General features: G+C 34.4%; 11 protein-coding genes, 1 long non-coding RNA gene and 10 pseudogenes across 15 annotated transcripts; 12 read left to right on the top strand and 10 right to left on the bottom strand.

The window, feature by feature from the left end:
• LOC120200183 overlaps positions 1-677 on the top strand; it is a 2,497-nt pseudogene extending 1,820 nt beyond the window's left edge.
• Positions 678-1,320: 643 nt separating this feature from the next.
• Positions 1,321-4,189, bottom strand: LOC120200186 (serine/threonine-protein phosphatase PP2A catalytic subunit-like). Its single transcript, XM_039201087.1, has 6 exons — positions 3,770-4,189; positions 2,835-2,949; positions 2,551-2,659; positions 2,393-2,470; positions 1,769-1,960; positions 1,321-1,694 (listed from the first exon to the last, which is right to left on the bottom strand). Exons 1-6 carry the CDS (start codon positions 4,020-4,022, stop codon positions 1,560-1,562), a joined length of 882 nt encoding a protein of 293 aa, XP_039057018.1. The 5' UTR covers positions 4,023-4,189; the 3' UTR covers positions 1,321-1,559.
• Positions 4,190-4,753: 564 nt separating this feature from the next.
• Positions 4,754-6,227, bottom strand: LOC120200189. The gene is made up of 2 exons (XR_005523518.1): positions 6,167-6,227; positions 4,754-5,227 (listed from the first exon to the last, which is right to left on the bottom strand). It is a non-coding gene; the product is annotated as an uncharacterized LOC120200189 (long non-coding RNA).
• Positions 6,228-6,348: 121 nt separating this feature from the next.
• LOC120200187 lies at positions 6,349-7,932 on the bottom strand (annotated as a pseudogene).
• An 18,759-nt stretch (positions 7,933-26,691) lies between these two features.
• On the top strand, positions 26,692-28,439 carry LOC120200190 (AAA-ATPase ASD, mitochondrial-like). Its single transcript, XM_039201088.1, has one exon. The coding sequence runs from the start codon at positions 26,800-26,802 to the stop codon at positions 28,330-28,332; it is 1,533 nt and encodes a 510-aa protein (XP_039057019.1). The 5' UTR covers positions 26,692-26,799; the 3' UTR covers positions 28,333-28,439.
• Positions 28,440-28,595: 156 nt separating this feature from the next.
• LOC120200191 lies at positions 28,596-32,460 on the bottom strand (annotated as a pseudogene).
• Positions 32,461-35,399: 2,939 nt separating this feature from the next.
• On the bottom strand, positions 35,400-38,044 carry LOC120200066 (annotated as a pseudogene).
• A 4,418-nt stretch (positions 38,045-42,462) lies between these two features.
• LOC120200043 lies at positions 42,463-43,312 on the bottom strand (annotated as a pseudogene).
• Positions 43,313-44,060: 748 nt separating this feature from the next.
• LOC120200192 lies at positions 44,061-50,061 on the bottom strand (annotated as a pseudogene).
• A 125-nt stretch (positions 50,062-50,186) lies between these two features.
• LOC120200193 lies at positions 50,187-50,640 on the bottom strand. Its single transcript, XM_039201090.1, has one exon. It carries the CDS (start codon positions 50,560-50,562, stop codon positions 50,221-50,223), a length of 342 nt encoding a protein of 113 aa, XP_039057021.1. The 5' UTR covers positions 50,563-50,640; the 3' UTR covers positions 50,187-50,220.
• A 15,570-nt stretch (positions 50,641-66,210) lies between these two features.
• On the top strand, positions 66,211-68,886 carry LOC120200195 (annotated as a pseudogene).
• Positions 68,887-72,842: 3,956 nt separating this feature from the next.
• Positions 72,843-76,825, top strand: LOC120200194 (calcium-dependent protein kinase 10-like). Its single transcript, XM_039201091.1, has 8 exons — positions 72,843-73,509; positions 73,918-74,061; positions 74,182-74,334; positions 74,888-75,003; positions 75,109-75,276; positions 75,441-75,671; positions 76,081-76,255; positions 76,359-76,825. The coding sequence occupies exons 1-7, from the start codon at positions 72,843-72,845 to the stop codon at positions 76,252-76,254; spliced, it is 1,653 nt and encodes a 550-aa protein (XP_039057022.1). The 3' UTR covers position 76,255; positions 76,359-76,825.
• Positions 76,826-79,924: 3,099 nt separating this feature from the next.
• On the top strand, positions 79,925-83,181 carry LOC120200196 (LRR receptor-like serine/threonine-protein kinase FEI 2). The gene is made up of 13 exons (XM_039201092.1): positions 79,925-80,076; positions 80,221-80,356; positions 80,430-80,501; positions 80,639-80,710; positions 80,800-80,871; positions 80,966-81,037; positions 81,138-81,209; positions 81,327-81,433; positions 81,532-81,705; positions 81,792-82,124; positions 82,217-82,468; positions 82,556-82,689; positions 82,780-83,181. Exons 1-13 carry the CDS (start codon positions 79,995-79,997, stop codon positions 83,002-83,004), a joined length of 1,803 nt encoding a protein of 600 aa, XP_039057023.1. The 5' UTR covers positions 79,925-79,994; the 3' UTR covers positions 83,005-83,181.
• Positions 83,182-83,316: 135 nt separating this feature from the next.
• Positions 83,317-84,231, top strand: LOC120200067 (annotated as a pseudogene).
• A 1,502-nt stretch (positions 84,232-85,733) lies between these two features.
• On the top strand, positions 85,734-86,791 carry LOC120200197 ((+)-cis,trans-nepetalactol synthase NEPS2-like). Its single transcript, XM_039201093.1, has one exon. The coding sequence runs from the start codon at positions 85,821-85,823 to the stop codon at positions 86,598-86,600; it is 780 nt and encodes a 259-aa protein (XP_039057024.1). The 5' UTR covers positions 85,734-85,820; the 3' UTR covers positions 86,601-86,791.
• Positions 85,966-89,327, top strand: LOC120200198 (annotated as a pseudogene).
• Positions 87,246-88,005, top strand: LOC120200068 (annotated as a pseudogene).
• Positions 89,328-90,155: 828 nt separating the features above from the next.
• Positions 90,156-91,007, top strand: LOC120200069 ((+)-cis,trans-nepetalactol synthase NEPS2-like; the record flags this gene model as incomplete). Its single annotated transcript, XM_039200996.1, has 1 exon — positions 90,156-91,007. A coding segment is annotated over one exon (804 nt), but the record flags the coding sequence as incomplete, so codon positions are not given.
• Positions 91,008-92,729: 1,722 nt separating this feature from the next.
• LOC120200199 (DNA ligase 1-like) lies at positions 92,730-95,312 on the top strand. Of its 3 annotated transcripts, XM_039201095.1 has the most exons (5): positions 92,730-93,294; positions 93,518-93,544; positions 93,767-93,852; positions 94,255-94,375; positions 94,598-94,694. In XM_039201095.1, the coding sequence occupies exons 1-4, from the start codon at positions 92,779-92,781 to the stop codon at positions 94,346-94,348; spliced, it is 723 nt and encodes a 240-aa protein (XP_039057026.1). In that variant the 5' UTR covers positions 92,730-92,778; the 3' UTR covers positions 94,349-94,375; positions 94,598-94,694. The 3 variants fall into 3 exon arrangements, with proteins under 3 accessions (XP_039057026.1, XP_039057025.1, XP_039057027.1); XM_039201096.1 differs by lacking the exons at positions 92,730-93,294; positions 94,255-94,375; positions 94,598-94,694 and adding exons at positions 94,433-94,538; positions 95,142-95,312 and having other exon boundaries at positions 93,505-93,544; positions 93,767-94,210; XM_039201094.1 differs by lacking the exons at positions 94,255-94,375; positions 94,598-94,694 and having other exon boundaries at positions 93,767-94,243.
• Positions 95,313-95,329: 17 nt separating this feature from the next.
• LOC120200070 (FRIGIDA-like protein 5) lies at positions 95,330-96,232 on the top strand. The gene has a single exon (XM_039200997.1). It carries the CDS (start codon positions 95,330-95,332, stop codon positions 96,230-96,232), a length of 903 nt encoding a protein of 300 aa, XP_039056928.1.
• Positions 96,233-96,838: 606 nt separating this feature from the next.
• Positions 96,839-97,614, bottom strand: LOC120200071 (inactive protein RESTRICTED TEV MOVEMENT 2-like). Its single transcript, XM_039200998.1, has 2 exons — positions 97,433-97,614; positions 96,839-97,308 (listed from the first exon to the last, which is right to left on the bottom strand). The coding sequence occupies exons 1-2, from the start codon at positions 97,554-97,556 to the stop codon at positions 96,839-96,841; spliced, it is 594 nt and encodes a 197-aa protein (XP_039056929.1). The 5' UTR covers positions 97,557-97,614.
• A 4,510-nt stretch (positions 97,615-102,124) lies between these two features.
• LOC120200201 lies at positions 102,125-103,968 on the bottom strand. Of its 2 annotated transcripts, none has more exons than XM_039201097.1 (2): positions 102,542-103,815; positions 102,125-102,294 (listed from the first exon to the last, which is right to left on the bottom strand). In XM_039201097.1, exon 1 carries the CDS (start codon positions 103,723-103,725, stop codon positions 102,550-102,552), a length of 1,176 nt encoding a protein of 391 aa, XP_039057028.1. In that variant the 5' UTR covers positions 103,726-103,815; the 3' UTR covers positions 102,125-102,294; positions 102,542-102,549. The 2 variants fall into 2 exon arrangements, with proteins under 2 accessions (XP_039057028.1, XP_039057029.1); XM_039201098.1 differs by lacking the exon at positions 102,125-102,294 and adding an exon at positions 103,832-103,968 and having other exon boundaries at positions 102,419-103,760.
• Positions 103,969-109,631: the final 5,663 nt, after the last annotated feature.

Genomic DNA, 109,631 nt, shown 5'->3' on the forward strand with positions numbered 1-109,631 from the left:
GCCAAAAGAGAGGAGGAACTCAACGACATAGAGATCGAGCTCGAGGTTTACCGGGCCAAATACGGCCGCCTACGGGAAAGCGATTTCGAAAAGCATGCACAAAGAGAAGAGAACGACGAAGTAAATACCACCACCACCATCATCAACGACGACGACATCAAAACGACGTTGCTTTCGTCCTCCAATGGCGTAAAACCCGAAACTGTACTCACTGTTACCAGCAGGGAAAACTCGACGACTCAGCAAGATCATCAGACTGAGCCAAAGGTGGAAACGGCAGAAGCAGCAGCCGCCATGACGGACAAAACCAAGAAAGTGGGAACTGATTCAGATCCGACGGTGGAGAAGACGGGAGGGGAAGCCACGGCCAAATCAAAGAAAGCAATGCGTCAAATGGATCGGATGAAAATACTAGAGAAGAAAATGCACATTTCAACGATGGGGAGGGTTCAGAGGCAAAATAGTGAGATTGGCGAAGACTTTGAAGATTAGATACTTCGTGTTCAAAGCAGGGACGGAATTGAGATTAGATGATAGTGGGAGTAGTTAAATTGTTAAATTTTTAAAAATTAATAGGGCCCAAAAGAATATTTAATCATAAAAAAATTAGAGGATTAGGGCTTAATTGAACACAATTAAACTAACATGGACCAAAATTACTATTAGACAAAAAAATTCATGGGGCCAAAGTTACTCCCAATCCTTTAGCAATTCCTTCACCGGTTTAAAAGCACTCTATATTTGTACAAATTTTGATTCGTTGGTGACCCGTATGATATAGATTTAAAATATACTTGTAATCATACAATGTTTACTATCGAAATTAAATGTCAACCTGAATTAAAATAATTCTCTTTAATATTACATTAAGAACTTAATCGATAATAATAAAAACTGAATGTGTAACTATATCAATTAAAATTAGAAGACGACCACGTCAGCTCATCCATCTAAATTGAAGTTAAAGAGTGACATTAGTGACTAAATTTGTAAAGTGGTTTAGTTCAACGACCAAAGCATAACATCCCTAATAATTTGGTGACTAAAGGGGTGGTTTAAACAAATCCTCCACCACTAAAAGGGTTGAAGAGAGGAAATGGCATTCACCAAGAGATCACTGACATTTGCAGTTCAAAATTGTGCTTAATATAATTCAGTTAGGAAGTCCAAAAATAACAAGTTAGGGAAATCAAGGAACATCTCTCACATATAATCAACATTTTACATGAAAAAGTAAATGGAACATGCAACTTTAATCGCCCCATACGACTCGAACTCGGACTCGAAACACGGAGGGGAAAAAAACCAATTGAAGGAAAGAAGAAGAGAAGAAAAGTTTGTTATTCTAAAAATGAAACCTATAGACTCATATGAATGCAACGGCAGAACAACCAAAAGAATGATAGAGAAAACAAAGGTTTCTTTTGTCCTTCCCTCAACTAGATGCCAGAATTCTCTGATTTTTGTAAGACGCATCTACAAAAACACAACAGGGAATATGAAGATTTGGCTACGAGAATTATAAAAAATAATCGGGCGTTCTACGCGCGGTGTCTGGTTCAATCTGACGAGGAGCCGGGTCGAACTGAAGAAAGCTTTGCTCCATATTCTCCCCCGATCTCTAGTATTGCAGCCATATTTCCACAACGGTAGCAGTAATTTGGTGCACTGAACACTGTCACCACATTCTTGTCCTGCAAGAATGATCATACAGAGATCAATATGCATGGTCTGTGTGAATAAATCATTCAAAATATGATCCACAAACCTGGGACCAGTTATAGCCTTCCATTACAAGCTGGTGAGCCCTAGAAATCAGAGTGAGCCCATTTGTGTGGTTGAACTGCCCAGAAATATCCTGTCCGAAGGTATACCCTGCTCCCCGAGGAGATATTCCCCATCCACATCGGTCATCAGGATCAGACCATAAGAGATCACACATTGGACCTTCATGAGGAACCTACACAGCCAATAAATGTGAAAATAGTACAACAAAGAAACCAGAGTGAAAAAGAGTGACCACACGTTTAATAGATGTTGCTGTTGTGATTTCACCATATGAGCATCAACACTCATTAGTCTCTTTAGGAACGGCAATAACAAAGACACGCAGCAATCCAGCATTCATGGTGTGTGAGTGATCGTATCATCAGTTAAAGTGAGTCATGCAAATCATAAGAGCCATAATAGCTTACTCTTAACAGTCTAAACCACTTCCTATTCACAAATGATAATATCCATAATGAATTCTACTATGGGGTATTTAGTATGAATCCATTACAAGATTTCCAAAAGATTCTATGGGGCACACTATTTTTTTAACAAGGTAGACAATATACTCTAAAACTAAAAACACTTAACTCCCAAGTATATGATATGACTAGAAGTTTACCTCCTGTATGCGGTCCAGAGCACGGATGTTATCTAATGTATCCAAAGATGGTGACAGTCCACCATGCAAGCAGAAAATCTGGCAAGGAATATGAAGAGTTATCAGCTCACAGCTGAGATTTGGAAATAATCGACATGAGAGTGCAAGAGAACTCAAACCTGACTTTCAATCAGGGCAGTCAGAGGTAAATAATCGAAGAGGTCAGTGAAATGCTTCCAGACATTAGCATTTCCATATTTTCTTAAGCATTCATCATAAAAGCCATACCTGAAAGAGCAGAATTTGGTTATTGATATGAACATAGAATGATTTAGCAAAATCACTAAATAACTTCACACATTAATACTATTATATGAATGATGTCAAATTAGTTTAAATAGTAAGTGTTGCAGGTTTAACAAGACAGAAAGAAAAGGGAAAAACACTAATGTGTATATCGCACACTTGAGTTATCTGGCGGCTCTCATGATTTCCCCTTAAAATAGTTATTCTATCTCTATAACGAACTTTCAGTGCAACTAGAAGAGTGACAGTCTCCACGGAGTAATATCCTCGATCTGCATATAGCAAGAAAAACACGTAAATCAGGACTGATTGGCAAATCAACTACAACGATGCATCACTATGTATAATTTTTTGTAATGCTAAGCAAAAAAAGGGGCCAGAATAGACCATATGAGAGAAGAAGAAAAAACAGTAAACCATCATTACTAGATTGTTCATAAAACTCAATTCAATGACCATCCACTATCTTTCTACAAGCCCCTGTTTACAGGTAACATTACCATTTTGCGTAATCACTTCCTAGCGCTTCAAATCTACATTCCGGAAACCTGGATAATTCTAGCTTAGGTGTAAATTTGTTCCATTTGTGGCTCAAATTTAATGTATGGAAATAACTTGAGAAGATCACATATGAAGCCAGCATTAGGATCAACCATGCATTGAACACACAGAAATGGACTCGGATAATTAGAAATTTAACCATGATGTTCAGGCTAAATAAGGAAATAATCCTCAAAAGTTTACATATTTCTACTTCAACTGCTCTAACTTAACCTAGAGAAACATTTCTATTTCAGTTCGTTAGATGATGAATACAGTTTACTATCCCAAAAATCCCATCTTAAAAAGTTGAGCTTCGCCTTGTACAAACGAGCAAAACCAATTTCCAGCCACGAAAAAAATTAGAAGGGCAGCATTTCCTTTCCCAAACCTTCCTTTCAACTTTTTCGTTTTCAATCAACAATATTTATAGTCTAACCAAAAATCCCGAAATATTAAAAAACATATCAATAAATCTTACAGAAAATTAAATAATTAAACTTAAATAAAAATTAAGAAATGACAATTAAATGCAAGGAAAACCGAGCCTACCTACGTAGTCGCCCATAAAGAGATAATTAGTGTCGGGAGCGTTGCCGCCGATGCGGAACAGTTCGACGAGATCGTGGAATTGGCCATGGATATCGCCGCAGACGGTGACGGGACACTTCACCGGCTGAACATTCCACTCCTCCACGAGGATCGCACGCGCCTGCTCGCACAGATTCTTCACCTCCGCCTCCGATAGCGGCTTGCACTGCATCAAGTGGTCGATCTGACGATCCAGATCCCCGTGGGACGGCATTGTCTAGCGGTTGAGAGCTTCGGTGCTGATTTTGCTTTTGCTTTTTCTTCTGTGACGGGGATTCGATCAGACAGGGGAGATGAAGATGAGAGATTTTGGGGATTCTGGATCAGGTCATGGTTAGGGTTTGGGGGAGATTAAATTTGGACCTCAAAGCTCTCCTTTTCCTCTATTGCTGTGAAGCTGACATCAGTTTTGTTTACCAGATAATTATTAGAATTTGCGTTTGTACGCCCCTGAATTTTCCTCCATTTATGAATTGCCCCTTTACATTGCAACATTTGTAAATTGGTGCTTTAAATGCCATTTTTCAACTTTTGTCAAAATTCACTCTTAATATTCTCTTATATAATAAAAAAGTAATACATACCTAAAGTATGTTTTGATCAAAATAAGTACCTAAAGTTATCTTTTTGGTTAAAATAGATACCTAAAGTATTCAAATTTTCATATAAATACCTAAAGTATTATTTGATTAATGTCACACGTCAATTTTTTTAGAACTTAGATGAAAAAATTTAAAAACTTTAGATACCTATTTTGACGTAAAATACTTAGGTACATATTTTGACCAAAAAATACTTTAAATGAAAAAAGAGAGTACGCTTTAGGTACTTATTTATGATATAAGCCCTTAATATTTGATAAAATATTTAGGTACATAGATATAAGATCGTTGTATGAATGAAAATAGATTGAGATTAACAATAAAAATAAAATATTCACCGGAAGAAGAAAAAAACAAGGAATCAATTCTTGTCCATAAAACAAACTACAATCCCCAAACGTATAAGACGGGTAAGCCATAAGAACACGGATGCAATTCTTGTCCAGTAACCGATACAATGGAGTTTATGAAACACTCGTCTGAATCTACTCAAATGGAAAATATAGCAGCAGATTAGATGCGTTTTCTACAACAGATTTTGATATTAAAAATTTAGCAACACCAGTCCATTTATGAAACACATTTTCTGCAACTCATGTAAACCGTTCGCAATCTTTTTCCCCGTTCGATCTAAAAGACGACAAACGGATTGTTCTTATGCATTGTAAGCAAACGACGATTCTCCGAGTTACGTCGCTCGTTCGAAATTCCCACCGACATGCATCTGCAACCACTCCGTTTGCGATCCTTGAGCATATTCCCTTGCTGCTTGTGAGCCAAATATCATCCCAGCACCATCTATTGGCTGCAAACCAATCTTAAACACCATACTGCATGTTAAGATATTGGAGCTAGCTCCAATTATTCTACGATTTATATGCAAAAAAGATTGTATATTTGCTAAATTTAACTTGTACATAAATTCCCTAGAACTAGACAGTGCTGACAATTCCAAACATGCATTTTCTTTGCAGGACGATAACTTCAAGAGCATTAAACGGCTCATATCGGAGTACGTCTGCCAAGTTCTGCAGTGCCAAAGGTATTATTTTAAAGGCGAATAGTCAGCATGTGACTAGTGCAGATTTAAGTTTGGGTGATGGCATCAATGAATAAAGCCAATAGGTGAGTTACATGGTAAAACAATTGCATTAAAAAAAACGAAACAAAAGATGCAGAAAAGCCCGGGAAAGGTGCATTCGATCAAGTGAAGGCTTAGTGCACCTAGGTGCACTTTTTCGCAAGGTGGTAGACGAAAAAGAAAATGCCCACCTCATTAAGTTCTCTATAATTTCTTTACCAATATTTCAGAATTCAACAACAGAGATGGAGCATAAGGAAATCATGCATATCGACCAACAAAATTGCATGTTTTGTAGATAAAATAGACCATTATTAGAGTTTATTATATATCTTAAGCTTTATATACACACACACATGCATGTTGCACTTTACTTCACTCATGCAACACTAAAACTTAGAAAATCAATGGTTGTTGTTTGAAAGCCTAGGTTCATTCGAGAGGACCATCGGATAAAGGAAGCAAGTATTTTAGAATATTCTTGCCTGGCGTCTGTGTTAGAGGAAACATATACATAAGAATTTAAGCTCAGGCTTGGTTATAAATTGCTTCATATTCTAAATTCCGGATCTTCTATTACTAGATTATCTCACAGGACCTCAATTCAGTGCATTCATGCAATAGCTTACTTGCTGACACAAATACTATGTGATCAATCAACATAAGCATACTTACATCTTTGAACGAAAGCCTTCCAGGCTAGGATTCATGTTATCCTGAATTAACTGCTTCGAGTTTCATTTGACAAGAACTGTAAAATTACATTCATATAACATGTTAAGGCTTTAAAGGATAGCACAATACCTCGAGAATTGGGACACTGTTCCAACAAGATGTGTAAGATTCATACTCAACCTGCTGCTGCAGCGACTGGATGTTTAATAATCTCATCAAGCACAAGTGCCTTGCCTATGACCTGATTGAAATGTTCGTATCAAGTTTCATATAATAATAATAAGAAAGAGAGACCGAAACTGACCAAAACATAGAATAAATGAGTAATAGAACACAACTACGCAATAGTAAAAACCTTGTTGCATCGGGGACCAAATCCTGAAGAATCTTCATCCTCTCGCTAATTCGCTCTCTCCTGGCCTGTAGAGGAAAAACTTATTCTAAGAACATGTTCCAAAAGGGCCTAAACCTCCTTGCTATACCATTCACACTAAGACATGAACTAGCAAGACCCATGAATCCGGATCCGAAATTTGTTTACCGGCACAGGAAAGTTACATTTCTAAGTCTCAATATCAAAATTTGCAAATTCAAGGATTAAAGGTGACTACTCTCTCAGCCAGACTATGGCTATCGGTTGCTTGACCCTTCTGGCTGACATGAATAGTCTTGTTTAGGCGGCTCGGCAGGCTTACTTTTTGGTCTGGCTTGCCACCCTCTCCGGAACTCGTCCACGTCCGCTTTCTGGCCCGCATTTTCATTCTTCACCCCGGCTTTTTCATCCGTTTTCCATTCGAATCATTCTGTTAGAATACTAAACCATAAGACATCATAAAAGCCAAAATATAAACCAAAGTAACTCATGTGAATGTAACTCAGCTCCAAATTATACGAATCTTTAAAATACTTCTTTTCATCCTCACTAATTCGAAGCCAAGCAAACCACAACTTGACTTAAGTTCCAAACTGAATTAGAGTAAAGTAAGTGGACAATGAAACAAATCCCACACGAATTCAATCCAAAAACCTTAAATTAACGCAGAAAAAACAACTAAATGTCAGCATTAATTGACCTAAGATTCCAAAATTTACAAAAAGGAAATGAAAACAAGAAGCCACCAATTCATTTGCACTACTAGTAGTAGAAACAAGCTTGGAAGACTCATCTTCAGAGCTCAATTCCTTCCTTTTCTCTCACCTCCACACCCAACACTCTGCCCTGTCAAAGTAGATTCTCCATGGACCCATCTCGAAGACACGAAGTCTCTCCAAACCCGCCCAGGTACCCATTCGGAGCCCCAACCCACGTCCGGTTACAACAGTCGGGTCGGAGCCTGGGTTGATCGAGAAAGGCCAAATCTCAGCAAGGCTATAAGCTGAAGGATTGCAGCTGAAAATGACGAGTCATTGATCAATGGAGGATCCATATTGAAGGACCCTTTTTCTAAGCATGGAATGGGACTTGGGTCCAAAACGGGTTCTTTAGAAAAGGTGGGGAAAAAGTGGGTCTTCTTTTTTCACTGGTTAAAGTTTGGGTTTTGAGGGGATTGGAGAGTGAAGCGAAAGGGTTTTAATTCTTCTAAGTGAGTGGAACTATTTAACGAGCTGACAAAGGGAAAAGGAGCGAAAAGAGATTACTTTCAAACAGCTAATTAAGAGAGATAGAGAGAGATCTGATTTGTTTGGGTTGAATGGAAAGGAGAGCGGCGATGCGCAGTGTGCATACTGTGCTTTTTCACCTTCATCTCTCTCTCGGTTTTTCTCCCTTTTTTTCAATTTATTTAAATGCTAAATAAATAATTTTAGGGTTAAGTACATAAATTATCTCCCAACTATATGATAATGCTCTGTTGAGGTCCTAACTACTAAACATTACAAAACAATCCCCCAATTATAGGATATTGCTTTCTTGAGTCCATCGACTATTAAAATTACAAAATGATCATTCAACTATTCATAATGTTTCAAATTCATCATTTTATATTTAAAAAATAATAAGTCTGAGTTGGATGTTAATCTACTGTCCGAGATAATGATAGTCGTTTGAGATTTTGATATCATATTTATCATATCCCAACAACATATTAACACCCAACACAAATTGTTGTCAATTTTTAACAGAAAATGATGAATTTAAAACATAATTAATAGTCATAGACTCAAGAAAGTAACATCCTATATTTAAATGACTATTTTGTAACTTTCAATATTCGAAAAAACTCAAAAATAATACCGTATAGTCGAGGATCATTTGTATACTTATCCATAATTTTAATAGTAAAAGTTATTGCATTAAACATCCTCGATTATGATTTAAATTTTAAAATTATTTAAAAATAAGTTAAAATTAATAGTATTATGATACTGAATAATTTAATATAAAGTGTTAAAAATAAATGAATTTATATTTTTATTAAATATTTATTAAAGTGAACGATATAATGTTCTTTTATTTAAATTGTTCATATAGTAGCCCATATTCATTTTAAAACTTGATCCCTATACATCAAATATGATATATGTTGAAATAAACTGAAAGTTAATGCTCATGAATATGGTTATATTAATAAAAAGATCTAATTGAAATGATATTAACAAAACGAAAAAGCTATATGGTCTTTCTCAACTTAGTATTTGAATTTTTTATTAACACCTGAACATGAAAATGTTTCTCAAAATAATATTTATTCTAATGTGATGATTTAACGATCAAATTAAATTATGATATAACATTTATCGATGATAAAAAAAATATTATGATATCGTATGTTACATGTTATTATTTGATTGATTATTGAAATAACACATTATATAATGTATTAATTTGATAAGTATTTTAAAATTTAGATACCAAATTTATTGACTAAAGTAGCCAGAAAACTAGTTTAGGTGTCACTCCGAGAACAATCGACTGATTCAAGTATCAAAGCGGTCCAAGAAAATAAACGGCATCATGAAGCACGAATCAAACGACCTCAATGGTAAAGGAATTATTGTTATTTCTTGAGATCTCGGATTCAAGTCTCAGAGTGTCAGACGTATGAGCATTTAACATCAAATGATTGAGAGTTATCTTTGAACAGATATTCTTGTACCTACTCCAAATTAATGAAAAAAGTACCACTATGAAGAAAAATTCTAAATTTAGAGGTATTTGGTATATTGAGCCAAAACATTAATACACTGTGAACAAAAATGAATAGGAGGAAAAGAGTCTTTACTCGTTTGTTAGGTTTTTACCATTTTGTCCTAGTTGGGTGAGACTGTTCGTCAGTGTGGGTTAGGTTTTTTTGTCAGGTACGGTCAACATAGGATCAAGTGCCCTCCAATACATTTGGATATAGAGTTGATTATTTTTCTAGTTTTTTTAGTAGTTTTATTATAAATATAAGGCCCGTCTCGTTCTAGGAATGTTGTATTACCGGGGGAATAGAATTCTTATTCCCCGTTTAGTTGGTCTGTAATGTCATTCTCGGTAATCTTTTATTACCAACAGTAGATTTTTTAGGTATATTACCGAGAATGTGATTATCCATTCCCTTAGGTATTGTTGGATTACCGGCATTTTGGACTAAAATGCCCTTAATTTTTTTTTTCTAAAATATTTTTCTTCTGTCGTTGAATAATAAAAATTCTACGAATGTAAATTACAATTTATCCTTAAACTATTTTAAATTTACAAAAAAAATCTATAATTAAAATTTTATATGAAGTTCAGGGGTTAAAATAAAATTTTACCCTTTCATTAAACCTATTTATCTTTTCAATTTTGTAAAAAAAATTATAAATTTTATAAATTTAAATTTTTTAAAGAAAATATATAAATTAATTATAGTAATATTAGAGTATAATTCAACTTGTTCAAAAAACAAAATATATAATAAGGACAATTTGATCAAATATACATTCCAATAATCTTTTATTCCTTTAACCAAACACGGTAATCTTACATTTCTGCTAAATCAACCAAACACAAAATACAACATTCTCAGTAATCCTATTACCTGGTAATCTTTTATTCCCACTGATAATCTTACATTATGTGAACCAAACACACTCTAAGGGTATTATTCATTAAGATTTTTTTTAGTCATGCATAATGTATACACATGTAGGCATAGCTATTTAAATCCAAAATCTTTATAACTAACGACTTGGGGAGAAGGAAAATGTCAACTAAGAGCTTTTAATTTTGCTCGTAATGAGTATTGAACTCACAACCTAATGTAAGATAATGTGTCAACTGAAAGTTTTTAACCATCTGCTATAAAGATTGTTTACTTGTGTAATTTCTTTGAAGTATTTGTGTAGTTGTATTTGTGTAGTATTATATAATATAGTATTAATATTTATATACTAATATTATTTTTTATGTTTTTTTTTAATTTATGAATGAATTTTCTATATAAAAAATATCATGAATAAATTTACTAAGTGGTATCGATATTAAAAGAGAATATTTTTTAAAAGTTTTGAGTACAAATAGATATGTTTGTAGGGTATGTATATTATCAATGATTAAAAAAAATTGAACAAATATTATATTATAATCATCTCGTACTATTAAAAAAATAAAAATCACCTATGTAATTTGCAGAAATAATAAAATAAATTCAAAGCTATTTAATCAAGGGAGATGGACCTAACTAATGAAATTATTGGATACAAAGGGTTTGGTCCCTAATGATGAATACAAAGACGTGCTCAGCCTCACAACGTAAACCTTTGAGACACATAGCCATCAATGCCTAACCATTCCCTCTCATATCTTCTAATCTCTCCTTTAATTTCCCACAATGATTTGTATTTAAAATTTACTTAATATATAAATTTATGTTCGAAATAGTAACACTTGACATCGGTGAAAACACCTTCTAAAAATTACAATTAATTAAATTCATGAACATAAAATACCATATAATTCATGACCATCGTATTAAACATAAAATAAATTACACAAATTAACTTATTTCAGTTGTTAAAAGAATCGTTGTTGTTTTTTAGATGTTACAGATTCGAGTACCAACGATTGTAGCATGGTGATTAAACTTTTATTACCAAATGATTAAAAATATTTATAACATATATTACTTCGTATTCACCTTAATTTAATAAAAATATATAAATAATTCCTAGTATTAAGTTAACTATTTTATATGGATCTCCCCACCCTCAATCCTCACTTACCTAACTTGCTTAGACATAACAAGATGATACATGGCTAAGCAAGTGAAGGAAATCCCTAGAAGGACCTCTTTGTTTGACGTTGATGGGTTGAACCACCATGTGCTAAATGGTCTTATCACTTGTCAATGTGTGTAAATTTTGACATGATTTTAAATTTTAAAGGATGATTGGTCAAGTTTTAGATGGGGGATGGATCGAAGGATGAATAGGCGGTTATCTTTTTTTTAAATATTAAATCGGCATATATTATAGATATTTTATTTATGTTTTTTATATAAAATTCTTTTATTTTCTATTTTTTTTAAAAATAGAAAGGCTTTATTAGAAAACAAACACTGAAACTATATCGTGTTTTTTTCTAAATAGATGTTCAATTTTTTTTTTAATTCATTAATGTGTCTAATATTATAAATATTACTACTTTATGGACTTAAACAATAATGATCGTTAAATTCTATTACTAAAAGACACATGTCACCTTTATAAAATTTTAAATTTTTTGTTTAATTTATACAAACTTAAAATACTATTATGTTCTTATAATTTATAAAAAAAAATCAAATCCCTAAAAGCACTACGAATCTCTACCTCTAACCCTTATTTCTCCTTACTATCACCGATAACCACCATTGCAGTCGTCCCTGATCAATCACCCATCCATCGTCGTCGCCCTTGTTGTTACTGTCGTTCGTTAAACACCAAAACCCTTCAAATCGCCAAACACTCGCTATCAGAGGTCGTTCGTCGCGCGGGTGGTCGTCTGGTGGAGGTGTATCGGGAGTAGATTTAGTCGACGACCACGACGACGATAAAGGGTGGCGGCGATGATGTGAGTATAAGGATTAGATTTAGGGTTTTTTAAGTATGATTTTTTTAAAAAATATTTTTGAATATTTTTGTGGTTTTATTAAAAAAAATGTAATTTTAAGATTTTTTTAAAATTTAAATAAAATTTTCAGAATTATCTTAATGTGACAAGTGTCATTTAACGGAAAAATTTAACAATCGTTATGATTTGGACATCTAAAATGATAACGTTTATAACGTTAGACACATAAATAAAAGGATGACAATAGATTAGATCTGATTAAGATTTCGGTCATATCTCAAGTCATCGAATTTATAAAGCTGGCATAAGAAGGTTCAGTGTCAGCGTCGCCTCTTGCTCTCACTCCCTAAAGCACGAGAGAAAGGCCTAAAACGGTGGGATTTGGCCCATTTTCATTGTTACATCAGTCAACACAAAACCCCTTATGGCAGATCATAAAAATTTAAATATGAATAAAAATAAATATTACATAAATATAATAATTTTTAACGGTGGGTACTAAAATGAAATAAAAATTAAATATTATATATGATATTAAAAAAATTAAAAATTTAAATACTAAAACAGACTAAAACTTATAATTTAAGTACTAAATGCATAATTTATCCTTCTTTTAATTATCGATTAGAGTTTGTTGATGATCATATTTCAACGATAATTTTGATGAGCATTTACTTGTTACTTTGGTGTGACTTTCATTTATTTTAATTAAAATTCTAATTTTTAATTCAAAACCATGTTGTTTAATGATAAAATAATGGTATAAATTAAATTTTTCCGAGGGTTGAACGATTTTTAAATATTATATACTATTTTTCGGAAAGGGCGGCGATTGCGGGCTAGGATTAAGGTAATTTAAGAGAAATTAGAGTTTTATAAATATAATATTATTTTTAATTTGTTTAAAAATAGTTTTTAAAATTATTAGAATGTGACACGTGTCACTTAACGAAGGAAATTAATATTGTTTACGGATCGAGTATCTAAAATGATAACGTTTGTAACATTAGGTACCTAAATCGTTTAAAAATTAATTTAACCACTTATTAATGTAAAGTGCTATAAAGAGAAATTAGAGTTTATAAATATAATATTATTTTTGTTTAAAAATAGTTTTAAAATTATTAGAATGTGACACGTGTCACTTAACGAAGGAAATTAATATTGTTTACGGATCGAGTATCTAAAATGATAACGTTTGTAACATTAGGTACCTAAATCGTTTAAAAATTAATTTAACCACTTATTAATGTAAAGTGCTATAATTTGGGCACTTATTTTGTAATTAAGCCTAAGAGAAATATTTGATAAAACTCTTAACTAGGGATGGCAAACGGGTACAATTTCGTAGATTCTGCACCACACCCGCTCCAATTAGGGCGGGGATGGGTATAATTTTAGTGGGCGGGTGTGGATTTAGAAAGTGGTACCCGTCGCAGGTAGTGGGCGGGTAATGAGTTTGACACCTTACCCGCCCCACATCCGCCCGCCCAGTTAAATATCTATTACATTTTGGACATTATGAATTTATGTGTAATTTTATAGACTAATTTATAAATCCTAATATTGTATAAGATATAACTTGTTATTTAATCAAATATTATGGATAAGTTAAGTTTATGCATATTTTTTTCCCTTTTAAACCTCTCATTTTCATTACTGCGCCGATCTTCAAAGGCAGTATGGGTTCTACGTATTTCTCAATTCCATATGTAACTATCAAGTTTCTGTCGATCTTCAAATGATGTTGGATTTTGTGGTGTTTTTGGTATAAAGGATTCATTGTCTTAGGATATTGGAAGGGATTGCATAAAAAATATTTTTTAGTTAAAATGTCGAAATCTTATATCAATCTGCATGCATTGATACTGATTGGAACAGTTCAAAACTTATCGAAACTGTGAAAACGTACTGAAATTCTGATTGGAATGGAGCTTAGACTATTTGATATCAGTTTAGGGCAAAATGAGTAAATAGTAGTTTTATTTATGTGTTTGTTGTTTATGCATAACTTAAGTTTGTTGCCAAGCGAGTCTAGCCGGGTACATCTCTAGTTGGATAGTGGGTGTGGGGATATATTTGAGAATGTACCCGCGTGGACGGGTGTGAATTTGAAAATTTTTACCCATCATGAGTGGTAAGCGGGTGGTGGATTGAAAAATATTATATGAATATGAGGATGGGATATCCGCACCCGACCCGCCCATTTGTCATCCGTACTCTTAACTAACCTGTAAAGCAACGTATGGCTCACGCACCAGAATGGCCAAGTAAATATTGAATTTTTTAAAAAGCGACAAATGTCATCCAATCAGGACTATATTCAATGGACTATTGATTTCAGCTTTTGTGTATAAATATTTAAAAGGAAAGCATGCTATATCAAGACGAAATAAATTATAATAAATTGTCGGTATGCTCGTGTATAGTGCAAACATGAATCCTCAATCCAAAAGAATTCAAAAGTCCGATTGCCCTCCCCCTAAATCGTTTATTAAGCACAAATCGAATCCATGATTTAGGGTTCTCAAACTAGGTAATATAAATCTTTACGTCTAATAAATTATGTGTTATTATTTTGGATATGTGATATATTTCATGTCATTATTAATGTACAAACGTTATGTGTCACGTTATCACTGTAGATATGTTACATGCATCACATAATTATTTATGTACATGTGACATATAATATATTAACAAAAAATATTGGTCGTTAATTAACTAATAAATTGTTTATGTTATAAAACTAAGGATCTTAAAAACTAGGTTAATTTGATTAGTTGAGTCCACGTCATTCATTTTCCTTTCATCAAAGAGATCATCTTATTTTGATCCTCATCATTAGCATTGAAAACTCATGCTTTATGGATAAGCCTTCTTCTATCTATTTATAGAGATGGCAATTCAACCCGAACCCGACGGATTCTAATCTGACCCGGTCGGGTCGAATTTTTAAAAAAATCGGGTTCGGATCGGGTTTAAGGTGGAAGAAATTCGACCTGACCCGAAAATATATATATATAATTTTACCATATATATTAAGGGATAATTACAATAATACCCCTCTATATATAATTTTTTTCAATTAAGTCACTGTTTTTATTGAATAAAAATATTTTTTTTATTATTTCGGGTCTGATTTCTAAATCATATATTTAGGTCGGATCGGGTCGGGTGAAACCTTAATTTTGTCGGATCGGATCACGGGTGGAGGACCCTTTCTTCTAGGGTCAGATCGGGTGGCCCAAAAACCCGACCCGACCCATTGCCATCCCTAATCTATTATTATGGCTCTCTATTAGATCAGAGGGTAAATTACACCATTAGTCACCAACATATTACTTACTTTCTATTTTAGTCGTCAAACTGTTTTCTTTACAAATACGCTATTAACATTTTTTTTCTTATTTTGATCCCCAATCGTTAAAAAGGTTAACGATGGTGTTGACCTATTTTGATTTTTCTATTTCCGACTTCTTTATCGACAAGTCTTCTATATGTTATCATGGTTGTCAATTAGATTAAAGAATAAATTACATCATTAATCACCAATATATTACTTCTTTCTTATTTTGGTCATCAAACTTATTTTTAGCAGAAGTTACACTAATGTTAATATTTTTTTTCTTATTTTAATCACCAATTGTTAAGAAATTAACAAGGATGCTAGTATGAATATTGATGCATCAAAATCCGAAAAAGTTTAGGCATAATATCAAAATTAGCCCTCAATTTTACAAAAATTATCCTTTTGCCTCCTATACTATTTTTGGAGCATTTTGACACCAACGTTTTGTTTTAGGTTAAAAAGGCCCATAAAATTTGACAGGATAATCACTTTGTCCCTTATTTTTTTTTTTTGTATTTTAGCCATAAACATTTCATTTTAGGTTAAAAAGACTCTTATTTTATAGCATTAATCGTGTTAATTGATGACTTTATCTACAGAGTGAGCTTTTGCCTCAAAGTAAAACATAAGAGGCCAAAATGCTTCAAAAAATAGAATGAGGGCAAAATGACCATTTTGGTACACGATTGGAGTTATTTTTGGTATTATGCCAAAAGTTTTTCGACTGCTCCCTATGTGTAATGACGTCAAATTTCATCAGCAATCAAAAACGAGGAAAAGAGCATGAAGAAAACGAGGGTTTCGTCTACTTGGGGCCCAATGAGCTGATACACTTCAAATGAAATGATGGACAAGCATTGTCGTGTAATAATATGGAAAGATGATCAAAACGGGTTTCCAATACACGAAAGGGCTCGTATTTACCCTTTTATTTGTTTGTCCCTTGGTGGATACCGAGACAGTCGAGGGAGTGGTCACGCCACTGTTTTGGCTTTTTAATAAAAAGAGTAAACTATGCCGACCGACTCTAGTCATCGAATAAGATAAAATGGTTATTAACACCGTCGGTCCGTCTGATTTAAGTTCCTAACGTTATTGATCAGTTCGATTTTAATCTCTAACATTATCGTTCAGTTCTATTTTAATCCCTTATGCTTCAACAAAAGTGATTTAAAATAAAGAGGGTTAAAAAATTAATACCATAAGGACTTAAATAGAATGAACCAATATGTAAGGTATTTCCTCTTAATTTTTTCGGTGATCAAAGTCGGTCAAATCGATAACAAAAAGGACTATCGGCATAGTTTACCCTAATAAAAATGAAGCACATTTTTAGGAATTTTAACCGAAAAATCATCCTAATAAAAATATTACATCCATGCACCATTTTTTAAAATTTTACTGATCTAGCACAATTTCTAACAAGTGATAATAAGGCGTGTTGCATGAAACGCACCTTCGTGGGAAATTCTTACACGGTGGAAGGCGCGTTGCAGAGGGCGTGCATTCCATTATTATCCCACTTACCAGGCTTAAATCCCAGCCAACCACCGTTCCCATATAAATACCCCCAAATCCAAATATCAAACCACACCAAAATTACTTTTACATTTTTATTCTATCAGTTAAGTATATTTTGTTATAGTTTTAGAAGGTAAAACTATTTATTTATTATATTATATTCATTAATATTTAATTATTTTACCAAATTTTATTGTACTAATTATTTTTATTACTTTTTGCAGCTGTAAAATAAGGGGTATTTAAGCTATTGTTTATTATGATTGAGAAATTCAGGAAGATGAAACTGGCGTTGTTTTCGTATCAAATCATTATATCACCTTATCCTTCAAGAGAAACATCACTCTTGAGGAGCTAATCACAAAAATTTCAAGGAAGGTTCATGTTGGAAGTACTAGAAGATTGTCCTCACTTTAATACAGATTTCCGACTGAACTATTTCCATAAACTTATATACGTTCTATCTCTCCAACGATTACGATATTGCTATGATGGTTGGTGCTCAAAATCAAATTCAGATGTTGCTACACATATGTATGCCACATTTGTTCAAGTGTGCAGTTCTGGTATGTCATTATGCTCACACTAAGGGCTGGCTCAACAAGCTGATCAGGTTGGCAGCCCAACCCAAGTAATGTGTAATGATTTTACCCCGTTAATGCAAATCTACATCATAGTACCATTTCATCAAGTTAAATGGGGAAACATTCATAATCAACTAATTACGATCTCTACCGAGGTCGCTCCACGAACATCTGTATGGTAACATCTCTTACAAGTTTAAGGGAAGGAATTCATCTGCCAATTTTTTTGACCTGAATATGGAGATGCCTTTGACAAAACAATCTGTTTAATACCCATTTGACATGATGCCTTCAAGTTCCAAGGGGATGCATTCAAATGTGAGCTTCTTCGACCTCAATATGGAGAAGCCTTCAACACAACACTCAGTTCATGACCCGTATGACACGATGCCTTCAAGTTCAAGGGGAATACATTCAACTACTAGCTTGTTCGACCTAAATATCGGTATCATAGAGAACCCTCATCTCCACCAGAAGAACCTCTTCGTGAGCCAGATGCGAACGATGCTGGGACTGGACTATTCATTGAGCATGAATCACCGTAATTCAACATTAACTTCGATGATGATGTAGATGAATTTCCCACAAATATGGTACAACCGAACCTCCAGCACACATGTATGAAGATGATTATGATGCAATGTATATGCCATAATTTTTTATGTGCCTAATGTTAGTGACTACAGACTTAACTCATCAGTAAATGATGGTGAGTTATATATCGAAATAGAGTTTTACATCCAAAGATAAAGCAATGATTGTAATTAAGAATTACAAGATTCATAATTTTGTTCACTCTAGAGTCGACCGATCTACCACCAAAAAAGTATATGTTACTGTATCCAATGTGATAACGAATGCAACTAGATGATTCTGTATAAAAAAAGAATAGGAAAAATAACATATGAGAACTAACAGTATACAACAATCATCATACATAATGTACTAGGGATCAACTATCATCATTTCAACTTGGACTCCGATATTATTTGCCAATCCATCATGCCATAGTTAGCTATTGCAATATTGATTTCAGCTATACAATTTCAATATGAGTACATCGTCTCTTACAGGAAAGCATGGAAGACAAAGCAGAATGTCATTAAAAAACTACACACGAAAGTGATTCATCTTACAATGAACTACCAAGTCGGTTTAACGTAGTACGCAGACTGAATCCTGGGACAATAGTTGACTTTGAAACTTGCAATGTATACCACAATAATTGAGTGTTTTGCGATCAATGTCAATTCTACAGGCATTTATGGACTTACCCACATTGTATTAATGTTGTGAAATACTGCAAGCCCGTAGTCCAAATTGATAGGGCAGTCTTGTATGAAATATACAAACAAGGTTTACTATTGGCAGATATCCAAGATGGTAATCGCAATACTCTTCCAATTGCTTATACCCTTGTAAAAGGAGAATATACAAATTCTTGGGTTTTTTCCCTAAAAAACTTACGCTTACATGTTGTCATGAGGGAAATATATGCATCATTTTAGACTGCGAAGCTAGGATAAAAGCAACAATGCACTCTTTGGATCCAATATGGTAACCACCCCATGTTTAACATCAGTATTGTATCTGACATATTGTTGCAAACTATCATGGAAAATTTAAGAAAAATGATGAACGCCGATTACTTGTGCGTATTGGTATGTCACGATTCCTAATTTCATTTCTCAATCATTTTCATTTTTATTGCAACTTAACAGTAAATACTACATATGACATTTAGGGTATGAACTATTACCTCAAAGATTTGAATCCACGTTTCAAGAGTTGTGAGGAAAAAACGAGCAAGGATACAATTACATCAACTCCTTCAATAAAGAAATATGGATAAATGTATACGATTGTGGATACCGATATGGACATATGACAATTAACTAGGCTGAGAGTATCAATTTGACCTTAAAGGGGGCACGTCATTTATCAATAACTATTTTGGTTAAAATGACGTATTTAGTTTGGGAGTACTTTTGCCAAGCTCAGGGGACAAGATTTAACTTGGATGCAAAATGACCATGTTTATCATCCAAGATTAGTAGTAGGTCTACATACATAAATTGTTGTATCAAATGGAATGGTGGTAACAAGCTTTTCTCGAACCATAAATTATTTTGTGCCATAAAAATGTCACGGCCTCTTCAAGGGATCAAAGTTAATCTACAAGAAATTTGATGTGACTATGGGTTTCTTTAAGCTCTGAAGTATCCATGCTCCCATTTCATAGCGACTTGCTCATATTCCCTTAAGACTATAAACGTTTTGTGTATCCCGTATACCAACTTTCAAAATTATTTAAGGTATGAATTTGATTTTCCCCATAGGTAATGAGAAAGACCTAGACGAGATTCAAAATTGGCTTACGATTATACCAGATCCATCCTTTTTAAGGGAGACATGTCATCCAAAATCAAATCAAATTCATTGTGATATGGATATTCGAGAGACGACAAAAGAAAACAAAAGATGTGGACATTGTAGAAACATAGGCCACAATAGAAAAAAAATTATATATCTTTTATCATCACGTAACCGTTGAATATCACTCATGTATTGTATTTTCTAAAATCTCAGTTTGTGTTATTTCATTTTCGTTTGCTTTTAATAAATGTTATTTTCATATATATGCATATTTTTGCAATTTAATGCTTAAAATTCTTTATTTTTGATTTAAGGTTTATTTCTCATGATCATGATTTTGCTTTTTATCTAACCCCTAAACCATTAAAATAAACCTAAAAAATTTAAATAATACAAACATTACAATTGAAATAATAAAATAATAAAAACATTAAGAAACAAAGAAAATTAAATAAAAACATTACAAACTAAATAATTAAAAAATTAAAAAAATTAAATACAAACATTAAATACAAACGTCGCAAAGAAAAATAAATAAAAACATTATAAACTAAACAAGTCTATCGATGTCTGCGTCTTGAATGTATTCCACATAGCGGTGACTGTCTATTTCGATAAGGGTTTCTTCGTACAAGTTATTTTTCCTCCTCACTCTTATCATCATCAACGACAACAACTATATTTTGTTGATGAGGGACGGATGACGATTTAGCACCTCTATATAATAAAGACCCTGGAGGTGTATGACTAACTATCCCACCATTTATAAAGAACTATTAAAACTGTGAAAACATCGACATCGATGTATGCAGTCTGTACTGATCCGGAGGTGTTTGAGTCTGTAGTGGAGCACCACCTGCCAAATAAGCAACATGTGAAGCCCATGCTAAATCTATATGACAATATAATATCCACCATGAGGTGTCATAAAATCCTACAGAGACTATACCTAACCATGCGATGGTGGCATCTGAACAGGATGCGATGGCATCTAAAACGGCTTTGTTTTTAACACCATCGGCCTATATGTACCTAACCCGGATACGAATATGAGGTGTCACGTTTACTTTTCAACTCTTTGAATCTTTGATAGTGTGACAAAAACTTTACTTTTATAAAAAATGAAAACATATTTACAAAACATATCAGAACATCTACAATTTAAAACCTTATTAGTACATGCCAACATCATTTCAAATAGCAAAGCACATACAATTCAAAATATCTATGATATGATAATCTTCAGAAATATGTAGTCATTCCCTTACTTACTCGGCTTACTCCTTGAATCTCTTTGGACATACGTGTGAAAACAATCACACGCTAAGTCTATGACTTAGTGAGACAATAATGAGTATAGTAAAATAATAAAACAATTATACATATATTTCGAAAAGAATTATTAACAGTTAAAACATCACACTATTTATAACTTATAAATATAATCTTACTTATTGATTAATTATATGTATTTGACACTTGCTATACATTTCCTTGGAACACTTCGTATCAAACCAATAAACACTTCATTAACATTTTAATATTTTTATTCATTGTTCAAATTATATCAAGTTTCACAAAACTTTATCCAAGTTTATTGTTTATTCATGTAGAGCATATACCCATAACATCTATTCGTTTTATCAATTATTCACATAGAACGTTTTACTTATCACATGTTCACATATAACATATACTCATATTATTTCTCGTAGCATTACCTGAATTTATTATTTATTTACATAAAAAAATTATTCATATCATTTACTCAACTTATCATTTATTCTCATAGGACATGTTCACATAGTTCATATAATTATAGTCTTTCACATAAAATATATATATTCATAACATAATACAAACCATTTTATTCAAAAATATTTGAGGTTGACTCATCGCAAGTTGTCCTCAAATTTTATGCAAAGTAAGTAAGAATGCACTCACATTTGCCTCACTTAGTCCTAGCAAAATCCTTATCACTTTTGATTGATATCCTATAACGTCTAATCGTCTGAAACTTGCCTTCGCTCAATATCTACACAATAATACGATCGAGATGACTATCGAAATCTGTATTACTATAATTCAATCATCAATAACTTAAACTAACAAAAATGCCTAATTCATAATTTCAAGTTGAATAGTATCAGTACTCTATGCCCAATACCGATACTTTCTCACTATATTATCAATACCATCCTTTAGTATCGATACCCAAACCACATTCTGGAATTTGCTTTAAAAAATGGTACCAATACTTGTCCATTAGTATCAATACCCTCAGTATTGATGCTATTTATTCGGTATCAATATTGTTATATTGATTCATACAATTTAATCGATTTTTGCCTTGAAGTATCTGTACTGTTCATCCAGTACCGATACCCTTGCCCAGAAATCACTCATTTCAACTCAAAAATATAGCAAAACTCACTTAAATTCCCCATTTTGTTTATCTTTTTTTTCATACTTTTAAACTCAACTACACTTATCAAAACCAACTTATATCACTCTAACATTTCTAACCATTCAAAATCCTACTAAAACACTTGAAACTAAAAACTATCTGAATTATTCAACATTGTTCGTAATCCTTTCTAACACCTTAAAATTCTTAATCTAACTGATGAAACGACAAATTTATCTTTAAAATCCATCTACTAACCCTTTTTCATCAATTCTCTTAAAAAACCCCTTTACTCAATTACCAATAACTTATCAATATATTAATTTATACTTCTCTTTAAGCTTTCTCAAGGTTCCCTAGCACACCAAGAATCAAAACCAATAATTTTTTAAGAAATAACATCACTTAAAGATTCTTTACCTTAGCTATGAAGCTCAAGGTGGAAAGGAGGAAAAAAATATGAAGAAAGAGAATTCTAGAGTTCTTTATTCTACACGTGCTTTAAAATACCTTAATAATGAATTTTAAATTCATTTCTTGCCTAAAGACCATTATTCCCTTCCATCTTTTAATATTTGTTAATCAATCCTACACAAATAAATTCCAATTAAATCTTTGAACTTTTAAATTTATCAAAAATAAATCACAAATTTTTAAAATCTTACACTTTAGTCACTAGCCCGATGTTTGTGGTGTTACAGCGATGGCATCTGAACCGACGATGTATCCATGTATTGTGGCAGGCTGTGAATGTAAATCGGTATTGACAGTGACTGTTGTGATAGTTCTGGTGCTACAACTGAGGATGAACTGGAAACGCCCACTCTTCGTCAATGAGTTGAGGGTCGATGATGTTGTGACGCTAAACGCTTTTTTTAACGTTGATGAATGCTCCCGTCTCGTGTTTCATTGAAAAATATGAACGATTTCCTGTTCATGTTAAACCACAAATAATAGTTAGCTATAACCAAATAATAATCCACATAAATCGGCTCGCTATGGGGAATGTGTCGACATCGATCCTCTCAGATCATTATCCACTTGATGTGCTTCGTCAACCAGTTTACATCAATTTTGCCCCGTCTATCGATGCTATGAACATTGTCGAGATTCTTAGGTGCTTCAAGAATATATTGTACGTAGCCAAATTATCATAGCACTCAATCGGATGCCACATCGACAATAACATAACATATCAGAGATACAATCATCATCCATACATCTAATGTGCCACTCAAGTGAGGTGTGATGCAAAACCTCATTTTTTAGTAGAATAATGAGCTCATTGGAACTAAAACATATATTTATTTCTTATCAAAATAATATTCTAATTATACAACGAAAATTAAAAGTAAATATTAAAATTTCAATATGTACCTCTGTAGCAGCCTTTTGATCAATGACTAGCAAAATTTCTTCAAATTCTTCCGGTATATCATGATGATTTTTTCTTATAGTCGACCACCTATTAAATGTAAAAACATTATTTATATACGAACTCAGTATTGAAATTACCTCAACAGTAACGGGAAGATAAACGAATTCTTCACGACCGGGCATAAAAAGGGTAAGTGATACCACACTCATAATTAGAGAAAAATAAGACATCCGCCAATAGCATTTTTTTATAATTCGTTGCTCGACACATTTCTCTATATAAAAATGCCAAAATTGCGGAGCCCCAATTGAATGTGCCAGTAACTTGAAAATCAATGAGGTGACGCAACCACATACAATGAACTTGGTTGCGAGATTTGTCGGGCATCAAGATCCCTCCTAAGATATGTAATATGCATGCCTTAGCAAATGCTTTGAACTTATCCTCAAATTAATTTTCACTCAACTTTCCAAAATTTATTCGCATCCATGATAACGATATTCGAACACCGTTGAAATCATCCGGGACACCTTCAAGATACTCCTGGCACAACGAATTCCATTCACCATCTACCAGAAATAACATATCCCTCTACTGAAAGCCCCAAATGCATGGAAATATCTTGTAGTGTAATAGTGCACTGCCCACACGGAAGATAGAATGTGTGTGTCTTCGTTGTCCACTTCTCAATTAGTGCATAAATAAGGACGGGTTTAAGTTTACAATGCCCTTCATATTTTGCTATCAAACCAAATCCAGCCTCGGCTAAAAACTCGACTCGAAATGACTTCGAGTTGTAATTTCATAAACTCGACTTTACTCGAAAAAATTTCAAATTCAAATCGAGTTGTAAAATGCAACTCGAATAACTTGAAATTTTTAGTAATTAGTAGATGAATTTTTAAGTTTGAAATCAAATAATATCATAAAATTATAAGTATTGTATACATGTATTGTATTTTTTTTATAAAAAAAACAACAGGAATGTATTGTTATATATATATATGTGTGTGTAGTATATGATCATAAAAAACTATTTAAATTGAAATTAAATAATATCATAATATTATAAGTATTGATAATTAAATTTGAACACAAACTCAAAAATTTGACTCAACTTGGAAAAAATTTCAAGTCAACTCCGAATTATAAAATATGACTCGTCAATTTGAATAACTCAAATTTTTTTAACTTAACTCGACTCGATCGAACTCTTACCTCTACCCGTGATCAAATCCTAAACATGCACAATGGCCTTCAAACGGTTTTGTTTTAATAAAAATGTTATATTAAATCTTTATTTAATTTTTTAAGTTTTCGAATTATGATATTAAAAATTAAAATAAATTCAATTAAAAAGATCGTTCCATTGTAAACAAATCACTCAATTAACTAAATATTATAAAAAAATTATTTTATTATTAAAGGTTCCATGTTAAATATTATAAAAAAATTGTTTAATATATCAATTATTACAATCAAATCACACAATTATAATGAATAGTACCATAGATTAATGAGAGTTTATATTATTAGTAAAGGCGGTCCAAATTGGGTGATAGTGATTGTTCAAAAGCCCTGACACCTGCATTTTCATAGGTCACTTTGTGTTGTGGACTACTCAGCTAAGCCCCAAATTTTGTCTGTTTTTAATCACTATCCGTATTCCCCACTAACCTTATGTATTTTCACTTAAAACATGTTTAGGGTTAATTCCATTACATATCCCCAACCTATAACCTAAGTTTAAATATTTTAATTGAACCACATTAAATTTAAGTTCAATATCTAAATTATCCATGTAATAGGTACACATTTTCCACAATTTAGTTCACATTTTTTTGATTAATTTGGGTAAGTATAAAGTAGTATCTGTTCGATATCAATTATTTAATATTGAACGTTCATTCCCCTTACACTTATGGTGCTCAAATTCGGGACCTCAAGGAATAACAACAGTTCCTTTGCTACCGAGGTCGTTTGGTTCGTTCTAGCTCACATATTTTTAAACACTTTAAATGCTCAAATTGACAATTAGGCTGAAGAAAAAACTTGATTCACATGATGATGGTATTTTAAGGATCGGATGAGAATTTTTAAAATTCAAAGACCATTTAAGAATCTAAATCATAGTTTGCGGATGTGTGACGAAAATTAACCCAACATGTTTATAATTATATTGATCATTAGCCAAACAAAATTGTTGTTATTCCTTGAGGTTTCGGGTTCGAGCACCACGGATGCCGAGGCTTTGAGCATTTGATGTTAAATGACTGAGAGTAGGGATGGCATCGGGTCGAGTTAGTGTCGGACTTTTGGTTGACCCGGTCTGATATAAAATAAGGATTTAATTAAAAAAATAATATTTTTTAACAAAATTACATTATTATCCTCGGGTCGGTTTGGGTAGGAGTTTTTCACCCTCCATCCGAACCCGACCCGACCTCAATCCTTAAAAAATCTAACCCAACCCGAACTCATTTTAAAAAAAAATGACCCTATTAGATTAGTTCGAGTCGAAACCCATAGCTTTCACTTTAAATTATCGTCCCTAGATGAGAGTTATTTTTAAATATATATTATCTTATATTTATCCATATTAATAAAAAAATTAAAGTTATAAAGGAATCATTAAAATTTCAAATTGTTACAAAATGATTGCTACAATGTATAATAAATATAAAAAAATTGATAAATTTAGTAAACATTTTATAATAGTTAGATAAAATTTAATGATTATTTTGTTCTGATTTAATAAAATTCAATTATTATTTTAATCTTTCAAAAAAATGATTATTCTAATAGTTTAATAGTCAAAAAAATTATTTAAGCATAATTTAGCGACTCCTTGTGTACTTTACTCATTTATTTATACACTCCGTATTACAAGTCCTTGCAGAAACCTTAAGACGCACCAGCCTTTGCAGAAAGGATAGTGACAGAAGAAAAATAAGACAATCTGCAAATCAAAAGGAAGTATTTTGCAATAAAACTTATTAATGGAGATGGTGCCTTCAACAAGGGCTGAGATGTGGACGAAAATGGGTTCAACCTTGGCCAGCTTCATGTTCATATGGGCAGTATTTCGTCAATACTGCCCTTACGAGCTACGCCGTTACTTCGAGAAATACGCGCACGCAATCATGGGCTATTTCTCCCCTTACATCAAGATCTCCATCCACGAATTCACCGGCGATCGCCTCAAACGCAGCGAGGCCTACGTCGCCGTGGAGGCTTATCTCAGCGCCAACTCTTCGAAGACGGCCAAAAGGTTGAAGGCGGAGATGGGGAAAGACAGCACAAATCTGGTCCTAAGCATGGATGAGTACGAGAAGGTGACCGACGAGTTCCGCGGCGCTAAAATATGGTGGGTGGCGAGCAAAACGGTGTCGCCGAGCCGGCCGATGGGGTATTACCCGGAGCAGGAGAAAAGGTATTACCGGCTGACTTTCCATAAACGTTACCGGGAAATGATCACCGGTGATTATTTGGAGCATGTGGTAAAGGAAGGGAAAGAGATCAGGGTTCGGAACCGGCAGAGGAAGCTTTACACCAACAGTCCTGGTTATAAATGGCTGAGCTACAAGCAGACCATGTGGAGCCACATCGTGTTCGAGCACCCGGCGACATTCGAGACAATGGCATTGGAACCGAGCAAGAAGAAGGAGATCATCGAAGATCTCGTGACGTTTAGTCAGAGCAGAGAGTTTTATTCTCGGATCGGGAAAGCATGGAAAAGAGGGTATCTTCTGTTCGGTCCACCAGGGACGGGGAAATCGACTATGATAGCTGCAATGGCGAATTTGTTGAACTATGATGTTTATGACCTTGAACTCACTGCCGTTAAAGATAACACCGAGTTGAGGAAGCTTTTGATCGAGACGACGAGTAAGTCGATTATAGTGATTGAAGACATAGATTGTTCGCTTGATCTCACAGGTCAAAGGAAGAAAAAGGCCGGGAAAGCTATGGTGGATGAAGATAAAGAGAAGACGGAGAAAGAGAGGAGGGAAGTAAAGGAAGAGAGCAACAATGGTGGTGGTGGTAGCAGAGTGACACTTTCGGGGCTATTGAATTTCATCGACGGGCTTTGGTCGGCTTGCGGTGGCGAGAGGCTGATTGTCTTCACCACGAATTACGTCGAGAAACTTGATCCGGCATTGATAAGGAGGGGAAGGATGGACAAACACATCGAGCTTTCTTATTGTGGTTTCGAGGGATTCAAAGTGCTTGCTAAGAATTATCTGAAATTGGACACTCATCCGTTGTTCGATGCCATTGACGGGTTGATGAAAGAGGTCAATATCACTCCGGCGGATGTCGCCGAGAGCCTGATGCTGAAATCTCCATTAGATAATGCAGAGAAATGCCTTTGGAGCTTGATTCACGCCCTTGAGGAATCCGAGGAAGAAGCTGCCAAGAAGGTTGCGGAGCAGGAAGAAATTAGTTGCAAGCAAATTAAGGACCATGATACTACTGCCATGGAAGATGATGTTCAACACCATGAAAACAATGTATCAGAGAAACCTTGATTCATGCAGTGATTGTTAGAAGCGATTCCATGGGCTGTTAAACCAATGGTAAGTGAGCATCAGATTGGAAATTTCAGTTTTTAAATAAGCAGTTTTCATTTAGCCAACTTGATCATGCAAGGGGAATTTTTATTTTTTATATTTTGCCTTTGAAATTCGATATCCAATAATCACATTAACCCGATATATCGAAAGTCGAATCAAATCAGATCTCGAACCAGAGAGCCAAACTTCCCCGACGAGAAAAAAAATGAAGATGATGGAACTGTTTTATCAAATTATAGTAAGTTAACATTTAACAAGGCAACAGTTGATTAGTTAGATCAGCATTTGCCCTAACGGGGTAAACAAAAGAAACTACAATTTCCAAACAAAAATCTGACATAAAAAAAAACTGCAACACGACACAGCATGAAGTGTGTCCCTTAACACAGCAACATGGTATCGCCGGCATCCAAGCATGGTTTGTACATGCTTCATTCTGATTGTGCTGGAGCCTATTTTCCTTGACATCTGTTATAGCAAGTATCAGCTATTGAGTGCACCGAGTGCTTTCATATCTTCCAAAAATGCGGTGTACGAGTCGTCAATACTTGGTGCCTTCGGAGCAGAAGATGAGCTGGTGGATTCTTGCCTCACAATGGTAGGAGCTACAGGCTTGGCTGCCGTTGTTGTCATGCTTGTGCTAGAAGGCTTTGGTTTTGCTTTTGTGGCAGCAGTCTCCCTCCTTACTCTAACTGATGCAGGGACCTAAAACCAACACGTACCCATGCAGTCATTTTCTAGAGTTATGGCAATATATCATGTACACATATAAATATTAAAGCACCATAAAACTAGCAATGGGAAGTATACTTACCATAGCCGTAAGTTCCGGCTGGTGCTGAGCCAGTGGCCGCTTAATAACAGTAGGAGCGGCAGATTTAACATATGATGGTTTCTGTGGTAAGGGTGGTCGATATGCAGAATTATAATCATCCATTGCAGTAGGGGGAGGACCGGGCGGAAGTGGTGGTCTCATCATTGGTGGATATCCTGGTGGAGGACCCAAAGGTGGTCTGTGCATCAAGGGGACCATTATTCCAGAAGGAGCTTGACCGGGAAGTCCACTAGCAGATAAAGATGCTCGCATATCAGGAGGTGCTACAGGAGGGAATCGTGATATTCCAGGTGGTAATACATCAGGCTGTAGAACTGGGACCATGGCAGGTCCAGGCACTGGAGGTTGTTGCCTAGGAGGTGGCGGTGGCGGAACCATTTTAGGAACCTCTTTCATCGTTGGATGGTGATTGACATCAGATTCTGACGGAGCACCTTCAGACTGGTTAGTTGCCAATTTAGGGGCATTCCAGGAGGAGGCACCTAAGGACAAACACAGAAAGAGAAATTAACACTTTGAAGCGAGCAACTAACCTGCATTTGGACCAAGCTAACATCTTTCAGGAATAAAGAACTTTGGAGTTCCCAACTCCGATAACTCAAAATAAGCTACATCTATTGATACATTTACAAGGAAGAAAAAACATATCCAGAGAGCATGGAGAAAAAGAGCTTACCTGAGACGGTTCCTTGGAGGATGAGTCATTTCCTGATGGTACAGATATTTTCTCTCCTTCATTTCCACTAGTGCCTGGGGGAGGTGGCAGCATAGACTGTGGAAGGGGAGGAGGTGGAGGTAGTGGAGGGCGAACTGTAATTTGCTCTTTAGGTGGGGAACCAGGAGGTGGTGGTAGACCAGGTGGAGGAGGCAAAGAAATACCCAAGTTTCCGGTGGCAGGCTTGGGAGGCATTGGAGGCGGGGGTGGTAGAGGCAAAGAAGCAGGTGCGACAGAGACATCCCCTGTGTTCGATTCACTGGTATCTGGCAAAGGAGGTGGTGGTGGAGGTGGTATGGCTGCAGAATCCTCTGACTCGGTCTGTGAATATGAAGCAGCACTCGAGGAAGCGCCAGACAAGGGAATTCTAGGTCCTAAAGGCCAAAACAAAAGCAGAATAAAAGCATGAGTGTGTGTGTAAAACCAGCTTAATTATTTAAGTAGAAGCGCAGGAAAGAGAACTGTATTACAGCAGAAGACAAATCAAAGAGGAAGTTAATATACCTATTGATGATTTATACATAGGTGGCTTTCCAGGTGGTGGAGCCCCCGTGGGATTCAGAGTAGGATGATAATAAACAGAGTCCTACAGATAAGGAGAAAAAAATAATAGTACAAATTACACTCCAAGCAAGCAAGCATCAAAATATAACAGTAGAAGTTAACCATCTGATTCAGATCTTACTTCAGGTTTAGGATGCTTCGCTCTCTCATCTTCTTCAGCAGTTGTCCTTCTCCGAGGTGGTTCCAAGTGACTGTAGCAGCGATAAATTGGTAAATGGGAACTTTTGAATATGCTAAGACAGAAGCATAAAGGAACATATCATAAAGAGAATTATCTATTTACCTGAACATAACGGGGGTCTCACCCTTCTCCTTCATTTTATCTTCATATTCCTGTGCAAGGGAGTAATGAATCGTGTAGTTATCTCATGCAAACAACTAATTCTAATAAATGGCAGAAAAATCATAAGCAAGTAATTATTTCTTCAAAAAAAGTTTAAAATCATTAATAATTTAAATCATTACCTTTCTCTTCTTTAAGACAAGGTTAAGTGTGTCCTCAAGCTGTCTCTTCTTGTGTTTTCTTGCTTTGTCTAAAGCACCTTCAGCCTCTGTAATATAATTCAACAAAGTTATAGACTATAAATGGCTGTTCGCCAGACTGCAAATAAAAAAAATTAAAATTTACTAAAGAAATGACCAAATATACTAGAAAGAACAGGTGAGCTACGGAAACAAAAGGCTAGGAACAGGAATACATTTTTCAAACCACTTACAACACCAAATTCAACCTTTCTTCGGAAAAGAAAACTTGCATAGGTAGTTGTTACACCAATATTGTAATGTAAAAGATAAAACATATTTTCACTAGGATTGCCATCTAGGAAAAGGGAAAACAAATTCTTTTCCATCGTCATGCTGCATCCGATACAATAATAACTAGTTACTAAAAAGATACTTACAGAAACCTCATCGAAAGGAAGACGAAAACAGAGTACAAAATCAGGCTAGCAATTAAGGTTTGTTTAGCCGTCTGCATTAGTCCTAAAATTTCCTGACCAAAGGGGAAAAAATAGGTACAGTTCATTCCGAATAAAATTTTCTAATTGCAAAGCAAAACAATCACCGATAAGCTCTACTCATTTCAGTTAAGTGCTTAGTTGCATCTAAGCAGATACTAAATCAGCAATCATGAAACATCATAATAACAGAACAACTTACTCATCATTTCTAACTTGTCAATCTGCTCCTTGATCGCATGCGGATCCTTCTTCAGAATCCCTACCTCTCTCACCTTCTTCCTTTCCTTCTTGTTCTGTTTGAATGAACACATTAAAAATTATAAAAACATCAAAATAAACAAAAATTCTAAGCTGAAACAATTACTTATATTTACAAATTCGGTACCAAAGCAAATAGATAAAACTATGCAACTTTATTACGTTTTTAATTTTCTTGTGAAGCTTCAAAAGCTTACTTAAGACGAATCTTAACACTGAAGCCAATAATTTCCCTAGAATTTAACACTGATCCTCGTAAATTCACTTATTTAGGTCAATAAAAGTTCTTCAGATTAGGTGAAATCGTTTTGAATTTCTTATTATCCAAACAAGAGATTAGCGCAAAACGAGAGATTAGGGCGAAATTGATTTTTTTTTAAATAAAACAATGAAGAACTAAGCATCATTGAAGTAAACAATAAGAAGCAAATAAGAAACCCTAAAAATAACCGGCGCGGAGTAGGAATTTTTTACCCTTTTCAGTTCTTTCTTACGGAGCTCCTTACGATAGGCGTCCGTAGGGTTCATCACTTTGCCTCCCTTTGTCGTCTTCATCTTCTCTTCCTCTTCAAACTTCTCCTTTTGCCAATTTTCTCAAATTCTTTAGGGTTTCTTTTTTCTGTTTTTTTATGATATCAAATCGCAAGTGTAAAAATTACGTCCGTCAGTTTCAGTAGACCTACGGGGAAAATTAAAAAGAATTACAACGACGATCGGCAATGGAAACCTCTCATCGGAGTTGAGATATTCGATGTTTTATCTTTGCTCATCATCTGTATGCAATTCTGTTTTTATCCTTGGGCCAAGATTTTTCTTTGAAAATATTTTTTGGGCCATGAAATTTTACATATTTTTTAACCAAAGCCCAATCCCAATAGGATAACTCGTTTCAAAAGTCGGCGGTGACTGCAAAGAAGTATTTGTTCTAAATATTCTTAACTATTTGACAATGATTCAATGAACTCTCGAGCACTAGCCGTTAGTGCTTGAATCCATGACCTATAAAAGCAACAATGATTCCTTTAACCATTGAGGTAAGTTGGTTCGTGCGGATTACACGATCAATTGATCTTACAAAATAAGGTTTATTTCTTTTAGGCTTAATACACTTTTAGGTCTCTGAACTATACCTCAAATTAAATTTTTAGTGTCTAAAGAATTCTTTGCCAGAAATAGATATCTAACATTTTCTCCGTTACACTTTTAGGTGCCTACTGCTATATTATTTTTAATAAAAATATTATTTTTAAAAATTAAAAAAAAATCAAACCCACGTCGTCCATCTATCTCTCTCTCATCCCTACCTCCGATGATGACGAAGGGTTATCACCAGCTGGGTTTTATTCGGAGTAGGGCGAGGAATTCAATGATGACGGTTGTGTAACGTACGACCATTTAAAGCCTTCGAAATCGTCAGAAAAAAGCGAAGGAAAATTTAGAAAATCGATAACTCTTCATGACACTTTTCATGACGATTGGTGTAGTTTCACTATGGGTGGAAGATTGAATTTTGATTGCGACGCCGAGACGGTTACGTTGGTGTCAACGATGATGGCCACGAATCGAGGGTGATCGATCGGAGGTGGAATTTTTGAGGGTTTTTTAAAAAATAATATTAAATATTTTTTAAAATTTGTATACGCGTGACACGTGTCAGATAACAATCAAATTTAACAACCATTATGATTCAGACACCTAAAAGTGTAACGTTGAAAATGTTAGAGACCTATTTTATCAAAAAAATTCTTTAAGCACCAAAAATTAATTTGAGGTATAGTTTAGACACCTGAAAGTGTATTAAACATTTCTTTTAACTAAAGTCAACGTTTGAATCTTAATATTATGAATAAAGTAAATTAAATTAAAATATCATCTTCATAATAATCATTTACAATACTTAATTTGAATTAATCATGCAATTGGTTGAATATATATGGTTATATCAAAAAATAATAATTAATATAATGTAGGTTTTTATATATTTTTTATTTTACCATCCTATTTTAAACTTATAATTGTCCCTTCCGGCACGGTTCAAATCTAATATCTCATTAGAAATAGGCAAAACACCAAGAATATCCACAACGTTTACTAAAATGATTATTTTGTTCTCTATTCCTTTTTTAGAGCATTTTGACCCTTAACATTTTATTTTGGGACAAAAAGTTCATTCTCTAGATGAAAATTATTAGTTAACACATTAATAACATTATAAAATAAGAGTTTTTTTTAACCTAAAACGAAATGTTGAGGGTTATAATGTTCCCAAAAAAAAAGACAAAATAATTATTTTGTAAAATGTTAGGGGTATTTTTGTCCCAAAATGAAACGTTGGGGCAAAAATGCTACAAAAAAAGAGAGAGAATAAAACCAAAATAATCATTTTTGATAAATATTGGAGACTAATTTTGGTATTATGCCTTAAAAATACAATATGTCTTACCATTATACCAAATACTTGGTGATTTAATGCATTTTCTTTAGAGAAAATAACCTCAGTGACCAAAAATCTTAGATAATATACGATTTTGACCAACTTTTTTTGGATTTGCGAAAATGACCAACAAAATCGCAATGCGATCTCCACTATCGCAAATTCACGTTGCATTTCGCATTACCACGACCACGACCACGACCACGACCACGAGACGAGACGGACGGCGGCAGCGGTGCGCGAGAGTCCCCCTTGTTCTCTATCACTCAACAAGGAAGTGGGAAAGCCAAGCCTTAAATACCATTCCCAATAGTGTTTCCAATACAATGTGGGATTGAGCATTACCAACACTTGTTTCCAATACAATGTGATTATTCAGGAAACAATTAACAATCATGCACCTTAAAACAACTGAATCAACAACCAATTACATTAGTATTATACGATTAAATATGTCATAATTAAAAGTCAATCTACAATCAATCGCGATTATTGCAATTTTAAGCAAAACATTCAAAAATAATATCACTATTTAAGGCTCAATCCCACATAGTATTGGGAACAAGTGTTGGTAATGCTCAAATCCCACATAGTATTGGAAACACTATTGGGAATGGTATTTAAGGCTTGGCTTTCCCACTTCCTTGTTGAGTGATAGAGAACAAGGGGGACTCTCGCGCGCCGCCGCCGCCGTCCGTCTCGTCTCGTGGTCGTGGTCGTGGTCGTGGTAATACGTGTCTTCGACACGTCCGACGCGAAATGGAAAATCGCAACGCGACTGTAGACTATCGCAACGCGAAATGGAAAATCGCAACGCGATCTCCATCTATCGCAACGCGAAATAGAAAAACGCAACGCGATTTTCAACTATCGCAATGCGAATTAGAGATCGCATTGCGAATTTGTTGGTCATTTTCGCAAATCCAAAAAAAGTTGGTCAAAATCGTATATTATCTGAGATTTTTGGTCACTGAGGTTATTTTCTCTTTTCTTTATAGTTACACCAATAATTTATTGAAAAAAATCAATTATATATATATATATATATATTGATTTTTATTTCTATTTCGATTTTTATAATAGTTAAATTTTATTGAATATGACATTATTTTAAGTTTAGTTATTATATACATGAATAACTATATTTGTTTGATGTAAAGATAATTAAATTAGTTTATTTTTATAAATATATATATAATTGAAAAAAGTTCAAATTTATCAACTTGTACATCAAAAAAAAGCACATTTGTAATATTAAAATGCATGCCCTAATCTTTGAAGCACAATCCGCCCATAAAACTTCCCTGTCCTGATGAACAACGCGAACGCGACTAGGGATCCGACGAAAGCAACCGATGCCATGACGAGGAACGAAAGCATGAAACACCGAGTACCGTGGCAAGATTTATCTTCGCCGGTCGCCATCTTGACATAGATAAACCCGATGATCCTCACGGAGAAAATGTAAGATCCGATAGGGCTGGCCATGGCGATGGCGTTAAATATCGTCCCCATGTGTCGAATCCCGAAGACCTCAGCGGTAATAGTCGGCATCAGCAACCACTGAGAACCGTAACAAATATTGACCACGATTGAGCCTTTGTACAAGTTTCCATGGGAACCGGAAGCGACAATCAAGTGACCGAACGTCAATGCTTCTAATGTAATGACCATAAACAATGGCCTCGCCCAACCTTTGTGTAACATGATGTCCGACAAAAACCCCGCCCCGAACCGTCCAAGGAAGTTCCATATGCTCCATAGAGCAACCAAAGAAGATCTCTCGACGGTTGAGTAACCGAGAGATTCCCCGATTTGACTAATATTGTTAATCGTCGCCATACTTGAACCCATCCCACATATCATGGCAATGAACAGCAACCAGAAATTTGTGGTAAACATTGCTCTCCATAGATCAAAATCGATATCATGGTCTTGTTCATCCGATAAGTATTCCCCTGAAGACAAATCAACCGCATTCGTTCCTTCCGGTCCACCGGGGATCTCATGGTACTCCCCTCGGCCTTGTACATCACAACATTTGTTCACTGGAATTGGCTCCAGATCATACATTAAACAGCTCTGATGTGCTTTGGCTTCAATTCCGAAAGGCGAGGCAAGTAAAGGGAGTAGGATCACGAAGATGACTATCCGAACTGGTGTCGGTAAAACGAAGACGTTTTCGAATATTATGACAACCATGAGATAAGCAGCGATGATCAAAGCAAAATAAGAGAAAACGTTCTTTTTGTCGTCGACGGAGCTGGTACCGGAGATCCTTACTAAAGGCACGAACAAGAGGGAGATGAGAGTTGGGGTGACGGCGAGGATCAAAATGAAAACGGCCGGATTACCTTGGCATATGGAGCTATACACCTGGATCAACACTGCTCCACCCAAGCCGAGAAACCCCTACCATCAAGCAACAACATAAATTTTAAACAGTATATTGAGTAAATTTTTTCTTATTTTAAGCTGAAAATTATGTACCAATTTTAAAAAAGAGTAAAGTACACAAATGGTCCCTTTACTATAAGGTGTTGCTTTTTTTGAGTACCCGACTATTAAAAGTTATAAAATGGTCCCTTGATTATAGGATATTGCTTTATTGAGTCCTTTGACTATTAAAAGTTACAAAATCATCATATGACAATTCGTTATATTCCAAATCCATCATTTTTTGTTAAAAAATTAACGACAGTCTGAGCTGAATGTTAATCTATTGTATGAGACGTGATAAATTATGATCCTAAAATCTCAAACAATTATCATATCTCAAATAAAAAATTAACTTCCAGATCAAATTATTGTCATTTTTTAGCGAATAAGGACGAGTTTGGTACATAATAAATAATCGGGTGATCATTTTGTAACTTTTAATAGTCTAGTGACTCAACAAAAGGATATTTTTGTAACTTTTAATAGTTGGGGGACCATTTGTATATTTTATCCTTTGAAAAAATAAATTTAAGTATCTATTTAAGAAAAATTAATAAATTTAAGTACTAATTTATATATAAACCTCTACTTTTTTGTTCTTATTTAATAATTCCTCGAAAAATAATAGGATAAACTATACTTTTAGTACTTCAACTATCATTTTGTTTCATTTTAATTTTGCTCCCTCAATTATTATTTATTTAAAATCATACCTAATGTCAAGTTTTAGTTTCATTTTGATCACATGTCGTAAAAAATTAAAAAAAATTACTAGCGTGTCACTTTTAAAAGAATTCAATGATTATGTGGCATTACCTTATGATGCACGTCATCATCACCATTAATTTTTTAACGGAAAGGTGATAAATTTTTTAACGAATGATGATAAAAATGAAATTAAAATATTATGTATGGTTTTGAAAAGAAAATAGTTAGGCGACCATAACAAACAAAAGTCATAATAAGGTACTAAACGTGTAGTTTACCCAAAATAATAATAATAAATCCATGGCTATTATTGTACCTCCCTAATGATGAAAGTTTTCCACGCCACTAACCACATTCGCCGTGTTGAAGAACGTCTGAGCATGAGCTGCCAGCAGCATGAACAAGCACATCACCGGAACCGGCGGCCGGCCGATCAACCCCACCACAGACGCCCATATAAAAAAGTAACCAACAAAGCACTGGACGACCCCGACCAAGAGGACCACCCAGGGGCCACTACGGAGCCCGCTGCGGCGAACTGTGACGGCGGACTAAAGGAGGCCGGAGATGATCCCGACGTTGGCGCCTATGTCTTTGAAGACCGAAACGGTGTCGAGAGTGAATTGGTCGTAGGATTGTGATAATTTGAGTATGGAAGAGTAGATGCCGAAGGTGTAGATTGCGCCGCCGCTGCACTGGATCCATATGCTCGCCGCCGTGGATTTCCATTTGTTGCGGAGGAGACTCTCCATGCAATGAGAGAGATCTAAGATTTCGTGTGTTTTGTAATGAAAAAATGTTTGTGCTTTTGTTCTTTTTGTCGGAGCTTCGGCTTTCTAAATGCTATAGAAAGAGAGATGTATGTATTTTCTTGGGTTAAAATGTATAATAAGCCATTGAACTTTAGAGTCTATCTAGTTTTTGTCACTCAACTATAAAAATATATCATTTTATCATTTAACTTCTCTAATTATTGCACGAACTAAATGACCTTAGTAGTTAAAGGAATTATTAGATGTATCGAGTTTGAGCACAATGTCTATCCCACTCCAATTTCGGGTTTAAATTTTTCTTAATTTTATTCTGAAGGCTAAATTAAAAATTTGGCAAAACTTGAGGACTAAAATGAAATTTCAATTAAATATGTACCCAAATAAGAAAGAAACCAAACTCCGAGCACCTACAGTGTAGTTTACACATTTTCCTCTTTGGTTCGGTTTAAAACCCAAAATTAAGCAGTTTCCATTTTTGGAAACTCATTTTCTCTCTCTTAAAACCTTCCCTTTTTAGCCAATAAACTTTGATTGTCGTTTTACTTTCGACCGTTATTGACACCGCCCATATCATGGTGTTCCTTGCATCGTCATGAGTTCAACGGTGGTTGCCTCGTTGTCGTCGCTTCCGAAGTATGGATGGGTGAGTGAAAGCAAATTTCCAACGTTATCGAATCGAGCTCTATGTCATTCACCGTTGTGAACCGAGGTTGGTAAGTTTCTTAAAACGCTTGAAAATAATTTTTAAAACTTTTTTGTAATTTTTTGGACACTAGAAGATGTCGCACGCGTCCACATGCGTCGTCGCTATGCGTGTGAATCGTCCACCGCTTGGTGAGTTTCTAGAAACGGGTCAAACCGACCCGTTGACCCGCCCACCTGCTCGACCCGCCCGATCCATCTAACCCGCTAATCCATCTGCCCCAAATATATAATCGACCCAGTCGGACCGGTCTATCTGAATCAGATCAAACCGGTCCAGTAGCACTGTATCACACTGCACTACACTGCAGTATACCGCACCGCTGACCGCCATCGTTGACAGTCATCGTTTGACCGTTGTCGTTGATCGTCGACTAAGGTTGACTTTTTTCGGGACAACCTATATTGTGGTTTGTGACGTCCTGAGTCCGATTTTGATGTCCGTTTCGCCAAATTCTGACCTGAAAGCCCCGAATCAAGCATGTTAATCCGAAAATGCTTTGTATTTTTAGCATTTCTGTTTATTTATTTGAGATTTGACTATGAAATTAATTTGAGGCTATATTTTCGTGAAGGTACTTGTAATTTCCCTGACCAAGGGTCGACCAGATCTGGTACTTCTCATACGATAAATCAATATGTTGCACGTTTTTCGAGAGTGACTCATAGGTTTCTGTAAATTGTTTAATTAAATTTGAGATGATTTTTTCAATCTGTAGGGTCTAGCGCTGCTGCCTATCATGATAGGCATACCCAAGAGTAGGATACCGTCCCAAACTTCTCAAATCGATTTAGGTGTGTTCTTATTGGTGTTACAATTCTGTTTTAAACTATCTTTCTGAACTGTTTTGAAAATTTAAATATTCTGACTGCATTACATTTGTTTTACCGCATGCTTTGGCTTATGATATCTGATTTTCGTATATTTCTGGCATGATTTATTGTTATCGTATTTTTGTATATGATTCTGAAAATGACATTATTTATTATTTTATTAAATTAAATTATTGTTTTCACTATCATTGGGAGGTATGATTGGAGGAAGTATTTTAGTCCTAGTATCTGACTTATAAGACCTTACCACATGCCCTTATGCTATTAGCATAAGGTCTTTACCAGGCGTACAATTGGGTGCATGGTTCACGGGAACCTACACATTCTAGTGTTCGGATGGGGCAGTGTTCGTGTTTTAATGAGTATATTTTTATAAAATAAAATTTTCTAAAGTATTTTTCTATATGTTTTATACATCGTAAGGAAAACACTGGGTTTTTTAGTTCACTCTTTAATTTTAACTTTTTAGATAGTACTAGACAGTAGACTTGAGGATTTGGCATCAGGAGGATCGATCTCTCCTCGCTTTTGTATCACTGTATATTTATGTTTGCCCTTTTTGTTGTACTTTGATGACACGTGTTTTTACTATTATCTTCCCACTTTTGTATTGTTGGTATTTTGTTTTTTGGCGCTTATATCTCTGTATATTTATCGTATGAAATTTTCTAATGGTTCTATATTTTCGTATTTTACTGTTATTCGTATTTTATTCACCGAAATGGATTACAAATGCATTTTGAATCTCGAAATGACCTTTGTATATGATATGTAACCGTCTAGATTCGGGTCTATCGTTTAGGTCGGGTCTAGGGGATTATAACATTTATAAGAGTGTTTGGTTGTTCATTATCAAATGATTAAGAGTCTTTTTTATATCGTAATCATCACAAACTAATAAAAAATTTAATTGATTTTATTATCACTAGAATGTCAAATCATTAATTAGTATCTATTCATAAATTTTCTTATACATTGACAACACATAGGCATATAAACGAACAACGTTCTGCGAACCGTTCGTGAATCATTCGATGAGAAGTTTGTTTATGTTCGTTTTTTTATTAAATGAACGAACAATATAAACAATCTTTTATGTTAGTTTAATTAAATGAACGAACACGAACAAAAGGCTCGTTCTTTCATTTACATTCGTGAACGTTAGGTGATTCGTTCATTTATGTTCGTTTATTTATGTTCTCCAAACCCGTTTGAAATAACAAGACTTAATAAATTTTAACTTTAAACCTATTAATATTTTTAAACTCAATTAATTTTAAACCCAAATAAAAAATACCCAAATTAATTAAAGAAAATATAAATCCTAAAATTATTTGGAAAGAAAAAAACCCTTCTCTAATATAAACCCAATTAATTTTATGTTCGTTCGTTTGTGTTCATTTATATTCATTCGTTTGTGTTCGTTTACGTTTCTTTCATTCGTGTTCGTTTATCATTTTTAACAAACGAACATGAACGAACACAAACAAGCTAAATTTCTTAATGAACAAACACGAACAAAAATTCGTTCAATTAGTTGTTCATGTTCGTTCATTTGTTTGGTTAAAGTTAAACGAACGGAAATGAACAAATCATCGTTCGTGTTCATTTGATTCGTTTACGGGCCTAACAAAACACACTCACAAGCACATCTACTTGAAAATGTGACATTTACATTCTCTTTAACCACCGAGACTATTTGATAAATTCATATCAAATATATAATCGATTGTTAAAATGTTATATTCATATCAACTATTGATAGGAGAAAGTTTATGAGCTCGAACATCAAAACTAGTAAAAACTAAGTATTGATTTAAAAAGGTTATTAACATCAAAATATAAATTATATATTGAACATTTTATATTAAAAATTAATCGTGCGTGAATATCGTGGATAGATTAAAAATTCAAATATTGTTTCATCATGTTGGGCTTTGTCCAAATTTCTTGGTGTTTCAATTTGATAATAATTTATTACAATTAGATGTCATGAATGACGACAATTCTTGTAGAATGAATGTATTCTTATTTCAGGTTAAAATAATACAAAGCAATTAGGGATGGGCATAGGACTCGAATTCGTCGGATTTCGACCCGATCCGATAGGGTCATCTTTTTTTTTAAAAAAAATTAGATCCAGGTCGGGCCGGATCGGTTTTTTTAATGTGATGTTCAGGTCGAGTTCGAGTTTAGGGTGAAAAATACATGACCTGAAATTTTACCTTATATATTTAGAAATAATTACAATAATATTTCTCTATATATTATTTTTCAATTAAGTCATTGTTTTTATTGAATAAAAATATTTTTTTATTAATTCGGGTCGGATCAGGTTTTTAAGTTATATATCGGGTCGGGTCGGGTTGGGTCGGTCTCGGATGGATGACCCCTTGTTCTCATATCGGGTCAGATGGACCAAAAACTCGACCCATGATCATCTCTAAATGCAACCCAAAATATATACCCAAATGATTACACGTAAATAATATACATGTTACTCACGTATTAATAATAAAGTTATCTGTAAATTGCATATTTAGTTTCTAAACTATTAATTTTGATTTATTTTAATACTTAAACTTTCATTTTTTTTTTAAATCATATCTAAAAAAATTCAAATATCAATTGAATTTTTCTTCAAAAATTCAGTTTGCTATTGTTTTCTCCCAAAATCAATTGAAAAAAAAATGTTTTGTTCTCAACTTTTTTTAACTGAAAAAAACTCTAAATTCTTATTTCAAGCAAGAAAAAGCGAAAAATTGTGGATATAAATTAATATATCTAATTTATAGAAGGAAAAAAAGAGTAAAAGCAAAAGAATGTAAGTGGCCATACATACCTATCTGCTGTTTTCATGATCAGTTGACGCTGGTGAGACTGAAGCAAGCAGCAGCATTCTTTAATGTATTCTCTGCAAAATGTTCAGTTGCTTGTGTCGTCTCTTTTGCTGATTCTTCACAACTGCTGCACCGTCAAAATCGAAAAATTAATTATGTTCGAGAGATTAAGTCCGTACAAGATTATACACCGTCGATACATATATCGATTACCTGAAGTCGTATGCTTCTTTGGTATCGATATACGATTGCCGGTCGTCGATGGTATCGAAGAGAGGATGAATCTCGTCGTAATCATGAACGACTTCTTGTTGCATGGCTAAAGGTTGTGAATTAGGAACCAGAAGTTGAGATTGAATCGCGATTAATTGATCGTTCTCGTTGTCGAGAGGAGGGTGTTGAATCCATAAGGAATTACTGTTACTGTCGCAGTACGGAGACACGCCGAGTTCTAACTGCGACGCCACGTCGTCGGGAATCGAAGAAGCCGGATGTTGATGCTGATGATGATATCATCTGCACATCTCGAGCTGCGCGAGCACGACGTGGAACTCTTCTTCGAGCAGCTGGATCTGATAATTGAGCTGATTTATGACGCCCAAGCAGCCGTAAACAGGGAACCTGTCTCGAACATTGGCTTGGTATTTGATCGAGCGCATTGCCTCGGCGTGCTGGGAGGGATCCAGACTCCTTAGAATCTTAAGGATGTTACTTACGCCAAACAGTTTGTGCGCGTTCTGGAAAACCTTGGTCCGGTCGGCCGGGAAATACGGGGCGAGGAGACATTCGGGAATGCACATCCGCCGTTGGTACCTGCAAGCGGCGCAGGCACTGGTGGCGCCACCCTTGAGGGTCATGATTTCTTAATACAACAAAATAACGATGTGAATTAAGATGGAGGAGGAGCCATTGATGAAATGGGATTGTTGAAACAGAAAGGGGGAAATGGTCTGATATCAGCGGATTTGCTGGATGAAGACATGACTGAGTAAAACAGAGGGAATACGAGAGGGCGTGTTGATCTAGGGAAGCTTCCAGAGGTTTCCAAGTGTGTGACGACCGTTAGGGGACAGATATTGAGGATTTGCCTTGGCCTTTCAACAGTTGTACCAAACATTTTACCCATGTTTTCGAAAATATAATTATTTGGGTAAAATACTCAAATGGGCGTTCAATTATGTTTAAATAATTTTTTTGACCACTGAAATTTCAAATGCTAGAAAATGATCATTAAACTTATCAAGTTGTAACATAATGGTCATTGCGTGTTATAAAATAATGATAAATTTTGATGTGTTCAAGGATCGTTTTGTAATAATTTGATAAATTTTAATGATCATTTTATACTAATTTAATAAGTTTAATGACCACTTTATAAATCCCAAAACTTTAACGGCTAAAATAATTATTTTAATATAGTTTAGTGACAACTTTTGTAATTCACCCCATCATTATATCTCCCCTCAAGTTTAACCTACCAATTTGTCCTTGAACTTTACAATTTTTTTTTTCAATTTAGTACAAATATTTTTATGATCATTTTTTGTACTATAGCACATATTAGGGGATAATATTCGAACAAAGAAAAATGAACATCTAGAACAGTTTCCAAATCTGATAACTCCCCTGCTTATAATGGCTATATATATCCTCCTAGCAATGATCCTTGCAGCATTACTTCTCATTCAATGATATGCCGTACTCAAGGCCACCCCATTGTATAAGTTTTCGGCTTTCTTTTCCTTTTCTCCGTCGACCAGAGCCACCTTTATCGGGAAGTTCCAGAGTACCGAAAAAGCTAAACTCGAAATTTTAAAGAAAATTCTTTGTAACGACATTTCTTCCCTTAAAATGATTCACTCTCTCCTACAAAAAATTCGAATGATTCCCAAAATTCTCTCCCCCCCCAACCCCCTTTTGATATCACAACTCCGGATTTTCTAACTAAACACCTCGAACTTCCTCAGGAACCGATTTCACATATTTTTACAGTATGAACTGCAATGTGATTACGAACAACACCTCGCACCACTTTAAGGCCATCCGATGCCAAAACCCATGTTAAACTCATCTGGTGTATCAAATAATATAACAAGATCCAACAAAAAATTGTTTAGTTTACAGCTTGGAAGAAAAGAACCTGTGGTTGCAAGTGACCCCGTTCGCACATCGTAAGAACATCGGCCCATCCACCAATTACCTGAACATCAAAAAACAGTTTATAACACCGGAATTACACCGGATGAGTGACATGGAATACAATGTAATGAAAAACAAACTTACCTTGACAGTTTTGTCATCATACATAATCCATCTTTCGTGATCATGACTATAGGCGAAACAATGATAATGTTGCCCATAATAGCAAACCTGAGAGTTTAAAAACAAACCTTACAAACTGTACAATAATCACACCTATTTTTGCATCTTGAAATTTTCATTGGAATATAAAAATCATACACAAGTGGAGAGGGAAATAGAGTGCAGATACGTACCACGGAGACTAAGTTATGCTTGTTTTTGGGATCTAGACCGCGATGAAGCACACTAATATCTATTTCATTATTTAAGGCAGCCAGTGTCGCTGCTACGTCATCAGCACTTTCACATGTATTTTGCCAACCAAGAACTGCGAGACCAAAAAACAATTATCGCGTTAAAAGTATAAACCACCGAGTAATGAATTATATCTTCGTTTACTAACTTCAAGCACAACCTGTTGTGAAAACATGCGGTGGATTTGAGAGAATGTGATGGACATAGTTGAGCTTCCCACAACCTCCGGCCTCTGGATCACAAGCTACCTGATGGTTCATCTCCACAAGATTTAAAAGCTCATCAAAGGAGCTTTCGGCACACATAATCTGAATGGTAACAAAAGTTTGTTAGGGAGAACCAAGAAAATTGTTCAATTCCAGGTTATTTTCTCTTTCGCAAAGGATCGATACCTTCATTGTTCGCAGTGCGCTCATTTATATTATGAAAAAATGTAGTGTATTTCAAATGCCTGGACTCCAGACCACAACTGTAGCAATTCATTCGTTCAAAGATATCCATTCCAAAAATAGAATGCACTATACAAGCACTGTTCGAACAATCCCAAGTGCCCGTGCAGTTGCTGTCCGTAGAACCAGCATCAGAAACACTCGAATCAGAAGTAAAAGATTGATGAAGGCAATCAAATATTACAGACAACTTCAGAAGCATCGTTCATTTGAGCCTGTAATTGCTACCATCTTTGTCAGAACTTTCAAACATAGACATCCATCTAAAATCATAATTATGGATAATGATGGGGATACTAATAATTAGAAAAGTGATGTAGAATAAAAAACTACCTACCTCTTGGAAAAAGTTACTATCTGGATACAAGTTGCTAAGGGATATTCTAAGTGATGTAGGGGCAACTGGTTCTCTCCGTGCATCACTAGATGCGATGTTCAGGGCAGTGAAAATTTCATACAGTGCACAGACAACACACGGATCTCCCACATGAGCATGATCTGATGCTGATTTCCGCAAGAATTCATCACGAAATTGTCTCAAGTGCCACAATGACTGCAGTTAATACCAAAGGCAGCAAATGATTTGAAAGAGGTTACATATAGGGCTAAGTCCAAGGACGGTGGGCTGAAATAGACCATGAATCACAATACAAGAAAACCAACCTGTATAATAACATTCAGAAAGCAATTGTATTCGCCTACTTCATTCAGCAGACCTGTACCGAACACATCAGTTTCATTCGAACCTTCACTGGAGACCTCATTAGGATACACCTTGGTTTTTCACTTCCAAGGTACCCTTTGTACTGTTCTCGAACTTGAAGACAAGGGCAATCTCTGTCGTGCTTGGTATGTGTCTGAAAAATGATATAAAAACAAGATTACGAACTTAACACCAAGACCATGTTTAAGTGCACAGCTTCCCAGAGCTAGGCTGCAATCAATTATAAAGAACACTACACAACCAAAACCTACCACAGTAAGGAATACATGTATTACAAAAACTGAAAGTCCATTTTATTTAAGTGAAACTTAATTTGTTGAAGTGTATACACGTGAGAATATTCATGCAACTCCACAATAGACCGCCAAATACCAGTACACTCTCAAGCATTGAGCCAAAGGCCCAAAACTACCAGGTTAAATAAAAATGCATAACTAACTAGGCAGTTTGGTGTCCAAATATTTTTTCACATTAGCCTATCAGATTAAGGACACCAATACTTAACCTTCGTAACACAGCAAAGAAGTTTCACCGTCTCAACAAAAATTGCAGAAAAGCATTATTGACTGCAAAATATTCTTTTAACAGAATTTTCTTTTAACAAGAAAAAATTCATTAGTGAAATCATTTTAAAGTCAGTTCATAAGATGCTACTGAGAAGCCCAGAAGATTTACCAAACATCCACTAAAACGGTTCTTTTATGTTCACCAAGTTCGTGTGATTTGTATCAAAACAACAAATCCCAAGCACAAACTAGTAAGAACAATAAGCATGAAAATTTAAATGCAGTAAGAACATTACCAAGGCTTTGGCGAACAGCCTTCTTAAGGTCTGCTTGGAACCTTTCGTCATCATCTTTCTCAGCTTGCAGTTGTCTTAAAGTCTTTGTACCACCTTCCCTAGGGCCACCATCAACATATCTAACTTGCTCTTCCACATTGCCATGAGAGCTTCTAACTTGAATGTTTTGGTTTTCAGATGACGGGTGTTGATCCTTTCCATCAAGAAATTTGTTGTTACCTTTATGTCGTCTACCCTTTCTTCCTGTCCATTGATCACTAGGAAGAAAACCATCTTCGGGGACTGCACCATTAGGTAGTCCTAAATAATGTAAAAAGATGATGATCTCCAGAGTACCATGGGGAAAACTAGCCAAATTAACAAACCTGGTTATATTGCTAACCTTGTTTAAAATTTGCAAGAGTGCCAGATGCATTAGAAGTCACTGGCACAGCTAAACCATTAGCAGTGCTCATTGGTAAGCTATCCAAATTGTTTGTGACCACGCTCCTTATTGCCAAATGTTGCTGAAAAGAAAGTTAATACAGTTTTTTGATTATCTGATCGTGGTACCCATAGAGTTAACAGCATAAAGCACGTCTTGGACCGAAAGCATTGATCAACTTCCCATCGCATCAAGTATAAATAAAAGAGAACAAAATGCTCACCTGAATATCTAGATTACCAGCATCCAAATAAGCATCATGCAATCCATCGGGTGCTTTCCCTTCATATGCTTGAATAGTTCTTTTATTTTGCTCCGCAAGGTGCTTCTGTTTAGCCTCATTCTCAATCTGTCTTTGATACTCCAAAGTCTCCTCAAGCTTTCTTTCCTCTGCTTCAAGTTCTATTTTTCGTCTAAATTCCTTTTCTTGCTGTTTTAAGTCATCACTATTCGCAGAAACTTCAGAATCTAGATGGTTACCATCAGAAGCAACTACCACAGAACTGCAATAAAATGTGAATGAAAATGCACGTCAACATTAGACTATGCAAAGAACAGAATGCTTAATGGATATTGAGAATACGAGAATGGAAAACAGAAGGGAAACATACACTTGCTCGATAGTCTCATCATTTAGCATATGAAGCTCATTTCCACCAGAAGCCTGAAACAGTAAGAAAAAAAATTAGACCTGCACCATGGAATATGCAACTGAAATAACTAGCAGCTGAATCTTAAAACTAAAAAGTAAACCCTACCCTTGAATCCTTGGTTTTTTGAATTCCTTATTCTTTTCTTATCCTTTATTTCTCCTGTGAATGTCTGGAATTATCACTTCCTCGAGCACCCTTCTTGGAATCACGTGCAAGCTCCGCCAAGAAAGCTTCTCTCACAGCATCAGATTTCTCAGTGGCATCTTTCTCGGCCTGGTCCTCTACGTGCGCCTGAATTTTAAATGATAAATAAATAAATAAAGGGCATATCATAAGCATAATTCACACAAATCCAGTCAGCCTCATACAAACCCTCAAGTATGATTTCACTAAAGGCAACATTATTGACTGATAATCGTAAGCAGATACAGGCTCAAGTTTGAGTTCCAACTGCTGCATCCCAGTAACATTTCGCATAATTCGTGCATCAATTTTGCTTAGCTGCTTGACAAAATGAAACAATTAAGAATGGCAGGTTGAGAATCATTTTCTTATATTGAAAATTGCACCTAAAGCAGATGGCGGACCTCTACCGATAATTGCTCCTTCTGTCTCTGAATGGCAACTTCTATGCAGGGGTCCACTTGATGCAGATAATCCTTGGCTCTCCGGTCATCATCTTCCCCAGATTCCAAGTCACATAGCTGAGAAGTCAGACTAGCATAAGTATTCTCATAACCAAATTTATTGACATTCAGCGCCTCTGCTTCTTGTAAAACATTTGCTATTGCCTCTAACTCAAATCTACTGCTAAGGAACATAGCATCATTCTCAGCCTCAACAAGTTCTTCTCTGCGCTTTCTAAGAACAGATTCATAGTTTCGACGGGAAAATTCAGCGGCGGTCTCCCTCTTCTTACCTTCTTCAAGACAAAGATCCTCTAAAGCCTGCAAAGCTTCCTCATAGCTTATATGGTCACATTTTCTTTCACAGAGACTCTGTAGGTGATAAAACTCCTTCTCCAGCATCTGGAGAATTTCCACTCCTTGCTGTGTTTTCTCTTCTTTCATGTGTATCCATGATGCCAATTGATCTCCACTTGAGAGGCCTGAAAAGATCCAGGACAACAGAGCATCAGCATCCAGTACAAACTCATTTCCATTGCTACCAGTAGAAATTTCCAGGGATGAATCTTCTATTGCTGTATCAGACAATAAATGTTCATCCAGGAGGAGACAAGAAGCATCTGCATTAAGAACAATCTTCTCTTTAACCTCAAGAATCTTAGTAGCACCATTTGCATCGTCCACAGGAGCAGTCTTCTCAGAATATCTAGTCAGGCCACAAGATTGAGATAATCCAGCAAGAATTTAAGGATTTTCCTAAGCTGAGTGGCTCCCAGAAAACTGATGCATGGGAGTTCGATCTACACCATGCTTCAAAAGCTGACAACCAGAAACCAGACTCAGCAACTCATCCATTGTGAACTGTATCACCTTGTTAAGATGGCTCACAGCAAGATACTTATGTCCAATAAGCTGTTCAAATGTAGCATGAATTCTTTCAAGCAACTTGGCACGCTCGGCATCGTCCACTGTTGGCCAACTATCCACAAGGGGATATGCCATAGAACCCTTGCTTCCATCAGATCTTCTGCACTCAATGCTAGAAACTTTGTCACAGTCATTGCCCTCTACACTACTACAATTGTAACTATCCCCAAATATTTCCTTCTCAGGCCATGCATCTTTGAAGCAATCATCACACTGCTCATTGCAGTTCCCCGAGACAAAATCCTCTGATAACTCAGAAGTCTGGCATTTAGACTGGTCCCCAATCATTTTAACTGCAGCAGAAATATCCAAAGGCTTCCAAGAACATTTAAGGAGCATCTCTATCCACTCACTATCAATACTCTGGCGGCAAAACGTTCTGCATTTTTGGTATGAGGTTCCCCATATGCTCATGAACAACATGCTGCATATGAGACTCTGAATCCACAAACTTTTCACTACACCTACAACAAAGCCAAAAGTTCCAAGTCTTATTTGCCTCAGCAAATTCTAAAGCCTCCGATAAGACATCACTTGCCGATCCATATTTTACCAAACCAAAATATGCCTTGAGGTCGCTAACCCTAATCCTAAGCAGATCTCTCTTCAAATCAATACTCATTGAATTCCAAAATGATCTAACCCAATCTTTCCTTTCAGCTGTAGAACCAGTCTTCTCCTCCTCCTACCACTTCCCAAAGGTAAATCCAGCCCATTCTTATCTCCCGTGCTTTGCAACAGTGGTGAAGAAGAAGCTGCTTCAGATTTCTGCTGCTGCAACAACCTAGCAGCAGCAACTCTAACCTCAATTTCTTTCCTTCTTTCTTCTGGCGTTTTTGTAGCTTTCTTAATCTCATTAGGCCTTCTCGTTTGCACTAGCCTAACCTCCATTGGATCCTCAGGTACTCTCCGAACCGGAATTAATCTAAACTTCTCTTCCCCACTCACTAAGTTCTTCATCCAAGTAGAAATTGAAGCTATATTCGATTTCTGTATCACGACCTAAGCTCACTTTGCACGTAAGAAATCCTTGCTTCCGCAGTTGGTATTTTCTGTTGAATTTCTTCTTGTAAGCTTTCTTTAGCGGGATCCACTGGATTCTCAACTGCCAAAGCGCGCTCGCATTCCTGAATCACTTCTTCATACTCTTTTCCATCGTTAGCCGCTTCATATAATAAATTAGCATAAAAATGAGCAAATTCGATGGAATTCGGAGATAATTCTACAGCTTTTTTGGCTGAATCTATCGCGTTTCTGAAATATCTATGTTTGACATTCTGGTCATCCATGATGGACGCCACTTTCAGGCAGACCGTGCCTTGAACGCGGTGGATTAGAGCGGCGTGGGTCGATTTCTCATGACGAGTGCACGACTCTTTCATTAACCGAAGCGCTTTCGTGGTTGCCACGTCGGAGTGCCGTTAGGGCTCGCTCGCACTCAACCTTAACCAAAGACGATGAAGACGAACCGCCGATTCAACCGGAACAGCCAATACCTCGATCTTCGTATTATTTTTACTTAAATCAGCTTCATCTGTTCCGTTAACAACTTCCACCCGCACCGGAGGCTGTTTCGAACGCGGAGCAACGTTTTTCTCTTCTTGTTGCCCATCGATTATTATCTCAGTCGAATCAACATGCATAAATCTCTTTTTTCCCTTTTCGTCCTCTTAATTTATTTCCGGATAATAGATTGGAAAGGAGTAAAGATTGACTTACAGGAAATGTGAGGGACTAAGTTGGAGACTCAAAGGAGACTATACCGGAAAATACCGCCGGCGATAAAACCGGAGCGGAAAATCGCTGCGACTCCGTCGTCGTCTCTTAGTGTGTGTGACAGCAAAGAGGAAGGGAGAGGGTGAGTCTTTGATTTGCACGAAGCGAAATGGGATTAACCAAATTTAATTTATAAATAATAATAATAATTTTAATTTGGTATTTTTGTGTTTAAAAGAGGAAATACTATAATTATGAGGAAATAAAAAATAAATTTTAGGTATTTTAATTGATTTAATACTTTTATATTTATGTCATAATTTATTAAATTTATATGATAATTATATTTAAAATATAATATATTATATTATATTATATATCATATTAAACTTTTTTAATTATTATATTTTAATTTCAAAATCAAAACACTAACCGTAATTTAGAAGGAAAATGTGGGGAAACAATAGAAAACAAAATTGTAGAGAAAGGTGAAGGTTTTCATACCAACCAACCAACCAAGGGTAGGTGTATAAGTAAATTATACTTTAAAAATAAATAAAATACCAATGCAAAATGAATGATTAAATAAAAGAAAACATATAAAATAAAGGAGCATTTCAATATAAAATAAATACTTTAATTCTTTAGTAAATATTTTAGCTTAAATGTTAAGTAAAATTATTAAAATTAAACATTAATATGTTATTTCAATATACTAAAAATATATAATATTATCTAAATAAATAAATAGAATGAAGATCACATCATAATTCTTCCTCACATAGCAGATCATATAAATATAGTACTATAAGAATAGTATCAAAGCCACGATTCTTAAAATATTCGATTCTTCCTTACCATTGTCATTATCAAAATTAGGGTAACTTACACTATTTCTCATTGAATTATACTATTTTTCCTATTTTACTCACCGTACTTTTAATTTTTTTAATTTACTCACTGAACTTTCGAAATGGCTTGTTTTGATCTCTTTGAATTATTTTATTATTTTTTTTGTATGATGCGACATTTATTATTTTTTTAATAAAATAAAAAGAAGGTGGTCAAATGCCACCGTCGATAATTGTAGATTGTGATCGTTCAGTCCGAAATTTCATGGGTTGATTCATCTCGACCCCCTCAGTCCGAATATAGTGGTTGTTTCATCGGAAAATGTCCCAAAACTCGTGTATCTATACTAAAATGTTTCGGCTTCCTCACTTTCAATCTCCAATTCGTAGATTTCAAATCAAGTTTTGATAAAATGGAAGTCAGATTCGAACTCACATTGTTGAGGTAAATCAAACCATGAAATTTGGGACCAAACACCATCTACGGTGGTTAACGACAACCAATGATGGTATCTGATCACCTTCTATTATATTTTATATTTTAAATTATTTTATGTTAAATAATATTAATAATAAAAATAATAAATGCCACATCATACGAAAATAATAAAAAATAATTCGAAATGGTCAAAACAAGAGCAATTCAAAATTTTAGTGAGTAAATTAGAAAAATTGAAAGTAAGGTGAGTAAAATAGGAGGAAGTGTAATATCCTAAATTTTGGACTAGTGACTATAATATAAATTTTGAAAGTTTGGGGACAAAGTATAAAGTTGTAAAAGTTTAGGGACTATAAATGTAAATTTTCAAAGTTATATTTTGAGTTTGTAAATAAGTATTTCAGCCCAAAACAATTATTTTAGTGGGTTTTGGAATTTTGATTTTGAGTTTGTCAAAAAGTTTATTAACGAACAAAGATCGGTATGATATTCGGAGAGTCGGATCGAATTGGAAATTTACAAAAATTTGAAGGAAGGTATTTTTTATTTAGATAAATTATATGGATATTTTTAATTATTGGAATTGAAGTTGGACCGGTGGAATTTGGTGAAAATTGCACTATAAAGTGGAATAGTATAATTTAGTGACTAAAATGAAATTTTGAAAAATTGGAAGGTCAAAAAGGGAAATTAAGAGATGAATTTTTATGGCTATTTAATAATATTAAAATGTAAATTAAGGAGTAACATTGAAGTAAATAATTGAATTCACTAAGCGTATTATTTTTTTCATTTTGGGTCCATTTTATTAAGATTTAAGACTAGGATGTGAAATAGGAAATTGTTCTATCCTATTTTCTCTACAAGATGGTATAATTATTTCTTGGTTCCATGCTTAAGTGTGAAAAATGGGTATTTATGGTGGATGAAGTGGAAGTTGATTTTGATTGAATTAAGGTTGAATTTGGATCTTAGGAGTGTTGTGGATGAATAACTGAGCATGAAAATTGATTTGGAAACATTTTTGAGGACTTGTTTAAAAATTTCGGTTACTATAGGGGCTTTGAAGAAATATAGAATATGAATTATTTTGATTATTATAATATGAAAATTTATTGGAATCAAGAGAAGGAAAAAAAAGGACAAGCATTCGGTTTTAATGAAACAAGGCTGGGATTAGTGGAATCAATTAAGATTCGTTGAGCAAAAGGTTGGTTTTCATTTCTGTTGCACGCATGCATTGAAAGGGAATGTCAAAGTAATTGTTTATTATCCGTTTTTCTGCTTATGCCACAGCTTAGTCATTTCCATCTTTATTTTATTTTATAGTTTTGTGATATCTAGCATTTCTTTGGTGATGGAAATGGAATTTAAGTAAATATTAAGGGACTTGAAGGTTATTTTTATTGGAGTTTAAGTTAGTTTCGTTTGGTGATAAATTTGTATCGAATAAGCATTTAGGGCAATTTTTTGATTTTGTACGAATATGAGTTTGTTAAAGTACTAATTCGTATTCGAAATTGTGTATGTTGGAAAATCAACGTCATGTAGATCGCGATCAAAAACCAATACAAGCGAACTAAGGAAAATGATTAAGTTCGAGAGTACAATAAAATAGCATTAAAGTGTAGTGAGTCAAAAGGTGAGTGCAACTAACTTTTTAAAGATAATACGAGAGATGAAGGTGTTACAGGAAAATATAGTTAAATGAGGAGTGATGTAATTTACCCTCAAAATTATTATAAAATATTGTACTTAGTATAAAAAATTATGTAACTTATAGTATTTTATGCTTAATAATGATTTACTTATTATCTCATTACTTTATTGTTAAAAAAAATACATACAAATAATGGATCAAAGTACAAACTATTTTCACGGTTTTAAAAACATTTAGACAAAGTGGTTGGTATAAGTTTGTTTACGTCATCTTAGATTTAATTATTTGTCGTAAAATAAAATAAAATTTAAAGTTATGGCTGATGTCTATTTGCAACTGAAAAGGGAAAGTGACGCTTCATTGTCAATATATAAAAGAAAATAAAAATTTGAAAAAAAAATGTAGTATTATTTTGATATTCGAACTGTGTATTATGCATGATTTTGTTTCGTTTATTGAAAATATAAAATATAAAATATTAAAATAATCTATTATCACAAGTGGGAAATTAAAGTAATTGAATAACATGTCGTGAGTTATTCGAGATCAACTCGGTCAAAGCTCGATAAATACTCGACTCGAATAGATTCGAGCTCAAAATTGACATGAGATCTTAACGAGTCAAAACGAGCTACTTGATACCGAACTCGAAAAGCTTATGAGCACTCAAAAATATAATCTATTAAGATTTTATTTTTTTTTAAAATAAATTGTTAATAATATTAATATTTATGTGTTGATTTAAAAAAAATAATAAAAGACTTTCATGTATTCAAGGTTCAGGTTTGAGTTTTAGATTAAAGCTTTCATCGAGTTAAGTTTAAGATTTTTTTTTTCATTTCAAGTTTTTGAACTTATGTTCATGGTTTCAAGTTTAAGTCGAACCTGAAAATTTTAGGCTCACGAGTTTTCTAGTAAAGTTGAGCTTCATTTTAGAGTTGTTGACTCGAGCTCGACTTGACTCGTTTATAACCCTATAATTAATCCGTGTATTTATTTGTTTGGTTAGATTTATTTTTTTTATATTCAATTTATTGATCGATTAATCTGAATTGGATACGTAGAAATCTATTATGCAACTGACAAATTAAGCAAAATTTCAACTCACCTAAGTTCCCACATAACCCCCGCCGGCCATCGGCAGCACTTGTATCTATGCTGCATCGACAGCCTACAACTAGCAAATCAGCACAGCATCCAAACCAGAGTAAATAGAAAAGGTTAAAATCATCATAGATTGGAAATGGAGAAGAAGCTGTTTACAAATGCCCTGATCAGTTAGATCATGTAACATAAACTTCTCTGCCAATAAGTTGTAGCCATCATCACTTGATATATCCGCTAGTCAATGGTTAAAAGAATTGTTGTTGCTACTAAAGGTCAAATTTGATTACAACATGATAATTGAGCGTTCATTATAAATAGTTAAGAGTATTAGAGCTGCTATATTTTATAACCACTTTAGCTTCATAAAAATGAAATATGATTTCTTTAAAGGTAAATTACATGTTTATTATCTAAACTATTAGTTTGATCCGTTTAATACCTAAACTTTCAATTTTTTAAAATCATACTTAAAGTTTAGTTTTTGTTTTATTTTAATACCCTGTCAAAATTTAATTAATTTTGAAAAAAAATAGAAAGTTTATGTACTAAAAGGGACCAAAATTGATATCTTGGGTATTAAACACGTTAAGTTTTAATGACGGTGTACTAAAATGAAACAAACTAAACATTAGGTATGATTTTGATTTTTTTAAAATTTAGATACTAAAACAAAAAAAACTAATAATTTATGTATTAAATATGTAATTTACCCTTTCTTTAATACCTACCATTTTTATTATACGTAGCTATCAGATATTTAAACATTTATTGTCAAATAATTTTATTAATCGACAATAAAAATGGAAAAAAATTTAAAGAATAGGAAAATACTAAAATATATATATACGGGTGTTTGGTAAATAACTTTTTGAAGAGCTTTTAGCTTATTTGATCAAAAATAGCTTTATTGGTGTCAAACCCTCCATTTTTAGTGTTTGGTAAACACCTTATTAAAATAGTTTATTGTGCAAAATAAGCTAGAAATGAAAACACTGAAAAATGCAGCGGTTTGAAAAATTTGATTACAAAATAAGATGTTAAATGACATAATTAACCTTAATATTTCCATAATTATATATAATATCTTTTAGTGAATTTTTTTTATTATTTTATATTTTAGTTGTATATTCTCAAATATTTTTAGTTAAGAAAAATATAGCAAAACATGAAAGTAAAAAAATAGTATGATATTTTATACAAGGTTAATAGTATGGATAAATCTCACAATGTTAATATTTGTAAATATTAAATTTAAAAAATATATTCAAAATTTTGAAAAATATTCATTAAATTTCTTAAAGAATTTTTAATTCCATGTCAAAAGCATTTTATCTAAATAATTTCACCCCAATAAAGATTAAAGTATTATAAAACATATATGTACTTGACAATTAAATGTATCATACCCTTATTTGTCATTTTACCCATATTAGCTGTCAACTAAATTTTACTAAATACTTCTATATAAAACAACTAATCAAATCAATTTCTCAAATCAACTAATCAAATTAATTAATCAAATCAATTATTGAAATCAACTACCAGCTACCAACTATCAGTTGTTTACCCGACACACCATACATTTTTACATATCTTAAACACATGTTAACACGATTTTAGAATGAGCAGCAGTGACACAAATGTATAGACCTTACTCCATTCATTCATACCGCTAAAGAAAATATATAAAAGTTATATTTAAATATTTATGAAAATGAATATTTAATCAGCATAACATTATTTTTAGAGTGAACTATACATTTAATACTCAAACTATTATTTTTGGTCAATTTTAGTTTAAATTTTTATTTTCAAAATTTAACGTTTAATTTTTAACATTGAGTTACTAAAACGAAACAAAACTAATTTTAGATATGTTTTTTAAAAAATTGAAAGTTTAGGTAAAAAAACATACTAAAACTGATAATTAGGTACTAAACACATAATTTACCCTTATTTTAATGTAAATAGAGCTTATTGGGCCTGATTGGGCTATCTAGATTTAATATGAAGCAGGGCTTCCCCGCCCTATTCCCATACATTGCAATAGTTCGGCCAAGCATTTTCAGATTTCCCTATTATTCTTAATATTTATTAAATATTTAAAAACATTTAATTACAATTTAACCCTTTCATCATTTAATTTTAATTCCATTATTAACTTTAAAAACAAATTTTAATGTTTTAACTCGTTTTTATAATATTACCTGATTATACAAATAACACAAATCTGGCCCAATCCAAACTCTAAAACCCATTAATGATTTTCCCATTAAGAACATATTCATGTATAAAGTAAGTTTTTTATTAAGTTAGTGTGATTATAAATAATATTTATCTAAATATTTTTAATTATTTGATAATGAACACTTAATCATCGTATTACAGTCTTTGATGCTCAAACTCATACCTTCTGAAAATAATAATTCTTTTTAACATTAATGTAAATTAGCCGTATAAAGTAAATTTTAAATTGAAGAATGTGAAAGTTCGAAATAAAGGTTGGAATGTCACTAATTGGTGTATGGGGTAGGGCAGCAAAGGGGAGTAAAAAGGGTAAATTTTTTTAATTCTTCTTTTATTTTCCAACATAATGATGGAGGTCATCATCTATGGCTACTTTTTCTTTTATTTCATGGGGTCTACTAATTATCCAGGACAGACTATAAAGGACTCCCATCATTGCTTTGTGACTTGTGAGGTTAAAACCTAATACCAAAATAATGCAAAGCAGATATGAATAAGGGTAAACTACATATTAGTACCTAAACTATAGTTTTTATATATTTATATAAACTTTTAATTTTTCAAATTCATTCTTAATGTATAGTTTTTTTTTTCATTTGAGTACCCCGCTATTAAAACTTTACGCGTTTAGTACATAAAATACAATTTTGATTCGTTTTAGTACCAAAACTTTTATTTTTTTTCAAAATTTAATTAGCCGTATAAAGTAAAGTTTTAAATTGAAGAACGTGAATGTTCGAAATAAAGGTTGGAATGTCACTAATTGATGTATGGGGTAGGGCAAGCAAAGGGGAGTAAAAAGGGTAATTTTTTTTAATTCTTCTTTTATTTTCCAACATAATGATGGAGGTCATCATCTATGGCTACTTTTCTCTTTATTTCATGGGGTCTACTAATTATCCAGGACAGACTATAAAGGACTCCCATCATTGCTTTGTGACTTGTGAGGTTAAAACCTAATACCAAAATATAAATGCAAAGCAGATATGCATAAGGGTAAACTACATATTTAGTACCTAAACTATAGTTTTTATATATTTAGTATATAAACTTTTAATTTTTCAAATTCATTCTTAATGTATAGTTTTTGTTTCATTTGAGTACCCCGCTATTAAAAACTTTACGCGTTTAGTACATAAAATATCAATTTTGATTCGTTTTAGTACCAAAACTTTTATTTTTTTTCAAAATTTAATGTTAAGTTTTTAATGAGTATTAAAATAAAACAAAAACTAAAATTTAGAAATGTTTTTTTTAAAAAAATGAAAGTTTAAATATTGAACGGACTGAAACTAATAGTTTAGGTATTAAATACAAATTTTACCCAATAAGTAATATATATTAAAAAGTAAGTTTTATTGTATTGTATTTATAAACCGACGAGAGATTGATTTCAAGTGATAAATAATTTGATATCATTTAAAAATATTTTAATTTTGAGTCTTTATGTATGTAAAAAAATTCATTGAAAGATTTAACCATCAAAATTAGATGTGTGATTTGAGTCGATCTAAATTAACGGGTGAAGTTTTGAAAACGGAAAGATAAAAAAAAACCATATATTCCAATAGAACTTGAAAAAAAAAATGCATGCATGCATTGAGCTTTATTCCATGTGTTCAATTTAGATGCCCATACACAGCCTTTACGAATTGTCAAATACAACGACTGAGGCGTGGTGGTGGAGTCCACGCGTTCGCCGTGCGGATGAGAATGTTCACACACCCACGCGTTTGAACCGCACGGTGCCATACACTTGTGTAGCGGCGTAGAATCAAACGTGGTTGATTTCTCGCCGTTGATTCTTCCTCGTACATTTTCCAACTCTTGTGGTTTAGTTGAGTGTTGGCCAACAACAACAAAACTCATTAAAAAACGAATCAAAAGTGGATGAGTTTAATTCTATATTTAATTTTAGAGTTAATTGCACCGTGTCCCTACATTACAACTTTCCATTCTAAATTAATCTCTAAGCTTTTGCATATTCAATTTCATCCCCAAATTATGATAACAATGTTCCCCTATCATTCAAAAGTTCGGGGGATAAAAAAGATCATCCAAAAGTTCGAGAACTAATATAGAATGAGGATCACTATTTGTGAATGAATTTAGAATGCTCAAAAGCATAGGAACTGATTTAAAATTAGAGTAGCGATTTAAGATGAAAATAGAATATTCAGAAGTATAACCTCAAATCTATGTATTTTTTGGTGTATTTCAAATTTGATTTATTTACCATTTTAATTTAATAACTAAAATTAAATTAATACTTAGTTTGTTAGACCAACTTACCATATGTATTTTTTCAATAGCAGAAGATGATTATAAAGTAATAGATGTTCACAATTTTTCTAACCAATTGATAATAAATATATATACTACAAATTTAACTGTTTGAATTCGAGACCTCAATAGAGAATAATATTCATTCTTACTACTAATATCACTTAATTAGATTATGATTTAATTTTATTTTTTTGGAGAATGGTCTAATAATTTGTGTTGACTTTGAAGGGCATGAATATTAGCTTTCTGCCTCTTATTTGGTAGAAATGATATTAATTAAGAAGGCTGGTTGATTAGGATAGGTAACCAAGCTGAGCTGAGCTAAGCCAAGTTGTGCTTTCAAAGGCTATTTTGGTAAATCCCCAATCCTCATTTGACCAAGTCTCCACCTACTTTTTCCCACCCCCAAATGCCCATGGCCTGCCGCCCCTTTGTTAATTCTAAGCAAATCCCTAAACCCACACCTAATTTTTGGGTAAATTACTCACTTAGTGTCTAAACTATTAGTTTTGATATGTTTTAGTACCTAAACTTTCAATTTTTTCAAAATCATACCTAACGTTTAGTTTTTGTCTCATTTTCATACCCCTCTGTTAAAAACTTAACGGACAAACTAACAGAGCATAGCTCCGGTGGACGAATGACCATTTCGAAAGTGGACCACCGGAGAATGACAAGTTGACCAACATATTCTAGTTTCAATCCCATCGAACGGTTGACGAAGAAGATCGGAGGATGGAGAAGTTTAAAAGTTCATCATCGATTTATGGAGATTGAGGCATTTTTCGATGAAATGGAGGTTATAATCATGTTTAGGGGATTGAAAAGGTGTGGGCCGAAAAGTTTGAACTTCATCGGCCGACGAATGCAATGGTTGGCGACTGTAGACACGACGGTCAGCGAGCCTGTCCGTTAAGTTTTTAACAGCGGGATACTAAAATGAAATAAAAATTAAATATTGGGTATGGTTTTGAAAGAATTGAAAGCTTAAGTACTAAAACATATCAAAACCAATAGTTTAGGTACTAAACGTGTTATTTACCCTTTTATCTTGGTCAAATTCTCCTACTAGTCTCTATACTATACATAAGTTGTGAGTTTGGTTTTTGTATTCTGATCTGATCATTTTTTGTCCTTGTATTTTTAAATCATAAAATTTAATTTTTGATCTAATATGTTAAGTCAAATTCTATTATTGTCCTTGTATTACGTGTGAGTTATATATTTAGCTCACATCTTTCAAATTTTCCATTTTAAGTCCTAGTGATTTAGTTATATTGTTCTTGTATCATATCATTTGGATCATGATTGGAATTTTAAAATTCAAAAAAATACAAACATCAAATTCTGTAAAATTAAGATACAAGGACTAATTTACAATTTATATATAGCACAAATACTGATGATGGAATTCGACTCGTTGTTTTGGTATAATATCAGTTGGTAGAGCATAAGGTTCTTAACCTTGAGGTCGTGGGATCAAGTCCCACGGAGGGCATTTCATAATTCGGAGGTCTTCTACGAAAGTTGTTCTCAACCTGGTGTTGGGGGCAGCATACTAACTTACATCCCCTTACCCTATTACATATAGAATAAGGGACAACCATTTTTTTTATTTTTTGTTCATTTTTACTTGACGAAATTCAAGGCTTCGAAGTCTAACACCTATGCCTTACGCTAAAGGATTTAAATGGTAGTTAGAGTTAGGTATTTTAAGCCGAACTCTTGACTTTTTTTAAAATCATATTCGAGACAGGTTGGATCGGTTTTTTCAAAATAATGAGGTTGGGTCATGTTAGGTTCGAGTGGAGGGTTAAAAAAATCCGACCCGACTTGACCTGACCCAACTCGTAGGTAATAGTATAATTTCATTAAATAAATTTATAAATAATTGTTATAATATCTTCTTTAATTTTTTTAATTAAATCCTTATTTTATATCGAGTCATAATTAAGTAGAGGTATTAGGTATATATTTTTGGGTGGGGTTATGTTGACAAAAAAAAAATCCGACCCAACCCGTTGGTTGTCATCCCTAGATATTTACGGAACAACAATGAGAAGATATTTATTTTTACACTATAAAATAATTTAAAATAAATATAAATTCGGTTGACTTCGATTTCTAGAACAATAATTAAAATTAATTTTAACCATAATTACGTTGAGAATAATATCATCTATAATTTTTTTGAGACACAATCATATCGTTCCACATGATAGTAATATCTAAAATGTTTACTTAACTATTAAAATGGATTCAATTTTTTATGTGAAAAATAACTTAATTAATATTTTTAGAATTTGGAGGACTATACGCACCATTAAACCTAAATTATTATTAAAAATAGGCTTTTTTTTTGCCAAAAAAAATAATGGACGGCTGTCTTGCAACAACAGAAAGGAACGGCTGTCATTGCAATAACTATTTTCTCTCATGGGTCCAAAAAAATCATTAGAATGTTTTTCTTTTGGATAAAATATGAAAGGAGGGGACAAAAACACTAATTAACAAATCTTTTGGGAGATTCCTTTGTTTAATAAAGGAAAAAAATTATATTTTGGTTATCGTCGTTAAAAAAACCGGTGATATTGACATGTCAGTATAAGAAAATAATAAATTATCATCGAAGAAAAAATAAAAAAAAAATTACGACTTCAACAATTTTATTTATTTTTTAACAGTGAGTAACAAAAACGTAACGTTAGATAATGAATTTGAAAAATAAGTGGATGATTAACTACATAATTTATCCTATAAATTATTTAACCCAATTATGTCAAATATAATTTAAATGATTATGAGATGGGTTAGATCATATATTTGGCCTTTTCGAATTTAATTGGAGTATAACAATTTTAGTCAATTATTCAATTAAATATGAGATCTAATTTAATTTTGAGGTAAAAAATTACACTTTACTCTTTTTGACCTGACTCGATCTAATATATATATATATATAATTAAGATAAACATGTATTATAACAATTATCCTTAAATACATAAATAACAATTATATTATTATTCTGGAGTAGGCCGGTCCAACGACAAGTATAGAATGGGATCCGTCACATTACCCCAAAATTCACGTATGAATGCTATTTAGGTCTGTCCATGTATAATATTTGTCCCCTAATGATATTTACGTTCGAAGGAAAAATAAACTTTATGTTTGTTTTTTGAGAAATAATATAAGTTGTAGGTTTGAGTTGAGGAGAATGAAAGGAGGATGTTGAGGTGTTTGGGATCGTCCCTACTGTCGTGTGCCGTCGCGACCCCGTCGTGGTTTCATCTCTTCGATGAGAGAAGTTGAGAGAGTTGAGAACTCTATATTCTCTCTGGTTTTCAGAATGAATAAATGAGGAAGAATAGGAGAAGGGAAGCCCGTTTGGGGCTTAAATTCACATACCAAAACGACGCAGTTTTGGCCCTTCTCTCTCCGTGTTTTTATGTTTGGGAATAACTACACTTTAGGTCCCTCGTACTTTGTTTCCTCAGTGTAAAGCCACTTAATGAATTTTATTTTCTTTTACTTCGAGCACTTACGTTTCATTAATTTTTTTGTAGTCTTGTTCATGAATATTTTGTTATTATTATTAATATTTGAATTTAGTTTCAATGTTTGTACCTTTTTTTTCTTTTAGCCACTGATTTCAGTTGTTTATTTATTTTCTTTAATGTTCAAATTTGGTTATGAAATTTGTAAATGTATCATTTTAGTCACCATTTGGTATTTGATTTAATTACTGTGTGGTCTTGTATGTTCTACTTTTATTTTATTTTAGTCCTTATTTTTTAATTTGTGGGTCATTTTCATTTATAGTCCATGTATTATTTAATATTTGATATATGGGTTATAGTTTATTTGTAATTTTTATTCTGGTCCTTTACGTTTCTATAATTACTATTTTGGGACTTTAAGTTTTTGTTTTTGCCATATTAATCCTTTAACCTTTTGTTTTTGTTATTTTGATCCTTTACACATTTATTTATTTATTTATTTATTATATATATATATATTTGTAATTTTAATATTTTTCCTTATTTACTTTAATATTGTTTTATATATATACATTTTGTTTTTTTTACACTATTTTATTTTTTAAAGACTGAACATTTTTCTTCCTTTTTTTCCTTCTTAACATTTTTATTGTTATTTTCTCAATTTATTTTTTTCTCTCTTTGATTTATTTAATATTTATTTCTCAATCTAACTTTTTTGACCTTTTTAGGGGTAATTTCAATCGATCAAAGGTAATTATTTTGAATTGAATTTTTAAATTTAAAATTTAATTTTCGCGATTAAGACAACCGACAAATTAATTGGTACCGAAAGGGTAATGCAATGGTGTTAATCCTTCTTTGACTGTAACTGAATCCTGAATCCAACATATTTATGGTAAAACACATATCAGATAAGATGGTATCAAATAAAAAACCTCTTAAGTTACAAGACAAATACGAATAATAAATAAATCAAGTATCAAATAAAAAATAAATAAATGTAGGAGTAAAATATAAGTTAGCGGTTTATAAAAATTATTTTTATACAAATATTATATTAATAAACTGTTAAGTAAAATCATAAGAGAAAATCGCCTCAGTGACCAAAAATGCCTTATAATATACGATTTTAACCAACTTTTTTTGGATTTGCGAAAATGACCAACAAAATCGCAACGCGAAATAAAAATCGCAACGCGATTTAGAAATCGCAACGTTGAAAAGAAAATCGCAACGGTCAAAAGAAATCGCAACGCGATTCCAAGAATCGCAATGCGATTAAGAGAATCGCAACGCGATCTCCAAGAATCGCAACGCGATTCAGAAATGCAACGCGATTCCAAGAATCGCAACGCGATTCCAAGAATCGCAACGCGATTCCAAAGAATCGAACGCGATTCAGAAAATGAGTAAATTCTTTCAAAAGCTATTGTATTTTTTCTTCTTAGAATTTTCTCTAAAAAGATAGTATCCGCGCGGACGTGTCGAAGACACGTATTACCACGACCACGACCACGACCACGACCACGACCACGACCACGACCACGACCACGACCACGACCACGACCACGACCCGAGACGAGACGAGACGGCGGCGGCGGCGCGCGAGAGTCCCCCTTGTTCTCTTTCACTCAACAAGGAAAGGGAAATCCAAGCCTTAAATACTCTTCCCAATAGTGTTTCCAATACTATGTGGGATTGAGCATTACTCAACACTTCAAGAAAATATAGCAATTTTTGTAGCATGTTTCCCGCTTAATCCATATTTAAAAATATTAAAACCATTTTATCATATTAAAAACTATATGTATAAGTTTGAATTGAAATGTAGATATCTACAACTCTTTTAATTCTCTTGATAAATGTTTTAATATTTTTAGATATGGATTAAGCGGGAAAATACTACAAAAATTGCTATATTTTCTTTGAAGTGTTGAGTAATGCTCAATCCCACATAGTATTGGAAACACTATTGGGAAGTGTATTTAAGGCTTGGATTTCCCTTTCCTTGTTGAGTGAAAGAGAACAAGGGGGACTCTCGCGCGCGCCGCCGCCGTCTCGTCTCGTCTCGGGTCGTGGTCGTGGTCGTGGTCGTGGTCGTGGTCGTGGTCGTGGTCGTGGTCGTGGTCGTGGTCGTGGTCGTGGTCGTGGTCGTGGTCGTGGGTCCGTGGTCGTGGTCGTGTCGTGGTAATAGTGTCTTCGACACGTCCGCGCGGATACTATCTTTTTAGAGAAAATTCTTAAGAAAGAAACAAATACAATAGCTTTTGAAAGAATTTACTCATTTTCTGAATCGCGTTGCGATTTTCTTAATCGCGTTGCGATTCTTGGAATCGCGTTGCGATTTTCTTAATCGCGTTGCGATTCTTGGAATCGCGTTGCGATTTTCTTAATCGCGTTGCGATTTTTGGAATCGTGTTGCGATTTTCTTAATCGCATTGCGATTCTTGGAATCGCGTTGCGATTTTCTTAATCGCGTTGCGATTTTCTGAATCGCGTTGCGATTCTTGGAATCGCGTTGCGATTTTCTTAATCGCGTTGCGATTCTTGGAAGATCGCGTTGCGATTCTCTTAATCGCATTGCGATTCTTGGAATATCGCGTTGCGATTTTCTTTTGACCGTTGCGATTTCTTTTCAACGTTGCGATTTTCTAAATCGCGTTGCGATTTTTATTTCGCGTTGCGATTTTGTTGGTCATTTTCGCAAATCCAAAAAAAGTTGGTTAAAATCGTATATTATAACTTTTTTTTGGTCACTGAGGCGATTTTCTCAAATCATAATCATACTGCGAAGAAATTTCCGTAACCCCCAGATTTTCTCGACTGACCAGTCACCCCGCGTTTTTTATTCTCTTTTCTTTCTTTCTTTCTTTCTTCCTTCCTCGGCTCCGTCCGCCGTCCTCCGCCCACCGACTCCTCAACGGCGACGACTTAATTTACCTACTTGTTTGAATTCTTTCTGATTATGGGAAACTATAACGCATGCGTAAGACCGGACGAGAGTCCGGAAAGGAAACCGAACCCTTTCTTCGACAGAGTCGCCTCGCCGGATCCGATCCGAATACTAAAAGACGTGATCCCACTCAGTCACCGAACTCGAATTTTCGACAAGTACATCCTCGGCCGGGAACTGGGGCGAGGCGAGTTCGGGATCACTTACCTCTGCACGGACAAGGAAACGCGGGAAGCCCTCGCGTGCAAGTCAATCTCCAAGAAGAAACTATTGACAGCCGAAGACATCGAAGACGTCCGTCGCGAGGTCGCCATAATGTCGACGCTGCCGGAACATCTGAATATCGTGAAGCTGAAAGCCACGTACGAGGACAATGAAAACCTTCATTTGGTTATGGAGCTTTGTGAAGGCGGGGATTTGTTCGACAGGATTGTGGCGAGAGGGTACTACACGGAACGCGCGGCGGCGAACGTGGCGAAGACGATAGCTGAGGTGGTTAGGATGTGCCACGAGAGTGGCGTTATGCATAGAGATTTGAAGCCTGAGAATTTTTTGTACGCTATTAAGAAAGAAGACTCACCGCTAAAATTGATCCATTTTGGGCTGTCTGTGTTTTTTAAGCCTGGTACGTGGCTGGATTTATTTATTTCTTTTTTTTGAGATTTTATCTGGGCTTTTGATGGTTTGGAACTTCAGCTAATAAAATTTTGGATTAGACTCTCTCTTTAAGAACTTCTATAGCTTCCCCAACTGGATGGTTGAAGAGGATTTTTGAATTCATTTTCAGGGTCTTGGTTGATTTTTATTCATTAAATATACTGGGTTTCTGCTTGTTTGCGATGCTTTTTGATTTTTGGGTACCTTTCAAAATAGACCTGAGTGCTCTGCCGGTCGTCGGATAATTTGATTTGACTGGATTTCTGATTTTGCCGTTAGATATTTGTTCAACAGCTGAATCCTTTTTTTAAGAGTTTGATTACTGTTTTAGTGAGATTTATTCATGGATTTCTGCTTGATTGCAGGATTGATATTTGGATTTATTTTTGCAGGGGAAAAGTTTTCCGAGATCGTGGGGAGTCCATATTATATGGCCCCTGAAGTTTTGAAACGAATTATGGACCAGAGGTGAGTATGGAGTGCTGGTGTGATCCTTTACATTTTGTTATGTGGGGTTCCTCCCTTTTGGGCAGGTATTCTTTTCTCTTACTTTGTGCTCTTACATCCTTTACATTTTAATATGTGATGGATGGATGCGTGTGTGTATGCATGTATGTATTCTGATTCCTTACGTTTGTGTTGCTTATTTTCAGAGACTGAGCAGGGTGTTGCTATTGCGATTTTGAGAGGGGTCATTGATTTTAAGACGGAACCTTGGCCACAAGTTTCAGATAGTGCTAAGAGTCTTGTAATGCAGATGTTAGAACCGGATCCTAAGAAACGATTGACTGCTCAACAGGTGCTCGGTAGGTTCTCCAACAGTTCTTATCGTGTTGAATTTTCTGTTAGTAAGCAATTGGCATATTTAGCTAGAAAACATTTGAGGACCCATCTGCCTAAACTCTGAATTATTGTTATAAAGAGTGAGGTCAGGGTGATCTTGAAAGTACGGATCCCTTCCATAATGAACTTGTGCTAACTTTATTCCCGTGGATCGATTGGGTTTATAGCATTTGGCATCTGACAAGGACTCAACATTATTTGCAACTTTGTGTGGTCAAATGCTGGCTGGGTCAAATGTTGGCATATGTATGCATTTATATAGTTAAAATTTTAGTCAATCTTATTTTGAATTGATAAATGGAATTTATTTTGAAGGAACACAGTGGGCACTACGATCCACATTCAATGAGTTAGTCGGTAAAACTTCCGTCTGTTGTTGTCGTTGAGGAAGGAAATATAACTTTTGAAACAAAGTCCATTAGATGTCTACTTGCATAGAGACATTTACGACTTCTTTTAATAGCTGTGTTGATTTTCACTGTCAATCTTATCCTTGACCCTTCGTTTGGGCACAGAACATCCCTGGTTTCTGAATGTTCCATTGGGAGATATTGTGAGAGCCAGTCCCAAAGGGAAGCGGTTTACCTTTAAGGGTAAGCACTTTTGGGCTGATTATATGAAATTGTTGGTTAAAGATCCAAAATCATTGTGCAATTTGCAAGTTCCTGCAGGTGATTCAGTTTTTGTAAATGCTGTAGGTAATCGCAGAGCACTTATCAGTAGAAGAGGTTGAAGTAATCAAAGACATGTTCACATTGATGGATACGGATAATGATGGGAAAGTTTCATACGAGGAGCTGAAGGCCGGGCTTCGGAAGGTTGGTTCTCAATTAGCTGAACCAGAGATGAAGATGTTAATGGAAGTGGTATGGTCCAGTTCTTTTGTCTGCTTAATTATCTGAAAGATCAAAACCTAGTTCGGTATAATCATTATCACTCCTATTTCCCCTGACAATCTCATTTGACTCCCAAAAATTCGAATGTGAACTTGTTTTTCCTGTGTTTTTTGGTGTATTTCAAATTTGATTTATTTGCTATTTTAATTTAATAACTAAAATTAAATTAATACTTATTTTGTTATACCAACTTACCATCTGTATTTCTTCAATAGTATAAGGTGATTACAAAGTAATAGATATCCAAAATTTTTCTAACTAATTGATAATGAACATATATCATACAAATTTAACCGAATTCGATAACTCAAGAAAGAATAACATTCATTTTTACGACTAATATCACTTAATTAGATTGTTATTTTATTTTTTTGGATAGTGGTCTAATAAATTATGTTTGACTTTGAAGGGCAGCAATATGGGCTTTCTGCCTCTTATTTGGTAGAAATGCTATTAATTAAGAAGGCTGGTTGGTTAGGATATGTAACCAAGCTGAGCTAAGCTAAGCCAAGTTGTGCTTTCAAAGACTATTTTGGTAAATCTTCAATCCTCATTTGACCAAGTCTCCACCAACTTTTTCCCACCCCCAAATGCCCATGGCCTGCCGTACCTTTGTTAATTCTAAGCAAATACCTATAACCACACCTATTTTTTGGGTAATTTCATCACTTAGTGTCTAAACTATTAGTTTTGATATGTTTTAGTACTTAAACTTTCAATTTTTTCAAAACCATACCTAACGTTTAATTTTTGTCTCATTTTCATACCCCACCGTTAAAAACTTAATGGACAAACTAACAGGGTATAGCTCCGGTGGACGAACAACCAATTCGAAAGTGGGCCACGGGAGAATGGCAAGTTGACCAACATAATCCAGTTTCATGCCCATCGAACAGTTGACGACGGAGATCAAAGGATGGAGAAGTCGAAAATTTCATCGTCGATTTATAGAGATTGAGGCATTTTTCGATGAAATGGAGGTCAGAATCAAGTTCAGGGGATCGAAAAGGCGTGGGCTGGAAAGTTTGAACTTCATCGACCGACGAATGCAATGGCTGGCGATTGTAGACACGACGGTCAATGAGCATGTCCGTTAAGTTTTTAACAACGGGATACTAAAATGAAATAAAAACTAAACGTTGGGTATGATTTTGAAATAATTGAAAGCTTAGGTACTAAAACATACCAAAACTAGTAGTTTAGGTACTAAATGTGTTATTTATCCTTTTTATCTTGGTCAAATTCTCCTACTAGTCTCTATACTATACATAAGTTGCGAGTTTGGTTTTTGTATTCTGATTTGATCATTTTTTGTCCTTGTATTTTTAAATCATAAAATTTTATTTTTGATCTAATATTTTAAGTCAAATTCTATTATTATCCTTGTATTACGTGTGAGTTATATATTTAGCTCGCATCTTTCAAATTTTCCATTTTAAGTCCTAGTGATTTAGTTATATTGTTCTTGTATCATATCATTTGGATTATGATTGGAATTTAAAATTCAAAAAAATACAAACACCAAATTCTGTAAAATTAAGATACAAGGACTAATTTACAATTTATGTATAGCACAAATACTGATGATGGAGTTCGACCTGTTGTTTTGGTATAATGGCAATTTTTATTTTGCAAATGGTCAAAACAAAACAATTTAGAATAATGTATTTTTTGTTCATTTTTACTTCACGAAATTCAAGGCTTCGAAGTCTAACCTATGCCTCACGCTAAAGGTTTTAAATGGCAGTTAGAGTTAGGTATTTTAAGCCGAACTCTTGACTTTTTTTTTTATATAAAAAAACTATATTCGAGTCAGGTTGGGTCGGTTTTTTAAAGGAGTGAGGTTGGGTCCGGTCAGGTTCGAGTGGAGAGTTGAAAAAAATCCAACCCGACTCGTACGTAATAGGGTAATTTCATTAAATAAATGTATGAATAATTACTATAATATTCTTCTATTTTTTTAATTAAGTTCTTATTCTACACCGAATAAGAATTGAGTGGAGGTATTAAATTTATATTTTTTGGTCGGGTAATGTTGACAAAAAATTCCGACCCAACCCGTTGATTGTCATCCCTAGATATTTACTGAACAACAATGAGAATATATCTATTTTTACACTATAAAATAATTTAAAATAAATATACATTCGGTTGAGTTCGATTTATATAACAATAATTAAATTTAATTTTAACCATAATTATGTTGAGAATAATATCCTCTATAAATTTAATGAGACACAATCATATCGTTCCACGTGATAGTAACATCTAAAATGTTAACTATTAAAATTGACTCAATTTTTAATCTGAAAATCTAATAACTTAATTAATATTTTTAGAATTTGGAGGACTACTCGTACCATTAAACCTAATTTTTTTTATTAAAAATAGAATGTTTTTGGGCAGAAAAATAATGGACGGCCGTCTTGCAATAAGTATTTTCCCTCGTGGGTCCAAAAAATCATTAGATTGCTTTTCTTTTGTATAAAATGTAAGGAAAAAAAAAACATTAATTAACAAATCTTTTGGGAGATTCCTTTGTCTAATAGGGAAAAAAACATAATTATTTAAAATTATATCCAGACTGTTTTAAAATTATAATACATTATAATGTATATGATAAAAACAATATAAACAAGGATAAACTATGTATTCAGTCACTGAATTGTCATTTTGGTTATGTTTTAATCATATTGTTATTAAAATTATATCTAACATTTTATTTTGTTATCCTCATTCAAAAAAAATGGTGATGTTGACATATTACCATAAAATAATGGTAAATCATCATTGAAGAAAAATAAAAAAAAGTTACGATTTCAACAATTTTATTTATTTTTAACAGCGAGTAACTAAACGTAACGTTAGATAAAGATTTTGAAAATAAGTGGATGACTAACTTCATAATTTACCCTATAAATATTTGTATTGAAATTCATACACTATAAATTATTTAACCCAATTATGTCAAATATAATTTAAATGATTATGAGATGGGTCAGATCAGATATTTGGCCTCTTCGGGTTTAATTGGAGTATAACAATTTTAGTCAATTATTCAGTTTGATATGAGATCTAATTTAATTTTGAGGTAAAAATTACACTTTACTCTTTTTGACCTGACTCGATCTAATATATATATATATATATAATTTTTATTTTGACTAAGTAAAACAGGGATATAATTAAAAAAATGAAGATAAACATGTATTATAACAATTATATTATTATTCTGGAGCATGCCCGTCCAACGACAAGTATAAAATGTGATCCTTCACAATCACAGGACCCCAAAATTCACGCATGAATGATATTTAGGTCTGTCCATGTATAATATTTGTCCCCCTAATGATATTTATGTTCGAAGGAAAAATAAACTTTCTGTTTGATTTTTAAAAAAATAATAGAGAAAGTTGTAGACGAAGAATTTGACAATATCTTTAATCGTTTTTCATAATGAATTTTAGTAAAAGAAACCTGATATTTCAAATTTGAAAAATTAATATTTATTATAAAATATTTTAGGTGCAATATTTTTAAAAGTAAAACACCTACACATCAATTGGGACAAGCCTGTTCTCGAGTCGAGTAGATTTTATCTAAACACAAACTCGACTTGATCTTATCTTTCAAAAAATCCAATTCAAACTTTGTTAAATTCGGATCAAATGCTCGTATCGAAACATAACCCAATTCATCATATCAACATTTCACTTTAGATATTTTGATGTCATTATGAGATTATACATGTCATTTCAGAAAAAAATTAATGATCAAATTAAAAAACCTCTTAAGTTACAAGAGGAGATACGAATAATAAATAAATCAAGGATCAAATAAAAAATTAATAAATGTAGGAGTAAATTATAAGTTAGCGGTTTATAAAAATTATTTCATTTAATCATAATCATACTGCGAAGAAATTTTCATAACCCCCACATTTTCTCGACCGACCAGTCACCCCGCGTTTTCTTATTTTTCTCTTCTTTCTTTCTTCCTCGGCTCCGTCCGCCGTCCTCCGCCCACCAACCCCGCAACGGCGGCGACCTAGTTTACCTAGTTGTTTGAATTCTTTCTGATTATGGGAAACTGTAACGCATGCGTAAGACCGGACGAGAGTCCGGAAAGTAAACCGAACCGGTCTGAGCAGAACCAGAAGGGAAAGAAAAAGGCCCGGGAAAGGAAACCGAACCCGTTCGCCGACAGAGTCGCCTCGCCGGCTCCGATCCGAGTACTGAAAGACGTGATCCCACTGAGTCACCGAACTCGAATTTTCGACAAATACATCCTCGGCCGGGAGCTGGGGCGAGGCGAGTTCGGGATCACTTACCTCTGCACGGACAAGGAAACGCGGGAAGCCCTCGCGTGCAAGTCAATCTCCAAGAAGAAACTCCGGACAGCCGTAGACATCGAAGACGTCCGTCGCGAGGTCGCCATAATGTCGACGCTGCCGGAACATCCGAATATCGTGAAGCTGAAAGCCACGTACGAGGACAATGAAAACGTTCATTTGGTTATGGAGCTTTGTGAAGGCGGGGAATTGTTCGACAGGATTGTGGCGAGAGGGCACTACACGGAACGCGCGGCGGCGAACGTGGCGAAGACGATAGCTGAGGTGGTTAGGATGTGCCACGAGAGTGGTGTTATGCATAGAGATTTGAAGCCTGAGAATTTTTTGTTCGCTAATAAGAAAGAACACTCACCGCTAAAAGTGATCGATTTTGGGCTGTCTGTGTTTTTTAAGCCTGGTACGTGGCTGGATTTATTTATTTCCTTTTTTGAGGTTTTATCTGGGCTTTTGATGGTTTGGAACTTCAGCTAATAAAATTTTGGATATAGCTTCCCCAACTGGATGGTTGAAGTCTTGAAGAAGGATTTTTTCTTTCATTTTCAGGGTCTTGGTTGATTTTTATTCATTAAATTTACTAGGTTTCTGCTTGTTTGCGATGCTTTTTGATTTTTGGGTATCTTTCAAAATAGACCTGAGTGCTCTGCCGGGCGTCGGATAATTTGATTTGACTGGATTTCTGATTTTGCCCGTTAGATATTTGTTCAACAGCTGAATCCTTTTTTTAAGAGTTTGATTACTGTTTTAGTGAGATTTATTCATGGATTTCTGCTTGATTGCAGGATTGATATTTGGATTTTTTTTGCAGGCGAAAAGTTTTCCGAGATCGTGGGGAGTCCATATTATATGGCCCCTGAAGTTTTGAAACGAAATTATGGACCAGAGGTTGATGTATGGAGTGCTGGTGTGATCCTTTACATTTTGTTATGTGGGGTTCCTCCCTTTTGGGCAGGTATTCTTTTCTATTACTTTGTGCTCTTACATCCTTTACATTTTAATATGTGATGGATGGATGCATGTGTGTATGCATGTATGTATTCTGATTCCTTACGTTTGTGTTTATTACTTTCAGAGACTGAGCAGGGTGTTGCTCTTGCGATTTTGAGAGGGGTCATTGATTTTAAGAGGGAACCTTGGCCACAAGTTTCAGATAGTGCTAAGAGTCTTGTAAGGCAGATGTTAGAATCGGATCCTAAGAAACGATTGACTGCTCAACAGGTGCTCGGTAGGTTCTCCAACAGTTCTTATCGTGTTGAATTTTCTGTTAGTAAGCAATTGGCATATTTAGCTAGAAAACATTTGAGGACCCATCTGCCTAAACTCTGAATTATTGTTATAAAGAGTGAGGTCAGGGTGATCTTGAAAGTACGGATCCCTTCCATAATGAACTTGTGCTAACTTTATTCCCATGGATCGATTGGGTTTATAGCATTTGGCATCTGAAAAGGACTCAACATTATTTGCAACTTTGTGTGGTCAAATGCTGGCTGGGTCAAATGTTGGCATATGTATGCATTTATATAGTTAAAATTTTAGTCAATATTATTTTGAATAGATAAATGAAATTTATTTTGAAGGAACACAGTGGGCACTACGATCCATATTCAATGAGTTAGTCGGTAAAACTTCCGTTTGTTGTTGTCGTTGAGGAAGGAAATAAATTTTTTGAAATAAAGTCCATTAGATGTCTACTTGCATAGAGACATTTACGACTTCTTTTAATAGCTGTGTTGATTTTCACTGTTCAATCTTATCCTTGATCCTTCTTTTGGGCACAGAACATCCCTGGTTGCAAAATACTAAGAAAGCTCCGAATGTTCCATTGGGAGATATTGTGAGAGCCAGGCTCAAGCAGTTTTCAGTGATGAATAGATTTAAAAAGAAGGCTTTAAGGGTAAGCACTTTTGGGCTGATTATATGAAATTGATGGTTAAAGATCCAAAATCATTGTGCAATTTTCAAGTTCCTGCAGGTGATTCAGTTTTTGTAAATGATGTAGGTAATCGCAGAGCACTTATCAGTAGAAGAGGTTGAAGTAATCAAAGACATGTTCACATTGATGGATACGGATAATGATGGGAAAGTTTCATACGAGGAGCTGAAGGCCGGGCTTCGGAAGGTTGGTTCTCAATTAGCTGAACCAGAGATGAAGATGTTAATGGAAGTGGTATGGTCCAGTTCTTTTGTCTGCTTAATTATCTGAAAGATCAAAACCTAGTTCGATATAATCATTATCACTCCTATTTCCCCTGACAATCTCATTTGACTCCCAAAAATTCGAATGTGAACTTGTGTTTCCTTTGTGTTGATCTATTTGTATGATTGTATCAGGCTGATGTTGATGGAAATGGAGTATTGGACTACGGGGAATTTGTAGCAGTGACAATTCACTTGCAGAAAATGGAAAACGATGAGCATTTCCGCAGAGCATTTATGTTCTTCGACAAAGATGGCAGTGGATATATTGAACTCGATGAGTTACGGGATGCATTAGCTGATGAATCTGGTGAAACTGATGTTGATGCACTGAACGACATCATGCGTGAAGTTGACACCGACAAAGTATGATTTCCATTTCTCCTCTGTAAATCACTTTCAGTTTCATGGTGCTTAATTGAAACAGAACTACTATAGGCTACATATTCTTCATATTTACTTCGGGGCATGATCTTGTTCTGAAATTCTGCAATGAAAAGAAAATAGGATCGTCTGGTTCCTATAGAACCTGTCACTAAAATACCCCTATAGAAAGATAGGGCTTAGCGCCTTAGCGGAGTGAAAAGGGTTTCCCCATGAGATGGAAATGAAAACTATTAGCCCTACACGAAGTTTGTGAATAAGTGATTGTCTGATAGGATGTGTTGAACTCAATACGTTAGATACTTTTATGAATGTCATCCATAACTTTGCACTTTTACCATATATTTTAATAGTTACCCCATTTTTTCTTTGTCAACTTTCGATTTTTCAGGACGGGCGAATCTGTTATGATGAATTCGTTGCCATGATGAAAGCTGGTACCGATTGGAGAAAAGCATCAAGGCAGTATTCAAGAGAGAGGTTCAAGAGCTTGAGTCTTAACTTGATGAAAGACGGTTCCTTGCAGCTCCACGATGCAGTTACCGGTCAAGCCGTCGCTGTTTGAGGTAACAGGAGGATCAATTGGCTTTGTTATGCTTGTGCCTGCTCGATGTTTCTCTCACCATTTGATGTCGATAAACGATCTATAACTGAAACGTACCACACCAGTTGCTTCACGGAATGGCATTTAGGTTCAAGTTTAACAGTGAGCTTTTCGGTGGAAGACATTAATTCTTCCGTAACATGTTTACATCGCCGGCTTTGGTTGTTGTCTTTTTTGCTGCTGCATGAAGTGTGCATTGATCGGTTAAAGTTGTCAGCTGCCATGTTAAGTGGATTATTTGTTCTTTTCTAGAGTTGATCATACTCCATCCATGTTCAGGTACGGGTCTGGAGTATGATTCTCCGAATTTACCATATCTTTGTTGAACACTCACTCGCATCCGAGTCCGACAGACGTAGGTTAGGTGTCCGTAGAATGTGAAGGGCATGTCGGTATATATATATGTATGTATGTATTTTCATGTCTATGTTTGATGATTGTTTTGTTTTAGTATTATGTGCAGCATGTAGTGTAGGAGGTTGTCTTTGACAAATGGCATTATAAAGATGTTTCAAATCTTTGTTTTTTGGTATCCTTGTTTGTTCATGTATTTCTTCTTCTGGATTAGTCATCGTTGTTTTCTTTTATAATGTCTTGATTGCAAGTGTTTTAGTAACAAAAGCTTGTTTTCAACTAAAAATCCGAGTCGGCGTCAACTGCCTGGCGTTCCGGTCAGGAGCGTGGCATGGTTTAAACTTTACGAGGTGGTTTAAGTATTGGAGATTTATTGAATTATTTCAAATTATAATCAGTTTAATAGAATGTGTAAATTTTGAGGATTAAAACTGTTATTATATCATGTTAGATAACTATTTCTGTTAAATCAACCATTAAACCTAATTGCCGGTGATCAAAATAGAAATGAAACATAAATTTAAGTATGATTTTGAAAAAAATATATAGTTAGGTGATCAAAATAAAACACGAAAATATATCGATGACTGAATGAATAGTTTATCCTAATATTTAAAGGTAAGGTAGGGTCAAATGTTTTGCTTGAATTGCAGATGAACCCCCAAACCCATAAAGTATTAGTTAGTGCATGTTTTGAAGGGGATTATAAGTTGATCTCATGTTCTAGGTTCGAACCGCGTTGGCTGGGAATCCTAAAAAAAAGCGGGGGACAAAGTGGTGGGTTCTTTGAGCCCCTCCAGAGGTTGCCTTGTAGGATCGGATTCTTTAGTATGACCTTGGGAGGTCTTACGTTATTAAAAAAAATTCAAATAATATTCCTCCACTTTTATGACAATGTTCTGGTGAGATGATATATGCTTTTTAGTTATTGTATTAAATCATTATTCCCTAGACTAGTTAAGATTATCATCATTAGAATGATTAAAATTTGACTCGATTTAATGTTAAAAATTCGACTCGATCTAATTCGACTCGTAATTTTCATGGTTATATTACGGTGGCATTGTTATGTCAAATAACGTTGTCTTTACGTGTCACATTGTCTAAAGACCTAACCACATGTACCAAATTAGTCGATGGAGTAAACATATATGTACCAAATTAGAATATAAAAGGATTAAAGTATCGAATTGAGAGAAAATGATAAATAGATGTATACTTAAGCTTAAAAAGGGTAAACTATTTGTTTAGTACCTAAACTATCAATTTTGATCTGTTTTAGTGCTTACACTTTCAATTTTTTCAAAATCATATATAAAGTTTATTTTTTTCATTTTAGTACCATATTCAAATTTTAACGTGGAGTTTTGAATTTTTTTTGAAAGTTTAGGTATTAAAATAGATCAAAATTGACAGTTTAGAATCTAAATACGTTAAGTTTTTAACAATGTGGTATTAAAACGAAATAAAAACTAAATATTAAGTATAATTTTGAAAAAATTGAAAGTTTCGACATTAAAACGAACCGAAACTCATAGTCTAGATACTAAATTCATAGTTTACCCCCTTAAAGAAGTTATGTTTGCTCCTATAAAACGACATCCGTTTTTGCAGTACCGTTTAGTTACAACAAAAATATTAATTTTTAATTAATCGTAAGGGTTAAAGATTTTTTATTCTTTGTCCAAAGAGCTAGAGATGTTATTGACTTGAACATGAGTCAAAATATATTTGAAGATAAAAAGACAACAATTTTTAATAAATTTAATCAAATTATAATTTTTTATTAATTAAAAAATATATAATACTAATTTGGGCTCTATTATTTTTTTGGAGCATTTTAGCTCTAATATTTTATTGGGGGTGGGGGGTGGGGAACCCTCTATAGGTGAAAACCGTTTGTTAACACTCAATTAACACTATAAAATATGAAATTTTTATCCGAAAATGAATATTATTTTGTTCTTAAATAATGTTAGGGGTCTTTTTGTCCTAAAATAAAACGTTTCATACTAAAATGTTAAAAAAAAATAGAAATCAAAATGACAATTTTGATACTATTTTCAACTTTATTCCATTAAAAGATATTAACTTTTATCGAAAATTTAAAGGGTAAATTACACGAATCATCACTGTACTTTGCTTTATTTCCTAATTCACTCATTGTACTTTAAAATTGGTCAATTTCATCACTGAATTTAATATAATTTACAAATTTGGTCACCCAGACGTTTTCCTCGCAAACGACGTTAACTCTCTCTCCCTTTCGTTTTCAGAAACACATCTCTCTTTCAATCCATCGTCTTCGGCCAGCGGTGGCTTGCACCGCCTCCACCAGCAGTTCCGGTGTCACCTCCCGAGTAAACTCCAACCACTAGCTACCCAAAATCGATCGTCAAAACATCGCAAATTGTGAGAAAGTTGCTAGACGCCCTTCACCGTTGGTCTCGGTCACTGTTCGTCGGCGAGTGTCACCGCCTATGGCGTCAGAAGCGTCTTCATGCTCTGGTAAAACCCCTACCGACCCCGCTCCATGAAGTATCGTCGTTCGCCGTCGATGACTGATCAAAGTTTTGTCAAAAACCCATAACGATGCCGTTGTTGATTTTTACGATTTTCAGTCGATTCCGTCGCCGTTGCACCTCACCGCCTTCACCAATGAGTTTCTTGTCTAGTTCCGACCGAAACCTAAGTGGTAGTGTCCATTCTCCGTCGCTCTATCGACATGAGCATTCTATTAGTCGTGAGTAACAACTCAATGACCTAAAACTAATTTTATTAAGTTTAGTGACCAAAAAAGCTAAATGTATAAAGTTCAGTGATGAAATTGTACAATGAATATAATAGGAAATAAAATAAAATACAGTGATAATCCGTGTAATTTACCCAATTTTAAATTGAACGCTATTGTACGTTTTAACACACTTGAACTCATGTTTCATGCATGTTGTCATTATATATTATAAATTTTAAATTTTAGCTTTGAGTATTACTACGTAAAAATAATTATAAATTTGATTATATTATTTCTTATTTACCCTCTTCCTATGCCTACGGATTCTTGCCCAAGAAGTTGTTTGAATTTCAATAGGTACAACACAACGGCTACACAGCAGCACTACTTTCTATGAAAGATTTCAAAAGAGAGTCAGGGAACCCTCCATTTGTATTCATAAAATATTCTGCAAACACTCTCTTTCTCTCTCATGCTTCAAGTAATTATTAAAACATTCCACTTCCTCACTCTCATCATTCACTTCCAAAAACCCTTCTTTCTCTCACAAAAAATATCATAATTTCTCTTTAAAAAACTTCCCTGAATCTTGTGCCGCAAGTTGAGCTGGAAAATGAAGGTGTTTGTTTGGTTTTCCTCTGTGCTTTTTGCAGCTACCCTTTTGAGCACCTGCTCTTTTGCTCTCACTGACGATGGTAATGGCTGAAATTTGAAAACCCATCACTGTTTTAGTTTTTCTTTTTTTGTCTTTTTGCTTTTCCCAGATATTTCCTTCTTTTTAAATGCTTAGAAATGGAGCTGAGCTTTATGTTTCTTTGATCTGATTTGGGTTTTTTAAGGTCTAACATTGTTGGAGATCAAAAGCACATTGAATGACAGTGGAAACTATCTTGGAAACTGGCTAGCAACGGACGATACACCCTGCAATTGGACTGGCATTTCTTGTTTCCCCAATCTTCAAAGGGTTCGATCAATGTAAAAATCACTCACCCTTTTGTTATTTTGTTTATTTTCGCTTAGCTTTTACTTATATGATTTAGTTTCCACAGCACTTGCCGTACATGCAATTAGGAGGCAAAATATCTCCCAGCATCGGCAAACTCAACAGATTGCAAAGACTGTGAGTTGACTGAGTTCATTTCTTAGTTTTTGAACTCGGGGTTTAGCCTAGTTAGTTCCAGCTTTCGTCGTTGATTAGTCCGGGTTTAGAATCATGATTCGGACTTGTTTTTGGCATTCTTATTGTTGGTAATACAGGGCATTGCACCAGAACAACTTACATGGACTGATTCCTAATGAAATTACAAACTGTGTTCATTTGAGAGCTCTGTAAGCACAACATATTCTTCACTTTTTATCCCTTTTGTGGGGCGGTTAATTAGACTCGTTTACGTGTTTCGATTCGCTTGTCTGTGCAGTTACTTGAGAGCTAATTTTCTCGAAGGTGGCATACCGTCGAAAATTGGAAGCCTTTCTCTTCTTACTGTAATGTAAGCTCCCCGAATGTGCTATTGTTTGTGTTTAGTTGCAAGGGATCGATGTGTATCGAAGGGTTTGTTTTGTTGATGCTTTTGTTATTTGTAGGGATTTATCGAGCAATTTGCTAAAGGGTGCAATACCTTCATCTATAGGCCGTCTTATTAAACTGCGTTACCTGTAAGTTCACATCGAGTTATAGCTTGTCAAATGTAATTTGAGTTGTTTAACTGAAAGAAAAGTGGTTTCTTAAGCCTTTGATGGTTCCTCTTTGATGCAGAAATTTGTCCACCAACTTTTTCTCTGGTGAAATCCCGGATATCGGAGTACTCAACACTTTCGGGAACAAGTCGTGAGTACCCTTGTCATTACCATGAATAACTTTGATTATCTATGCTTTCTTTTCATGTGTTACTAACACCTCGTATATGCTCGTTCCTAGTCTGAACGGTTCCTCCTTTATGTTCAGGTTTCTTGGTAATTTGGATCTATGCGGCCAACAAGTTCACAAGCCGTGTCGGACCTCACTGGGATTCCCGGCAGTCCTTCCTCATGCTGAAAGTGATGAAACAGAAGGCAAGTTTTGTTGTTAAGTACTCAAGCTTTAATTGCTATATGTCTTAAAAGCTTTCATTGTGTAATAATATGGGGATTATCGTTTTTGATTTTCGCAGTCCAAACGAAGCGATCATCTCGCTATATCAAAGGTGTGCTGATCGGTGCAATGTCAACATTGGCTGTCATGCTTGTTGTTCTCCTTGCATTTCTCTGGATATGTCTACTATCAAAGAAGGAAAGGGATGCTAAGAAATATACAGAAGTCAAGAAACAAGTCCACCAAGATACGAGTAAGCTAAACTTCGGCTTTTCTCGAGAATGCCGTATCGTTCTCGGCCTCTGCCCTGAATCTGAACGATTAATGCTTTTCTTGTAGGTGCGAAACTCGTCACTTTTCATGGGGATCTGCCGTATCCGTCGTGCGAGATTATAGAAAAGCTAGAATCCCTTGATGAAGAGGATGTTGTGGGGTCGGGGGGGTTCGGAACTGTATATCGAATGGTGATGAATGATTGTGGAACATTTGCTGTTAAAAGAATAGACCGGAATCGTGAAGGATCTGATGAAGTCTTTGAGAGAGAGGTAGAGATATTGGGCAGTATCAAACACATTAATTTAGTTAATCTACGAGGTTACTGCAGGTTGCCGTCATCGAAACTTCTTATCTATGATTATCTTGCTATGGGCAGCTTGGACGACTTCCTTCACGGTATGCTTTATCGAATGATATGCAATCATTAACACGATACTGAAATCCTCGGTTTTAATCGCGTTCTTGTGCATGTCATAATACATTTTTAGAAAGCAAAGAAGCCAGGACATTGAACTGGTGCGCTTGTTTAAAAATCGCCCTCGGTTCTGCTCGAGGTATCGCATACTTGCACCATGATTGTTGCCCGAAGATAGTTCATCTAGACATAAAATCGAGCAACATTCTTCTCGATGAAAACTTGGAGCCCCATGTATCAGACTTTGGTCTTGCCAAACTCTTGGTGGATGAGGAAGCACATGTCACTACCGTGGTCGCTGGAACTTTCGGATATTTGGCTCCAGGTACATCTTACCGTATTAAGAAAATGTCATTTAGAATGTTCCGGTTGCACTGGTATTGATTTAGTATAACTTGAAATGATGGTACAGAATATCTGCAAAGTGGTCGAGCCACGGAAAAGTCCGATGTGTATAGCTTCGGAGTTCTCTTGTTGGAGCTTGTAACCGGAAAAAGACCAACCGATCCGGCTTTTGTAAGGAGAGGCTTGAATGTTGTTGGCTGGGTAAGCTCCTCATACCTACAGAGAACAGTTCGTTCGAGTTAAGTGGAAAAATGCATAATATAATTTGTGTTTTCTCTCGCACATCTGCAGATGAACACACTATTGAACGAGAACCGATTGGAAGAAATAGTCGATCGAAGATGTAACGACGTGGACATGGAAACGTTAGATGCAATTCTTGAAGTAGCAGCAAGGTGTACCGACGCAAATCCAGACGAACGTCCAACAATGAACCAAGTAGTTCAGTTGCTTGAGCAGGAGATCATGTCACCGTGCCCTAGCGACTTCTATGACTCTCACTCGGAGTATTGTTAAACGGACATAGACGAAGTACCGAGAATCATGGCCGTTTCTCGAATTTTCCTCGGTTTTCTCGCGATTTTGTCGCACTGTATGGGATGTGCACGGTGTCCAGCAGCTTAATTATCAACTTGAACGGTGGTTCTGTATTAGTTTTACTGCATAGTATAACTGAATTCATCACCTCATTCATCCCGGTCCATTTTTAAAAGGCAAACTACACTAAGAACCATAAACTTTTGGTTTAATATCGATTTTCCTATCGAACTTTATACGAATAAAAACATTTTAATACTAATCTTATAATAAGCGGACGATCAATGACGTATGACGATTGATCTACATCAACTACTAAAAGAGTTGACCGTGCACTTGGTATCTTTATCTGTCTAGTCAAGGATTAAATGTCATATTCATGAAAATTTTGAGCCCCGTGTGATTGGATGCTTTATATACTCACCATTTTTCACGGTTCATAAACACATAAAATGGCAGATTCCAAGCTCCAAGGCAAAGTAGAGCGTCATCGGTGAGGCCACCGTGCATCTGTTCGCCGAATATGGTGCCAAGGCCATCGTGATCGCGGACATCCAAGACGAGAAGGGCGAGAAACTCGCTGCATCGATCGGAACCGATGTGCTTGTACCTATGTCCACTGCGATGTAACGAAGGAGCAAGATGTTGAATCGCTCGTTCAATGAGCTCTACGGCTGCCTGGATATCATGTTCTGCAACGCCGGCATTCTGAGCAAATCTACGCAGGTGATACTCGAATTCGACTTATCGTCCTACGAGAAGCTCTTCGCTGTCAATGTAGGTGGGATTGCTGCCAGCATCAAGTATGCAGGGCAGGCCATGGTGAAGGCCAATACCAGAGGAAGCATCATATGCACGGCTAGTATAGCTGCTGGAATTGCGAGTGACTGGAACACGGATTACGTAATGTCGAAGAGCTCGGTGATCGCGTTGATGAGGTGCGCCAGTACTCAGTTAGCTCCGCACGGGATACGCGTCAACTGCGTTTCACCGGGACCAGTGGCGACGCCTGCTCTTTGTAATGCTTTAGGAATGGGGACGGACAACATAAAATCGATGTCTTCAAGGTTTGTTTGCTTAAAAAAATATGGAGCATTGAAGGTGAAGCATGTGGCCGATGCTGTTGTCTTCCTTGCTAGCGAGGAATCTCAGTTTATCGCCGGCCATAATTTGGTTGTAGACGGTCTGTTTCAGGGTTCGGCCTGAAATCCAAAAAATGTAGCAGTCAAATACTCAAAATAAAACATATTAACAATTAAATAGTTAAGAGTGTAATTTATTAAATAAAATATAGAATTTAATATATATAAAGATTATTTTTATTAAATAAAATAGAAAAAATTATTATTATAATTTTTTTTAAATATATAAATAAGAATTATAGGTTTGGTTGAATTCTTTTCACCCTAAAGTTGAATCAACTTGAATATACATTGAAATTCTTTTAATTTAAATTTAAATTTTTAAAATAAAATTTAGTGTAAATTACATCAATGATTACTAAAGTTTGAGTAAATTTTAGTTTTTTCTAATAAAGTTTCAAAAAGTAAAAAATGGTTACTAACAAAATTGGTTTGTAGCAAAATGGTCACTAACGTTAACAATTTGTAACAAAACTTACCACTCCACCGTTATCTACGTTAAATTGATAACGTGTCAATGTTAACAAAAAGGTTAATATTTCAGTTTACTCCTAAACTACTGCTAAAATATAATATAGGTCATTAAACAGTGATTTTATATTCAACTTATCATAATTTTTTTCAAATTTCCATTTTTTCCAAACACCCATTACCTTCACTAAATTCGAACAATGTTCCATACAAATAAAAATCACACTTGAACAATTAGGAGCACTTTCCTTGGTATTTGTTTCAATCATACTTAAACATAACCTAAAAGTTCAAATTTATCTTCAGCTACAATACTAATCTTCGAATTCAGTGTTTTTGTTCTTATTTTACAATTTGCGTTGGAGTAAAATACTTACTGGTGTGTTTTATTCTCTCTTTAACATTTGATTTTTGGTTCGTAGGTTACTAATTGTCTAAAATATAATGAAACAAAAAAATTAATAGAATGACTTGCTTTTTTTTCTTTCAACAAAAGAGAATGGGACTTATTGTCTAAATATAAATGTTTTTCTTAAGTTTGATTGAAGCAAATATCAAGGGAATTGCTCCTAATTGTTTAAGTGTATTTTTTTTAAGGAATGTGGTTCGAATATAATGGAAGTTAAAAAAAATAATTAGAAAGTTTTGAGATAAAAAAACTAGCTGAACCTATTCCCATATATAATGGGGTAAGGGGGAGGTAAGGTAGTAGCTGCCCCCAACGCCAGGTTGAGAGCAGCTTCCGTAGAAGACCTCCGTTATGAGATAAATTAGATATAAATTCATTGTGCAAGGACTTATTTAATGTTTTAGCAATAATTTAGGGATAAAATGAAATATTAACATTTTTTATTAACGATGTCATATCATCAATTTAACGAGAACGACGATAAAGTGATCATTTTATTATAAATCAATAATATTAATGATTATTTTATTATAAATCAATAATATTAATGATTGATTTGTTATTTTTAAAATTTTAAAGAAAAAAAAGTAAAAACTTACTAAAATATTAATAACCATACACGTTAGATCCGAATAAAATTACAAATAGGATAAGGTTTGGTTCTTCCAACATGTGATTTGGTTCTTAATGCACGAGCACGACAGCTTAGCTAGAAATCATTTAATCGGGCTGTGCTTATCATCGTTGTCCACTTCCTAGTGCCCAACTCTACAATGTCCAACAAGCTGGGAGGCAAAGTAGCCATTATCACCGGCGGAGCAAGCGGCATCGGAGAAGCCACCGCCCGTTGTTTCGCCGTCCACGGTGTTCGTATGATAGTGATCGCCGACATCCAAGATGAGTTAGGCCAAAAAGTAGTGGAATCGATCGGTTCCCATAAGTGCTCATACATGCACTGTGATGTTACCGACGAAGATCTAGTGAAGAATTTAGTCCAGACGACCGTCCAAAACCATGGGCGGCTCGACATCATGTTCAGTAACGCTGGGAATATGAGCAAGTCGGCTCAGACCATCCTTGAACTAGACTTTGCCGAGTTCGACCGCATCTTCGCCATCAACGCGCGCGGCATGGCCGCCTGCGTGAAACACGCCGCACGAGCCATGGTGGAACTGAAAATAAGAGGAAGCATCGTTTGTACGACGAGCGTCGCCGCTAGCTCCGGCGGTGAAAGGGACACCGACTACTACATGTCGAAGCACGCGGTGATTGGGTTGGTGAGATCGGCAAGCAAACAACTCGGGGTGCATGGAATCAGGGTGAACAGTGTTTCACCGTATGCCGTGCAAACCCCGTTACTCAATCGTCACCTCGGGAAAGAGCCGGAGGAGGCGGAGGTGGCGGAGCTGTTCTACGAGCCATACGCCAGCTTGAAAGGGGTGGTTCTGAAAACGAAGCATGTTGCTGATGCAGTGCTGTTTCTTGCGTCACATGATTCTGAGTTGATTACCGGGCATGACCTGGTTGTGGATGCTGGTTTTCTTGGCAAGTAGACACCAGGTGTTTGATTAATTGCCGCTGTGAGCTGCTACTGCTCAAACAACGGTAGCCACTTGATGCTTGCTTGTTCTCAAATAACGACTTGCCTCTCAGTATCGCATATCTTTGTAGTTGCTTATGTTCACATTTTTAAAAAAAGTTTTCTTAATCACTAAGAATAAGAATAGTTGAATCCCTCGTTCAATCGACTATCCAACTCTACGGTCGACTAGACATCACGGTTTGCAACGCCGGCATTCCGAGCCAATCGATGCAGACAATACTCGAATTCGACTTATCCTCTTCTTCCTGGTGTTTTCCAGCTACAAGATGATCAATGTAGGAGAAAAAAAACTAGACTTTGGTGTAAAGCAAGAATTTAAATAACAATTCGGTATTCGTTATTTCACAACCTCGATATTTGCAGTGACCGCGATAACATTTGTTGCAATGGCGACAAACTTAAGCATTACATTTACTTTCAGTTGATGTGTATATATATACAGAGAAAGTAGAAATATGTGATATATTATACAGAATAAAAATAAGAAGCATTATAGTGACATTCAGATTGCAAGTTTCAACAGAAGATAAACTTGAGCCCCATGTGATTGGATGCTTTATATACTCGCCATTTTTCACGCTTCATTACACATAAAATGGTAGACCCCAGAGCCTACAACAAGAAGCTCCAAGGCAAAGTGCCCATTATCACCGGCGGTGCAAGCGGCATCGGCGAGGCCACCGTGCATCTCTTCGTCGACCACGGTGCAGGGGCCATTGTGATTGCGGACATCGAAGACGAGAAGGACGTTGTGCATGTACTGCGATGTAACAAAGGAGCAAGACATCGGATCCCTTGTTCAGTCCACGATCCGACTCCACGGTCGCCTTGGTATCATGTTTTGCAACGCGGGAGTTCTGAGCCAATCGATGAAGACGATACTCGAATTCGACTTATCGTCCTACGAGAAGTTCTTCGCTGTCAATGTAGGTGAGGTTGCTGCCAGCATCGAGTATGCAGGGCAGGCCATGGTGAAGGCCAATAGCAGAGGAAGCATCATATGCAAGGCTAGTATAGCTGCCGGACTTGCGAGTGACCGGAATACGGATTACGTAATGTCGAAGAGCTTGGTCGTTGCGTTGATGAGGTGCGCAAGTTCTCAGTTAGCTCCGCATGTGATACACGTTAAAATCATTTCACCAGGACCGGTGGCGACGTCTGCTCTTTGTGCAACTCTCGGAATGGGGGCGGACGACATAGAATCGATGTTTTTGAGGATGTTTCGCTTGAAAAACGATGGAGTGTTGAAGGTGAAGCATGTGGCCGATGCTGCTGTCTTCCTTGCTAGTGAGGAATCTCTGTTTGTCACTGGCCATAATTTGGTTGTAGACGGCCTGTTTCAGGTTTCGTCCTGAAATTGAAAAAAAATGTAATAGTTAAATGCTCTAAATTAAAATATATTAATAATTAAATAATTTGGAGTGTAACTTATAATTAGTATAATTTCATATACGTTTTAATAAATTATAATATATTTACACATGCACTTTCAATATATATATTAATCTAGTGAGTTTTTTTTTATATAACCAGATATATTTGATCTGTTAGACGATTAATTCTGATTAGGTATTGCAGAGATAAAGACGACCCTTCCAATTTTAATATATGTACAAAGATAACTCTTAACCATTTGATATTGAAATTTTACACTTTTAGTATTTTTAGTGTTCGAACCCGAAACCTAAAAAAATAATAACAATTATTTTACATCGAAATTATTTAGTTATGAATTTTATATTTTGTGATCAATGACTTTAATAATGTCAATCATTGGGACATTTAATATGGCATTATTATCCAATCCAATTATTAAATTTATTAAATTATCATATAGCATAATCATTATTCATGGTGTTCTTTAGTTTATAGTGACATGATACCCTAAACAGCTAACTCCGCGAATTCTCCAATGTCAAACAAGCTTGAAGGCAAAGTAGCCATAGTCACCGGCGGAGCAAGCGGAATCGGAGAAGCCACCGCCCGTCATTTCGCCGTCCACGGTATCCGTATGATGGTGATCGCTGACATCCAAGATGAGTTAGGCCAAAAAGTAATGGAATCGATCGGTTCCCATAAGTGCTCATACAAGCACTGTGATGTTGCCGACGAAGAGCAAGTGAAGAATTTAGTTCATTCCACCGTCCAAAACCACGGGCGTCTCGACATCATGTTCAGTAACGCCGGGATAGTTAGCAACACGACTCAGACCATCCTCGAACTAGACTTCGCCGAGTTCGACCGCATCTTCGCCGTCAACGCGCGCGGCATGGGCGCCTGCGTGAAACACGCCGCACGAGCCATGGTGGAACTGAAAATAAGAGGAAGTATCGTTTGTACGGCGAGCACCTCCGCCAGCTCCGGTAGTGAACGCTTCACTGATTACTGCGTGTCGAAGCATGCGTTGGTTGGGTTGGTGAATCGGCAAGCAAACAGCTTGGGGTGCATGGGATTAGGGTGAACAGTGTTTCACCGTACGTGGTGCATACCTCGTTACTCCGTCGTTATTCCGATTTCTTCGAGCCACACACTAGCTTGAAAGGGGTGACGCTCGACACGAAGCATATTGCTGATGCTGTGCTGTTTCTTGCGTCGCAAGATTCCGATTTAATAACCGGACATGACCTGGTGGTGGATGCGGGTTTTCTTGTCAGGTAGATACCAGGTGTTTGATTAATTGCCGCTGAGAGTTGTAAGCTGCTACTGCTCAAATTACTGTAGCAACTAGATGTTTGCTTGTGCTCAAATAACGACTTACCTCTCAATATCGTGTACCTTGTAATTGATTATGTTTGCATGCTTTCATTTTTTTTAATTTTTATTTTATTGTTAATTTTATTAAATAAATAAAAAATCAATATAAGTTAAATTGTTAAAAATTAGTGAATATAAATTAACTATTAAATAATAAAAATATGATGAAAAATGTCTTTAAAAAACCAATATATATATATAATTAAAATAAATAAAACATACTTAAACATAAATAAAAAATATTTATTGTTTTTGTTAAGAAATAATACTTATTATAAAAAGTAATAATATATTTAAATTATTTATAATTATTTATTTATTTTTATACAATATATTCTAAGATTATAAAAGTGTGTTACATAGTCAGTTGGTAAGACCCATATATGTTTGACGAGAGAATTATTTGATAGAGTTAGATGGCATTTTTGACCAGAGAATTATCCAAACTCAAATAAATCATATATTTTACGTTTTTTAATGTAAATAATTTATTTACTATAAAAAATACAATTACTGTATATATTTGAACAGAATCTATAGTTAAAATAAATATGATAATTTAAAATTTTAGGTCTATAATAAATATAAATATATTGATGTTTTAAATAATTAAAATATGAATGATATAAATTTTTTAAAATATATATATATAAAAGACGACAATTTTGAAAGAAAAAAAATGTGACTAAAAAACAATTTGACTATATAATGACAGCTTAACATATACTGTTTTTTACATATCTAATTGTTCTTTGCTCGAATACCAAACTTAACAGACTCTACAATGTCCAACAAGCTCCAAGGCAAAGTAGCCATAATCACCGGCGGAGCAAGCGGCATCGGAGAAACCACTGCCCATCATTTCGCCGCCCACGGTGCCCGTATGATCGTGATCGCCGACATCCAAGATGAATTAGGCCAAAAAGTAGTCGAATCGATCGGCTCCGATAAGTGCTCATTCGTGCAATGTGACGTTACCGACGAAGAGCAAGTGAAGGACTTGGTCCAGTCGACTGTCCAACACCACGGGCGGCTCGACATCATGTTCAGTAACGCCGGGATATTTAGCAACTCGGCTCAAACCGTCCTCGAGCTAGACTTTGCGGAGTTTAACCGCCTTTTCGCCGTCAACGTGCGCGGCATGTCTGCCTGCGTGAAACAAGCCGCGCGAGCCATGGTGGAACTGAAGATAAGAGGTAGCATCGTCTGCACGGCGAGCACATGCGGCAGCTCCGGCGGCGAAAGGGACACCGACTACTTCATGTCGAAGCATGCGGTGATTGGGTTGGTGAGATCGGCAAGCAAACAGCTCGGGGCGCATGGGATTAGGGTGAACAGCGTGTCGCCTTTTGTTGTGGGAACTCCGTTGCTCTACCGTTACCTGGGAAAAGAGGCGGAGGAGACGGAGAAGCTCTTCGAGCCGTACACTAGCTTGAAAGGGGCGGTGCTGAAAACGAAGCACGTTGCTGACGCGGTGGTGTTTCTGGCCTCTCAGGATTCTGAGCTTGTTACTGGCCATGACTTGGTGGTTGACGGTGGTTTTCTTCTCAAATAGACAGTAGATGTTTGATTATTTTCCGCCGTCAACCACAGTTTGTGGTGATGACCAGGGACGGCCGAATAAAGCTACGGTGGAATTCTTGTACTTGTTACTACGTAGCTAGCTAGCCACCGTATGTACAACGATTTATAAAATAAAGTTAAAACTACATATCATAGTATTAAATTACAATTGTAACTCTAATTTAATATTATATTAAATATTATTAAATTTTTTAATGATTTTTAATAATAAAATTATCAAATATTTTAATTATTAGTTGTCGGAAATCGCCAGCATCTGGGTGGAACCTGGGCTGGAACGGTGGAAAAGTCCTTGGAAGCGCTTGGGTTGGCAGCTGGCTTTGTTGGACTTGTCTGGTCCGTCGCTTTTTTTGACGGTTGCGGCGGCGCTGATGACATTTCGTTATGCTCGACGGAGGGGCTTGAGGGAACGCTTAATCAAGACCCTACACGTGTGTGACGCAGGTTAAATCCCCAGGCTACCTATGTGGGTTAGAATGAACTATTGAGAAAAAAGATCACAAAAAAAAACTATTGAAAAAGTAAGTCTTATATAATAAATAAGTATCTAAATTATATTTTTTTTGAGTATTTGAAGTATTTTTTTGTTAAAATAAAAATATAATTTATTTTTTAATCAAAATAGATATTTAAAGAATTTTTTAATCAAAATAAGTATTCAAAGTATTTAACTTTTTTATTTAAATACCTAAAATATTATTTAAAAGATACGATGTTTCAAATTTTTAAGAACAAATGAGAAAGATTGAATAATTTAAGCAATTATTTTAACCAAAAGATATTTTAGGTATTTATTTTGATAAAAAAACATTAAATATTTACTTCAAACAAAAAATACTTTAAATATCTAAAGGAAAAAGATAATACATTTTAAGTACTTATTTTTAATATAAATAAAAAATAATTTAAAACCCGTAAAGTAGGGATATTTCTTTTCTGAAAATAGGGTCGATTGAATTTTTCTTTAACTAAATGAGTAATTAAAGGTAAGTATAATTTATTATTTTTAATATAATTATTAATATTTGACTTATTAATAATAATTTAAAAATTAAACATAGATAAGATATTTTTTAATTTATTATCTTTTCTGTGATTATGCTCATTAATTTAAGTTAAATATTTTTAAAATTTAGTATAAAAACGATATATCTCCAATACATTATATTCCTGATGTTAAAATTTAAATTATAATTTTACTTAAAACATTTAATATTTTATTTATTAAATTAAAGTATAATTTATCTTTAAAATCATTATTTACTGAGTATAAAATTAATTAATTACTTTATTGAAAATATTAGAATATTATTATTTTACCATAGAGTTTCATACTCGTTTGCCAGCTCATCCACATGCACCAGAACCCATCCTCATTCCTCGATAAAAAACCTGAGATGATACACGAAAACTTCGTTCTCTTGTTTTGGGGTAAATTATCTTTCTAGTCCCCAAATTATTGCTTTTGTCTACCTGTGTGTGGTTTTTCTCTGCTTTTGGTTGATGAAGCTAGGGTTTGTTTGGCTGCTGAGAAAAATCTCAAAGGGAAGCAAAAGCTTAACAACAATCTATTAAAGTTCCACGATTTAGCGATTATGTTTTGATTGCATGTTTATATTCCTTGACATTGTAAATTTCTGATAGGATTTTTTTTTACTTAGCTAAATTTCACTGTTTCCTCTAAAATTCTCTGATTTTCAGTATCTCTTAAGTAATTTTGTTTTTGTTTTGCGGTAGGATTTGGCTATTGGTGTTCTATATACATTGAGTTTAGAAGTTTGAGTTACTTGATGGATAAGTTAATTGATTCAGAGATAATGGAGTTAAGCAAAAGCAGCTTGCAAAGAACTATGAATGAGATTCATGATCGTGCTTCTTCCATTATGTTTCTTAATCTTCAATGGAAAGATATGGAAATTGTTTTGGATGCTGCTCAGCATTCAGTTGAAGAACAACGGGAAGAGCTTAAACTGAAAGATGGGGAGTTGGGTCTAAAAGAGAAGGTTTTCGAGAAGCTTTGTAGGGATTTTGAGTTAGAGGAGAAGGATATTGAACAGAGTCGTAAAGATCTTGAAATTAGTGAAAAACAACGCGAGGAGCAATGTAAAGAGGTGTCGTCGATGGAGAAATTGGTGAAATATAAATTGGAGGAAGTTGGATTGAAAGAGAAATATTTGGAGAGATGCTTGAGAGAGTATGAGTTGAAAGAAGAGCAATTCGGGTTGAAAGAGAAGAGTTTCGAGAAGCGATTTATGGAGTTTGAGTTGGAAGAAAAGGCTTCGAAAGAGCGTATTCGAGATCTTGGAGTTTAGTGTGAAACACCGCGAGGATGAGGTTAAGTTGATGGAGAAATTGGTGAAAGATAAGTTGGAGGAAGTTGGATTGAAGTAGAAAGATTTGGAGAGATGCTTGAGAGAGTATGAGTTGAAAGAAGAGCAATTTGGGTTGAAAGAAAAGAGTTTCAAGAAGCAATTTATGGAGTTTGAGTTGGAAGAAAAAGCTTCGAAAGTAAGTCTTCGAGATCTTGAGTGTAGTGTGAAACAACATGAGGATGAGGTTAAGTCGATGGAGAAATTGGTGAAAGATAAGTTGGAGGAAGTTGGATTGAAAGAGAAAGGTTTGGAGAGACGCTTGAAAGAGTATGAGTTGAAAGAAGAGCAATTAGGGTCGAAAGATAAGAGTTTCGAGAAGAGATTTACAGAATTTGAGTTGGAAGAAAAGGCTTCGAAAGAGTGTCTTCGAGATCTTGAGTTTAGTATGAAACACCGCGAGGATGAGGTTAAGTCGATGGAGAAATTGGTGAAAGATAAGTTGGAGGAAGTTGGATTGAAGGAGAAAGATTTGGAGAAATGCTTGAGAGAGTATGAGTTGAAAGAAGAGCAATTCGGGTTAAAAGAAAAGAGTTTTGAGAAGCGATTTATGGAGTTTGAGTTGGAAGAAAAGGATTTGAAAGAAAGTCTTCAAGATCTTGAGTTTAATGTGAAATAAAGTGAGGATGAGGTTAAGTCGATGGAGAAATTGGTGAAAGATAAGTTGGATGAAGTTGGATTGAAGGAGAAAGATTTGGAGAAATGCTTGCTGGAGTATGAGTTGAAAGAAAAGCAATTCTGGTTGAAAGAGAAGAGTTTCAAGAAGCGATTTACGGAGTTTGAGTTGGAAGAAAAGGCTTCGAAAGAGCGTCTTCGAGATCGTGAGTTTAGTGTGAAAAAACGTGAGGATGAGGTTAAGTCGATGGATAAATTGATGAAAGATAAGTTGGAGGAAGTTGGATTGAAAGAGAAAGATTTGGAGAAATGCTTGCTGGAGTATGGGTTGAAAGAAGAGCAATTCGGGTTGAAAGAGAAGAGTTTCGAGAAGTGATTTATGGAGTTTGAGTTGGAAGAAAAGGCTTCGAAAGTAAGTCTTTGAGATTTTGAGTTTAGTGTAAAACAACGTGGGGATGAGGTTAAGTCAATGGAGAAATTGGTGAAAAATAAGTTGGAGGAAGTTGGATTGAAGGAGAAAGATTTGGAGAAATGCTTGATGGAGTATGAGTTGAAAGAAGAGCAATTCGGGTTGAAAGAGAAGAGTTTCGAGAAGTGACTTACGGAGTTTGAGTTGGAAGAAAAGGCTTCAAAAGAGCGTTTTTGAGATCTTGAGTTTAGTGTGAAACATCGTGAGGATGAGGTTAAGTCGATGGAGAAATTGGTGAAAGATAAGTTGGAGGAAGTTGGATTGAAAGAGAAAAGTTTGGAGAGATGCTTGAAACAGTATGAGTTGAAAGAAGAGCAATTAGGGTCGAAAGAGAAGAGTTTCGAGAAGAGATTTACAGAATTTGAGTTGGAAGAAAAGGCTTCGAAAAAGCTTCTTTGAGATCTTGAGTTTATTGTGAAGCAACGTGGGGATGAGGTTAAGTCTACGGAGAAATTGGTGAAAGATAAGTTGGAGGATGTTGGATTGAAGGAGAAAGATTTGGAGAAATGCTTGCTGGAGTATGAATGGAAAGAAGAGAAATTTAGGTTGAAAGAGAGGAGTTTCGAGAAGCTATTTACGGAGTTTAAGTTGGAAGAAAAAACTTCGAAAGAACGTCTTCGAGATCTTGAGTTTAGTGTGAAACAACGTGAGGACGAGGTTAAGTCGATGGAGAAATTGGTAAAAGATAAGTTGGAGGAAGTTGGATTGAAAGAGAAAGACTTGGAGAAATGTTTGAGAGAGTATGAGTTGAAAGAAGAGCAATTCGGGCTGAAAGAGAATAGTTTCGAGAAGCGATTTATGGAGTTTGAGATGGAAGAAAAGGCTTCGAAAGAGCGTCTTTGAGATCTTGAATTTAGTGTGAAACAACGCAAGGATGAGGTTAAGTCAATGGAGAAAGATTTGGAGAAATGCTTGCGGGATTATGAGTTGAAAGAAAAGCAATTTGGGATGAAAGAGAAGCGTTTTAAGGAGTTTGAGTTGAAAGAAAAGGCTGTTAAAGAACAATGCAGAGATCTTGAAATTAATGTAAAACAATATGAGCATGAACGAAAGAGTCTTGAAGCGAAAGAGAAATTGGTGCAAAAGCAGCTGGAAGAGATTAAAAGGAAAGAGGAGGAACTCGTGCAACGTCGTAAAGATATTGAGTTCAAAGAAAGAAGTCTTGAGCTATGTTTTCGTGCAGTCAAATTAAACGCAAAGCACTATAATGAATGTTTGAGAAAAGTCGAATTAAGAGAGAAGAAAATTGAAGAATTATCTCCAGAACAAAGGAGAAAGTATGAGCAACAGTCCAGTGATCTTGAGTTTGATGTGGAAACGTATGATCAGTGGCTCAAAGATCTCGAATCAAAGGAGAAGGAACCTGTGGAATGGTCTAAAGAACTAGAAAAAAAGAGGGGTCTTGCTTCTTCCCTGCATCCTCAATTGAAAGCTGAAGCAGCAAACATTTTGTCCGTCGATCATTCTTCACGAGCGCATCTTTGGTTTTGTGTAAATACGGATGGAAAGAATTTGCAGATGTTCCTAAATGAGCACTGGACAGACCAATGTTCAATCGGTACTGAAGTTGTTATGTCCCTTCAACGTTCAGCTGACCCTGCAAAGCTTGTATTGGAAGCAATGGAGGGGTTTTATCCTCCACATTTGTGTAAGGGAGACAGAGAGTTCGAAGGAAAAGTTGCCAGAAGAAGTATTCTCTTGTTAGAGCATTTGATGGAACTTTCACCTGAGATTGACCCTCATGTTAGAGAAAAAGCTATGATTCTAGCCTTGATTGGGAAACAAAAATGAAAGTTGAATCCGGCCATGAATTGGAGGTTTTGGGATTCCTGTGGCTTTTAGCCTCTTTCCGATTGGCCCACACTTTCGATACCAATGAGCTTCTCGATCCTTTGGTGTTCGTCGCTCGACATTTTCAAAATACTGAAATATTTAAGGCTCTTGGTTTGGAAGATAAGATTCATTGTAAGTCTATAAAAACCATGATCCTGGACTGAACCTTAGTTGTAGTTTATTGTAGTTTTAAATCAGGAGATCCAATATGAGTTTTAACTTTTGTTACTTGTTTCTCAGGTTTATTCAAAAAACTTGCTCGAAGCGAGCAGCATATGCAGATAATTAGATATATATATGCTTTGGGACTTGCAGAAGATGAGTCGCATAAGCGTCCACGAGAGTTCATAGCCGCAGATATGGCTTCGAAGCGTCTAAAAGGATCAAAACAAGGTAAGCATTCCCTTGCAATGATAGCTGGACTCTTAATATACGGACCTGAGTACCGCCACACCTTGAATATTATGTTTATTACAAGTATACACATACATATACATGTATATACATACGAGAATTGATTTTACATATACGTTACTATGTATTTACGAACAATGCAAACAGTACTTAGACCCAAAGGTTGGTGGACACCCACACTCCAATGGCAAACGAGATACAAGCCGAAAGAACAATCCCCTTATTTCGCTCAACACCGTTGATTATGATCGATAACAAACTGTCTTTACCATTCGGTTTCTTTGAACTCGGAACACGACATGTTTGGTCACTGCTGCTCTTAATACCTTCTTCGTATTCATTTTTCGTTTCATTTTCTCTATTATCCACTTCGTCTTTGTGGTCTTCCTCTTTTTCATGTGAACTCTGATCTGCTGTATTCCTAGCGATTTTCTTTGGAACGGTAATGCATAGATGCTGACCGTAGAAATTGCCGAGGATGTTTTCGGTGTCTGAATTCTCCGGCAACCGGAAGGTTTGGTCGATGTATATGCACTTGTTTTCGTCCGGTACCCTTTCTCCTCCAACCTTTATGTAACCAGCTGATTCTTGCTCTATTCTCACCTCATCATGTTTGAACCCTGAATTGTTTAGACCCACCCAAAGAAGAAAACGTTAAATCAGTTCGGTTAAATCGATTTTCTAAAACAAAAACTTAAAGGAAAACGTGATGAACCAATGAAAATAGATTGGTTGGTTTAATACCAGGAAGATCAATGTCAAGCAAATAATTGCCCTCGGAATCCTCAGTCCAGTACGACGTGGGAACGAACTTCTCGGCGATATGGGTCGGCCACCGTTCGCTCCGTCTATCTCTGACGTTCGACATTTTCAACTCGATACCTTTTTTACTGTTGCTAATTGGAAAATAAGACAACAGTTGATATAAACACAAAACTTCATGGGATCATCGTTTTTATAGGATTGAAAACGTGCTTTTCGTTTTTGAAATATTTTGGGCTTGTTAATGTTCATAAAGCTTTTCCTTTCTTGTGAACGTGTGTTTCATTATGTTCTTAACCTAAAATCCCATTCTTGAAATGTTCTGGTTGTCGGGTGGAATTGCTTGTTTCATCGAAAGAGAGATAAAGTACAAAATTCTTTACTTGTGTTTTAAATTCCAGAAATTTGTTGAAAGATTCGAATATGGATATGAAATAAGCATCTTCTTTTAAGTTAATAAGAGACAGAATCAGAAATTTCAAATTATTACAATATCAGAAAAACTGAAGATCTCCATAGACCCGATGAACGGCTGAACAAGTTCGGTCCAAATTCGATATATATCCAAAAAGAAAAATCTTCCTCAAAATGACAGACAAAGCTCTGTGGTACTATTTGTTAGGATCGAAGAGACTCAACTGAACAATCGAAAAAGTTGTAAGAGAGGTGAATTGACAAAAACAGTTTAGAGAGTAAGAAGAAAGAAAATATATAAATTTTTGTACATCGATTTATAGTGGTTCGACTTCTCAACTAAGTCTACCTCCACTACCTTATCTTCTCACAAAGGATTTTCTAACAAATCTCATAATCTATTCTTTATTTTTCAAGGATCAAAAGTAACATTTACAAATTCCCTAGTTTTCAATTGGCTAAACTATAACCAAAACCCCTTTAATAAAAGGAAAAATATGTAAACAAAGAAATCTCTCTAAGGTAAGTGTTTATAAAGAAATAAGCTCACAAGAACAAAAATATTTACAAGAGAAAGAAAATAAGAATGAAAATCGTTTCTCTTGTGTATGATTGTTTGGATAGATGTTCTAACCCTTCTTCAAGTGTCCTCAACTTGTATTTATATGTTGGAATGAAGTTTGGACGTTTATAGCCGTTGGGGATGATTTGGAACCGTTTGAGAATGTTTTCTCTGTAAAATAAAATTGCCTAGTATAGAGGGTATCAGTAATCCTTAAGAGAGTATCAGTATTACCTTTTGTATTTTTTTTAAATCAACTAGTTATTACTAGCCGTTGGGGCCTAATGATATCGATATTATGCATATAGTATCGATACTACTATACAAAGTAGTATTGGTACCCCTTTGGTATCGGTATCATATGAACAATATTGATACAGTTCATGAGGTATCGATATTGTAAGAACAATATCGGTACTTCTTGTCCAGAAAATCATTTTGTGCTCAAATCCACTTTTAAGGACTTTGAATTATTTTTGAGAACTTTGAAAACTTTAAATAAATTCAATTCAAGTCCAAAAACATTTAGCCTTAATTTATTATATCAAAATATAGTTCAACAATCTCCCTTTTTTATATGACAATATTTGAAAATTTGTTTTTGGAAAAACTTTCCCTTAATAAAATATTTAATGAAAAAGATATTCATTGTTGGAAAAAATATGAAAAAGTTTAGCTCTCCCTTTTTCATTAAGAAAATAAATTTTTGAAACCAAACCATAATTCTCCCCCTTTTTGTTATATAAAAAATAATTCAACTTTAAAATCCTAAAATAACATTAGAGAGTAAGTGAGAAATTTGACATAAAAAATCATTTGAAAAATTAAAAGCTCTCCATCAAAAAGTGCATTACAAACAAAAATTTGACTTTAAAAGCTTAACACTTAAACAAAATTGAATTTCAACATAGAATAACAAATATGTTAGTAGCACGTGAAATTCAATATATCTAAGTCTAAAATACTTTATGCAATACCAAATGTTGAAATTAAGTGCATATGCATAAAGCCTTAAAAAATGTTATGCATTTGAAAATTTTGATATCAATTGTTAAAGAGATATCATATTCATTTAAGTAGATTTTGATATCCAAATTGCTTTGGATCCTTGAACGTTAGTTTCAATGCCCCTTGTTCCCTTAGGAACCCATACTTGTCTAATTTTAAAATGTTCTCCTTTCTTCAAATGACAAGTATGTTCCACATGATCATGAAAATGACAATATGAATATTTTGTCATTTTTAAACACAATGAGTTGTTTTTAGAAATTAATTATTTTTCTTTTGTTAAGCTTTCTAAGTCATTGATTTTGACTTTTGAAAGATCTAAATCATTTTTCAAAAATTCATTTTGTTTTTCAAAATCAACTTTTGCTTTCAAAACCAAATCATTTTCGACTTTAAGTTTTGAAATTAATTTCTTATATTTGAAATTCATGGTCTAAAATTCCAAATACAACTCATTATAAGCAACTTGTAATTCATCAAAATAATAAGAATCAAATTCATTTGAGTCAGAAGTTACCATTGAATCTTCTCCGATGACCATGAGGCATAGGTTGACTACTTCATCTTCATCACTCCAAGCTACCACAAATGCCTTTTTCTTGCTTGATCTCTTCTTCTTTAGGATGGAACATCCATACTTGACATGCCTCGTTCTTTGACAATTGAAGCACACCGGGTGACTCTTCTTCTTGCTCGATTCATGTTTCACTTCATTGGAAGTCATGAATCTTTTGAAGAACTTGGCCATCTCTTATTCTTCATCATCGTCTTCATCCACCTCTTCATTTGAATCTTGATTGCTCTCATTGGTGGATTTGACGACAATGTCTACCTCATTTTTTTTGTTTTGCTTCTCTTAATCTTCTTCCTCTTCCTTCACCATCAACTCATGAGTGAGAAGAAAACCAATAAACTCGTCGAGAGTGAGAGACTTAAGGTTTTTAACTTCGATAATCGATGTCTTCTTTGATTGCCAAGACTTTGGAAGAGAGTAGATCATCTTCCTCACAAGCTTCTCGTTAGGGATTACTTCTCTAAATCCCTTGAGACCGTTGACAATCATGGAAAATCTATCCATCATAGCTTTGATGTTTTCATCGAGTTTCGTCTTGAAATTCTCGTAGCTATGGTTGATAAGACTTATCTTGGTTTCCCTCACTTCATCGGTTCCTTCATGAGTGACTTGGAGTTTATCCCATATCTCATTGGCATTGGAATAAGATGAGACTCTTCCATATTCATCCAAGCCTAATACACAAAAGATGATGTGCATAATATTAGCATTGAGTTGAAACTTCTTCTTCTTTCCATCACTCCAATCGTCCATCTCGCCGGTTGGAATGATGTATACTTTCATGATAGAGTTTCAAGCTCCTAAATCATTTTCTTGAATGAAGAGCATCATTCTATTCTTCAAATAGGCATAATTTGCTCTATTGAAGTAGGGTGGTTTGTTGACCGATTGTGAATCTTTAATGTAATAGGCATCGGAGGTTGAAGTCACCTCTTTGTCAGTTGTGTCAGGAATCGATAGAGCTTCTTCAATGATCATCTCAAGGTGGTTAAACCTTCTAAAGAGTCAAGCTCTGATATCAATTGTTAGGATCAAAGAGGCTCAATTGAACAACCGAAAAAGTTGCAAGAGGGGTAAATTGGCAAAAATGGTTTAGGGAGTGAGGAAAAAGAAAAAATAGAAACTTTTACACAGCGATTTATAGTGGTTCGACTTCTTAACTAAGTCTACCTCCACTACTTTAGCTCCTCACTAAGGATTTTCTAACAAATTCACTAATTTGTTCTTTATTTTTCAAGGATCAAGAGTAAATTTTACAACTCTCTAGTTTTTCACTTGGTTAAACTAGAACCAAACCCCTTTACAAAGGTAAAAAGAAGAAACCAAATAAAATCTCTCTAAGGTAGAGTGTTTACAAAATTTAATTCACAAGAACAAAATATTTACAAGAGAAAGTAAAATAGGAATGAAAAGCACTTCTCTTGTGTTTGATTGCTTGAATAGGTGTTCTAACTTTTTAACTTTTCTTCAAGTGTCATCAACTTATATTTATATGTTGGAATAAAGTTGTGGTCGTTTATAGCCGTTGGGATAATTTGGAGCTGTTTGAAGATGTTTGCAGAAAACTACCCAGTACAGAGGATATCAGTACTCTTAAAGGGAGTATCGGTATTACCTTTGTTATTTTTTAAATCAACTAGCCGTTGGGGCCTAATGGTATCGATACTATGCCTATGGTATCGATACTATGCCTATGGTATCGATACTACTATACAAAGTAGTATTGGTACCCTTTAGGTATCGATACTATTTTTGCATTCTGAAATTTGAGCAATATTGGTAATATAAATACTACCTAATGAGTATCAATACTTCCCTTACCTCTGGTATCGATACCATATGAACAATATTGGTATTGTTCATGAGGTATCGATACTGTAAGAACACTATCGATATTTCTTGTCCAGAAAATCATTTTTTGCTCAAATCCACTTTTAAGGACTTTGAATTATTTTTGAAAACTTTGAAAACTTTGAATAAATTCAATTCAAGTTCAAAAACATTTTACCTTAAATTGTTATATCAAAATATAGTTCAACACTATTTTTTTACAATCACAATACTCAAATCGATAACTTATTTAAAGAGCATCGAACTACTACTTAAATATGATACAATAGGCGTCAATATACGTATCTTTAAACTCATGCTTAGCCTTCCTTGCAAGGAATTGAAACGGAATCAAGAACTTTGAAAGGTACTCCGTATTGAGATCATATCGCATCATATTTTATGAGAACGAAAGACAAATAGCCGATTACCTAATCATGGAACCGAAGCAATTACCTGCGTATGCATGCCTATGTAGTCAATATTAAACATTTTACAGATGATTAAATAAAAATATCATAGGCTCCAAAACATAGAAGCGGAACGAAGCAATCATAAGCTCTCAAAGATTTAAATATGAGCAGAAAAAAAGATTAAAGATAACTTTGATTCAATCCAAAACGAAAACGAGTCTAGTTAACACAAATATATTAGACACAGGCATCATAAATGATGGGAAAAGAGTGTGTCAATGCAACGTTACCATAATTCCTAGCTCTGCATATCCCCCTCTCTTAACTTCTCGATTACATTTGTCATTGAACAACAAAATCTTGCTTCAAAGGCTAGGGAACTAACCACTCCCTCGATAGATTTGACTTCTTCATGAAACTCGGGATATAACATCAACGAAGAGAAGTTCTCATCCACGAAAAACCCGAGACATTTTGCAACATCTTCAAGCTTGGGCACCCAATCACAGATCTTCAAGCCCAAAGCAGAGGAAGCCTTAGGGCATGGAATGGCTTGAGGAAACCTCTCATACTTTTTCAACCATTTCCCAAGGTACATGATCAAATTCATCAACTCTTTACCGCCTAACTTACCGAGTGAAGATGACAATATCACGTCATCGACATTGTTTGAAGCTAACAAATAATGCAAACAAAGCTCAGCATCCGAAAACCCATCATGGGCAACCATAAGCAAAATCGCAGCCTCCTTGGCCAACCGTGATTTCTTCCCAAGTCTGGCCTTTTCAATAGCCAGCAAAGCTTGACTCTCCCATTCCTTCCTCACACTAACCATACTAGCATAGCCATCTTTAGGTGGACATAGAAAATATTTCAATATGCAAAGCAACTCAACCGAACCCAAATTGCGAGCATGTTTAAGACAAAGGCAAAGCAAATCCGACCTTTTCTTGGCAGCAAGATTAAAAATCAAATTCGAATAACACGAATGGTCAATCAAGCCATTAACAATCAACACCTCCAACAATTCCCAAATTTCAAAACTAATACAAGCTTCCACAACCAAACTCAAAACATCTCTACCAATCAAAGACCCAACTTTTTCAAGCAAAAAAGAAGTGTACCCAGAATCATTTGAATCAAACCCAATAAAAACCCCAACTTTTTCCCTAAATTTCTCAAGAAATGGAGTCAATATACCAAGGAACTCTTCTCTATTGAAATTATGGACGTGTTTGAACTTTCTACTTAACTTGGTATAAAACTTTTTGCTCGATTCAATGAGTTTAGCATCAGTTTGAGATATCCCCCAACCCGTGAGGGGACTAACAAGCGATGTGGTATTGGTGTTTTCAGCTTCAGGCTTTAATTTGAGGAAAATATCATCTGCGTTTAACATTATGGGGTGTTCTGCTAGAGAACTGTGCGGCTCAGTATTAGCTGAAGCCTTTGTTATTATATCAAGCAAGCTCATCGTGAAAACAAATGAACAATCCCTAAAAACAAACACTGAAAGAACAAAAGAAAACACCGAGAGCCACCAATCAAAACGTTACTTAGAAAGGATGGGAAAACACTACCTTTAAACCGATAATCTTTTGAATATAGAGATAGACCCGAGGTTTAGCTTGACGAAGGGGCTCAAATCAATGGAGAAGGGAGACTGAGCAGACTGCAGGGTTTTGAATTAAATATTTAGGGTTTTGTGGGAGGAGGACGATGGAGCCTCAAATGGCGGCTAAAGCAGTAAAGGAAGTATATAGCGTAAATGAGTTGGGTTCGGCCTAAGAGGTTTTTCAAGCTTATTGGCCCATGTTTGTAAGGATGTTTGTAGTTTTTAAAAGGTAAAGTTAGTATTTAGTATTTAGGGTCTTTCACGGAAATTGCTCTCAACCTGGCGTTGGGGCATCCACTATTCTACCTCTCCCTCACCCCATTACATATGGGAATAGGGTCAGCTAATTTTTTAAAATATTTAGTATTTAAATTGATAATTTTGATTTGTTTTAGTATTTTTTTCAAAATCATACTTAAAATTTAGTTTTTATTTTATTTTAGTGCCCTTCCATTAAAAAATTAACTGACAAACTAGTCGACCGTCACGTCTATAGTTGTTGGTTGTCGCATCCATCAGTCGATGAAGATAAACTTTCCATCACACATCTTTTTCGACTCCCTGAATTCGATTTCAACCTCCATTTCATTGAAAATGTCTTAATCTCCCCAAATTGAGGATGAACTATTCGATATTTTCATTCTTCGATCTCCATGGTCCACCGTCTGATGTGTCTGAAACTGGATTATGATGGTCAACTTCGTCATTCTCTCATACCGTTCGGATTGGTCGTCCGTCTATCGGAGCTATGCCATGTCAGCTTGTCCATTAAGTTTTTTAACAACGAATACTAAAATAAAACAAAAGCTAAACGTTATATATGTTTTTAAAAAAATGAAAGTTTAAGTACTAAAACGGATCAAAATTAATAATTTAAGTACTAAATGTGTAGTTTTTTTAAAAAAATGAGTAATTTTAACTTTCATAGACTATAGATTTTCTAATATTTAATATTTTTTTCCTTTCACCAAACTTTTGAGTCATTATAGTTCTTCATTTGAAACCCTTTTCAATATGCTGGTTGTGATGTCATATGAAAATACAAAATTGAGATTGATGGACCTTTATTTTCTTTTTATTAAAGATTGATCGACCTCTGTCAATAATTATTTGGTCTAATAGGACGATATACTATATCTCTTAAGTAAGATCAATGATTTGAATCCTCGTGGTTGTGAATAAAGCAAATTGGGATGGAATGGTCGCCCTTGCCTCTGTAGTATCCGATCCGAATTAGTCGATCAACAAATCGAATACCCGTAGTTATAAAAGAAATTGATGTACCTTTAGTACAAGGAAAATAAGTCATTTATTGCATATTAGCATAATCATCATTATTATCATAATCATCATCGTCTAATTGTAGACTTTAATAATTAAATTCAAGATGATCTCTTAACATTAAAACAAGTTTTACTAGGTCTAAAAGTAAATTCCTTAGGACTGATATGATAAGGGGCGTGGCTGAGGATGTGCAGGGTAGGCGACCGTGTAGGGCCCAAAAAAATAGGAGTCTTGAAATCGAGTATATCTATAAGTTGTTGTCATTAATAAGTATAAAAATAGGGCCCCCGAAATCGAGTATATATATCAGTTGTTGCCATTAAGAAACAAAAAAATATGGGGCTCGAAATCGAATATATCTAAAAAATAGAGACCCCTTTATAAGAATTTACATAGGGTCCCTGACAACCTAACCACGGCCCTGGATATGTTTTTTTTAGAGTTATAATTATATCACAAACCCAGAGACTATCAAATTATGTTTAAATAATATGGTTAAAGTTAAAATTATTATAAAATGATTATCAACTTTTTTAAATAATTACAAAATAATCATTAAAAATATTAAATTATTATAAAGTAATCATCATTCTTACTGAACTATTGTAAAGCGATCTTTAAACTTATAAAAAATATTACTATTTTAGAATATATATATATATATATATGAATTATGTTATAATAGTTTTGATAAATTTAATGACTATTTATAATATTTAAAACTTTACCAACCAAAAATATATATTTTAAGATAATTTAATGAGAGCACTAAATGCTAACAAATGTATGTTTGTTGAGGGATCCCACCCTAAAGAGTAGTTGGTTCCAAATTAAAATACAAGAGGTGTTCGATTGGTTAATTCGATTAACGAATCGAATCAAATTATCTAAAATCTATTAGCCGGAAAACTTTCCTTTAGCTGTTGACTGAGCTTAATTTTTAAATTTTTTTAACTGAATCAAACTAAGTTAAGTTAATTGATCGATTGATCGAATTAACCAAAATTTATAAATATTATATATTAAATATTTTAAATTTATTCGATTAATACGATTAAAATTGAAGTTTAAACACCCTCAGTGATATGTATAATATATTAAATATTTAATAATTTCAATTAATTCGATTAATTAATCAATTTCAAAACGAAATAACTGATAATCTAAGTTTGGAGAAAATCATTAACCGTTAATCAATCAAAATTAAAATTGACCAACCAATTAACCAATTAAAATTTTGGTTTAATCAATTAATTTAATTTTAATCTAATTATGAACACCTCTAACTATTCCCGTTTAGGGTGGTTGATATACGATAGACATGACGCTTTTAGGGCAATAAAAATGTGTGGAAATTCAAATTAAACTTGGTATTTCTCTTTTAAGACTGGTAATTAATTACCGACGGTGAGGGTATAGGTGGAAAAACATCTAATATCATTATCAGGAAAAGGAAAAATGGGGTAGTACGTCAAAATCTTCTTTGACGGTAGGTGATAAGAGCCAATTATTTTATAATCAAATAAAAATAAATAAATGGTATAATCTACCCCATATATAATATAGGGTAAATTACATATCTAGTACTTAAGTTACCATTTTTGTTTTGGCTTGATTATTCAACTATTTTTTTCAAAATAATGTTTAACATTATATTTTGATTGCATTTTGGTCACTCACCGTTAATAAAGTGATATAATTGATGACGTGAGATGACGTGAGATTATCTTATGGCGACACGTCATCATAATTGTTAAAAATTAGTAACGAATGATTAAAATAGAACAAAACTAATACTTATAGGGTTTTTTAGAACGAATACACTCTACAAACATAATTGTTTAAATTTAAAATTTTTAGAAATAATAATGATTATTTTTACCATTAAAATCATTTGATGAATTTTAGTTAGAGATGTTTTTAAGGTTAATTATATAATATTTGTAATTGAAAGTATTTATATCAATTAAATGCAATGATTAACAAGTACATTCATTGAGTTAGGTGAGATGTTAATATACAACAACCTTTAAAGAGTAATTTTATTAGTAAAAATCATATATTTTTATATAATAAAATTGATCAATATGAATAAAAAAATTTAAATTGAGATAATCATATTATAATTCTTTTTACAAGATTTAATCTTGATTAATTAATAAATAACTTATATATCAATAATTATATTTAAAAATCAATTATTTATTATTTTATAACATATTGTCTATAAAAGAAATAAAAGAAAAAGAATTCTTCAATATAAAATATAAAATTTAATGTTAAGATTAATTAAAATGATAACTCTTAATCAGTGGCGGATCAAGAAATACTTTTTAGGGTGGGCACATATGTGTTAATAACATAAATTTTTTTAAATGAAGTGAGTACAAATAAAATTTCAAGATGAACACCGTCCATAAAATAAATAACTAATCGGAAAAAAAAACTCAATTCAGGTTGAACACAAATTTTTTTAGGGTAAACACTATTAATATAATAGATAAAATAAATAAATAAATAATTGAAAAAACTCAAATTTTATGCCGGAAACATATCCACCCTCACTAATATGTGTCTCCGCCACTACTCTTAATTCTTATTGATATATCATAAGTTTGATTATAAATGTTACAAAAATTTACAATCTTTTTATAAATTATTATTTTATATCATCATTACCTTTCACCCTTGTATCTGCCGCTATCAATTAACAATAACTTTCACGTATAGAAACAATATGGAGGGCAAAAAATGTTGGGTAAATTTTGTATTTATCATCTAAACTATTAATTTTAATTCATATTAGTATCTAAACTTGCAATTTTTTTCAAAATCATAACTAAACTTTAGTTTCTATTTTGTTTTACTACTTTGCTATTAAATACTTTAGTTGTTGTTTCATTAGTACCACCGTTCAAAATAAAACATTAAGTTTTGGGAAAAAAATTAAAAGTTTAAGTACTAAAACGGATAAAAATTGATAGTTTAGGTATTAAACGTGTTACGTTTTTAACAGCGAGACGCTAAAATGAAATAAAAACTAAACGTTAAGTATAATTTTGAAAAAAATAAAAGTGTAGGTATTAAAATAGACAAAACTAATAGTTTATATATTAAATATGTAGTTTGCCGAAAAATATAATTTGAGCATAAATCTCAAGGTGAAATAAACTGATAACTTTTATAAAATATGTAATAATTAATAGGAAAATTATACGTCGCTCGACGACACCGATGAACACCACTAACAATGATGACTGTTAATTTAATTTATAAAATATAAAATTCTAAATCACTCAACGTATAATTATAAATTAATTAAAAATTTAAATGTAAATTATTTAAAATTAAAGGGTAAATTATACTAGTGACCACCTAACTATTTTCCTTTTTCATTTTGATCACTATTTTTAAATTTTGTCAATCAAATCACTTAAATATTTAAATGCATTCAATGAAGCCACTTGATATTAATATTTAATAGAGAAGCTGATGTGACAGTTAAAATATTTGATATAATTATACATTTGATCATTGTTACTTATATATCCTATGAATTTGGTCATACTTTTAATAAATTAAAATGAACTCATCCTAAATTCAATTGGCTGTAAAATTGCTTGTTTGCAATTGTCGTAAAATAAATTTTCCTCCAACATTTAATCAATTATCGTAAAATCAATTATTTGGTAAATTTGTTTGCAATTGCTCGTAAATTATCGTTAATTCCCCTATGGTACTTAACTCATTCACTAACATCTACATCAAATTCATCATCCTATCGATGTGGGCCATATAAATGAAATACAACAACATTTTAAGTTAGGAATTTGGATATGAGAATTTAAAATATAAGAATTCTAATTTCAAGATTTAGATATTTAGAAGATTTCGACTTGAAAATATATATTTGAATTCTTTTGTAAAGATTTTAAAATTTTGAGATCTAAAAAAATTATATTTTTAATTTGAATATCAACGGAAAGTGGTTTAATTGAATGCATTTAAATAATTGAGTGACTTGATTGACAAAAATTCAAAAATGATGATCAAAATGAAAATGGGCAATAGTTAGGTGATTAATGGTATAATTTACCCTTTAAATTTAAATAATTTACCTTTAAATTTTCAACTAATTTATAATTATTCGTTGAATTCTTTAAAATTTTAAATTTTATAAAATAAATTAATGATATTCATTGTTAGTGATGCTCATCGTTAGTGATTGCTTATCGACGCTCGTCGAGCGCACAAGAACCATCTTAATTAATATTATAATATATACACCAAAAACTATATGATGTAATGAAATTTCATTACTCTTTCTCTCAGACAGTCTAGGTTCGGACCTTGAGTTTAGGTTCGAACCATTTGATACTTAATTTTAATTTTAATGTTTAATTTGGTACATGATTTTTTTCTAATATTAATCTAATACCTAAGTTTAGTTTCAACGTTCAATTTAGAACCTTTATTTCATA

This window comes from Hibiscus syriacus, unplaced genomic scaffold, assembly GCF_006381635.1.
Source record: "Hibiscus syriacus cultivar Baekdansim isolate YM2019G1 unplaced genomic scaffold, ASM638163v2 tig00005929_pilon, whole genome shotgun sequence".
Classification (NCBI taxonomy): Eukaryota; Viridiplantae; Streptophyta; class Magnoliopsida; order Malvales; family Malvaceae; genus Hibiscus; species Hibiscus syriacus.

Bases quoted from the DNA above. Each gene is read 5' to 3' on its own strand.
- LOC120200186 (XM_039201087.1), bottom strand. From the start codon at position 4,022: ATGCCGTCCCACGGGGATCTGGATCGTCAGATCGACCACTTGATGCAG. The intron at 2,950-3,769 runs GTAGGCTCGGTT...TGCTATATGCAG, and splicing joins CTTTATGGGCGACTACGTAG to ATCGAGGATATTACTCCGTG. The intron at 1,695-1,768 runs GTTTGTGGATCA...TCATTCTTGCAG, and splicing joins AAGGCTATAACTGGTCCCAG to GACAAGAATGTGGTGACAGT.
- LOC120200190 (XM_039201088.1), top strand. From the start codon at position 26,800: ATGGAGATGGTGCCTTCAACAAGGGCTGAGATGTGGACGAAAATGGGT.
- LOC120200193 (XM_039201090.1), bottom strand. From the start codon at position 50,562: ATGAAGAACTTAGTGAGTGGGGAAGAGAAGTTTAGATTAATTCCGGTT.
- LOC120200194 (XM_039201091.1), top strand. From the start codon at position 72,843: ATGGGAAACTGTAACGCATGCGTAAGACCGGACGAGAGTCCGGAAAGT. The intron at 74,335-74,887 runs GTAGGTTCTCCA...TTTTGGGCACAG, and splicing joins GACTGCTCAACAGGTGCTCG to AACATCCCTGGTTGCAAAAT. The intron at 75,672-76,080 runs GTATGATTTCCA...TCGATTTTTCAG, and splicing joins GTGAAGTTGACACCGACAAA to GACGGGCGAATCTGTTATGA.
- LOC120200196 (XM_039201092.1), top strand. From the start codon at position 79,995: ATGAAGGTGTTTGTTTGGTTTTCCTCTGTGCTTTTTGCAGCTACCCTT. The intron at 80,502-80,638 runs GTGAGTTGACTG...TTGGTAATACAG, and splicing joins CTCAACAGATTGCAAAGACT to GGCATTGCACCAGAACAACT. The intron at 82,690-82,779 runs GTAAGCTCCTCA...GCACATCTGCAG, and splicing joins GCTTGAATGTTGTTGGCTGG to ATGAACACACTATTGAACGA.
- LOC120200197 (XM_039201093.1), top strand. From the start codon at position 85,821: ATGTCCAACAAGCTGGGAGGCAAAGTAGCCATTATCACCGGCGGAGCA.
- LOC120200199 (XM_039201094.1), top strand. From the start codon at position 92,779: ATGGATAAGTTAATTGATTCAGAGATAATGGAGTTAAGCAAAAGCAGC. The intron at 93,295-93,517 runs GTTTAGTGTGAA...CGAGATCTTGAG, and splicing joins AGCGTATTCGAGATCTTGGA to TGTAGTGTGAAACAACATGA. The intron at 93,545-93,766 runs GTTAAGTCGATG...CGCGAGGATGAG, and splicing joins TGAAACAACATGAGGATGAG to GTTAAGTCGATGGAGAAATT.
- LOC120200070 (XM_039200997.1), top strand. From the start codon at position 95,330: ATGGAGAAAGATTTGGAGAAATGCTTGCGGGATTATGAGTTGAAAGAA.
- LOC120200071 (XM_039200998.1), bottom strand. From the start codon at position 97,556: ATGTCGAACGTCAGAGATAGACGGAGCGAACGGTGGCCGACCCATATC. The intron at 97,309-97,432 runs GTATTAAACCAA...TAAACAATTCAG, and splicing joins GCTTGACATTGATCTTCCTG to GGTTCAAACATGATGAGGTG.
- LOC120200201 (XM_039201097.1), bottom strand. From the start codon at position 103,725: ATGAGCTTGCTTGATATAATAACAAAGGCTTCAGCTAATACTGAGCCG.